General features: G+C 56.0%; 1 protein-coding gene and 1 long non-coding RNA gene across 8 annotated transcripts; one reads left to right on the top strand and one right to left on the bottom strand.

The window, feature by feature from the left end:
• Positions 1 to 10,170: 10,170 nt before the first annotated feature.
• Positions 10,171 to 97,100, bottom strand: MTSS2 (MTSS I-BAR domain containing 2). Of its 7 annotated transcripts, none has more exons than XM_084644162.1 (15): positions 96,561 to 97,100; positions 74,142 to 74,203; positions 72,616 to 72,689; positions 40,532 to 40,616; positions 40,098 to 40,189; positions 38,995 to 39,069; positions 34,042 to 34,199; positions 32,590 to 32,697; positions 31,110 to 31,207; positions 27,554 to 27,764; positions 22,576 to 22,650; positions 22,112 to 22,177; positions 20,376 to 20,552; positions 19,816 to 19,981; positions 10,171 to 15,577 (listed from the first exon to the last, which is right to left on the bottom strand). In XM_084644162.1, exons 1-15 carry the CDS (start codon positions 96,627 to 96,629, stop codon positions 14,805 to 14,807), a joined length of 2,289 nt encoding a protein of 762 aa, XP_084500288.1. In that variant the 5' UTR covers positions 96,630 to 97,100; the 3' UTR covers positions 10,171 to 14,804. The 7 variants fall into 7 exon arrangements, with proteins under 7 accessions (XP_084500288.1, XP_084500292.1, XP_084500289.1 ...); XM_084644166.1 differs by having other exon boundaries at positions 27,554 to 27,680; XM_084644163.1 differs by lacking the exon at positions 22,112 to 22,177 and having other exon boundaries at positions 22,531 to 22,650.
• Positions 95,648 to 101,471, top strand: LOC311528766. Its single transcript, XR_014713690.1, has 2 exons — positions 95,648 to 96,164; positions 99,482 to 101,471. It is a non-coding gene; the product is annotated as an uncharacterized lncRNA (long non-coding RNA).
• The last annotated feature ends 4,569 nt before the right edge of the window (positions 101,472 to 106,040 follow it).

The following is a 106,040-nucleotide window of genomic DNA, read 5'->3' as shown; positions in this document are numbered from 1 at the left end:
CAGCAGGGTGTCCCCAACACACTCCCAGGCCCTGGATCATGCCCCCACAAGCATGACACCCACTCAGAAGCAGTTACTCTCCGCAGCTCCCCCAGGAAAGGGTGCAGCTGTTGTCACATCAAAAGCCTTCCTTTGGCTAAGGGAGGTTCACAGGGCTGCCAACACCGAGCACCAAACCAGGGACCTTGGAGGTTGCAAGTTAGCAGCCTCTCTGGCTGCTGTTGCCTTAGCTCTCCTGCACTCCTCAGGGTGTTCCTTCAGGGCTCACGCAGACAAAGAACAATATTCAAGGCAGCTCTTGTGTAACTGGGTTTATCAGAGCCAAGGAACGTTTTCCTCCCTGGTCTGTGTCACGACCCCAGGTTTCCTGTACCCAGGACTGGGGGAAGACTGCTACCGCCACCACAGTCTGCCCTTGGAAACTTGATCTTGTGTCACCCCCTCACTCTGCTCCCTTTTGCAAGGACCTGGTTCCCAGAGTCAAGTGATTGCTGATGAATATGAAAAGTGCTCCTCAAAGGCCACTCCAGGAAAACCCTGTCACCACAGCTCACCTAACACACTGGCTGTATTAGTTACAACTAACCCGACAAATGAACTCCTGTATTGTTAATCTAGAGGTGCCCTCTTCACCTTCTCAAGTCCTGGAAAGCCTTACAACAGATCCCAGGTCAGATGTCCTCCTAAGAAGCTTCTGGGTCCTATGCCCCCAGCCGTGGTCTCAGTGCTGCTTTTCCTGATGGACAAGTTTCTGGTGTCCTGAGCATCCACCTCAGGATCTTCAGCCAGATGCTGGAAAAACCCACTTCCAGTCGCCCAGCCTCAACTCCCCCTGGGCCTCCCCCAACAACCGGCATTTGAACAAGCAGTCCATGGTGGCTCCTAGCAACTGAACAGGTCTTGACAGAGCCCTCAAATGGCCAACCCTGGCTTTAGTTCCCTCAGCATCATGCGAAAACCAGCAGTAACTCCCTGTCACGTGACCGGGCTGGGTGGTTGGAGCAGGAGTCAGGTCTAAAGACTGGAGCAGGACTCAGTGGCCAGGAATAGAGGCCCAAGGACAGAGCCGGAGTCCGAGGCCAGCCCCGAGGGTCAGAGCCGGTTACCTGGAGTGAGGCAAGGCAGGGGAAGGTTGCAACAAGGTGGGCACAAGCAGGCACAGGCATGGTTCTAGCTGGGCCACATGCTTTGACCAGCTGCTGAACGGCTGGTTTAAGAGTCAGTCTGCTGACTCCTCCAACCAATCAGATGGCATAGCCAATCAGGCAACCTACAATAGGCTAGCTGTGCTCCTTAGGTTGCCCAGAGATGGTTCTGCTGCAGGCCCTGAGGCCTGACACTGAGTGACCATATTACCTAACCACAGGCTGTATCTGCTCTAGCAAACAGTTGCTGTAATTCTCCCCCAGGGCTAGCGGCTGTGGAAGCTGCAGCATAGATGGAGCCTGGGTACTTATACCTCCATGCTGTGCAGCTTACCCAGAGCAGCTGTAGAGACACGGTGACAAAGCTGCCGGAGAGCTCTCTGGGCTGCAGTTTCTAGCAGTGGTATTGCTGCCTTGGTGGAGAATTACGACTCCAACTTTGCTCGACCAGGCCAGCAAGGAAGGACGGCAAGGTTGCAGAACAGATACATGTTTTAAGAAAGCTGTGGCCAGACTAGAGAGTGTTCAGAGGAGAAGCCACAACAATGATCAAAGGGGGTTAGAAGCCCTGAACTGTGAGGAAAGGGTAAAAGACCTGGGCATGTTTAGCATTGAGAAAAGACAACTCGGGGTCGGGGTGCGGTGGGTAACGCTCTTCAAACATGGTAAGAACTGTTACAAAGAACATAAAAATATAAGACTGGCCAAAGGGCCATCCAGCCCAGTATCCTGTCTGCCGACAGTGGCCAGTGCCCCAGAGGGAGTGAACCTAACAGGTAATGATCAGTGATCTCTCTCCTGCCATCCATCTCCGCCCTCTGACAAACAGACAGAGGCTAGGGACACCATTCCTTACCCATCCTGGCTAATAGCCATTAATGGACTTAACCTCCATGAATTTATCTAGTTCTCTTTTAAACCCTGTTATAGTCCTAGTCTTCACAACCTCCTCAGGCAAGGAGTTCCACAGGTTGACTGTGCGCTGTGTGAAGAAGAACTTCCTTTTATTTGTTTTAAACCTGCTGCCCATTAATTTCATTTGGTGGCCTCTAGTTCTTATATTATGGGAACAAGTAAATAACTTTTCCTTATTCACTTTCTCCACAGCACTCATGATTTTATAGACCTCTATCATATCCCCCCTTAGTCTCCTATTTTCCAAGCTGAAAAGTCCTGGCCTCTTTAATCTCTCCTCATAGGGGACCCATTCCAACCACCTAATCATTTTAGTTGCCCTTTTCTAATGCCAGTATATCTTTTTTGAGATGAGGGGACCAAAGAGGACAGTGATCCATTGTTCTCCAAGTCTATTGAAGATAGGACACAAAGTAATGAGCTTAATCTGCAGCAAGGGAGATGGAGGCTCGATATTAGAAAAACTTTCTAACTCTAAGGGTGGCTAAGCTCTGGAACAGGTGTCCAAGGGTGGTGGTGGAATCCCCGTCAAGGGAGGTTTTGAAGAACAGGTTGGACAAACACCTGTCAGGGCTGGTCTAGGTTTAATGGTCCTGCCTTTGCGCAGGGAGCTGGACTAGATGCCCTCTTGTGCTCCCATCCAGCCCGACATTGCTGTGATTCTAAAAGGCTGGCTCCAGCTCAGCCCGAAGTGAAGGGCTAGCGGCAGGACTAGGCACTGAGTGACGTGCTCCGGTCTGTGTTCTGCAGAAGGTCAGCGGTCTCTGGTACAGCTGGTGTGAATTGTCATAGTGCCATTGACTTCAACAGCGAGCTGAGAGCCACTGTGAATGTGTGAACACAGCCGCCTCGCCTCACCTCACCTGCGCCCCCGGGTGAGCCTGGCCTGAAAGGTGGCGCATGGCAGCCGGCTGGGCTGCAGCCACACATGGGCAGCGGTGAAGGACAAGGAAGAAGCAAAAGCAGGATGAAGAATTAAGGTGCATGAGAGAGAGAGAGGAACTAGGGCAGGTCGTTTCTCTATTTTTACAGATATTTTACAATTCAGTGTTTTGCTCTCTATGGTTTGCAATGTCCACCTGGAACTGAGACCCGGTTCTTTACTGCACTCTATTCCCCCGCCCTGCCACATGCACCCATTGGTTCGTCTCGAGAATGGGGCTGTGGCTTATGTATCGGCGAGCAATACAGCGGTGCACAGACAACCCAGGAAGTTTTTGGGGAGTGTAGGGGACAATTTCCTGGTGCAAGTGCTGGAGGAACCAACTAGGGGCAGAGCTCTTCTTGACCTGCTGCTCACAAACCAGCAAGAATTAGTAGGGGAAGCAAAAGTGGATGGGAACCTGAGAGGCAGTGACCATGAGATGGTTGAGTTCAGGATCCTGATACAAGGAAGAAAGGAGAGCAGCAGAATACGGACCCTGGACTTCAGAAAAGCAGACTTTGACTCCCTCAGGGAACTGATGGGCAGGATCCCCTGGGAGAATAACATGAGGGGGAAAGGAGCCCAGGAGAACTGGTTGTATTTTAAAGAATCCTTATTGAGGTTGCAGGAACAAACCGATGTGTTGAAAGAATAGTAAATATGGCAGGCGACGAGCTTGGCTTAACAGTGAAATCCTTGCTGATCTTCAACACAAAAAAGAAGCTTACAAGAACTGGAAGATTGGACAAATGACTAGGGAGGGGTACAAAAATATTGCTCAGGCATGCAGGAATGAAATCAGAAAGGCCAAATCACACTTGGAGTTGCAGCTAGCAAGGGATGTTAAGAGTAACAAGAAGGGTTTCTTCAGGTATGTTAGCGACAAGAAAGTGGTCAAAGAAGTGTGGGCCCCTTACTGAATGAGGGAGGCAACCTAGTGACAGAGGACGTGCAAAAAGCTAATGAACTCAATGCTTTTTTTGCCTCTGTCTTCACGAACAAGGTCAGCTCCCAGACTGCTGCACTGGGCAGCACAGCATGGGGAGGAGGTGACCAGCCCTCTGTGGAGAAAGAGGTGGTTCGGGACTATTTAGAAAAGCTGGATGAGCACAAGTCCATGGGGCCAGATGTGCTGCATCCGAGAGTGCTAAAGGAGTTGGCTGATGTGATTGCAGAGCCATAGGCCATTATTTCTGAAAACTCATGGCGATCAGGGGAGGTCCCGGATGACTGGAAAAAGGCTAATGTAGTGCCAATCTTTAAAAAAGGGAAGGAGGAGGATCCGGGGAACTACAAACCGGTCAGCCTCACCTCAGTCCCTGGAAAAATCATGGAGCATGTCCTCAAGGAATCAATTCTGAAGCACTTCGAGGAGAGGAAAGTGATCAGGAACAGTCAGCATGGATTCACAAAGGGCAAGTCATGCCTGACTAATCTAATTGCCTTCTATGACGAGATAACTGGCTCTGTGGATGAGGGGAAAGCGGTGGACGTGTTATTCCTTGACTTTAGCAAAGCTTTTGACACGGTCTCCCACAGTATTCTTGCCAGCAAGTTAAAGAAGTCTGGGCTGGATGAATGCACTACAAGGTGGCTAGAAAGCTGGCTAGATTGTCGGGCTCAACGGGTAGTGATCAATGGCTCCATGTCTAGTTGGCAGCCGACATCAAGCAGAATGCCTCAAGGGTCGGTCCTGAGGCCGGTTTTGTCCAATATTTTCATTAGTGATCTAGATGGATGGATCTAGACTGTTCTCAGTGGTAGCAAATGACAGAACAAGGAGTAATGGTCTCAAGTTGCAGTGGAGGAGGTTTAGGTTGGATATTAGGAAAACCTTTTTCTCTAGGAGGGTGGTGAAGCACTGGAACGGGTTACCTAGGGAGGTGGTGGAATCTCTTTCCTTTGAGGTTTTTAAGGTCAGGCTTGACAAAGCCCTGGCTGGGATAATTTAGTTGGTGTTGGTCCTGCTTTGAGCAGGGGGTTGGACTAAATGACCTCCAGAGGTCCCTTCCAACCCTGATATTCTATGAGTCTATGTTCGGCTCATTTGTAAGTGTGGGGCGACACAGCCTGCATTGTTTCTGTGGGGCTGCTCACGAACGCCGGCTCTGCCCAGCCTGGTTTGATATTGGAGGGCTGAGTGGCTGTCTTTGTACCCTCCCATCCCCAAAGGGGTGCTGGCCTTTTCCCGGAGCAGCGACGGGCATGGCCAGTGACCTGGCTGCGTCTCTGTAAGACACCAATGAACTGTCCAGCCTGCCTGAGCACAGGGCAGCAGTCTGACAGGACGTTTGTTGTGGTCCATGGAATCCCAGGCATGACTGGGGGAGTTCAGAGGCCTGCCTGCAGATGTAGGCGCCCATTGGGGCTTGAAACAGGGAGCTCGACTCACCTCTAGGCTGGCGTCTCCTCCTGGCGGCTCTGGGGATTCGCTTCGCAAGGTCCATGCCACTTCCTGTGGTTGCAGGCTGGCTCTCCAGCCATTTCTCTGGGTCTACAGCTCCGTGCCAGGACTCAGCTCCCTGGCTGGGTCACGCTCCATGCTTTCCCCTTCTGTGCCACGAAAGGCTTGTTTCTGCACCCCCATTCACTGCCCCAGGTGCCACCCCCTCAGCAACGGGCAGGGAGCCCGGGCCCACCCTCTGCTCTGGGCTCTGACTCAGGGACCCTTCAGGCAGCAGCCAAGGTCTGTTTCCTCTGGGCCCTCACTGCCTTTCCCTGAGCCCTTTCCTTAATGCCTGGCACTCTGAGCTTGCCACTCTCCTAACACCCTCTTTCCAGGCTGCCTCTGCAGCCTCCAAACCCTTCCCCAGCAACCTCCTCAGCGGCCAGGCTCCTGCCTCCTCCTGCCAGGCTCCCTCCCTCCCTCAGGGGATTGCTGAGCCACCTGCTTCCCCAGAGGTGCCCTGCTGGGTTAATTAGCCCCTTTCTCAATCTACATTTACCCCTTCAGGGCAAGTGTGGGGAGCGTCCCGCTTCTGCCCTAGTCCTGGCTTAGCCAGACTGGAGCAAGAGACAGATACCAACCTCCTCGAAGAAGGGGGCACTCAGCTGTTTGCACCCCCCGCCCCGGCTTTCACTGAGCACCTGGGTCTGGGCTGTTTGGTCCATTGTGTTTGGTGATTCAACAGCCTGGAGGCCTCCCTAAGGAAGTGGGGTCCAAGTTCTCCCCGGGGGGGGGGGGGCTGCTCCCCTGGTGAGGACGCTGTCAAAGTTGCTACTGCCGCTGCCCCATGAGGAATCATCGCAAGGCCCTGGCCCGTGTGGCTGGAGATGTGAAGGGGGATTTTCCCTGGAAGAGACCAGAGTCTCCCATTTCAGACCTGAAATTCACAGAGCTGTTGAGCTGAAACCGTCACAAGCTGCAACAGGCTGCATGTCCATTGTCCCCTTCCAGGCCAATGCTGGCAAGCTGCTGCTGGCTCTGTGCAGAGACCGGCTCTGCGGGAGCGCGGGGCCGGGGGGCTCTACGGGACAAGCAGACTGGGTTCTTTGCACTCCCTCTGGGAACTGCGCTTCTCTTCTGAGAGGTGGCTGTGGGGGGCAGGTGTGTGCTGGTCTCAGCTTTCCCCATGCACCTCACTGCTGACCTGCCTCATCCCCAGTTCTGTCAGCATTGCCCATCTGCCAGAGCTGCTGTTCTCCAGTGTGCACCGCAGGCCTGCCAACCCCTTCTCCTCCAGCCTGATCCGCAGCATCACCCTATTATCCCAGTGCTGGGACCCCCACCCCCACCACCTGGTCAGCATGTTAGCCCCAGCCTGCAACATCCACCCCAGCTAGGGACAATGGGGATTAGCCAGTCATCCTCCACTCTGCAAAATAGGCTTGCTTGTCTCTGTTTCGACCATATCCATGGCATGAGCATGGTGCATTTCATCCCCGTTTTGATGCTGAGCACCTCTGGGCATTGAGATTATCACATTAAAAAGTGAGGCCGAGGAGAAGGCAAGACCCAAAGAGCCCAGTGGCCCTGGGTGAGAAACGAGGAGAAGGAAGGTGTGCTATAATGGAACTAGAAGAGGGGCAGGCCCAGGAATAAGTAGTTATGGATTGTGTGGACTATGTCTTAATGATCATGCCAATACAGATAGGAGAGGGGCAGCTCCCAATATCCTATGCATACGAGCAAGTCTGCCACTAGTTACACATCCAAACCACTTTATGTCCCACAATATTTTTGGTGTCTCAAGTTCAGAGAAGAAGCCAATAAAAAAAAAAAAGGCCTCAAAAGTTTTAAAATAGAATACCGCAGCAGTTAAAACTAAAAATAATGCTAATTAGGTCATTTAACATCTTTTAATGTTTGAAAGGCAACTCTTGCATGAATAGACCATAATTAAATTTTAGAATTTCTTAACCCCTGACTTAACCACTCAGCACTAGCAAAATGAGAGCTTTGTTTGGTAATACCATCCCAACTAAGGGTCAGGCACTATCATAGGCCAGAACCAATTTGCTGTAAAGCTTCGAAAAGAACAGTCACCCCAATGAAGCATGTCCAGATCAAGTGAGACATTGTCTCCTGTTCGCTAACAAGAATCAGCCACCTCTCCGTGGAATCATAGAATATCAGTGTTGGAAGGGACCTCAGAAGGTCATCTAGTCCAACCCCCTGCTCAAAACAGGACCAATCCCCAACTAAATCATCCCAGCCAGGGCTTTGTCAAGCCTGACCTTAAAAATATCTAAGGAAGGAGATTCCACCACCTCCCTAAGTAACGCATTCCAGTGTTTCACCAACCTCCTAGTGAAAAAAGTTTTTCCTAATAGCCAACCTAAATCTCCCCCACTGAAACTTGAGACCATTACTCCTTGTTCTGTCATCAGCTACCACTGAAAACAGTCTAGATCCATCCTCTTTGGAACCCCCCCTTCAGGTAGTTGAAAGCAGCTATCAAATCCCCCCTCACTCTTCTCTTCTGCGGACTAAATAATCCCAGTTCCCTCAGCCTCTCCTCGTAAATCATGTGCTCCAGCCCCCTAATCATTTCTGTTGCCCTTTGCTGGACTCTTTCCAATTTTTCCACATCCTTCTTGTAGTGTGGGGCCCAAAACTGGACACAGTACTCCAGATGAGGCCTCACCAATGTCGAATAGAGGGAAACGATTACATCCCTCGATCTGCTGGCAATGCCCCTACTTATACATCCCAAAATGCCATTGGCCTTCTTGGCAACAAGGGCACACTGTTGACTCATATCCAGCTTCTCGTCCACTGTAACCCCCAGGTCCTTTTCTGCAGAACTGCTGCCGAGCCATTCGGTCCCTAGTCTGTAGCGGTGCATGGGGTTCTTCCGTCCTAAGTGCAGGACTCTGCACTTGTCCTTGTTGAACCTCATCAGATTTCTTTTGGCTCAGTCCTCTAATTTGTCTAGGTCCCTCTGTATCCTATCCCTACCCTCCAGTGTATCTACCTCTCCTCCCAGTTTAGTGTCATCTGCAAACTTGCTGAGGGTGCAATCCACACCATTCTCCAGATCATTTATGAAGATATTGAACAAAACCAGCCCGAGGACCAACCCTTGGGGCACTCCACTTGATACCGGCTGCCAACTAGACACGGAGCCATTGATCACTACCTGTTGAGCCTGATGATCTAGCCAGCTTTCTAGCCACCTTATAGTCCATTCATCCAGCCCATACTTCTTTAACTTGCTGGCAAGAATACTGTGGGAGACGGTGTCAAAAGCTTTGCTAAAGTCAAGGAACAACATGTCCACCGCTTTCCCCTGATCCACAGAGCCAGTTATCTCGTCATAGAAGGCAATTAGATTAGTCAGGCATGACTTGCCCTTTGTGAATCCATGCTGACTGTTCCTGATCCTCTAAGTGATCACTTTCCTCTCCTCGAAGTGCTTCAGAATTGATTCCTTGAGGACCGGCTCCATGATTTTTCCAGGGACTGAGGTGAGGCTGACCGGCCTGTAGTCCCCAGGATCCTCCTTCTTCCCTTTTTTTAAAGATGGGCACTACATTAGCCTTTTTCCAGTCGTCCGGGACTTCCCCTGACCGCCATGAGTTTTCAAAAATAATGGCCTATGGCTCTGCAATCACATCAGCCAACTCCTTTAGCACCCTCGGATGCAGCACATCTGGCCCCATGGACTTGTGCTCGTCCAGCTTTTCTAAATAGTCCCGAACCACTTCTTTCTCCACAGAGGGCTGGTCACCTCCTCCCCATGCTGTGCTGCCCAGTGCAGTAGTCTGGGAGCTGACCTCATTAGTGAAGACAGAGGCAAAAAAAGCATTGAGTACATTAGCTTTTTCCACGTCCTCTGTCACTAGGTTGCCTCCCTCATTCAGTAAGGGGCCCACATTTTCCTTGACTTTGTTCTCGTTGCTAACATACCTGAAGAAACCCTTCTTGTAACTCTTAAAATCTCTTGCTAGCTGCAATTCCAGGTGTTATTTGGCCATCCTTATTTCACTCCTGCATCCCCGAGCAATATTTTTATACTCTTCCCTGGTCATTTGTCCAATCTTCCACTTCTTGTAAGCTTCTTTTTTGTATTTAAGATCAGCAAGGATTTCACTGTTAAGCCAAGCTGGTCGCCTGCCATATTTACTATTCTTGCTACACATCGGGATGGTTTGTCCCTGTAACCTCAATAACGATTCTTTAAAATACAGCCAGCTCTCCTGGACTCCTTTTCCCCCTCATGTTATTCTCCCAGGGGATCCTGCCCATCAGTTCCCTGAGGGAGTCAAAGTCTTCTTTTCTGAAGTCCAGGGTCCGTATTCTGCTGCTCTCCTTTCTTCCGTGTGTCAGGATCCTGAACTCAACCATCTCATGGTCACTGCCTCTCAGGTTCCCATCCACTTTAGCTTCCCCTATTAATTCTTCCCGGTTTGTGAGCAGCAGGTCAAGAAGAGCTCTGCCCCTAGTTGGTTCCTCCAGCACTTGCACCAGGAAATTGTCCCCTTCATTTTCCAAAAACTTCCTGGATTGTCTGTGCACCGCTGTATTGCTCTCCCAGCAGATATCAGGGTGATTGAAGTCTCCCATGAGAACCAGGGCCTGCGATCTAGTAACTTCCGTGAGTTGCCGGAAGAAAGCCTCGTCCACCTCATCCCCCATCCATATTACCTTCCTTCTACAAGCTCAGTCAGGAGTTGTGGAGCAAGGAAGTGGGACAGGTGAAAGAACAGGTGAGACACAAGAACAAACGTGAGTCCCAAGTATTAATTACAGTACAACTTTTATTAATACTGGAATCTTCACAGTGCATTCGTTACTTGTAGCAGTGACTATTTAAATCAAGGATGGGGTGGGGAACAGGATAATTATCCAAAAAACAAAAGAAAAAGAGAGGGTGAGGAAAGGGTAGCAGGGGTGTGGGGGGGAAATAAATTAAAAAAAGGAACAAGTTAACAACAGCACCAGAAAAGTTACTTCAGTCGAAAGACATTTTTTTAAAAGGAAATTTTTTTCTCTGTACAAAATGAAAAATAAAACCAAAAAACAAACAGTTGTCACGCGTCATCATCAGCTCTGGTCACAATAAGAGGGGCAGGAGAGACGGGACGGAGAGAGGTTATAACTAATCTTTATTACACAGTGTAAGAGTAACTGGGTTGAGATGCGACACACACATACACACCCACACCCACACACCCCTGGGCTGGTGGGGCGGGCTGGGAACTCCCCTTTGGAGCTATGTACATCGTGGTGATCTGCTGTGCTTTGCATGAGGAGTGGGAGAGAGAAGGCGAAAGAAAAGGCCAGGGAGGGAGGAAGAAGAGGTTGTGCTTTCTTAAAGGCCTTTTACAGATCCTTAAAATAACCATTTTCAAAAAGACTAAGACCTTCGGAGCCCAGGGGAGCTCCTTGGCTGCAGTTCAGAGACCTTTGCTTTTCACATCAGAGGTGGATTGTACATGCTACTAGCTTGGCCTTTATTCTTAATGCAATCCCCCCTCTCCAGCCCCGCCCATCACACATCTACTTCAGAGAGGCACAGGGCTGCTCTGCTTGGCTGAAATGTTTCTCAAGGAACAGGAGAGCCAACCCCCAGCATGCTGTTGAAAGCCTGGCAGGCTACAGGAGAGATGAACAGTAAGATCAAAACCATGGGAGTCAACTACAGTGTGACTCCACCAAAATCAACGGGCCCTGCTCATCTCCGGTGCAACTCACCAAAATCAATGGAGATCCCCAATCACTGGGCCATTCTATTCATAGTAGCTCAGTCTGCTTATCCAGGGTCTTTGACATGGCTCCCATTGCTGCAGGATCCCTTCTGCTCAGCTACTGTTCAGTGCAAAATACAGCAGGCCAAGGGTAGCCCTCGTGTGGCTCCCTTCTCCTGTAATAACCAAATGGTGGTTCTCTGTCCCCACCGCACTGCTGTCGGCCACCTGGTGACGATGGCACCTCTGAGCTATTGGTCCTTTGGAGGGATCCTGGGTGTAAGGCCAGTGCTTCTGGCTTCTTAAGGTAAAGGGGTGAGGAAGGGAGGGGGGTGGATTAGATCAGCTCTCAACCAATCATAACTCATCATTTCTCTAGCAAGCTGATTGAGTACTATTCATTCCTATCCAATCAGATGCAGGGAAAGACCAGCTCTCCCCTTTCCAAACCCAAACCCTAAAGACCACATAGCCACTGCCGTTCAGCCAGGACACCCTGCCCCTAGCTTCCTCCCCTCCAGTCACGCACTCACTCATCACAAATCCCTCCTCCTTCCCAATGTCACCTTCTGTCAGCCAGTACAGATGTTGTAGGTTTGGGGTGGGGGTGGAAGCAGGGAAGGGCAAGAGGCAGACAGCTTGAGCACCCTCACACTCTACCAGCTCAACATGCATGGCATGGAGGAGGCCAGGCATAGATGCAGATTCCAAGACCAGAAGGGCCCACTGGGATCACCTGGTCTGACCCCCCCCAGCATGGTACCAGCCATAGGACTTCCCCACAGTAATCCCTAGAGCAGAGCTTTTTAAGAAACAGCCAGTCCTGATTTTAACATTGTCACTGATGGAGAATCCACCTCGACCCTTGCTAAATCACTCCAATGGCTAATTACTCTACCCATGAAACATGTACACCTCCTTTCCAGTCTGAATGGGTCTAGCTTCAACTGTCAGCCACTGGCTTGTGTTAGACCTTCATCGGCTAGACGGAAGCACCCATTATTCAATGGTTGCTCCCCACGATCACAATCTATAAGAATCTACAAGTCACCCCTTAACCTTTTCTTTGTTAGCTAAATAGACTGAGCTCCTTGAGTCTGTCACTCCAAGGCAGGGTTTCTAAGCCTTTAATCAGTCTCGTGGCTCTTCTCTGACCCTTCTCCAATTTACCCACATCCTTCTGGAATGGTGAGCACCAGACCTGGACACAGGATTCCAGCAGTGGTCGCACCAGTGCCAAATACAGAGACAAAAGAACCTCTCTGCTTCTACTCATCATTCCCATTGATGCACCCCAGGATAGCATTAGCTCTTTTGGCCACAGAGTTGCACTGGGAACTCACGTTCACTGATTATCCACCCACACCTCCAAATCTCTTTCAGTCCCTGCGTGCCAGGAGAGAGTCCCCCAGGCTGCAAGCATGGCCTATGTTCTTTGTTACCAGATGTGTACTTGGACATTTACCCTTATTAAAATGAGTATTGTTTGCTTGCACCCAGTTTACCAAGCGATCCAGATCATGCTGAATCAGCGAGCCCTTCCTTTGGCACAGCTGCTGCAAGGTCTTTACGGGAGCGCACTGGCCTGCAGCAGATCCCCGTTCCTGTTCTCTCACTGTATTTATCCAACCACCATGGCAAAGCCCAGCTTATAAGCAATGAGGGAGGTGTGTCCATCAGACCAGGTTATGAACAGAACACAGACGGTCATCCCGAAATCTGTCCCCACCCTCCCGCCTCCAAAATTAACCCTTCGGTGGCTCTACTGCCTCTAACTCGAAATCCAGTTAATGCGGGGACAGTGATTGTGCCCCAGTCTATGGTTTCACCATTGACTTCTGAGGAAGGACGCAGCACCTCATCAGGTTGGCAGTCGTGGGAAAGCAGGTGCCCAGTAACCTGGTGCTGGGAGATGCCACGAGGCCATGATTATTGGGATGCTCATGATCATTAGCCCCCGGAGGCCTTGGGCTAAGCAGCGTTAAATTTACCATCAGAGCTCAGTGACAAGGAGCTGTGATCTAGGGTCCCCCTGTGCCCCAATGAGAACCATGTCCTCACTGAGAGAACTTCAGCAGGGCCTATGGGCTCTGGCCTGCCAGCTCTGCCCACCGTGTATCCAGTCGGTGCTTTCGCAGGCCACGGCCACTGAGGCTAACGGATGTTTTGTAAAAGAGGCAGGTCTGACTCTGCCACCTTTACTCCCACTGAGTAACACCTTCCTGTGTGGGGAGTCCCCATTCTTTTCAATGGGACCGGGTGTGGAGTAGGTGAGACTGGCTGTGAGTCTGGAGGGGCAGGGGGAGAATGGCCACTGAGCAAGACCTGAGATTCCCATTCCTCATGGGATGGCATCTTACTGGGAAAGGGAAGGCACAGGGCACTGAGTCCCCGCGGCACAGCCCTGTGTAGCTTAATGCCAGGGATGGGCCTCCCAGCTCAAGGGCACTTCACCATGACAAATCCACCGGGGCCCGGTGCTGGCTGTCCCGTTCCAGGTCAGCGTTCCGTGTTCGTGCTGATCTGGCGGCTACGACTGTTAGGGGAGAGCAGGAGTAAGTGTGGGCAGATGCACCCCCCGCCGTGCTGCAAAACCCTGCATCCATCCACAGCCAGGCACACATGCAACCCCCCAGCTTCACACACACTCATGCAAACACCCAGCTAGGGACTGTGCTGCACAAACAGCCCCAGATCCCCCTGCACACTCCGAGGCTCACCTCGCAGAAGCCTGCTGGATTCCTAGCTGTCTGGCAACCCCTTTACCCTGGACTTCGGTAACCAGCCCCAGGGCAAATGTGGGCTGTGAAGCTGGATGCGGGAAAAGGTAACTCTTGAGCAGGCCGGTTCCTTTAAACTACCAATGCTGCTGGTTGCTAGCAGAGCTGTAGATGGGCACCCCTACCCCTGCCTTGTCACTACGTGGCTAGAGACCCACACAAGCAGTCTAACCTCCTGAGAAACACATGTACCCAAGACCCCTGGCCTGAGGTCTGGGCAGAGCCGGGGAAGTCCTTCCACATCTCAGCTACTCAGGAGGGGAAGAGAGCCTGGCTTTTGGTACAGTGCCAAGTTTTCAACCGGAGACTATGAAGTGCTAGCCCCCAAATCCACTCCCAGGGGGCACACATGTAGGGGCAGCTGCTCCGCCAGCAAAGGCATATTGGGGAGGCAGTGACATCCAGAGGAAGAGGAGGGAGGTGGCTTGTGGGGTTACAGCAGCCAGCAGTCCTGGGCGTTGTGTGTGTGTGTCTGTCTGTCTGTGTGTGTTCTTTATACTTATTATGTAGCTGCTTATTTGAGTCCAGGTTTGTGCTCCCCCTCCACCCCCCGCAACACACAGTGGGGGTGGCCCCCTCTTGTAGCGCTGCCTCCTGCTGGCAGCAAGGAGTCTTTAACAGCCAGGAGCAAGGCGTGGGGAGGGGAGGGGGAACTAGGAGGAGCAGAAGGGCGTGAGAAATGAAATATAAAATAGGCTCCAAAACCAGTTCAGTGCCTCCTAGGTGGCGCCTTGCAAGTTTGTTAGCGAAGACTTTTAAATTTCCATTTAAATCTAAACTCGTCTCTAGCTCCATAAAGTGGCTTTGCCTCAGTGATTCTTTATTGGATTGATTTCTCTTCTGTGCTCAGTCCGGACCCTGTGTTTGCTCTCTTCCCATGGGATGCGGTGGGTGGGGGGAGTGTCATCACAATATCCGTGGGGCGGATCTGTCGTTGGTGATGGTCCTGCGCAGGCGAACCCCGCGCCGGATGGCTACCAGCATGTCTTCCGCAGGGGGGTCGCTGGAGGCAGCTGGGGGCAGAGTGGGCATCTCCACTCCAGGGCCAGGGACAGAGAGAGCGGTGGGGAAGGGGAATTGGCCCTCACCCAGGGCACGGGCACTGGCCACCAGCTCGCCAATCTTCTCCACCAGGCTGTGCCGGTTGGCGGCCAGCTGCTGGTCCTCCTCTTCCTCCGCAGAGAGGTGCTGCCCTGCGCCCGGGTACACCGAGATCTCCATGGTGTTGCTACCCCAGGCTGTGTTGGGGAGGCTGAGCCTCTTGGGCGAGGCTTTGGCGAAGTCCAGGGTGTTTGGCGAGGCGTCGTCGGCGTAAAATACACACTCTTCACTGCCCACCCGGGTGGGCCCTGTGTAGCCAGGGGAGTCTGGAACCGTGGGGGTCTTCACCGGGACGATAGGGGGCCGGATGGGGATGGGCCCGGCGTTGGAGAGGGTGCGGCGCACTGAGGGCTTGGTGGAGGGCGTGCGGCGGATAGTGGCCACGCCAGGGGGGGCACTAGCCGGCAGGGGGGTCCCGGTGGGCAGCCCAGCAGTGGAGGCGGGGCGCTTGGTCTGGATCATGCGGCGGTAGTTCTGGGCGATGTTGCTGTTGCGCGGGATGGTGGAGGATTTGTCAAACTCGCTCTGGCTGTCGCACTCCACGTCTCCGTTCACCGAGTAGCAGTCGTAATCCGAGCCTGGGGGCAACACACAGCGTCAGCCACCGCGACCACCGCGCGCAACACAGTCGCCAACACCACACCCGCACCACCACCACCGCAACCACCACACAGCGTCAGCGCGACACCCGCACCACCATGACCACCACACAGCGTCAGCGCGACACCCGCACCACCACCACCACCGCAACCACCACACAGCGTCAGCGCGACACCCGCACCACCACCACCACCGCAACCACCACACAGCGTCAGCGCGACACCCGCACCACCACCACCACCGCGACCACCACACAGCGTCAGCGCGACACCCGCACCACCACCACCACCGCGACCACCACACAGCGTCAGCGCGACACCCGCACCACCACCACCACCGCGACCACCACACAGCGTCAGCGCGACACCCGCACCACCACCACCGCGACCACCACACAGCGTCAGCGCGACACCCGCACCACCACCACCGCGACCACCACACAGCGTCAGCGCGACACCCGCACCACCACCACCACCGCGACCACCACACAGCGTCAGCGCGACACCCGCACCACCACCACCACCGCGACCACCACACAGCGTCAGCGCGACACCCGCACCACCACCGCAACCACCGCGCGCAACGCAGTTGCCAACACCACACAGCATCAGCGCGACACCCACACCACCACCGCCGCAACCACCACACAGCGTCAGCGCGACACCCGCACCACCACCGCAACCACCGCGCGCAACGCAGTCGCCAACACCACACAGCGTCAGCGCGACACCACCACCACCGCAACCACCACACAGCGTCAGCGCGACACCCGCACCACCACCGCAACCACCGCGCGCAACGCAGTCACCAACACCACACAGCATCAGCGCGACACCCGCACCACCACCGCAACCACCGCGCGCAACGCAGTCGCCAACACCACACCCGCACCACCACCACCGCAACCACCACACAGCGTCAGCGCGACACCCGCACCACCACCACCGCAACCACCACACAGCGTCAGCGCGACACCCGCACCACCACCACCGCGACCACCACACAGCGTCAGCGCGACACCCGCACCACCACCACCGCGACCACCACACAGCGTCAGCGCGACACCCGCACCACCACCACCGCAACCACCACACAGCGTCAGCGCGACACCCGCACCACCACCGCAACCACCGCGCGCAACGCAGTCACCAACACCACACAGCATCAGCGCGACACCCACACCACCACCACCGCAACCACCACACAGCGTCAGCGCGACACCTGCACCACCACCGCAACCACCGCGCGCAACGCAGTCGCCAACACCACACAGCGTCAGCGCGACACCACCACCACCGCAACCACCACACAGCGTCAGCGCGACACCCGCACCACCACCGCAACCACCGCGCGCAACGCAGTCACCAACACCACACAGCGTCAGCGTGACACCCACACCACCACCGCAACCACCGCGCGCAACGCAGTCGCCAACACCACACAGCGTCAGCACGACACCCACACCACCACCGCAACCACCACACAGCGTCAGCGCGACACCCGCACCACCACCGCAACCACCGCGCGCAACGCAGTCACCAACACCACACAGCGTCAGCGCGACACCCGCACCACCACCGCAACCACCGCGCGCAACGCAGTCGCCAACACCACACAGCGTCAGCACGACACCCACACCACCACCACCGCAACCACCACACAGCGTCAGCGCGACACCTGCACCACCACCGCAACCACCGCGCGCAACGCAGTCACCAACACCACACAGCGTCAGCGCGACACCCACACCACCACCGCAACCACCGCCTGCAACGCAGTCGCCAACACCACACAGCGTCAGCGCGACACCCACACCACCACCACCGCAACCACCACACAGCGTCAGTGCAACACCCACACCACCACCGCAACCACCACGCGCAACGCAATCGCCAACACCACACAGCGTCAGCGTGACACCCGCACCACCACTGCAACCACCACACAGCGTCAGCGTGACACCCGCACCACCACACAGCGTCAGCGTGACACCCGCACCACCACCGCAACCACCACACAGCGTCAGCGTGACACCCGCACCACCACCGCAACCACCACACAGCGTCAGCGCGACACCCACACCACCACCGCAACTACCGCGCGCAACGCAATCGCTAACACCACACAGCGTCAGCGCGACACCCGCACCACCACCGCAACCACCACACAGCGTCAGCGCGACACCCGCACCACCACGCGCAACGCAATCGCCAAGACCACACAGCGTCAGCGCGACACACACACCACCACCGCAACCACCGCGCGCAACGCAGTCGCCAACACCACACAGCGTCAGCGCGACACACACACCACCACCGCAACCACCACACAGCGTCAGCGTGACACCCGCACCACCACCGCAACCACCGCGCGCAACGCAATCGCCACCACCACACAGCATCAGCGCGACACCCACACCACCACCGCAACCACCACACAGCATCAGCGCGACACCCACACCACCACCGCAACCACCGCGTGCAACGCAGTCGCCAACACCACGACACCCGCTCCACCACCGCAACCACCACACAGCGTCAGTGCGACACACACACACCACCACGACCACCGCGCGCAACGCAGTCGCCAACACCACACAGCGTCAGCGTGACACCCGCACCACGACCACCGCAACCACCACACAGCATCAGCGCGACACACACACCACCACCGCAACCACCACACAGCGTCAGCGTGACAGACACCCCACCACCGCAGCCACCGCGTGCAATGCAATCGCCAACACCACCACCACAACCAACGCTATCCCCAACACACAGCGTCAGCGCAATACACAAGCACAACACATACAATGCAATCACCAAAAACATGCAGCGTCAGCGCGACACCACCAAATGCAACTGTGTCATAAACACGCAGCGTCAGCGCAAAACAGGCAATACAATCACCATCAACATGCAGTGTCAGTGCGACACAGGCCCAATCACCACAACCAACACATGCAACACAATCAACACCACATATCAGCATGGCACCCACACACCACAACGACACTGCCAGCAACAACACAACCACATGTGCAACACAATCAACACAGCATCAGCATGACGACCCCCCCCCCCAACCACCAGGAACATAACACAATCAATACATAGTATCAGCATGCCATACATATGCCACAACCACACCAGCCGCAACACAACCAGAGCCATAATACATGCACCACAATCACCAGTGTCAGCATGACACAAACCACAACCTCCAGCTACACAACTATCAGCCACAGCATGCACAACACAACCACAAAACATGAACCAGCAAGACAACCACAAACACATTACATACATAGAACCACCAGCAACAAAACCATTCCACACACAACGACCACCAGAAACTCAACCACACCACACAGCCAAAACGCTAGCACCTAGAATCAGCATGATCCAAAATACACATCACACGACCACAACATACTATAACACAACACAAACATAACAACCAGACTACACACCACACAATCAAAACATCACACACCATCACATTACACGCAACACAAAACTCATACAAAACACACACACACACACACACACACACACCACTTACAACATAGCCACCACACTCCACCCCACAGTCATGGGTGCAAACGTGACCAAAGCCCACCCACCGCACCACAAACCATCATGCAAACACATGCTGGTGGACAAATGGAAAGCCACATTTTGCAACAGAGGTTGAAAAAGCGGACGTCATTGTCTCCTCCAGGTTGTGACAAGGAACCGTTTTTTATTTATTCAGTACCAAGGTCACCAAGGAAACCCCACCTCTGGAGGTTTTAAGAGCAAGGAGACAAACCCCTTTGCGGGCTGGTCTCAGGGTGCCCAGTCCTGCCTCCATGCAGGGGGGACGCACGGACGCACTCTCGAGGTCCCTTCCAGCCCCACAGTTCTATGAATCTAAAATACTGTTTGCAAAACTGGATGTAGAGAATTCCCTGTGGCATGATGGGAACTCCCGGCTCCCTCCCAGCCCCCAGCTCGGCCCCATCCTGCAGCTCCACAGCAGCTCCTGATTTATCCTGCCCCATTTGATCCCTTCGGCAGAAGGAATCCAGTGGCTCCATCCTGAGATCCCTGCAGCAGGACTGCCATGCGAGCAGTGGATCTCAGTGAGTCCTGGGCATCAGCCCTGGCTGAGCACGTCACTCCAAGGCCTGGAAAACCCAGCCCCCTTGCCAGCCCGGCTGCATGGAGGCTACCTTGAGACGGGATGGTGTCTTCTGAGCAGGACGGTGTAGTGGTCTGGGTGCTGTAGCCACTGGAGTACTGCAAGGAGTCCCGGCTGCTCTTCTGGTGTTCGAGGCTCAGGCCACGGGTGAGCACCATGGCCAGGTCGCTGGCAGCAGGGGACACCTCCTCACCATGCTGTTGGAGAACCAGAGGGACCCATCACAATCTGCCTTAGCTTCCAGTCAGAGGAGTTTACTCCTCTCACCCTGGTCTCTGGGCATGACTGGGAGTCAGGAGCGACTGACATGAATATTGCAAGTCGGGCTGGGGTCATCAGCAGCACGGGGCAGGACTGATTCCCAGCCAGCAGGTCTGTGCACACAGATGGGTTTGTAAGCACACGGCCATCCCAGCGAGGGGGAGGGCAGCAAACAAGCCCCAGGGCGGGAGGGCAGGATCGGGACATCCAGGCACTCCCAGGGAACCACGAAGTGAACTGCGCAGGAGCAGAGCTCGAACCCAGCATTTAGTGCTGCAAACAGTCTCCATGGTCCCACGTTGCCCTCCCCTCGCTCCTTAACAGCTGTACCTTGGCGGCGATGGTAGCTGGGGACATCCTGGGCCTGGGCACGTCCTCCAGGTTAATTCCTGGGTACCCCATGCCGGCGGAGCCCATCTCGGCCTCCCGCAGATGCTCCACACGGTCCTTCCTCCGCTGCAGGGTGGTGACCACCGGCTGGTCGTAAGGACTGGCTTTGGACCAATCCTGCAAAAGGCAAGGCAGACCTGGTAAGACAGGGGGCTTGGCCTCAGGGGGACAGGAACGTAGCAAAGGATTAGTGAGCATGGAAAGAAACAGAGGGGAGAGTGCGGGGGTGGGAGGGAGGGAAGGGTCCTGGTGGTAACACAGAAATGACTGGCTGCAAATTAGCAGAGGCAGCGGCTGTGTGAACCATCGTGCCACCACCCTGGATGGATGGGCTGGTATGCCAGGCTCTCGCTTCTTTGTGAACCAAAGCCTCTGTCCGTGGCCACATGTAGAGTACGAAGGCCATGTGCGTGCACGCGTCTGTGTATGTAGGTGTGCACACGTGGGCATGCGTGTGTACAGGGAGTCCCGAGGGGGGTCTAGCCTGGACCATTCAGCCCAATGCCTAGTAATAACCTCCAGCCACAATCACACCATCATCTGGACAAGATACCAACTCCACCCATTCCTTCCCTACCCATCCTTGCCCATCTCCCTCCTCACCTATCCCCACCCATCCCCCTCCCTGGTTTTCTTCCCCCCCGCCCCATCTATCTCCCTCCCGGGCACATTTCTATCCATCTTTCGCATTCTTCACCCCTTATTCCTTTCCTGTGTCCCATCTGACCCACATGTCCGCTCAGTCCCTTGTGCTAGCCCCCATTCTATGTGCCCCTTCCTTGGCGCCACAGAGCCTCCGATTCAGCCTCCTGGCAGTCAGGAAAATGCCTGGCTCTCCCGCAACTCCGCTCGTCTTGGGATCACACTCAAGCCAAGGCTGGGCCCATTTCGGGGCAGTCTCAGGTGCCCCCCCCCCCCCGTCTCTGCTTCCCTCGGAGGAAGAAGATGTGCAGAGAGGATGGCCTGACCCCCAGGCATCAGGGGTGCTGAGCAGCCGAATGACAGGGCCTGGGCTGGAGATCCCAGGGTAAGGGCTGGGAGGCAACCCAAGGCGAATGCAGCCCTGCTTCCTGTCATACGGGAAGCCGTGGGGTGGCCAACTCTGCTGTCGCAGCCAAGGAGCACAGAGGGTGAAGCCCCCAGGCCAGCGGGCCAAGCAGCGGGTTTGTCGGCCTGGAGCTCCAGGCTGCTCAGCAAGCGCTGGGGTCGCTCAGGAAGCGGGAGAGACAGACACGGTGTGTCAAGCCAATAATCAACACCTACCGTGGCTCTGCTCATCCCTTACTGGCTCACCAGCGCAGAAGCCGCATAGCCCCAGCAGCATTGGAAATATGGCTGCATGCAGCCTGCTTTGCTTTAGACCCACCGGCTAGCTTCTAGGCTGCAGGTCACGTAGTGCTGGGCTGCCCCGGCACGGCAAGGACCTGTCCCGCTTCTCCACCACCTGGCCTGCCAGCCTCACCCCAGCTGGGCTCAGTGCGGGCAGCATAGCACAGCCCAGTTCCAGCCCAGGGGCAAAGTGCCACCCCTCCCTACGCAAAGCACCGGAGAGTCTACTGCAGCCGAGGGGAGGGCCCTGCCCTAGCCCCCTGCGGGGAGGAGAGACGTGACCCAACGTCTCCCATCTCCAGACCTCTGACAGGGCCTTGCCCACAGACACGCTGGGAAATACACACCAGGCTCAGGCTTCTTCGGGAGCTTCCTTCAGTCCTGGCCACATGAGCTACATTCATAGGTTTCAGCTGAAACACAGCAAGAAACCGGTGGTGAAGAAAACCCTGCACTCACTTCTGTGCCATGTCCCCCCGCAGCCAGGGAGCCGAGCAGCGTGGCAGGCAGGGGGAAGGGAAGCCAGACGCACACCAGGGCTTCAGAGCCCGTGACAAAGCACAAAGCCAGTCGAGAGCCAGGGCAGCCCAGGAGTGGAGATGGAGGGGGAGGAGGGGGAGATTAATGGGATGGGAGGGGTGCGTCTCCCAAGAGGCCCCCAGGTGCCATGGACTGTGCTGCCCCTGGGGTATCTGCATGGGAAACGTAACCCCAATGAAGCGAGAGAGATGGACAGAGAGGGGGACGTTGCTGATGAAGGCTTCACCTTTTCACCGCCTGAGCACGCCCCTGCGGTAGAGCTAGAACTAACCGAGGTGGGGGAGCTGCATTCACTAACTGACTGGCAGGTTTCCGAGGCCTCGGAGGATGCGGAACTGGAGGACTTCTGCCATGCCCAGAGTCCGTCAGCGGGAGCGTCAAACGAACACACAGAGAAGGAAGACAAGAAACCTGGTTACAAAGCCAAAGGCATGCAGCAGGAGAGGAGAGAAACGCGCCCCCCAAGCCCGGGAGCGTCTGGGCCAGCCCCACAGCCAGCAGTGCAGACGCAGCTGGAGTGCCCCAGTGAATGTTAGGTGCAGACAGACAGCCTACAGGCATGCACACGCCCCCTCCTTCCCTGCACACACGCCCCCTCCTTCCCTGCACGTACGTACGTACACACATACACACGTTCCTTCCCTGTGTACACGCACACATGCCCCTTCCTTCCCTGCACACTCACCCCCTCCTTCCCTGCACACACGCACACGCCCCCTCCTTCCCTGCACGTACGTACGTACGCACATACACACGTTCCTTCCCTGTGTACACGCGCACACGCCCCCTCCTTCCCTGCACACACGCACACGCCCCCTCCTTCCCTGCATGTACGTACACACATACACACGTTCCTTCCCTGTGTACACGCACACATGCCCCTTCCTTCCCTGCACACTCACCCCCTCCTTCCCTGCACACACGCACACGCCCCCTCCTTCCCTGCACGTACGTACGTACACACATACACACGTTCCTTCCCTGTGTACACGCGCACATGCCCCTTCCTTCCCTGCACACTCACCCCCTCCTTCCCTGCACACACGCACACGCCCCCTCCTTCCCTGCACGTACGTACGTACGCACATACACACGTTCCTTCCCTGTGTACACGCGCACACGCCCCCTCCTTCCCTGCACACACGCCCCCTCCTTCCCTGCACGTACGTACGTACACACATACGTACGTTCCTTCCCTGTGTACACGCACACACATATCCTCCTTCCCTGTACATATACACACAAACACCCTCCTTCCCTGTGTACACACACACACGCACTCCCTGACTACACATACATACTGTGACAAAGTTCCAAGCCTATAATTGTGGGCCCCGTGCTTCCTGGCACATCCAGGGGCCTCAAACTCACTAAGGCCCCAATGTGACCTTCCTTTCACAGCGTAGTGGCCAGAGTCACAGCCTCTTGGGTTACTCTCATCACAGGCCAGTATGGAAGATGGGACGGGGAAACACCCCATAGTCTGTGTTGCTCCGTAGACACAGTTCGCCCTCCTGAAGGGACCGAGTCCTGTGTCCCCTCTCAAGGGGATCTCTGTAGAGTATGGGGGCGGGGAGAGGGGGGAACCCGGGCCCACCCTCTACTCTGGGTTCCAGCCCAGGGCCCTTAAGGATAGCAGCTGTTGGTGGGTTTCCCTCCACCACTAAACACTGCTTTGATTCCCTGGGCCACTTCCCCCGTGGTCCCCTCTTCCAAGCTTCATCCCTTCCTCAGGATACAGCAATCCTTCCTCCTCCAGCTCCTTTCACCTGGGCTCTCTCTAGGGAACTGGAAAGGAGAGCTTTTAAGCAGTCTGAGTGAGACCTCGTTTGGTTCCACCTGTCCCCATTAGCCTAATGAGCTTAATTGGTTAATTGGTGTCAGGTGTCTTGATTGGCCTGGAGTCGCCTTTGTTTGGCTATCCAGGGAGCAGGGACCTGCTCACCCTGAGGCTGATATATCTGCCTTAAAACCAGGGTGAGGAGGTTGGCCGATGGAGTCTCCTGCGACTGCGGGGCCTATTTCCGATCCTCTGTCCGTTCACGTCTCCGAGCGGAGTTCCTCTGGGCGGCGTCCACCGACTCCCTTGACGCCTTTGAGGAGCGGTGGGCGCTGTCCGGGGTTCTCTGCTCGGTGTCCCCGTCCGGTTCCCTTCGTTTGACCCTTTGACCACACTCCCGTCCCTGTTTTTCATTAGTTGTCCCCCGTAATTAGTTGGCTCTCCAGGCCCTGTGGATCTCCCCCTTAGGCTGGGGGGGGCTCCTTTCGTAGTGGACGAGCTCCGCCCGCCCACTTCCTGGATCCCAATAGGACCACTCTCTTATATCCGTCTGGTCTGACTCCGTCACAACACACAACACAGTAATCCTCCTTCCCTGTACATATCTACACACACGCACACCCGTTTTCCCTGTACGGACGTATCCCTACACACCCTCCTTCCCTGTACGGACGTACACACGCCCTCCTTCCCTGTACGGACGTATCCCTACACGCTTTCCTTCCCCGTGTACACACGCACGCACACACACTCCCTGTGGAGGCACACATGTACGTGCTCACTGCTTATGAACCCCCACCCACCACGGCACACACCCAACACACAGAGATATAAACACCATAAATACACTCCCGCACACGTACCCAACTGCACTCCATACACACTTCTCAGACAGGGACACCCTCCATGTACCATCCAGACACACCCATGCCATCCCCACACAAACATATAACACAACCCCCCCATTGACCCATCGAATACCACACCGGATACACACATGCCTTGCACACGCTGCATGCATTCCCCCAGCACACTCACACACACACTCCCCATCCCTGACACACACAGACAACACACCATACGCACCACCCCGTACCCTGTCGCTGCGTCACCCCCAGACCTGGGCATGATGACACAGTCACAGCATTGGCTGAAGGGTGTGCACGGTGCAGGGGCCGCGGTCTCTCTCCGAAGAGCCGCTCCTGCTGCCTTCTCATGGGAAGGAGGGACAGAGCAGCCCTGCTGCCACTCCAGACCCCCCGCCCCCGCCCCCGGGGAGTACCCCCTGCTCTGGCTGGCCCCCAGCCCCATCTCCCAGGGGACAGAAATAGAGCGTGGGGTGCTGTGCACTACCCCTCCATTCAGCCCCTCTCCCCAGCTTCAGCTGCCTTCCCTCTGGGCTGGCCTAGGATTCCCAAGGGTCAGCTGAGTACGCCACACCCCAGCCACGGCACCGCCTGGCGCAATGGCCATGCCGTGGCTGAGAGCAGACTCCTGGAAAGGATGAAGGCCAGGTCCCCTATCCCAACAGTAACCCGGGGCGGACCCTGCTCCTGGACATTACCCTGTCTTGTTCACTCAGCCGGCGTCCAACCCCCAGCCACACCAGCAGGAAAGCTGCACAGTGTTAGTGAGATTGGCTTAGCGCATCCACATTGCACGTTACCTCCCCAGTTATGTACTCAGCCGCACCAAGCTGGGTTAGGGTTAGAACCAGAGCCAGGGGTGTGAGCAGCCGTCTGAGTCGTGCATGCAGCCGGCGGACGCTTTGCCCTTTGCCCCCACTGTCCCGATCATCCTGCGGGAGCCATGTCCCTGCCACAGCCAGGGCAGCCAGAGAGCGAGCTAACCAAGGGGCCAGCCACCGCCACATGTGGAAACTCATCACAACGCCAATCCTGGCTGCCCTAAACGGGGTGCAGGGACAGCTCTGCAATGCGGGCCTCGTGCTGCTGACAACGTGCACTGCCCTTAGCAGTCCTTTCCACACCTACCATGCCCAAGCAATCCAAGCGCTAGGGCCAACTGGTCGGTGCTACAGACCGAGGGCTTCTGGCTTTCACACGTCAGACTTGAAAAATTAGAGGGAGGGTAACTACTGGCGAATAAAATGAGGGGAGGGCAAGCCCAGCTTCCCAGGGGCTGCTCCTGATGCCAGCAGCCCCGTGTGAAGCCGATGATGGGTGGGGAAGAGAACAGGAGCTATGCTGTATCTGAATACCGTGCACCTCTGGAATTCCATGCTGAGAGCCTGGAGCCTGAAGGCACAGCAGGGCAGTTGCCTAAGCCATCTCATCCCTCCCTGCTGCTGGCTTTTGCGAGTCCTTTGCAGTTCCATGCTAAAGGCAGGATGCCTGTGGCATGGGTCACTCTGAATATTTCAGTGCATGTCACGGTGAAGTGTGGATACTCTCCAGAAAATGCCATTCCAGGGCTCCAGGCTTCCCGTCTCTCCCTGATGCAGACAGAAAGTGCTCATCTTAACAGTCAAAAGACGTTTCTTGCATACGCCCAAATTTGCACTGGGGTAGTTAAACCAGTGCAAACCCGTGTGTACACTCTCACTCTGGTTTAATGGCCGTTTATTTAGGTTAGACTTAAACTTGTTTCTCGGTGACTTCTGCTAACTAGAGATAAGCCTGGTTCCAACCAAAACAAGGGCGTCCACACAGCCCTGGGCACCCACGACAGTTTAAAATCATACCAAGTGGCCTATTGCCCTGCCCTGCCGAGTCACCCTGGGCTGGGACACAGCTCGGCGGTGTCCCCAGCAGTACAATCTGCCCATGGCTGGGGGATGTTCTGGGGATGGTGCAGAAACCCAGCCGCTCTCTCAGAGCTGGGCTGGCTCTGCAGGTCCAATACCAATGGCTCGGGTCTGTCACTAAGGTAAGCAGGTCAGCCTGGGGCATGCAGGGAATAAGAAGGGGCCACGTTTTCTGATCATAATGCAAGTTCGATTCTGTCTATTTCCCCTCCCAAGGCCCCTGAGATTGTGTGGCAGTGGTTTCCCCCCTAAATCTTACTGCTGGGGCTTCAAAATGGCTTGTTGGGCCAGCTGACAAGAGAGGCGCCGCGGTGAAGAGACCGTGCAGAAATCTGCCCAGTTATCCCATATGGATTCACTGCCATGCTGTGGGAACCGGGTCAATGTGAATTGAAGCCATGTCCCCACCTCATCTGCATTAACCCTCGCTGTGCCCCACAAGGCGGTCGGTGAATGTTGCCCCTCTCTGACAGATGGGGAACCTCAGGCAAATCAGTGGCAGAGGCAGGATTAGAAGCCAGGAATCTCTGGGTCCCTGCGCTCTACCCACTACACCCCGCTGCTTCGCTCAGGAGGCATGAGCACGTGTGATCTGATGTGGATCACTGAGGTGGCGCCTTTCCCTTTCTTTTTAAAGGGGTGTGTAGAATCCAGAGGGCATTCACTCACGTCAGCTCAGCGATCGCCCCATGGCCCCCTTACCTGACTGGTGATGTCAGATGGCATCGGAGAAGGCGGCTTGGAGTACGTGGCATCCTGGGAGATGAAGCCAGAGTCGTGGGAGGAGACGCTGGACAGGCGGGTGTTGGCATTAACCGGCTGCGCCAGGCTGCGGTAGCGATAGGTGGAACCTGGTGAGTATGTTTGGGACCCGCTGGACCAAGCGGTACCACCCTTTGTACTGTTAACACTGCTGCGGGGACGGCGGGGAGGAGGGATGAGAGGGGAGTGGGAAGAGGGAGGAGGGGTGGCAATCAGGAGAGAGATGCATGTTATCAGGGTGAGAGGGGTTACGAGGAGGGCAAAGGAAGGAAAAGACAGTTTCAGACAAAGGTCCGCCACACAGATTTATACACGACAGGACTAGAGTTACAGACCAGGGGGGTGGGAGGGAGGGGGAGGGACGGAAAGGAGGGCACACTCCTGCATTTCTGTCTCTGGGGCAGGCTCAGTTTCTGCCCCCATGCAGCATGCACCCTCCAGCACACACTCATTCTGTGGGTCCCACCTGTCCCACTGACCCCTCTCTAGCCCTGTCCACCCCGAAGCACATTCCAGGGCAAAGGGGAAGAGCCAGCAGGGGAGGTGCTATGGAAGGCCAGAGGTTCAGTTCAGACGTGCACCCACAATAGTCGGGGAGCTGTTCTTCCCTAGATCCCAGCACCTTCCTGGGGGAGCCTAGATCTGCCCTAGGAATTATTTTGGGGAAGTCCTGTGCACTGTGCTCTAAAGGAGGCCCGACCAGGTGAGCACAAGGGTCACTTCTGGCCTTAGAATCTATGAATGAAAAAGTGGGTCGGTATTGTTACCCCCATGTTTACAGATGGAGAAACTGAGGAAGAGGGACACACCCATGGCCGAAGATGCTCTTAAACCACACGCAAAGTATCTGTGCAAACTGGCTGGGGTGCTATGGCCCCAGGAGACTTCATCTCCTCTTCAGCAACCCTTGAGCACTCCTTTAGTGTGTGATGGTGCCTGGGACAGCTGGTGCATCTGTGATGTACCCAGCCTGGCTCCATTCCAGTACGTGATTCTAAAGACTTGAGTATTGACCAGCACTGGCCCCAAAAGCTGCAGGATCAGGGATCACCGCTGGCAGGCCCCTCACACACTCGCTCCTCTACATTCTGCAGTGCCACAGGGGAAATCCTGAAGCCGTTTCAGACACATTTTTAAAATGCAGGTTTTCACTGTGTTCAGTATTAAGACGAGTAAGACATTGGGTGTCCAGGAGCCCTAGGCAGGCTGATTGGGAATTCAGTTCTATTTATTGTAGGCTGCACCCATATTTTCATTTTCCCCGTGGCACAGGTGCCCATCTTTAGGTTCCAGGGCCAGACGATGGGGAGACAAGACCTATCGCTTCAGCCTGTCAGCAAACATCTCTGAATGGGTGACTCTCAGGTCATAGAATCATAGAATCATAGAATATCAGGGTTGGAAGGGACCTCAGGAGGTCATCTAGTCCAACCCCTTGCTCAGAAGCAGGACCCATCCCCAATTAAATCATCCCAGCCAGGGCTTTGTCAAGCCTGACCTTAAAAACTTCTAAGGAAGGAGATTCTACCACCTCCCTAGGTAACCCATTCCAGTGTTTCACCACCCTCCTAGTGAAAAAGTTTTTCCTAATATCCAACCTAAACTTCCCCCACTGCAACTTGAGACCATTACTCCTTGTTCTGTCCTCTTCCACCACTGAGAATAGTCTAGAACCATCCTCTCTGGAACTACCTCTCAGGTAGTTGAAAGCAGCTATCAAATCCCCCCTCATTTTTCTCTTCCGCAGACTAAACAATCCCAGTTCCCTCAGCCTCTCCTCATAAGTCATGTGTTCCAGTCCCCTAATCATTTTTGTTGCCCTTCGCTGGACTCTCTCCAATTTATCCACATCCTTCTTGTAGTGTGGGGCCCAAAACTGGACACAGTACTCCAGATGAGGCCTCACCAATGTCGAATAGAGGGGGACAATCACATCCCTCGATCTGCTCGCTATGCCCCTACTTATACATCCCAAAATGCCATTGGCCTTCTTGGCAACAAGGGCACACTGCTGACTCATATCCAGCTTCTCGTCCACTGTCACCCCTAGGTCCTTTTCCGCAGAACTGCTGCCTAGCCATTCGGTCCCTAGTCTGTAGCTGTGCATTGGGTTCTTCCGTCCTAAGTGCAGGACCCTGCACTTATCCTTATTGAACCTCATCAGATTTCTTTTGGCCCAATCCTCCAATTTGTCTAGGTCCCTCTGTATCCTATCCCTGCCCTCCAGCGTATCTACCACTCCTCCCAGTTTAGTATCATCCGCAAATTTCCTGAGAGTGCAATCCACACCATCCTCCAGATCATTTATGAAGATATAGAACAAAACCGGCCCCAGGACCGACCCCTGGGGCACTCCACTTGACACCGGCTGCCAACTAGACATGGAGCCATTGATCACTACCCGTTGAGCCCGACAATCTAGCCAGCTTTCTACCCACCTTATAGTGCATTTATCCAGCCCATACTTCTTTAACTTGCTGACAAGAATACTGTGGGAGACCGTGTCAAAAGCTTTGCTAAAGTCAAGATACAATACATCCACCGCTTTCCCTTCATCCACAGAACCAGTAATCTCATCATAGAAGGCGATTAGATTAGTCAGGCATGACCTTCCCTTGGTGAATCCATGCTGACTGTTCCTGATCACTTTCCTCTCATGTAAGTGCTTCAGGATTGATTCTTTGAGGATCTGCTCCATGATTTTTCCGGGGACTGAAGTGAGGCTCACTGGCCTGTAGTTCCCAGGATCCTCCTTCTTCCCTTTTTTTAAAGATTGTTTGACAATCTTTTGAATGTTTTCAAGCTTTTCTTTGCAACCACCAGGGCTAGAAACATATTCATTTTTAAGAAAGCTGAGATTCTGGATCCCAATTTGGTGGCAAAGGGTGAATTCCAGGGAAATTCCTAGCCCACAGAATGGTGGAATACATGGGGCCTGACCTTATACTTCTGATAAAGGCTCCAAGCCTAGGGACTTTTCAGGTGTGTAAGTGAGTCAGGTCCAATCACATACTCCAGGAGGGAGAGAAGAGACAGACAGTTCAATTAACTTTGTAACCATTCTTTGACCCCATGTGTTCCACAAATCCTCCCTCCACCAAGGGCCCTTCATATTAAGTATTACTGAGTATTAAGATTCTCACGTAAGCATCTCCTCTGGGGTTACACAGGCATGGTCTGGGCATGAAAAGCACTGATTGTGAAAAGGAGTTCATCTGATGGAGGATTAAGCCCCATGCCACAGATACTGATCTATGCTAACCCTCAGTGCAATGCTTTAATGATCAATTAGCATCTGATCCACACAGGGTCTTGGCGACATTTCACCATGCATTCTTCTCCCTGTGCCTGAGGACCTGAGCTCAGGCCAGGTATTTGGCGTTATCAGCTGAGCACTCAAGCACTTACACAATGAGGTTGTGAGTATTAAAGCAGAAACTCCTTCACCCCCATCCTGAGTATGTTTGTGAAGTCCCCTACTACAGTCTGTACTTACCTGCACATGCTGGACTTGCGGGAGCCAGAACTGCTGGGGGAGGATGGAGGAGTCTGATAGGACCAGCTGTAGTCAGAGCCTTTCAGGTCTTTGATCACCTGCAGGAGGAAGGAGCCAGGCCATGTTAGCAATGTAGCTTATCAAAGAGCAGGAGAAGGGGTGACTTGCGCACCGTCTGTAAGTACCTCCATGGGGAATAAATATGGAATAGTGGGCTCTTCGTCTAGCAGGAAAAGGACTCACACAATCCAATGGCTGACACAATCCAAACTGAGCCTGGAAATATGGCATTAAAGGTCTCATAGGGAGGGTAATTAGTCACGGGAACAACTTCCCAAGGGTCACGTGGATTCTCCATCACTGGCCACTTGTCGGTCCAGATGGGCTGTTTCTCTCAAAGCTCCACTCTGGGAATGGTTGTGGGGCCGGCCTCTGGCCCCTTCCATGCAGGAGGTCAGGCTAGGTGATTGCAATGGTCCCTTCTCGCCTTGGCATCTCCAAATCGACGAAACTGCTCATTTATAACTAAGTGCTTCCATTCCCCTCCCCTCCCTCTCTCCCTCCCTCCCTCCAGCAAGACTCTCGTGTCACGGAGTCCTTGGGCGATGCTCTGGAACTGCTCCCTACGAAGCCAGGCAGGACTCTGAGGAAGTCTCCTTTCTGGGAGCAGACTGTCTCCAGGGGACACAGCTCACACAACTTCCACCTTCCTGGGTCTGACCTCGGAGCATTCAGCATCCTCTGCCCCTCCGTGCGCTTCCCACAGCGAGTCCGCCCAGGCGGGATCCTGGGGAAGCCAGAGGGTCCTGCACCCCAACTCCGCAGTCAGACGTGACTCTCAGTCAGCCAGTAAAACAGAAGGTTTATTAGATGTCAGGAACATGGTCTAACACAGAGCTTGTAGGTGCAGAGAACAGGACCCCTCAGCTGGGTCCATTTTGGGGGGCAGTGAGCCAGACAACCCCGTCTGCACTTCACTCCAGGCCCCCAGCCAGCCCCAAACTGAAACTCTCTCCAGCCCCCCACCCTGCTCTGGGCTTTGTCCCTTTCCTGGGCCAGGTGGGCACCTGATTCCTTTGTTCTCCAACCCTTTAGCTCTCACCTTGCAGGGGGGAAGGGCTCAGACCATCAGTTGCCAGGAAACGGTATCGGCCGTTCTCTGTGTCCAGACCCCTGCACACACCTGCCCTCTAGGGCTCTGCAATGATCATACACCCTTATCCCACAACCTGGATACTTAAGAACTGCCTAGGGGAAACTGAGGCACCCCCACAATATTCAGAGGAAACTTTAAGAACAGTCCCACTTCGTCACACCTCGATGGACGTCTGGGTTAGCGCTGTAGGGGCCAGCTGCTCTCTGCTGCCAGTGGACACATGCTGCTGTCTCTCCTCCCAGAAATATTCCCCCTCCCGAACATTCCCATCCCCCTCTTGCACTCCCTCCCTCCCCCTTCACAACCAGTCCTTGTGCTCCTCACCTGCTCGCTGGCAGGGGGCAGCTTGTGCGGCTCTGCAGTCAGCACCACCAGGTCCTCCATGATGCCCTGCAGGTGAGTGATCTCTCCCAGCATGGTGATCTCGCCAGTCTGAGCGGCAGGAGGAGGAAGCATCAGCAGTTGGTGCCGTGGGAACCAGGGCTTTCCCCTTCCCTTACTGCCCTGCTTGGCTTCCTCCAAGTCAGCAGTGTCTTACGCGGCGTGTGAAACTCGCTCTGCCTGCCAGCCGGCTGGCCCTGACTGTTCTGCCAGCCCCCCAGCAGAACGCCTACAAGACCCTGCCTGAAGCCATGTCAGCATCAGAGGGGTGGGGCAGCCAGAGTAGCTCATCAACCCGTACTTGGCACAACCCCAGAGAAGTAAAGAGAATCCAGATCCCAGCCCCACTCCGCAAAGCCAAGGGAGGGATGTTGATTTACATCAGTGGAGGATCTGGCTCTGGAAGTGTAACTGGAAGCTGCCACTGCACCATCCCCTGAGTGAAGTGGGACTGGCTAGCCTCCTGGGGAAGAAGCAGGACCATCAAGGGCTGTGATTGGCAAATTCCCAGCCATTCCATGGAGCAACTGTCCTTTCTCCCGCCACCAGAATCTCCCTGGCAGCACAGCTCCAGGAGATCCGCAACCTGGTTCCCTGTGACCTTCACCTCGGGGAGGTGCTAATGTCAATCCCTCCAGCATTCACCTCCTTGGAATTTCACCTCAGAGCCCTGCAGCTGGGGACAGAGTTCTATCCATCAATCACCATACATCCAAGGCAGCCAGAAGGTACTGTCTGTTCTAATCCATGACATGGGACAAGGAAACTGATCGGTATCAGCCACTGCAATGAGCTGCTCCTGGGACTCTGAGAAAGGCCGCTGGAAGGGGCCAGGACACGGACTAACTTCCCTGCTCTTGGGAAACATCTCCTAGCATCTTTAATGCCCCCCACCCCGTCCCAATTTTTCACACATGCTAGCTGGTCACCCTGACCGTAGCGCTCACCTCCCAACTGTCCCAGCTTTCACGGGACTCTCCCACTTTGACCCCCAAAGACCCTGTCCTGGTTGAAAGCAGTTTTTCCTGAGACCCCCATTTGAGGGGCACCCCTAAACTGAGCGGTGAAGAGGGTCTGGCTTGGCTGCCTCTCTGTCTCCCTCTACGGAGGGCAGGACGAGCCAAACCTGAGTGGCACCACGTCCTGTTGGGAGGGATACCTTAGAGACACAGAAGCCTGCCTCCTCGAATTTCTAGGATGAGACTGCAGGTTCCTCCATGCTTGTGAGAGGGTTTGTTGCTGGGGAGATGGTTGGAGGCAGTGGGGAAGTGGCTGTTGGGAGATCCAGAGCAGGAGCTGGTTGGCTTCTGGCTTGCTTGGCTGGTGGGTTTGAAAATCAGCCCGCTGGGCTCTAACACACCTCTCCTCAGAAGGGCCTGGGGCAGCAGCACTTACCACCACTGGCTGCAAGAAGGTGATGAAAGTGCAGAAGCGGCCCCTCTCCTCAATGAGGGCCTTGCGGACAGCCTGCTTCTCAGTCTCTTCCAGAAGGAGGTACATGTCATTGACGTCTTGGAGAGCACTGTCCAGCTGGGGCTGTAGGTCCCCCTTCCCTGAAAGGAGACAAGGACACAGAGACATCATCCACTCTCCACTCACCGGTCCCGAACCTGCTGCCTTCCAGAGATCTTCCCTCTTCCATGCTCTGCTGCTGTGAAACTGAGGCAGGCAGTGGGGGATGTCAGTCCTTGGACAAGACACTGCAGAATTTCACATGAGCAGCCACCAGCACAGCATCTCACAGAGCGTTTAGGACTGCTGCTACCGAACCGTGGACAACTACAGCCTACGAACTGCAGCACGAGCTCCCCTGCTGCAATCCCAGGCCATAGGCTCTAAACCGCTGAACACTCAATGCCAGGTCACTTGTGGGAAAGTAATGTAACTCCAACAAGCCTCCTGCCAGCATGTCAAGGGCTCTCCTGAGACATAGGGTGCTGTAAGAATCTCCCTCTGCTGGGATGCTCTGAGCTCACTGAGGGATGCACGTCAGTCCACGTAAGGGGGAATCAACACAGAAAAAAGCCAGTGGCTGGCTTTGCTCAGGATCTCCACGCGGCAATACAGCCCTGGAGTTCTTCCCGAGGCCTGTGGAGGAGGCCTTCTGCCCAAACCACGAGGACAGGGAAGCAAGGCTGAGGATTAGCTCCTGGGCTAATCATCCACCATGACAGACACAATGGGCCATGTGTCATCTGGCCGGTCAGTGGAGCTGCCCCAGGGAAGGACATGGCTCAGCCTCTTCCTAGCGACAGTGCTATAAAAGAACTGCAGGACACGGAAAGGTGCTCTCTCCATCTGCTGGGTTCAGAGATCTCCAGTCTCCGTTGACCCGTCCACTAGCTTCTTTCTGTTGCGGGCTCCACAGCTGAGGCACCAGCTGACTAGTATCCCAGCTGCAGCGTGACCCCAGCCTTGCCTTCACCAGCTCAGCGCTCTGAACCTCTCTCTGCGTGGGCCCCGGCAGGGGTCGGTCGAACTGATCCCGAGGCTGGGTCATGTGGCAGAAAGCCCCATCCTCTCCTGGGTGGTCTGACCCCCACTTCAGGCTCCAGCCCTACCCAACCAACCCAGGGGTTTTGCTTCAGGATGGCAGGTGCAGAGCCCTGCTTTGTCCAGCTGGACAGAGCAACCGGACCAGTGTCATAACCCGCACACTGGCTCTGCAAATGGATCAACTACCCTCCTCCTCCCTGTCCCACCCCCGCCTCCCCAGTCCATGTCCGTTTCACACTCACCTTGCAGAAGTTTCCCTTGCTGGATCCACCCCGCCCCATCCCCCTCAACATCACATTTAACAACATGGGTCTAAATTCATCCTTGGGGCAGCCCCACCGAAGCCCTGGAGTTGCACCAGGGAGGAATTTGCTCCTCTTGTGGCTGGAGGAAGGCACAAGCCAGCAGAATACGGAGAGCTGAGAGGTTTGGGTGAATCGGTTCGTCCAATGGAGGCAGAATGTGACCCATGCAGTGGGCGCAGGAGTGCCCAGGTGTTAGTCCAGGGTGGGAAGATGAAACACACATGCACGGACAGAGCAAGCAAAGCAAAGAGGAGCCGAGGAATGAGCGCTTTAGGTTGGCGGGGCCCCCAACTGCCCTGCTCAGGGGCCACAGAGCCACCTGCATGAAACAGAGCAGATGGCATCTGCCCCAGCTTCACTCTGGAGATGACCAATCCCAGCATGCAGCACTCGAAGTGCTTGATTCAAGCACACCAGGCTGACCACTGGATGTGGGTGGGTTCCCCCAGCGTTGGGGACATGAGGACATGAACTCCATGGAGTCCCAACAAAGCCCCCCCTCCCTACCCAGTGATCCCCATGCACAGAAGGTAAAGCCGGATGACTGAGAGGCTCGGGAGGTGGAAAGACCAGGGGAACGGAGGAGAAAGATGGCGACACGAGGAGTTCCCCAGATGAAACAGTGCCAGAGAGGGCCTGCCTTGGCACAGGAGAGACAAGTCTGAATCAGCCCCTGGCCAAGTCTGTGGCAGTCTGGAATCTGGACCTGGATCCCAATCTGAATTTCCCATCTGGCCAGCCCCCATTCCCAGAGCCAAGCCCCCAGGGTGAGCAAATCCAGATTGGAAGATGTGCGGCATGGACCCGACCCACTTCCCAGGAACGTGGACACAATGGCCGGAGTGAAGAGCCAGTCTGGGCTGTTGTAGTGGGGATCCCCAGAACAGGCCCCTGGCTGGGAGGGTTAGGCGTTATCTGATAAAACAACGGTTTAGAGACATCCTGTTTTTCCAGGCCAGTGGGAGGGACTCACAAGCCAGTCTGGCTGGTACAAGCAATACAGGTCAGGTGTCACTGGAAGGATTACTCGTGGGAAAACTCCTGCCTCCTTGACATCAAAAGCCCAGCGAGGGTGGGAAGAGGCTGCAATCAGAGACCCTGCTAGTGGCAGCAGGCACCAGGGAGAGAGCCAGATGAGAGCTGGAGTGCAGGACAAGGGGAAATAGCTTCCCCCAGGCCCAACTGGGGCTGGAAATCCATGTTGCTCTCCAGGAGGGAGCCGGGCCTCCGGCAGGGAGATCTCAGCATTCACCACATGGCTTACAGCATGCAAACCCTGGAGGAACAGGGCAGAGAGAGAGAGAGAGAGAGAGAGGAGGAGAAAGCCAGGGCGGGAGGGCTTGAAATGAAACCCAGATGGGGGCTCTGACCCCCTAGAGGGGCTGCCATGTCCTCCACGTTTCCCATGCGCCACAGGGAGGTTAGGCCTGATCACCTGGCAGAGGGACGTACGCGTGGATGGGGCTGTAGGCAGCACAGGGGGCAGGACTCCAGAGGCTGGGGCATGAGGGGGACCTCACTATCTGTGGGTGTTGTTCCTTGCCTGCACACGAGCAGGGCACTCCCTCCTCACCGCCTTTGGGGGTGGCGCGGCTGGATGTGGAGATGGGGATTCCCCAAGACCCCCCAGCTCTTCCCTGGAACCCAATCACAGCACCATTGCAGCAGACAGCCCATGGGAGGCAGAAGGAGCTCAGCACGGCGGAGGTGCCACACATAGGAAGGGGCCAACCCACAGCCCGGGAACCAGAGCTGAATGCCTGGGCCACCCCTGGACCGGGTTCTGGAGCGAGCGCACGGCACGTGTCAAAGCAGCCTGCTGTGCCTTGCTACAGACACCCATAGATGGAGGCCCCACTGGGGCGAAGCTAGCCTGGCCTGGAGCTCCATGCCCACCCCACAGAGAGGGGGCACCGGCCCAGAGAGGCAGGCAGGGAAGGCCTGGGATGGTCCCTTGCCGGGTGTGGCAGCCGCTCGGGCCAGGGCAGTCTGACTCGGGTTCGTTTCATTTCGAGCTCAGCCAGAGGGGAGACAGAGATAAATGAAGCACAGGTCACAGGGGAGGGCTGTGGGGAGCGGGATGGGGCTGGCTCGACAGCATTGACTTACCAAGTAGCTCTACAGGAAGGATGTGGAAGGGAGGAAAGAGGAGAGAGAGAGACAGAGAGAGAGTGTGTGAAAGACAGGCTGATGTATGGACCCTCCGCCCCCCTCTCCCCCCTGCCCCTCCCGACGGCAGGTCAGTCACCCTCTTCCCCAGGCCCTGACTCACCCTGGGGGCTGCTCCCAGACACGGCTCAGACACGTGTGGGCCCCCTGCACGCCCCCATCCTACCCTGCGGGAGGGGGTTAACTCCTTGTGTATTGGGTTGGAGCGAGGAACTGAAGGGAGCTGGGGGGAGTGGCTGGACTGTGGGATCTGGGGATAAGAGAAACCAGACAAAGGGAGGGTTCCCTGCAGGGAGCGAATTGGGCCATCTTTCCCTGCAGGGAGCCTCTGGAAAGAGCATTTTAAGGGCTCTGTTTGTTCTCATCATTAAAGTAGCACCACAGAGCCTGCCTACCCCCGAGCTGCTACTGAGCCCTGTGCTGAGCAATGCTCTGTCAAGCCCAGCAAAATTCTTCGGACAACATCCTCATGCAGCGCCCTGCGAGTGCCCGGCTGGGACTCCCCAGTGCCGGAGCCGCCTTCACTCCCTGCCCTTTCCGGCCCTCCTGGAACCCCCCCAGCACGGATTAGGCACAAGAACAGCATCCTATTTCCTTTTCAGCTGCTCCCCAGTGCCATCTCCAGAGCAGGGTTCCTCTGATGGGGTCCAGGGGCAGAGATTGTTCTGGGGTCACAGCCACAGGGCGCGGTGAATGCAGCAGGCTTGTTCACCCACTGAAGCTTGTCGCTGAGCCCCACAAACCCCCCAAGGTGGATCCCCGTTGTCAGCATCAAAGCCACCTTCCCAACACCTAGAGGTGAAGAACTAGGCTGCTCTGCTACCCTCTGCCCCAGCATGGCTAATGGCGACAGCATTTGTTAGTTAAACCTCCCCACTGCTCTGTGAGCTACAACAGAATGCAGCCAACTCTGGGGTGGAGCAGACTGGCTGCTTCACAGCACACATACCGTAACCCTTGGGGCAGGAGGGGGAAGAGTTCAAGCTGCAGAGGGAACAGAGGGAGGCAGGTGTCAGAGTCTGAGCTGGAACATGGTTAGCAGGACGAGGAGCTCGCTTGTACGCTCAACCCTGAGCCAGGATGCCCAGGTGGCACTGGGGTCTCTGTCCTGCCTTGGAGGAGAGACCGTGAAGTGGGGCCCCGACTACTTCCCCCCTATCAGAGTCCCCGGCCTCAGGGAAGGTCTCAAGTCGAAGGCAGCACAGTGATCCCTAGAGCCAAGGGGCACCAGGGCCTCTCCAGCCACGCCTGACCCAGCCCAGCCTTGCTTGGGTGTGAAAGCAAGTGAGACCCCCCACAAGGGGGCAGGCCCATAGCTCATGGAGGGGCAGGCTGCCCTCCCTGGCATGGGCACTGCAGGGCCAGGCAGGGCTCTTACCTTTGCGGGCCTTCTTCTGCAGCTTCAGCGTGTCAGAGGATTTCTTCTTTATCTCATGGCGGGCTCGCTTGTACTCTGAGGACATGGAACAGACCATGAGACGTGTCATGGCCTCCAGGAGGGGACACCAGCCCCCTCCACCCAGCTGGCGCACGATTCCTCCTACCCTGACCCAGGACGCTCCCCGTAACCCGCCTCTCCCAGGCGTACGTGGTCCCCCCTCACCCTGTTGCTATACGGTCCCCACCTCGAGCCCCTCCCCCCGTTATGGCATAGTCCCCCCCATGCCCCTCTCCTCCCAGAGTCCAGTCTGTCTCCCCTCCCACGGCCGGCCTTGCGCAGGGAGGCACTATGCTCACTGGAGGGTATGACATGTTGCCCCCCGGCCCCCACCTCCATGAGCACAGGACATTCCCCCCCACTTGTTACTGCAGCTTCCTCCCCTCACCCGTCCCCCTCAGATACACAGTGAGCCCCTCCCCGGGATGGCATGCTCCTCCCCCGGGTACTGGCATTAGAGATGTAAATACTGTTTAAAAAGTTAACCGTTTAAACGATTAAAAATAGGTCCTTTAAATGGCTAACTGATTAAATGGCTGGGGCCAATCCTGGCAGCCGGTGGAGCTGTAGCTGATCTCCCCAGGCCAGCGCGGCTGAGGGTCTTCCAGCATGGGGCAGCTTGGCACAGCTGGGCCCGCCCCGGGTGGCGCACGGCTGCTGGGGTTGGCGGGCTGGCCAGCTGGCCAGCCCAGGGTTAACAATTAAGGTGGGTTAACCGGTAAGACGAATTCTTACCAGTTAACTGATTAACCTTTTACATCCCTAACAGGCATCCCCCGTTTCCTGCTCAGGGCTATCCTGCCCCCTCCGCTCTCTCAGGTACTGCGTGTTCTCCCTCATCTCCTAGGGACAGGGTCCCCTGGTGGATATGGCACCCCCAGCCCGGCACTGTGCACCCCCCCAGTGGATACGGTGTGTCCCCGCTCCCTGCCCCGGGCACAGTGCATCCCCCCATGTTGACATGGCATGCCCCCTTTCCCCCTGGGAACAGTGCATTTCCCCTGAGAATAGCAAATCCCCCCTGCCTGTCACCTGGGCTTTACCTTTCGCATGGTCCTTATCCAGTTGGTTGGCCGTTTTCTTCCAATCCTCAATCCTGTCCTGCAGGGGGTTGACGAGACTCTCCATCAGGGCACTGCACCAAGGAGAGGCCAGAGGGAGCCCGGTTAAAGAGGCCGGTGGGAATGAGGTGGCTAAAATACCTTTGCAGACCCGGGCGTTGGCCTTGCAGTACTGAGCAGGGCAACCCCTAAATACGTTTATAGATGTGGGCTAAGTCACCTCAGAAATGCAGCGCTCCCAGCTGCACCCAAGGACTGCACTGGGGGCTCAGCACCTCCCTGGATCTGGTCCTGGGAGGGACAAAGCTGTGTGGGTGCCTGGCACAGTGTGAAGAAACTGATTGCCACTTCCTTCATCCTTAGGGCGGGGAGGCTGAGGCTGGCAAACTCGTGTCACTGGTGTCCATCAGACTTACTTGGTGAACTGCCTCAGCTTGGCCTCGATGCTGCGGTGCCGCATGCACATCCGGGTCAGTGCCGAGCCGATGTCTCTTGTGGCCCCTGCGGGGAGAGAAAAGCTTTGTCACTGGAAGGTGCCACCATCTGAGCATCTTCACTGAACCACAGCGCAGCCCCTTGAACCTGGGCACCAGCCTGGCAGCACGGCTGCAAGCCGTGGGGCAGAACACGCACCTGAGCCAGGCGCCCGGGGGAAAGTGCTGCAGCCCACTGCTGTTGGGACATCGGAGTCCAGGGCAGGATTTCCACGTGGCTGCCCCAAGTGAGGCATGACCAAGGCCGAGCGCACTGGAGTCTGATGGGAATCAAGGTGGGGGGATATAAGTACCAGAGCTGAATTATCCTTTCCCGCTGGAAGGGACTCGGTGCAGGCACTTCCCCTCAGCCCCGACCTGGATTGCGCTGTCCAGCTGCAGAGCTCTCTGGGTGCAGCCCTGCTTTGCTGAATCATAAAAAAGCAGCAGGGAGGCTCTGGCTTTGGGGGTTTTGCAGTGACTAAGGCCATGGGCTGGGCTGGGAGCACCCTGGCACTTGAGTCCAGAGCCCATCCCATTCTCACGGTAGCCTTCGCTGGCAATGCCCCTGAAATCTGTCACAAAGGGCCTGGCATTCAGGGGGCACCGGAGGAGGATCAGGACAGATGGGCAGTCTCACCTGTTAAGCATTCATTGCGCCCTACTGTAAGCCAGTCAGTGCAAATCCTCTCACGTAACCACGTCTGGAGCCAAACCCCTGACTGAGGTAGGAGGTCTCCAGAGCCTCAAGACCCTTGGCGAGCTCAGGGCTGAGCCCATCAGGGGCACTGGTGTCATGGGGATGGATGGCCTTCCACCAGGGATGGATTTGGCCCAGGGAGGCTACCTTAGGGGCCAAGACAGAAGCGCCTTACTTTCACCTGCTTTATCCCAGCCTGCCTCACCAGAGAGCCCTGTCCATGGCCACCAGGGGACAGCCCAGGCCCTGAGATGGCTGGCAGCCCCCCCAAGCATCCAGCATCCCCAGCTCCAGGCAGAGAGCTCGGGAGAGACTGTGAGAACAGGAGAGGGGAGACCAAAGTGCCTCACAGGTTGACTGGCAGAGACTTCTGGGGGAAGCGGAGGCTGCTTGGGAAGGAGCTGGGACGGGGCAATGGGATCCCAGGCTGCTCTCCATCCCACTGCGGCAACCAGGGGTGTGCGGGGAGAAGCTCCCCTGCTCAGCCTCAGGGACGGAGCAGGCACCAGGGGCTCCCACTTCTCCTTGTGCACCCCGATGGGAGAGCTGAAGTGCCCCAGCAATCGGGGGTTAAACCCCTGCTTGATTCCCCATCCCCAAGTCTCTCTGGCCCACCCTGTGCTCAGCAGGGGGGAGGGGCCAATCCCATTCACACCCAGGGCACTGCTGGGGTCTGACACAGGCTTTAGAGACCCTCACAGGCTGAGCCCATGAACTGGGAAGCAGGTTCCCGCCAGCAGCCAAGTCCCTCCTCAGCTGCTCTGTGCTCCTGAGCCTCAGGCCTGCTCCAAAGTCCAGCTGTACAGGGGAAAGGCCCATCTCCCTTCCCAGATCAGGAGAACCCCCTCCCGCTACACTGACCCACTGAGGCCTCCGCCCACCAGGGTATCAGCGTCTCCCCCTTGAACTCCCTCTTCTGGCCAGCGCCTAACTGTCCCCAGCCAGACTCTGCCTCCTGGTGGCCTTTGCTCCTCCGAGCGAAGTTTAACGGCCCTGCCTCAGCACAGGGGAATGGACTAGCTGCCCCCTCAGGTCCCTTCCAGCCTGACATTTCTATGATTCTGGCATCAATCCCAAGCCACCAGGGATTTCTCAGCCACTGTTGTGCTTCACCCCACATCTACCCAGGCCTTTCCAGCAGACCAAACTCGGATACTCATGCTCCAAACAGCCCCCTTCCTGCTCCTGGAAAAGCACCGTCAGGTAGGAGCAGTATCAGGCCTACGGCCGACCAGTCTCCAGTACAGGACAGTGTCACCCATTGTAGCACATTGTCTTTTCTAAACAAAACCTCCCACCAGGGCATGTTCATCCCAAAGCACACCATGCGCTGCTCCTTCCTTAGCTGGAGAACCCCCCATCTTAGTTTGCCATCCCCCGCTGGCCTGCATCTAACTAGACTGCGGGCTTGTGTGTAAAGCACCCCTGGCACTCCGTAAATAACCATTCTGCCAGCCCCAGACACTCCCGGCTTCTGCTTCCCATTGCCCGAGCCACCAATCCTGTCCCAGTTAATGCCTCTGAAATAACCCGCTGCCTGCGAGCCAAGGCCAGCTGGGGTTATGGGCCATTCAACCTGGCCCTTTTACCTTGGGAATGTCCCCACAACATGTGCTCAGGGCCAGAGATATATCCCACAGTATTTTTGCCAGCAAGTTAAAGAAGTATAGGCTGGATGAATGGACTATAAGGTGGACAGAAAGCTGGCTAGATCGCCGGGCTCAACGGGTAGTGATCAATGGCTCCATAGAATAACAGGGTTGGAAGGGACCTCAGGAGGTCATCTAGTCCAACCCCTTGCTCAAAGCAGGACCAAATCCCCAACTAAATCAATCCTCCATGTCTAGTTGGCAGCCAGTATCAAGCAGAGTGCCCCAAGGGTTGGTCCTGGGGCCGGTTTTATTCAATATCTTCATTAATGATCTGGAGGATGGTGTGGATTGCACCCTCAGCAAGTTTGCAGATGACACTAAACTGGGAGGAGTGGTAGATATGCAGGAGGGTAGGGATAGGATATAGAAGGACCTAAACAAATTAAAGGATTGGGCCAAAAGAAATCTGATGAGATTCAACAAGGACAAGTGCAGAGTCCTGCACTTAAGACGGAAGAATCCCATGCACCGCTACAGACTAGGGACCGAGTGGCTCGGCAGCAGTTCTGCAGAAAAGGACCTGGGGGTTACAGTGGAGGAGAAGCTGGATAGGAGTCAACAGTGTGCCCTTGTTGCCAAGAAGGCTAACGGCATTTTGGGCTGTATAAGTAGGGGCATTGCCAACAGATCGAGGGATGTGATCATTCCCCTCTATTTGGTATTGGTGAGGCCTCATCTGGAGTACTGTGTCCAGATTTGGGCCTCACAGTACAAGAAGGATGAGGAAAAATTGAGAAGAGTCCAGCGGAGGGCAACAAAAATGATTAGGGGACTGGAACACATGATTTATGAGGAGAGGCTGAGGGAACTGGGATTATTTAGTCCGCAGAAGAGAAGAGTGAGGGGGGATTTGATAGCTGCTTTCAACTACCTGAAGGGGGATTCCAAAGAGGATGGATCTAGACTGTTCTCAGTGGTAGCTGATGACAGAACAAGGAGTAATGGTCTCAGTGGGGGAGGTTTAGGTTGGATATTAGGAAAAACTTTTTCACTAGGAGGATGGAGAAGCACTGGAATGGGTTACCTAGGGCGGTGGTGTAATTTCCTTCCTTATAGCCCTGGCTGTGATGATTTAGTTGGGGACTGGTCCTGCTTTGAGCAGGGGGTTGGACTAGATGACCTCCTGAGATCCCTTCCAGCCCTGATATTCTATGATCCCTGACATTCTGCCGTGGGGAGAGGTGTATGTGGCGGGGATAGGCGAGAGTCACACAAAGAACTCATCCCACAGCTGCAGCGGGAGGTTAAACAACGAGTTGCAATACATAGATCTAGCAAAGGATCAGGTAGGCCTCAGAGAGGCAGAGAGAAGCACAGGAGAGAAACGTAGCTGCTTAGATCAGTGTGGGGAGAGACAGTTTGGAGTGTGGGCCTTTCCTTGCTATGGGACAGCTAGGGCGTGGGTCCCCCTAGGCCTGCAAAGGGCCAATGTCTTGTGTGTGGCATCTCTAGGAGTGGGGTGGGGTGGGCAGCATGGATCCTCCTGCTCTTCCCCATCCTCGATCAATTCAGCAGCAGGCATAAGGTTGCCAACTTTCTAATCACGCAAAACCGAAAACCCTAACCCTACCCCTTCCCCGAGTCCCTGCCCCTGTCCCGCCCCTGCTCACTACATTTCTCCCTCCCTCGGTGGCTCACTCTCCCCCCCGACTCACTTTAACTGGGTTGGGGCAGGGGCTTGGGGTGAGGGAGGGGGTAAAGGCTCTGGCTGGGGGTGTGGGCTCTGGGGTGGGGCTGAGGATGAGGGGTTTGGGGTGTAGAAGAGGGCTCCAGGCTGGGGGTGGGGCCTAGGGATCTGGAATGTGGGAGGGGGCTGCGGGTTAAGGCAGGGGGTTGGGGTGTGGGAGGGAGTACAGGCTCTGGGCTGTGGGTGCGGGATGAGGGGTTTAGGGTGCAGGAACGGGCTCCAGGCTGGGGCCGAGAGATTCGACACATGGGAGGGGGCTGCGGGTTGAGGCAGGGAGTTGGAGTGTGTGAGGGGGCTCTGGGCTGGGGCAGGGGGTTTGGAGTGCAGGGGGTGAGGGTTCTGGGGTGGGGCCGGGGATGAGGGGTTTGGGGTGCAGCTGGCTGTTGGCTGCTTCGCTTCTGGGATGCAGTGTGTGACGAAGTGGAACTGTTCCTAATGTTTCCTCTGAATACTGTAGGGGTGCCTCAGTTTCCCCTGTGCATTTCTTAAGTCTCTAGGTGGTAGGATAAGCACACGGAGGGGCAGAGGATGCTGAATGCTCTGCAGTCAGACCCAGGAAGGTGGAAGCCGTGTGAGCTTTTTGCCCTGCAGACAGGCTGCTCGCAGAGAGACTTCCCCAGAGTCCTGCCTGGCTTCATAGGGAGCAGTTCCAGAGCATCGCCCGGGGACTCTGTGACACAGTGCAGTGCCAGGACAGGTAGGGACTAGCCTGCCTTAGCCCTGCAGCACCGCTGACCGGACTCTTAACGACCCGGTCGGTGGTGCTGACTGGAGCCACCAGGGTTCCTTTTCGACTGGGTGTTCCAGTCAAAAACCAGACACCTGGTCACCATAGGCAGTGGGAACCGTGAACGGCAGCTCCTTGAATTTAACCCACAGCCCCCACTCCTCCCCCTCCTCCCCATGCCAGAGCAGGCACCCAGGACAGAGGCCCCACGGTTCTGTTCCCACCTGGGCAAGGGAGTGTGCCATAGGAGTCGGAGCAAAGGATCGGGAATCACAGTTCTGGGGTTATACTCCAGTTTAACAAGGAAGTATGGACTAGTAGCTAGAGCAGATGACTAGGTGTCAGAACTCCTGGGGTCTGCTCCCACCCCTGGAGGGGAGTCTCGTCTAGTGGTTAGACCAGGGGACAGGGAGTCAGAACTCCTGGGTTCTCTCTGTCACCTCAGCTCAACTTCCTCCCCCTGCCAAGGGGGTAATAGCCACTACTCCACAGGGATCTGCGTAAAGGACAAAACATTGGTTTCCGCCCTCCACAGCTCTGTGGGGTACAGCTCTAGTGGCTGTGGAAGCAGACTGCCTGCCCTTCCTCCCCACCAGGCTGGTTGCCTTCTGTTGTGAGAAACTGCCCAGGGACCCTCCCCACCCCCAGCCATGGGCCACTGTGCCCCCTTTTTTTTGCTGCAGGTCGTTACTGTGGCAGTAACGACCTGCAGCAAAAGGAAAGGGGGCACAGTGGCCCATGGCTGGGGGTGGGGAGGGTCCCTGGGCTGCACTGAGGGCGCAGGGCTGGGTTAACTCATTTCCTTTGCTCTCTCCTTAGCTCATCGGCAGCGTCAGCTCCACAGCCATGTCAAGAAAGAATTCATTTCCACTGGCTCCCCCTCCCCACGCCCAAGAGCATCACCTTGCCCAGCTGCTCCTAACTCAACTTCCCACGGGTAACCCCCCAACTCCTCTCTCCTGCAGGGCGCAGGAGGGCACCAGCCCCCAGTTCTCTGCTGCCCCACAACAGACAGGCGGGCGCCATCCCAGAATCCCCGCTGCCCCACAACAGACAGGCGGGCGCCATCCCAGAATCTCCTCTGCCCCATGTGGGACAAGAGGGTGCCATCCCAGAATCCCCTCTGCCCCACACGGGACAAGAGGGTGCCATCCCAGAATCCCCTCTGCCCCACACCAGACAGGAGGGCACCATCCCAGAATCCCCTCTACCCCACACCAGATGAGAGGGGCCCCTGGTTCACACCAGGCGGGAAGGGGATAGCTCAGCATTCTCTCTGTCTCACTGCGGGCATGATGGAACAACCCCAGAAGTTCCCCCATCCCGGCACAGGAGGGAGGGACATTTGCCAGAGGCCTCCAGGGGCAGGACATTTCCCAGTTCTACCTGTCCTGTCATTGCTCTGCAGTGGAGGCTCATGGCCTTAGCACTGAAGGTCGAGCTCAAAGCCCCTGTTGGCCAGGCAGGGTCACGTCTGTGCTGGACTTCAGCCCACCTGTATTTATTTATGTTCCCAGATATGGATCAAGGAGCTTGACTTTATGCACCAAGTCTGGAAATGTTGCTCTTAGCCACTCCGTGCCTCAGTTTCCCCATCTGTAAAATGGGGACAACACTCCATCTCTCCCTCCCAGAGGGGCAGGGACAGTGAAGGAGGGTTGTAGCAGGAGAATGCCAGAGGGGCTGCTGAGGGCAGAGCCAGGACTCCCCATAACACATGCTTTGTGGATTCTGGAGAACTTCAGGTTGCAGAGCTTCTCCGAGGCAGCTCTGGGGCAGGCCGCCATGCTGTAGAGGAGCTGCTGGCCACAAAGAGCAGCCCCAAAGAGAGAGGGCACAGAGGTGGCTTAATGCGACTTGCCTTGAGGCTGCACCTACTGGAGGTGCAGCCCTGATTTCAACCTTGGCGTTTGTGAAGTGCTACAGGTGTGCTAAAACCCACCAGCACGCACAGCCCTCTGGGCCCCAGCCTGTTGGGACAACTCTTCCCTGGAAAGCTTTTTGGGATGTCTCGAGCCTATGCCCAGACCTCCCCACCCCATGGGGGCACCTCTCCCGCAGCAGGCGAGACAAGACTCAGAGAGCCTCCTTCTCCCACCCCGCTTGTACAAAAATAGAGTCAGTTAAGAAGCGGGGATGCCCAAGAATCATCCTGCAGACTCTCTCTGTCCTCTAGCTGGTCCTGGGCACTCAGGAGTGACTTTCTTGGATCAGAATCACCAATCCCAAGGACTCGACAATCATGGGTCTGTCCCCCAAAATCACAAGATTGGGCTCGAAATCATGAGATTTCAAAATACAATCAATGTTGGGTTCTTCATCAGCCTTCTGCTGCTGGGGACTTTAGGGGATCCCATCATAGATTTCAAGGCTAGATGGGGCCATCAGGTCATCCGTCTGACCTCCTGTACCTCACAGGCCACCAGCAGCACCCTGCACTCGTGCACTGACCCAGTGACTGAAAGTAAGCCGAGTACCACAGCTCCCAGGAGACGAACCTGCTGCCTGCCACAGGCAGCGAACAGGAGGGAGAGAGGCACACCCAGCGCCCGTGGTCCCTGCAATGCCTGGGAATAGATCAGCTGAGATACACCGTGACCCCGATGGTCCCGGCAAACAACCCACACTTCACGCTGCAGGGGAAAGCAAAACACCTGAAGGTCCCAGATAATCTGACACGGGGGAAAATTCCTTCCCGTCCCCAAATATGTTTTCAAGCTTTTCTCAGAACCCATCGGGACTAGAAAAACGTCCCTTTTTCTGTGAAATGAAAGCCGAGCTGATGGCTACACATAAAACAAGACAGTGATACTGCTGCTTAGCTACTGCTCTTCGGGGGGAGGGGTATTTTCCGGGTCTCTTTTCAGTGGAGGCCAGCCCTCAAATTCTCCCCATCTCACGGGGCGGCTTTCAGAAAAACACCAAATCTTACAGGACTCATGATAAGACTGCTCTGTAAGGCCACACAACACCGCCAAGGCTGGCTCTGGCCAAACCGATCTCAGCCTGCTCTGCCGACCAGAAACAAGACAGACGACACCTCCTCGCTGCGAGAGAACTGGGTGGGCAGCGAATGCAGCAGGTGGCCGCGCTGCACTTTCCCTTGCCTGTCCCTGTCCCTGTGGCCCCTGCAGTATGCAGCTTTCTGCAGTTTAGCCTGACGAAGACTTGCCCCAGGTCATCCATGAGTCGAGGGAGACTCGGACTTGCAATGCTGCCCACAGCACAGGGCGCTCTGAGAGACGACTGCACGCGCACAAAGCCCAGCCAGAAAGGTCCCTGGGACGCACTGTGCTGCTGCAAATCTTGTCCAGCGTTGGAGACAGTCTTCCTGTTTAAAACTAAGCAGGGTTTGTCTCCCAGGGGAGGAGGGCTGCTAGGGGGTGGCTGGAGTAGCGCAGTGGCTCTCAAACGTTTGTCCTGGTGACCCCTTTCACATAGCAAGCCTCTGACTGCGACCCCCCTTATAAACTAAAAACACTTCTTAATATATTTAACACCGTTACAAATGCTGGAGGCAAAGCTGACAGTTTGCTACCCCCCCATGTAATCAACTCCCAACCCCACAGTTTGAGAACCCCTAGAGTAGAGGGCAGGGAGGTGAACCAGGTTTGTCAGCAGGGAGGACGAGAGGCGAGAAAGCTGCTCATTCCTTTCTCCTCTTTTCTCTTTACTTTGCCTCCCTTTCTCTTCTCTCCTCTGCTCTTCCTGTCATCCTCTCCCACTCTTAGGCACCGATCCTGCGTATGCTGGGACTCTCTGCAAGCAGAAAGCCACCCAGGGCTGCATTCCCTCTCAGTCCTTAGCTTTCTTCTAGTTCCCACCCAACACGCTGCCGCAATCCATTGGGGCAGGAGAGGGGAGAAGGAAGGAGACCACTAGCTTCCAGGCCTGCTCAACAGCCCCTTGCATGTGGCTAGCCATAGACTCGTCACCTGCAGCCTCCCCATGGATCTGGTGCTACGGGGCCGTCTCCATTTGAGAGAGGAGGGCTGATTCCCAGCTCACTTAGACATTCCCACGCTAGCTCTGCTCAAGCTGGCATGCTAAAAATGGCAGGGTAGCTGAGATAGCACCGGCAGAGCTCAGGCCAGGCCCCCTGAGTCCAGACCTGCCCAGACTCTGGGTACACACCTGGGCAGCTAGCCAGACCTGCTGCCACAGCCGCACGGCTCCTGCTGCATAAGCTGGGAATCACAGAGCCCAGCTCACCTGCAGGCCTCCAAGACACGCAGGGCAGGGCTGGCGGGAGGGAGGAGCTTGCTCCCTGGCAGGGCACCCGCAGGGCTGGGTGGCAACATTACTGTGGGTTGATCTGGGGGGTTTCTTCTGATGCAGCCTACTAGCAGTGACACTAGCTGACCTACTGGAGGCCCCTGCACGGGGCCAGGCTGCTGGGCTTTGCAGCCAGTCAGGGTGAAACCCCCTGTTTTTGTACAATAACCAGCGACCCGGGGCACAGATGGGCCTTGAAATAAGGGACATGTGGTTCTCAGATCCATCCATAAATGCCAGAGATGGGATTCCCTCCTCCACGGGGCCCTAGCTGCTGCGACAGGGAGCGAGGAGTGAGGACTGTGGATATACGCCTGCTCAGTTCCCCCAAAGCCGAGGGAAATGCCAGCTGGTCGGCCTTGGTGCAAGATATGCGAGGGCTGGGTGGAAAGGACAGCCTGGGCTGTAACTTCAGGTCAGGCAGCCAGGCACAAATGGATCTTTGTCCCTGCGGGATGCTGCTCTACACAGCGCATACGCTACAAAGGGAGAATTTATCACAGCACAGCTTAGGGGAGGTAGGAACTCCTGTGTCCAGTCCTGGCCCAGACTCCCGACTCGCTGCATAACCGTAGGCTAGTCATAGAATCATAGAATCTCAGGGTTGGAAGGGACCTCAGGAGGTATCTAGTCCAACCCCCTGCTCAAAGCAGGACCAATCCCCAGTTTTTGCCCCAGATCCCTAAATGGCCCCTTCAAGGGTTGAACTCACAACCCTGGGTTTAGCAGGCCAATGCTCAAACCACTGGGCTATCCCTCCCCTGTCACTTTAACCGCCCTGGGGGCCAGCTTCCCTACCTGTATAACAGCTAAATACCAACCTCGGGGAGACTGAGAGCCTTACAGGAGAAAACAACCGGGCTTGCCTCCTTCTGGCGGAGAAAGCAGGCCTGAAGAAAGGGTTTTGTCCAACAGAAAAGTGCTTGTTTTTTTAACCCTTGGAAATTCAGGGTCTGTCTAGGCTGGGAGCTTCCCCAGTGACATGAGAACTCGTGAAGAGCCAAGAGAGAAGGTGAGAAGCTGAATGGAGAAACTATTTTCCATCGGACTATTTAAAACTCTCCAGACCTGGTTCTCCTCTGACTCACGCTGGCGTAAATCAGGAGTAACTGCATTGAATTCAGTGGAGTTACACGGGTAAAACTGTGGTCAGTAAGAAGATACTCAGGGCCTTTGCTTTCAGTTTTGCTTTTGTTAAAATACAATTAATTCCAATGCCTAGTGCACACTTGGGAGGAAGGACGTCTTCGCTAAAATACAGCTCTTGGAGGGAGCCCAGGCTGTGGGACACTCAGTGGGGGTTGAGCAAAGCCAGACTGGAATTCCTGAGATTCTGAAGGTAGAAAAACAAGCAGGATTGATTTTATTTTCCTACTAAGCCTGGTCAGGCTTTTCTTCTTCATTATAAAGGAGCAAGCAAAAGGGCAAAAGCTCATTTGCAGAAACCCATATGCAGGCTCCTGTTGGTTAACAAATGTTCCGAAAGGGCTTTGAGATCCGGGGCTGAAAGGTGCTGGGGTTATTACTGGGAAGTGTCCTGCTAGCACCGGACAGATCGCCAAACAGGCTCGCCTACCTTTGCACTGAAAGGGATTTGCAACACTGCCTCCTGCTTCCCACATTCCCCTAGCCATCTAGGAAGCCAGCCCCTGCAGCCGTGTACCCAGCCCCTTCCAGGCTGACCAGCTTAAATGCTCTGTTTCCAGGCAAGTTGTCATCTTAAGCCATGGTATCTCTACTGATTCAACAGTGATAGGTGCCCCAGAAATGCCCATCAATAGATCAGATCCCCACAGAGTTGGCTTCTCTATGGATGTTGGAGAGGTCCCCAGACCCTAGTCCTAGAGACACCACAACAGGCAGTGATGCTGTCCTGAACCATGGTGCCCTTCCTGGGGTGGAGAGCTGTTGCATCTCGGTTCCCTGGGTTTCAGCCAGGACACGGGCTCCTTTTACAATTGGTTCTACACGATCTCCTTTGTGCAGCCTCTCTCTCCCCCACGTAGTTGGGGATTTCACCGTGTGACAAAGCAGGCAGTGTGCGTGGGGGGACTGGAAGAGGGGGAGTCCAGGATGTCTGGTCCAGGACTCCCAACATGGCCTTGGCTGAAAGTCACTGAATCATAGAATCATAGAATATCAGGGTTGGAAGGGACCCCAGAAGGTCATCTAGTCCAACCCCCTGCTCAAAGCAGGACCAATTCCCAGTTAAATCATCCCAGCCAGGGCTTTGTCAAGCCTGACCTTAAAAACCTCTAAGGAAGGAGATTCTACCACCTCCCTAGGTAACGCATTCCAGTGTTTCACCACCCTCTTAGTGAAAAAGTTTTTCCTAATATCCAATCTAAACCTCCCCCACTGCAACTTGAGACCATTACTCCTCGTTCTGTCATCTGCTACCATTGAGAACAGTCTAGAGCCATCCTCTTTGGAACCCCCTTTCAGGTAGTTGAAAGCAGCTATCAAATCCCCCCTCAGTCTTCTCTTCTGCAGGCTAAACAATCCCAGCTCCCTCAGCCTCTCCTCATAACTCATGTGTTCCAGACCCCTAATCATTTTTGTTGCCCTTCGCTGGACTCTCTCCAATTTTTCCACATCCTTCTTGTAGTGTGGGGCCCAAAACTGGACACAGTACTCCAGATGAGGCTTCACCAATGTCGAATAGAGGGGAACGATCACGTCCCTCGATCTGCTCACTATGCCCCTACTTATACATCCCAAAATGCCATTGGCCTTCTTGGCAACAAGGGCACACTGCTGACTCATATCCAGCTTCTCATCCACAGTCACCCCTAGGTCCTTTTCCGCAGAACTGCTGCCTAGCCATTCGGTCCCTAGTCTGTAGCTGTGCATTGGGTTCTTCCGTCCTAAGTGCAGGACTCTGCACTTATCCTTATTGAACCTCATCAGATTTCTTTTGGCCCAATCCTCCAATTTGTCTAGGTCCTTCTGTATCCTATCCCTCCCCTCCAGCGTATCTACCACTCCTCCCACTGATGTCTGTAATAGCAAGCTCTGTTCCTCACTGTGTTCCTGTCGACTAATAAACCTTCTGTTTTACTGTCTGGCTGAGAGTCCCGTCTGACTGCAGAGCTGGGGTGCAGGGCCCTCTGGCTTCCCCAGGAGCCCCGCCCAGGCGGACTTGCTGTGGGAAGCACATGGTGTGGAAGGGGATGCTGAAGGCTCCGAGGTCAGACCTAGGAAGGTGGAAGCTGTGGAAGCTTCTTGCCCTGGCGACAGTCTGCTCAGAGAGAGGAGGCTCCCCCAGAGTCCTGCCTGGCTTCGTATGGAGCAGTTCCAGAGCAGTGCCTCGGTGACTCTGTGACAACTGGTGGGATCAACTGCACCCCGTGGACAGCGCAGCCTGCAGTAAGTGACTGGGGAGCAGCAGAACAAAGGGGGAAGAGCAGGGGATTAGCTGAAGGCTCCGAGAGGTGCGGTTCCACGAGGTGGAGGAGCCTATGGTTTAAACCCGAGAGAGGGTGGGACCCCCAAGAAGGGCTGTGGCACTGGAGGGAGCTGAGAGAGCACAGGCCTGTGAGTCCGTGACCACTTGTGAACAGCGTGAAGATGGCCTATAACCATCTCCTTAAGGAGGACATTGTAGACCTGTGCAGAGAGAGAGGGCTGCACATTGGAAGATTCACCAAGGCACAGCTGATTGCTTGGTTGGAAGAGAATGATCGCTCTAAGGAGCTGGTTCCTGACCCAGCTGGGGCTGCGAGAGAGAGTCAGGAAGCCCCAGGGGTCACCCCAGCCACTGACCCAACTGGTGACGCGGGAGGGGCTAAAAGCAGCTAGGCAGCCCCATGATCCACCTTCCCGACCAGCAGTGGATCTTCACGGCCGAGTTCCCCGTTAGTGGAGCTGAGACGGTTGGAGTTGGAAATGGAACTGAAACAGAAGGAGCAGGAGGACCGTGAGAGACAGAGGCAGCATGAACTGTTGATGGCGGAGCTGAGAAGCAGAGAGATCCCTACCGTGCTGAGTGGGGATGGTCCCAGGGTGGCTAAGCCCACAGGGAACTCCGATACCAAAGTACTGCCTCAGTTTAAGGAAGGGGATGATAGATGCCTTCCTCACTGCCTTTGAGAAGGCCTGCAATGTGCACCAGGTTGACCCTGCAGACAGGCTTCGGCATCTCACCCCCTTACTGGGTCCCAAAGCCATAGAGATGTTCAGCCAGATGGATGGGGTGGAAGCCGGGGACTATGAACTGTTCAAAAAAGCCCTGCTGCGCAAGTTTGAGCAGACCCCGAGGCGTACAGGAAAATGTTCTGGAGAATGCAGAAGACCCAGGGGATGACCTATCTGGAACTGGTCACGCTGATGGGGGAATACACACGCAAGTGGGTGAATGGGGCCAGGGCCCAGACCAAGGAGGACGTGATTGAACTGATGATGTGGCTGGTGGACAAGAGGCTGAAGGACCTGCACCATGTGGGGCTTCTGGCTGACGAGTTTGTAGACAGCAGGTCAGGATATGGAATGGAATCCCAGGTGGACAGGCCCACATCAGTGCAGAAAGGGGGTCACCCAGGGGATTTCCAGAAGGGAGTCTTGGATAAATCCCTTCTGAGAGGCACAGCCAATACGCGAGCTGACCAACCGGTCCCAGGGGACCAAAGGGACCTGAGGTGTAATTACTGTGGGCAGAGGGGTCACAGATGGGCCCAGTGCAAAAGCTCAGGGACAGGATGAGCAATCCAAGCCCTCAAAGGGTTAACTGGGTGGGAGCCCACCCGGAGGAGGGGCTGGCTCCCCAGGCAGAAGGGGCTGGCAGTTTAGCAATGGTCCAAGAGGGAGGAGTCTCCCAGGCCAGCTCCTGGGGGGGCTTGATACTCTGGATTCAAACTTCTCAGTCTACAGGGTGGGTGTGGGGCAGCCCCTGAGGATCGAGTGCCTCATTCCCCTGGAAGTGGATGGGAAGCAGGTCACTGGGTACTGGGACACGGGCGCTGAGGTGATGCTGGCCCGGCCCAAGGTGGTGGCCCCAGACCTGGTAGTGCTCATCACTACCTGACCCTGACTGGTGTGCGCGCGCCCCCATTTAAGGTACCCACGGCAAGGGTACATCTGAAATGGGTGACCAAGGAGGGGCCCAAAGACATGGGGGTGCACCATCAGTTGCCAACCGAGGTGCTGATGGGGGGTGACCTGCTGTATTGGTCTGGTGACCCCCAGAGCACCCTAGTCATCGCCTGTAGCCAGGGCCAGTGAAGGACACTCTGCCTGTAACCCCTGCCAGAGGGTGGGGAAGGACCTGGACAAGGGGAAAGCAGCTTGGAGGCCCCTGCCCATCATAGAAGAGCCTTTCCAGAAGGTGGCTGTGGACATAGTGGGACCCCTCAGCAAGGCAACTCGGACAGGGAAAAAATACATTCTGGTGGTGGTAGATTTCGCTACTCGCTATCCTGAGGCAATGGCCTTGTCCCCTATCGAGGCAGACACTGTGGCAGACGTGCTGCTGACCATTTTAGCCGAGTGGGGTTCCCCAAGGAGGTCCTTACAGAACAGGGTTCCAATTTCATGTTAACTCTGCTCCAGTCCTTGTGGGAGAAATGTGGGGTCTGGCACAACTGGGCCTCAGCATATCACCCTCAGTCCAGCAGGCTGGTGGAGAGGTTCAATGGGACCCTAAAGATGATGCTGAAAACATTTATGGACCAGCACCCTCAGGTATTTACCCCACCTGTTGTTCACCTACCGGGAAGTGCCTGTGGAAGTAGATAAAGGGAATTTGGATGCAGGCCTCTATATTGAGCAGGAGTTGGGCTAACTCTAGCTTTAATGACGTGAGATTTGTAGAAGCGGGGATAGTGCGAAGCGAGTGGGAAACAACTGTGAAAGAGGCTGGTGTGGCCTTGTATGAGATAAGAAGAGAATGCCGAGGACAAGAGAAATTATAAGAAAAATAAGAGATCATGAAGAAATATGTATAACCAATATGCAGCTGTTGCTTATTATTGTCTGTAACAAAGGTAGAAATACTTGCTCTAATTGTTTATCTTGGAGAGACTGGCCTAGGTGGGGGAAACCCTGTGTCCGAGTGCACTCTCTCCCTCTGTGCAATTGCTTGAGATAATAAAGTGTATCGGACTTGCTGCACCCAACCTGAGAGTGAGAACTGTGTTTTTCTCCGACATGCCCCAAGAATCAACCGGGTTCTCTCCTTTGCAGTTGCTGTGTGGGAGGAGAGTGACGGGACCCTTGGACTTGATGAGAGACGAATGGGAGGGGAAGGCCTCTCCCGACAGAGAATCAGTGGTGCAGTATGTACTGACTTTCTGGGAAAAGCTCACTGAGCTCATGGACTTGGCCAGGGAGAATCTAGCCAGGGCCCAAGGGAAGCAGAAGGTTTGGTACGGCTGCTCAGCACGGGCCTGCTCCTATGCCACCGGGGACCAGGTGATGGTTCTCATTCCCGTGAGAAAGAACAAACTACAGGCCGCCTGGGAAGGGCCCTTTAAGGTCATCAAGCAGCTGAATGAAGTGAACTATGTAGTGGAACTATCTAAGCAGGTGCACAGCCTGGGTGAACCATGTCAACACGATGAAGCTGTACTTTGACAGGAAGAATTTGGTACTGGCCGTGTGTGGCCAGCGGGAGGAGCAGGGAGATGATCCCTTGGTGGATCTATTCCTTGAGACATGGTCGGCCCTTCACTGGAATCAGTTCATAGGCATGGACTTCCCCTCTGCCCGGTGGGTGCTTGATACCCCCCCGCCTCCCTGCCCCGTCCCCACCCCATTCCAACCTCTTCCCCCAAGTCCCCACCCCCACCTCTTCTCCACCTTCTCCTCTGAGCGTGCTGTGTCCCCACTCCTCCCAGAAAGTCCTAAGTGCCACCAAACAGCTGTTAGGCAACAGGGGTGGTGGTGGAGGGGGGCGGGAAGCACTGGGAGGGGAGGAGCAGGGACACGACGTGCTCAGTGGTGGGGGAAAAGGAGGGGGGAGCTTGGATGCCGGTGGGTGCAGAGCATCCACTAATTTTTCCCCATGGGTGCTCCAGCCCCGGAGTACCCACGGAGTCAGCGTCTATGAATCAGTTCCCCTCTCTGACCAGCTAACTCCTGCCCAGCAAGCAGAGATCCCAGAGGTGCTGGGTTCCTACCAACAGCAGTTCTCCAACCGGCCTGGGCTCACTAACCTGGCTGTCCACCAGGTGCAGACAGGAGCCAACCCCCCTGTAAGATGCTCCCTGTTCCAGGTCACTGAGAAAACAGCCCAGAACCTGAAGAGAGAGGTCAAGGACATGCTGGCTTAAGGGGTGATTCAGCCGTCCTACAGCCCTTGGGCCTCTCTTATGGTGTTGGTCCCCAAGAAGGATGGGTCCATCTGGTTTTGTGTGGATTACCGAAAGCTTAATGCCATCACCAAGTTTGATGCTTACCCCATGCCTAGTCCTGATGAGCTCCTAGACAAGCTGGGAGGGCTCGTTATCTCACTACTATGGATCTCACCAAGGGCTACTGGCAAGTACCTTTGGATCCAAATGCCAGGCTGAAATCTGCTTTTTATCACCCCTCTGGGGTTATACGAGTTCCTGGTCTTACCTTTTGGCCTGAAGGGGGCACCTGCCACCTTCCAGAGCCTGGCGGACTAGTTACTCAAGGGGATGGAGGATTTTGCCCTGGCGTATATTGATTATATCTGTGTTTTTAGCCAGACCTGGGAGGACGATGTGTCCCAGGTTAAACAAGTGCTGGACCGGCTCTGGGATGCAGGTCTGACTATAAAAGCAGGGAAGTACAAAGTTGGGATGTCAGAGGTGTCATACCTGGGCCACAAGGTGGGGAGCAGCTGCCTTAAGCCTGAGCCAGGCAAGGTGGAGGTGATCAGAGATTGGCCCCCTCCCCAGACTAAGAAGCAGGTCCAGGCTTTCATTGGGATGGCCGGCTGCTACCGGAGGTTCGTGCCCCACTTTAGCTTCATACCCTTCTTACATAGCTCAGTGATGGGGCGGGTAAGTCAGATAAGGTGGTCTGTACTGAGCAGTTCCAGAGAGCTCTCTGTGCCCTGAAGAAGGCTCTGGTCAAGGGCCCGGTGCTGGTAAACCCAGACTTTGACAAGCCCTTTATGGTGTTCACCAACACCTCAAACACAGAGCTGGATGCGGTACAAATGCAGGTTGACGGAAAGGGGGAGACAAACCCCATCGTGTACCCGAGCAGGAAGCTGCTGCCCTGGGAGCAGAACTACGCGACCAGAGAAAAGGAACGCCTGGCCATGGTGTGGGCCCTTAAAAAGCTGCAGCTGTATCTACTTGGGCGGCGCGTCAGCGTGTACACCGACCCTTCGCCCCTGACATGGCCACACCAGATGAAAGGGGCCAACGCCAGGTCCTGAGGTGGAGTCTCCAGCTTCAGGATTATGACCAGGAGGTGGTCGATGTTAAGGGGAGTGCCAATGTGAGAGCCAGTGCTTTGTCCCGGAGAGGGGGGCCGGAACTTCCCAAGGCCACTGGCTAAAGTGGCCCCGCTCAGTTCAGTCTCGGAGGGGGGAGAAATGTGACAAAGCAGGCAGTCTGTGTGGCGGGACTGGAAGAGGGAGAGTCTAAGATGTCTGGCCCAGGACCCCCAAGATGGACTTGGCTGAAAGTCACTGATGTCTGTAATAGCAAGCTCTGTTCTACGCTGTGGTCCTGTCAACTAATAAACCTTCTGTTTTACCGGCTGGCTGAGAATCCCGTCTGACTGTGGAGTTGAGGTGCAGGGCCCTCTGGCTTTCCCAGCAGCCCCGCCCGGGAAGCGCACAGTGTGGAAGGGGATGCTGAAGGCTCCAAGGTCAGACCCAGGAAGGTCGAAACTGTGGAAGCTTCTTGCCCTGGAGACAGCCTGCTCAGAGAGAGGAGGCTCCCCCAGAGTCCTGACTGGCTTCATAGGGAGTAGCTCCAGAGCATCACGCGGTGACTCCGTGACACACCATACTGCCAATGGATAGAAAAGGTGAGTCTAGGTCAGAGAGATGGACCTGAAGGCGCTATGGATGGCTGATAACCCAGCCAGTAGCATGCTGAAGCTGATGAGAGCTGAGTCATTGACTTAAATGAGGTCAGGTGGGGTACTAAACAAACACCTGTGCAACCTGCCTCATAGAAGCAGTCTCAGTGGGACCTAGTCACATGTGTGAAACTGGGCACACGTGGCTGTTTGCAGGCTCAGGGCCCATGTCAGGTCCCCTCTCTTTGCAGCACCATGCACAGCACTGTATCAGGTCCCCTCATATGCAGCCCCATGCACAGCTAGGTGCTACGGAAGCAGTGCTGCACACATTCACCTGCTGCCACAGAATTCACACCCAGAATCTTCACTCTGTCTAAAAAGAGGTTGCAGCCCTAACGGTTGCTGAGCAAATCCCGACAGCCTGAATCAAATGTAACCAATGCAAAGTTGTCTTCCTGAGTCTACATACAGCCAGAAACAAGAGCTCATAGAGAGAGAGATGAACTGCTCCCACTAGCTTAATGGATGTTGTCTCTGAAACCTAATGATGATCATAGGATGCCAAAATAGTTCATTATTTCACCCCCAATTAGTTAGCAAACATATCCAGCTGGTGCACTGAGTGGGGGGCTGGTTGTTGTCCAGGACTGCTGAGGCAGTGGGCTAGGAATTTCAGGCTCTGAGCCTTTTTGGGAAGGACAGAGATCCATCACATTCCCCCAGGGACCAAAAGCTCCCAGCATCTTCTTGGTACAAAAAGCTCAGACTGACTGCTGACCCCTTCCGGATACCAAATGCTCCAGCTACCAACAAGTCCAGCTTTCCCGACAACTTCCCCAGCACAGCTGTGTGCTGTCAATCCAATATCCTGCGGCACACCAGCAACTTGCACTGAATCTAGTAGACACAGGGCCACCACCAGGGCAGGATGGTGAGGATTGCATGGCTCCATTTCCCCGCAGCGGATGACAAAAGCCTGTGATTTGGAACGGAGTCCCAGCTGCTGTGGGGGCTCCTGTGTGCTGCCAACTTCAGTGCCCTGATGGCACAGAGCTCAAAGACTCTGAGGTCTGGTTGTGGCAGAGTGAAGATGCCCCCGGGCGGACACAGCAACAACGAGTGCACCTGAGCCTCGTGAGAGTTACAAAGCACAAAAGTAACAAACTCCTGCATCAATCGTAGGGGATGAGGCATCCCCCCTTGACGTCCATGGAAATTAAATCAGGCCCTTAATTTCCATAGCATCTTTCAGTGCAAAGTGCTTTTGAATGTGCATACAGCACCACCGAAATGCAGTCATCTCTGGGGAGGAGGACAGCAGCCACCCAGGCAGAACAGTGCATAACATTGGGGGAATAAGGGTATTGGTCAAGCATGCTTGGGCAAGTCCCTCCTTTACAGACAGTGCTGCAGGATCTCGGATATGCACACCACACAATCATGCCCTGCAAAGCCTCAGAGCATGTGTTACAAATATCAAGCACACTGACTGGATCTGCACTGTTTTAAGTACATTTTACATGCAGTTACATATTTCAGACACATGCAAAGCCAAGAAATAAACTCATGTATGGAGACAGCATTGTTTCTGCATCTCCCCTCCTGCTCTGCGAGTCTTTTCGCTTGTGCTCCTTATTTCTGAGCCAGCCCAGACTCTGCAGATGCCATCGGTAGAGCCCTGTGCCGCTCTCCCAGTGACCTAATAATAGGGCATTGGGATCCATTGTGCCATGCAGCACCAGGACTGCATAGGGAATGGTTTCCATAACTCAGCACAGCCTAGCTCCCTGGCTGGCTTTCTGTTTGATGGAATGGCCGCAGGACTGAGCAGTGGGGGTCCCAGGCAGGAGCACATAGACTACAGGGGTGAGGGGAAGAACATGAACCAGGGAAGGGGGCAAAAGGGTTTATCATATTTTCCACCCCTGAGGAACCGAAATACCCCGAGGAGACCAGATCTCACATTAATCCAGCTACATCCATTTGGCATTAAAACCAGACAGTGAAAAATGCAAACACTGTTACAAACCCCCAGACATCTAGGCACAGGCACTGTGGGGCTGGGGAGACATGCCCCCCCTAAGACTTTTTAAATATATTTCTTTACTGAAATGGGCATCCAAGGCATATCGGAGATTCCTGCTCCAGTTAGCCGGACTTTGCTTTTCCAAGTACAAGCCCTGCTCCTACCTTGCCAACACTGGGATAACCCAACATTTGTTCATCTCTGGTACAGATTTCAGTTTCTGTTTTCTTGGAGTCCAATACAGCTCACAAATCAAGAAAGAACATGGTACAATTATTTTTCATTATGATTATTTCTTGGTATGTTTTGCTTTAGTACACAAGAGCCTCCCATTTATCCAGCCTCAGTTAGGTTTCCCAGACATGGTTTCAGGGTCGTGCTATTTAACCCATTCCAGCAAAAATTGCACAAAAACATGAGTAACAAGTGTAGATACAGCTGGTGCATTTAGCCTAAAGGATCATAGCCCAAGAGTGAGAGGTGCTTTCTGAACCCTAGCAACAGAAAGGACCTGTGCTAGGAAAAGAAAATTGGGACTTGAATTGTATAGGGACTGGACTGTCAGGGAGCTCCTGGGTCATGAAGTCCAGTCCCCTGCTGTCACAGGCAACCCATCAGTTCATCCCCTTCATACGTTTATCAAGTTCCATCTTTATACTAGTTGGACTCTTATCCCCACTACTCTGTTTGGGACGCTGCTCCAGCACCTCACTCCTCTGACGGTGAGAAACCTTCTATTTTCCAGTCTACATTTATTCCTGGCCAGTTTATCCTGGTTTTTCTGGTGCCAACACTGTCCTTTAGCTTAAGCAGCTCTTTTCCCTCCCAGCACAGAGCATGCTGAGCTTGGCCTCCCAGCTTGGGCCCCCAGCTCTGTCCAAGCTCTCCCCACACACCAGGCCCTGGAAAACTGGGATCCCATGTGTACAGGGTAACAAGCCAGCAAGTATTTGGACCGCTGCCCCCTACTGGGCAGGATCAGGCCTGCGCCAGTGTGTCAGTGGAAAGGGATGGAATGGACACTGGCCTTCGAGCACCCTGCTGAAAGCACAGGGTGCTCTGACCTGCTGTTTGTGGTGCGACAACAGGGTGATGGGCACTGGGAATTACAGACTCAATGCTCAGACTCCATGTTCCAATAATGGTACTGGGGCAAATGTCCCAAACTTTGGTGGAGCTCCATGTGCAAGTCATTGGGGGGGACACACAAGCGATGGGGCCTCTGCGTGTGTGCAAATCCTCTAGAGAGCACCCGAACGCAGCTGCATAAGGTGGGTCTGTGCCCTCTGGGTGCCAGCCAGCCCACAGACGCTTTGCATGGTGAACCCTGACCATCCCCAGCATTCAGCAGCCTGGCGAGGAATGTGCCTGTTTGTACAGGATCCGTTTGAGCTTCTGAGCTGCACTGTAGATGCCACATGGACCGATGGGAGATGTAGGTGCTCAGCCTCTGCCCCACAGCTGGCCAGAGCTCTGCTCCAAACTGTGACTACAGCCACGTCTCTCCCCCAACCCGGGCCTGCTGCCTGCCGGGCCTGCTGCTGGGCCCAGCACAGAACCAGCTGAGCGACAGTTGCCTTAATGGTGGGCAGGGAGGGCTGGAAGCGAAGGGGAGCTGCAGGCATAGTGACAGCATTCCAGGCACCTGGCAAAGCAGACAAACTGAGGCAAGGAATAAAAGCCTGGTTTCAGTCAGGGTTGCTGATGTGCAGAGACTGCCCTTCCCACCTGCCTTCTGACTGGGCTGAGAACTCACCAGGACAGCTCCTCTGGGGGGTAAATACAAGTGGCAGCCCCTCTTTTTCATTCAGGGCTTAGAACCCAGGCAACATCCAGCTCTGTCATCATGAATAATGTGGCCATCCCCAGCTAGGCCCCATCACCCCCACCATTCCAGCTGGGAATCACAACCACGGCTCCTGGTCCCCACTTTCCCTGGAGCTCTGGGAATTAAGATCAGGGTTGGAATGGAGTTTGGGGTCAATAACCCCCATGCGCAACCATCCAAGAACCGGTAATGTGCATTTAGGAGTGGTTGAGCCATATCTAACCCCATAACTAGCTTCTTTCTCAGAGCTTCCAAAGGCTGCAGGAATGCAGCAACGGCTGTCACAGCTGAGCCTCTGAAGGCAGCTGAATATGTTGCTCTGGTCCCTGCCATCCCAACCCCTCCCCACCCAGGCTGGCAGGGAGGCGGGTTGGGGTCTGCAGCGAGGTTCCCTCCTCCCTCCCAGACAGATGCTGCAGGGGGAAGAGGGGGGAGGAAGTGGAGCTGGCGTCCCCCCTCCTGTGAAAATGGAGAGCCTACCCTCAGTGACCGGGCTCCCTTCTCAGCCCTTGGCTCAGGGGGCTGTGAGGCGGCACTGTGTGAACCCTGTCCCTCATGGGCTGCCCCATGTAGGCATGACACGCTCGTCCTCATCGGTCCCCATGCCCAGCCAGTTGCCCTGTTCACACAAGGGTATCACTACCCAACCCCCTCCAGGGCCAGCTCCGCAGGGCATAGGCCCCCTTCCTCCTCAACCTTCTGTGCCCTTCATCCCTGTCACTGGGACCTCCCCACCCAGCCCAGCCCAGCCCCCCATGACTTCACTCTCCACCTCTGCTCCCTCTCCAGAGCAGCTCGGCCCCTGCCACCTTCCCTTGTTGCCTCTCCCCGGGGCTGTGCCGGGGGCTCCATGGCAGGGTGCTGGTTAAGGGCAGCCCACTGCCTCTCTGAGAGGTGGTGGGGGAATGATTGATGGGCTGTCAGGCAAAGCTCCCCCACCGCTGCTGAGTGGCAGGTCTGAGCTGGGGCCGGCCCTTCCCATGGTACCCGAATCTGCCCTGTTGGTTCTGATGTCTGTCTGGTGTCTCTTCTCCATCCCTTGGCCCCCCACCCTTGGTCACTTGCTCCTCACTCTCCTCACCCTTGTCCTGACACTCCTCCTTCTGTCTCTCTGCTCTCACACTGCCATGCAGGTCACTCGCTCGGACCTGGTGCTGGGTTCCCCGCCTAGACTCTGCCTATGTTCCCATGCTGCGCGCCCTGGGTTTCCGACTGTGCCCTGGCAGCCAGTCTGCGGGGAGCAGCAGGCAGCAGCTGGCATCCTGCAGGGCATTCCGAGCTACGGCAGGCTCAGAGAAGGCCAGGCTCATGCTGCCGAGAGGAGTTAACCGATCTAATCCATAACAGTGCAGTAGGCTAGTGTGTCTGTAGACAAATCTGATTCCACCTAAAGCTGCCGCCTGCCTGCACAGCTCCAGATGGCCTGGATACCGAACGTCTAGAAAGCAGGCTGGGACCATCTGCTGTGAACAAGCCGAGCCGTGGAGAGCGGGGCTCTGAGCTGCCAAAGAGGGAACCGGGCGCTGGGCAGCTGACAGCAGAGGGAGGAGTGGGCAGTTTGGAGCACTGGGGTTTATGCTTTTCTCAGGGGTTTCACTGTCTGAGGGAGACATTTCTGGGGTGGACTGATTTGAGAGCTGGTCTCCTCACAGCATTTCAGTGCCTGGGCGGAGGAGGTCCCAGAAGGAGGTTGGATCCCACAGGCAGGCCCCAGGAGGCAAAAAGCTCATAAGGACAATCAGCTACTGACCGATAGAGACCAGTGACAGGTTATTATGGGACTGTGATGCTCATCCAGTCTGAGCTCCTGCACAACACAGACCACACACAGCTGGGAAGACAAACCTTGGACCTTGGTTCTTCTGCTCCAAACTACAAGCCTCTACCCCCTCACCAGGATCTCCATGCCCTGCCCGTGCCAAAGGCAGGAGTGTGTGTTAATTAGGTAGTAGCAGCACCTGGTCCACGTGCCCAGCACCTCCCGTCTGGCACCCCCACAGCAGGCCCAAGCCAGCACTCCAAAGGCAAACATCAGCTCTCCCCATACCCCCCATCCCTTGATCCTTTGTGTCCCCAAAGGACTGCTGGATTCGGCTGGGCCTCGGCAAGCCAGCACACATGGTTTGGGTTCTAAGTTGCCAGAGGTGGAGAACCACCACCCTATCCTCTGCTACTAATCCACGGCTTAATCCTGCCTGGTGCAGAGCGCCCGCAGTGCCAGTGAAGTGGGACACGCTCGCACTCTCAGCATCAGGCCTCCAGGCAGCCGGCAGGCTAAAGCCGGGGAAGGCCAGAGCCTCACTGCCATCCATGGGTTTGAACAGCCACACGAGAGAGGGAGGAAGAGCGCGAAAGACAGCAGCTCCAGCAGGGCTGGGAAATAAGAGAGTCAGGGAAGCGGCTGCTGCCTCTTGCGGGCAGATCACTTGAGGTGACGGGAAGCCGTGCAAGGAGACACAGGGCGTAGAGAGAAGCAAGGCCCAGGTGTTTGGTAACGTGGGGCATGTCAGCAGCATCCGCAGAGTCAGATCATAGAATCATAGAAGGTTAGTGTTGGAAGGGACCTCAGGAGGTCATCTAGTCCAACCCCCTGCTCAAAGCAGGACCAATCCCCAATTTTTGCCCCAGATCCCTAAATGGCCCCCTCAAGGATTGAACTCACAACCTTGGGTTTAGCAGGCCAATGCTCAAACCACTGAGCTATCCCTCCCCCCAAATCTCCTGGGCTGTGTCACATGCCACTAACCCAGCTCCTGAGGTTCTGTGCTGCCCACCGCACGCCCGCGGGGTAGGAGGGAGCAGAGCCCTACGGCTCCACAGGGCTGGGGCTGGCGGGAGGAACGCCGACTCCCTTACACCAACCCTCTGTGATCAGAGGCGGGAGCCCTGCGAGGGGCCACAGACCTGGGTCTGGCTCACCTCGTCATGGGTCTCTATGGAGGGTCACACTTCAGATGGGGCTCTCTGTGTGGCTAGGGAGCCAGAAACGGGGCTGTGCGACCTTTCCCCTCTGAGCGCTGGCTCAGATCCAGGATAGGCCTGGCCACCCACTGTCACCATTCTGATGGTTGGTGGCCTGGGTGAAACAAGCGGGAGCCTGCTTCCAGGGGCCGGGTGTCCCACGCAAAGCAGCAGCCTCAGCAGAGAGGCCTGAATGGGCCACGCAGCAGGGCAGGGCTTCAGCAGGGTGGTGGGGGCGTCTTTCTGTGACAGCGTGTGCTGCACCTATTGTGTGGCTATGTGACTGGGTGCGCTACTCACTGCAGGATAGCGCCTCCTCCTGGCCGTTCTGGGGCTTAGCTCTGGATAGGGTCCAGAGTGACCTAGATAAATTGGAGGATTGGGCCAAAAGAAATCTGATGAGGTTCAACAAGGACAAGTGCAGAGTCCTGCACTTAGCAAGGAAGAATGCCATGCACCGCTACAGACTAGGGACTGAATGGCTCGGCAGCAGTTCTTCTGAAAAGGACCTAGGGGTGACAGTGGACGAGAAGCTGGACATGCATCAACAGTGTGCCCTTGTTGCCAAGAAGGCCAATGGCATTTTGGGCTGCATTAGTAGGAGCATTGCCAGCAGATCGAGGGACGTGATTATTCCCCTCTATTTGGCACTTGTGAGGCCACACCTGGAGTACTGTGTCCAGTTTTGGGCCCCACACTACAGAAGGGATGTGGACAAATTGGAGAGAGTCCAGCAGAGGACAACAAAAATGATTAGGGGGCTGGAACACATGACTTATGAGGAGAGGCTGAGGGAACTGGGGTTATTTAGTCTGCAGAAGAGAAGAGTGAGGGAGGATTTGATAGCAGCCTTCAATTACCTGAAGGGGGGTTCCAAAGAGGATGGAGCTCGGCTGTTCTCAGTGGTGGCAGATGACAGAACAAGGAGCAATGGTCTCAAGTTGCAGTGGGGGAGGTCTAGGTTGGATATTAGGAAACACTATTTCATTAGGAGGGTGGTGAAGCACGGGAATGGGTTACCTAGGGAGGGGGTGGAATTGCCATCCTTAGAGGTTTTTAAGGCCCAGCTTGACAAAGCCCTGACTGGGATGATTTAGTTGATGTTGGTCCTGCTTTGAGCAGGGGATTGGACTACATGACCTCCTGAGATCTCTTTCAACCCTGATCTTCTATGATTCTATTCTATGCTTCTGCACGGCCAACGCCCCTTCCAGTGGTTGTGCTCCAGCTCTTCCTCCATCTGTGGCCCCTCTCATTCCAGGAACTGCAGCACCTCTTTGTGACGCGGCCCTCCGGCCAGGTCACTGTGTATCGGAGGCTGGCAGTCCTCCCATCCCACGCGCTGCCCCAGGTGCTGCTCTCTCAGCAGATGGGCCCGGCCTCTACTCTGGGTTCCAGCTCAGTGATCCTCCAAACAGCAGCCAAGGTGGGGGTCTGCACCCTTCCTAGGGTTGTCAACTTTCTAATGACACAAAAACGAATACCCCTGCCCCATGCCCCTTCCCTGATACCCCGCCCCTTCTCCAAGGCCCCATCCCCGCTTGCTCCATCCCCTCCCTCCATCGCTTGCTCTCCCCCACCCCCACTCACTTTCACCAGCCTGGGGCAGGGGGTTTGGGTGTGGGAGGGGGGTGAGGGCTACAGCTGGGGGTACAGGCTCTGGGGTGGAGCTAGTGATGAGCGGCTTGGGCTTGGAGGATTGGGCTGCAGGAGAGGGCTCCAGGCTGGGGCACAGAGTTGGGATGTGGGAGGGGGTATGGGCTCTGGGCTGGGCATGCGGGCTCCAGGATGGGGCAGGAGGTTGGGGTGCAGGGGGAAGTGAGGGCTCCGGCTGCGGGCTCTGGGGTGGGGCCAGAGATGAGGGTTTGGGGTGCAGGAGAGGGATGCGGGCTGGGGCAGGGGGTTGGGGTGAGGGCTCTGCCTGGGGGCATAGGCTCTGGGGTGGGGCCACGGTTTGGGGTGCAGGATGGGGTGTTGGGTAGGAGCTCCAGGCTGTGCTTATCTCAGGAGGTTCCTGGGAAGTTACCGACATCTCCCTCCGGCTCCTAAGCGGAGGCATGACCACATGGCTCGCTGTACTGCCCACACCTGCAGGCACCGCCCCCTCGGCTCCCATTGGCCACGGTTCCTGGCCAATGGGAGCAGCTGAGCTGGCACTGGGGACGGGGGCAGCACACACAGCTCCAGTGGCTGTCCCCCCACCTAGGAGCCAGAGGGAGATGCTGGCAGCTTCCTGGAAGCCACGAGGAGCTGGGTAGGGAGCCTGCCTGCGCCGCTGACTGGACTTTTAATAGCCCGGTCAGCAGTGCTGCCAGGGTCCCTTAACCCTGCCGCCTTTCCATGAGCTGCTTCCTCCCCTCCTGGCCCTCCCCTCCCTTCTCCCCAGAGTAACCGTGGGCTCCTTGTCTCTATAGCCCCCAACTCACCCCCCTTCCCCCAGGGAGTGACTGCAGCCCCCTCTGCTTCCACTCTCCTATCTAGACAAACCCTGCCTGCTCCCCCCAGGTGAGCTCACCTAATCAGGGCTTTGCCTGGATTGCAGCCAACTGGCCCAATTCAGCTCTTGCAGGGCCAGCGTGGGGAGCTCACCCTGTCAAAAGCTAGTGCAGGTTCCCACGCTGGCATGTTTCACTATCTCTGCACTGAGAGGAGAAGGGGGCTTAACAGAATAAATGTACACTGCTCTCTTTGGAGGAAGGAAGGGGAGGCAGGCAGCCCCAGCATGTGTAGAGTGTGTCATACTGGTTATAGTCAGGGGTGAAAGTAACTTAAAGGACTTACCGGTACTCTGGAGTCCTGAGCAGGGGGCGTGGCTTCAACCGGAAGAGGCGGGGCCTTTAAATACCTGGGCCCTTTAAATCAAGATTTAAAGCCCTGGGGCTCCGGCTGTGGCTGGGAGCCCCAGGGCCTTTAAATCACCCCCGGCGCTCCCAGCTGCAGAGACAGCTGGGAGCCCCGGGGCAATTTAAAGGGCCCTGGGCTGTGGCTGCTGCTACCGAGTGGAACTTGGGGCCCTTTAAAGCGCCCCCCGAGCCCCGCTGCCGGAGCCCCGGGGTAGCGGTGGCAGGGCTCCGGCGGTGATTTAAAGGGCCCGGAGCTCTGCTGTGGGGAGCCCGGGGCCCTTTAAAGCACCAGCCTGGGGAAGCTGGTCTGGTCTGGCACAGCGTACTGGCTCTTGCCGGTATGTCGTACTGGACCGGACCGGCTTACTTTCACCTCTGGTTATAGTGCAGGGGAACGTGTCTCCTTCATCCCTAACTCACACACTGGTGCTGAGAGAGACTTTGCTCCCTGGGCTGGTGACTCCATCTTCCACCTAACACCAGTGTCTGGCCTTAGAGATTTCTGCTTTTCTGCTCGAGACCTCCATCACTGCAGAGGATCGGGCAAAGGCAGAGTCCATCACATGCCAGCCCCGTGAGCCAGTTCATGGTCTTCTCCTCTCAAAGGCTGCCCTGCAGCCCATTCCAGCTGAGCACCGACATTCAGGTTCTGCTCCTCTTCATGGCAATACCCAGAGTTCATTCCAGGCGGAGGTCCAAACCCATTTCTGGATCTTTTTCCAATTGTGCGGGAGTGACACCCGCATGAACTGACTAGTGAACTGCTTTCACAGATGATTCTCACCAGTGAACCTGGCCTGGATTTTCTTGTCCTCTTAGAAGAGACTCCAGGGAGCCAGATGTCACACTGATCAGTGAGAGCCAGACAACACAACGGGCCAAACCCAGCCCTGCTGCAGCCGCGGAGCTCCATGGCAGACCAAATCCGAGCTGCAAGTGCCACCTCTGTGCCTTAGTTGACAAAGACAGGGGCCAGATTCAGGCCTGGTGTAGGGCTGCCTTGGGCCCATAGCCTGAATCCAACCGAGGCACAGCGCCCCGCAGCTAGCAGCTTGTGCGGTCCGAATGTGTCAGAACCACGCTGTCCCCAAAAAGCAATCAGCCCTGTTCCCTACGGTCTCAGTCTGGCATTGCAGCTCTTCCCTGCCCCACGGAGAAGCATCTGTGCTCCGAGAGCCTGCGTACAAGGGTCCCGCTGTGTTCAGGAGGAAAGCTAGCGAACTACGGGGAAAAAACACACTATTGGCCTAAGCTGCCAGCACAGCCTGGCCACGCTGCTCGTCAGCCCTGCCCGACCGAGTCTAGGGCTCTGGGAGGAGAAGCTGACCCACGCAGTCACGGTCCACACTGCTTCCCTTTGGCTGGGCCCGGGAGACAGCCCCACCGCATGGATCTGCATTGTAGCCCCAGTGACCCAGTCTGGAACCCACGCCTCAGCCCCGGGCCCCAGCCCTGCTCCCCGATCATGCTTGAGAGACCAGGCCCTGGCCCCAAGGAGGCGAGACAAATTGGGTCCGCAGACTGGTTACGAATGAGGGTTTTTAACTGGTCTGGCAATCCCAGTCCTCGGCACACCATGTCCAGGGGTCCTGTTCTCCTTAGCTCACTCCAAACCGCAGTGCCTGAGCTGTACAGAGTGCTGGGCGCATTGTAGGTAAAGCCCCGATTGTATTCTCTCTCTTCAGTCTGGGTTTGCTGGCTACACTGAGGGTAGCTGCTGTCATTGGCCCAGGCGCCATCAGACACAGATCAAATGCAATCAGATCTGGAGAGGCCAGTGCTGTAGCCACCTAGTTTCCCCACTGGGGGCAAAAAAGGATAGATCTCATTTGCACATGCAAATATTCACCCATAATGCATTCTGCCAGACCCACTCCCACCACACACAGATAGGTGTAAGGGTCCCCTCCCCACAGCCTGCTCCTGCTCCCTCAGGGTTTCCACTGACTAACCCTCAGTGGTATCACTGGGCAGAGACACAGTGAGCAGGAGGCCAGTGGGGTGTGAGGATGCGTACGAGGTAAACACACAGGGATGTCACAGGAGATTAGTGATGTCCTTTTACTACTGGCCTCTCCCATCCTGGTCCAAAACCAAATTAACCCATGGATCAGGCACCAATGAGCTCATGCACCCAGGCTATCCGGGAGAGAAACCCTGGGACAACTCAGAACAACACGCGCTCTGTGAAGAAAACAACAGTCGCTGTGTTTTGGGTTGTTCCCATGTCTGTGACCCCACCCAAACCTCGGGGTCCAGCTAGGAGCTGCTGGAGCCAGCAGGCTTGGCCTCAGTCCTCCCCCCAGTCCTCAGTGGCATCTGACCTCCTTTGTAAATCCCAGCCTTGCTTTGCTGACTTTTCTATTTCCTGTGCCCCAGTCTCCAGTAATCACACTGCACATCTGTCCACGGCTTCCCTTCGTGCCCCTTCGCAGGGGATCCTGCACCTTGGCTGCAGCCGGGGATGGGGGGAAGGAGGCAGTGAGGCGACGCACGGGGGAACAAGACACACAAGCACATCTGTACTGGCCATCTGCAGCAGAGTGCAGCCCAACCCTCGTTAGCACTGCCAAGAGGCCAGGCTTGGTACAGGGCTTCTAAATGTGAAGGAGCATCAAAAGTGGGGCCAGTGGGGGTCAAGGCAAGCTGGGCCCAGCTTCCAGCCGGGCTCCTGGGAGTGGGTCAGTAACTCACAGGGGGTGGCTAACCCCCTGCCCAACGAGATCCTGACACTGGCTTCCACTCTTTGCTTCTTAAGGTTGAAGTGGGTGCCCAGGTGAGAGAGACAGGAGAATGGGGATGCTGCAAACATCTCGTCAGCAGAAGGGCATTGCCCTTCCGGCCCCCGCTGCCCTTATCACCAGGCAATGCCACTGCGATCGCTCTGCCCAACCCCAGCCTCTCCTGGCTGAGGATCCCAAAGCACCTTGCAAACAGGAACAAATTCACGTTGCAGGCGGGCACCAGTGTGCCCATTTTACAGCTGGGGAAACTGAAGCCCAGTGATGCTCAATCCTGAAGCCATCAGTCAGGAGGAGAAGGCAGGAGTCCTGGCTTTCCTGCTCTAAGCATACAACACTAGCTCTCTCAAGCACAGGTGGGGAATCCTTTGCATGTCCTAATGCAGTTGCTCCTCCCACCTCTCCCTTCAACAGCCATTAGGCATGGAATGATGGAGCAGGTGTCTGAAGTTCACGCTCGGCCTCAGTGACGTGCTCTAGGATGTGCAACTAAAGCAACACAGAGAAAGAAACTCTCTTAAAGCCAGGCACAGTTTGTCCACCCACCCTGGTCACTGCATCGTATTTGTACCGTTCTAAGTGGTCGTTCAAGCGACCAACAAAAACCCATTGCCCAGCAGCTGGTCTTTACCCAAACTGCGTGTTCAAGCTCTGTCTATACTAGGAAATTGACGCACTGCTGAAGGCAGATGTCAGCAATGGGCCCCCCTGAACCAGTGCTGGAAGCATTGAAATTGCTCATTTGGAGGGAACAAAAGCCTCCCAGTGTCACCACAGAACGTGTGATGATACCTGGTCCGTGCAGTCGCGGGCCTGAGTTTCAGGGGTGCTGAGCATCCGCCGCTCCTGGGGTTGCTGTGGGTGTTCAGCACGTCTGAAAATCAGGCCCTGGGGCGAAAACGCCCAAAGTTCTCGCTCCAGCTCTCAAAGGAGCGCCTCGGCATTGAACCGGCGGGTCCCTGGCGCCCCATAGTAGCGCCCAGGGGCAGCCCCTCCAGCTTCCTGAGGAAGAGGCGCTGAGAGGCTGCCAGAGAGAATTCAGGCTAGCTTCGCAGCGAGCCGCAAGCACAGCAGACTTCGGGTGCACAGGGAGCGCCGAGCACATGCCCGTGCACTGCAGCCAGCGGACGGGTGCCACGGGCGAGGCTCAGTGCCCGGGCGAAGGAGCCCTGCCGAACTTCGGGCGCACCTGCCTCTGCCGGCTCCTCTTTTCAGCCCTGCCTTTGGCTCCTGTCTTGGTCTCTCTCCTTCCTCTCCCACCCTCCTGTTTGTTGCAATCCTCCCCACCCCATGACCCCATTCTCCCCTCATCTGTCCGTCCACTCCCACTCTTCGCTTCGCCCACCCTTTCCATCCGATCTCCTCTCTCTTCCCTCCCTCCTGAGGCACAAAGTTGCCCTGTCTGGGCTCCCCACACGCAGTAGCTTCAGAGTTCTGTGCCCCGAGGACTCTCACACACACCGGGTGATGGACCAGCTTCACGACCAGTCTTCCACGGACAATACTGCTCCCCACCGCCCCACACGCACACCGAAAAACCCTGTGAAAGCAAATCTCTGGGCAGGGAGTCTGCTATGGGAGTGCCAGTCAAGCTGGCTTTGAGTGTGCTGTCTGCAGGGGGCTTCTGAGCAGCAGGCCTACCTCGTGTGTTGGTGGCCATGTCTGCCACTTTCTGGAAGGCGTCCAGGAAGGCGACTGCTGCCAGCACTGTAGTCCTGAGGCACAAAGAGATGGATGCATACGTCAGCTGGGAGTCCAAAGGACTAATGCAGTGCACCTTCTACTGATCCCTACACACAGGAACGCCCACACACTCAAATCCCAACGGGCCATACCACTGTATCCTGTCTCGAGCAGCGGCTATTATCTGACTCTTCAAAGGAAGCATAAATAACATCCCCTAACAAGTTGTCCAGTATTGTACATAGGGGAAATACCTTCCTGACCCCTGCTGTGATCATCCTTTGCTCGGAAGCATGAGATTAGCTCATCCCTACCCTAGCCAGCACAGTAGCTACCTTTATTACTAACAGCCATGCCGTTATGCAGCCCCAACTTTTAGCACAATGTCCTGATGCAGCAGTGAGTTCCACAGGTTGCTTGTCAAGAGAATGGGTGTGACCCTAGGCACCCCTGTATTCACATCCTATGTACAACAGCAGTAATATCTGAACAAAATACGCCTTGTGAGCTATCATATAAAAGCTTATAACATGTTGGTTATTAACATAATTGTAAAATGCATATGTTAAAGTTATATGTGAAGTTATGGATTCCCTCCGTATGATGTGATTAGAACATGTTCAAGATCAGCCAGCCTAGCCTCGGTAAAGGTGATAAACAGGTCAGTCCTAGACACAGGAATGGGGGTTTACCTCAATTTACCTATTAGCAGTAAACAGAGCCCTCACACTAAACCAGCGAGGGTTATCCTGTTCCTGAACTCCAGCGACAAGGAATTAACCTGGCTCCGGCACCCCCGCGAGACACAGGAGGCTGAATCCCCAGCAGGCCTTCCTGACTTGTGAGACAAAGGGCTAGTCTACACTAGAATTGCTACATCGCTCAGCTAATCAGAAAGGGGGAGCTCCCAACCAACGCTCACGACACCTGCGTCCGTGCTGGCGGTACCAGCATGGCGCTGGGCCGGCAGTCAGCTAAGGGGCTTTCTGGCCCCAGTACAGCACAGGGGCCTAGAGGGGCCATAGTGGGGGGAATCCTTGGCTTCTAAGCCTGCTGCTGCCACCGCCTTGCTCCGTATCCTTGGCCAGCTGCCTTATCTTCTCCGTGCCTCCGTTTTGCCATCTATTGGTACTGGTCCCCTTAGTGAAACTCTTTGAGCTCTCGCTTTTAAAAGTCACTAGTTTAGTCTCTGAGTCACACGCCCAGCACATGGGGGTTCAACTGGCAAGTGCCTGGCTCTTGTTTGGATCCTCAAGCAGCTTCCTCCTGCTGCCTGGTGTGCTGGGCTGCAGAGCTGCAGCCAGCCTCTGTGCTGGGGCTTTGCCAGCTCTCTTCTTACATTCATCACCTGAATTCCCGAGCAGCTGGCACTGGCCTGGCTGGAGAGCAGAGCTGCTCTGCATGGCCTCCTTCAGTCAGCTTTGTGGGACTGCAAGGTCTTTCCCAGCAGCATTCAACCTGGTGCAGATCCCGGGACGACTCACCTGAGCTGGGAGTGCAGCTTAGTTGCCTTGGAGTTGAAATCTTCCCAGATGGGATAGGAGCTCTGAAACAACAGAAAGCAGAGAGAGATGAAGAACCAGAGGAGAGCTCTCAGATCACAGGGTGTGTCCTCTCACACGGTTTCTCAGGGATGTCCCATACAACCCCAGGCACTTTTAAATGCACTTTTAAATCCCCCAGCCAGCCTGGCCCCAGCGCGGCCTGCTCCTCCCTCGCACACCAGCCTAGCCGTGCAGAGTGCAATGCAGGAGTGATATGAGAGAGATGCTCGTCTGGCCCCCTGCCCCATAGGAGCAGAGCTGCTCACACATCCCTGGGAGCAGGGCAGGGCTGTTCTCTCATGGGAGCAGAGGCACAGAGACACCAAGTGACTTGCCCACAGTCACACGAAAAATCTGTGACCGTGCGAGGAACTGTCTCACAAGGCCAAGGCTCTTGCCCGGACCACTAGCCTCCCACCCCCACCCCCACCCCCAGGGCAGAGAGCTGACCTCCTATCAGGTATCTGTCTCACAGGATTCACTCCCAAGGGGCCCCGGCACGCTGCCCTCTCATTAGCTGGACAGCATGCTAGATTTGTGGCGAAGATGACCAGTCTGGGGCTATTTTCCTTCCCCACCCCCGTTCAGAATCCCAGGGTCTCCTGTGTGCAGTGTAACCCCCATATCACTGGTGGTCCTGTCACCCGAGAATCATCCCACTGCACTCCACGGAGTTACCCCAGGAAGGACGTTTATCCCAGAATCTGATTTCACAAAGAGCCCCGACTCCTGGGTGCTGCAGAGCTCATACAAGCTCAGGATTTCTGCACAGCCCCCTGAGGCCAGAGAACCAAATAGACCATACAGGAGAGCTCAGGGCTAGACCATAGCAGGGGCTGTTTTACGGTAGCCAAGGGCAGGGATGCAGGAGAGACAGGGCCTGAAACTGGAATGACCCATGATTTTCCATTTGGGAAGGGCAGATCCGTCCATCTCAGGGTTTGAATTTCTGCAGTGAGTATGACAAAGCAACCAGCCTCTCACTTCCCCCCACCCGCCCAGCAAACCCAGCCTAATCCAGCTGAGCAGCCGGGCCAGCTGCAGGGTCGCTCTACCAACGCGGTGGTGTGCAGGGTGAAAGTGGACAGCAGGAGCAGTGATTTACAAGCGGGTTCCCCAGACCTCATAAGAGCAAAGCCCCCTCCTCTGGCTGCAGCTGGCCAGTCAGCCCCCGTGTGGGGCAGGTCTTCGAGTGCAGGGAGCTGAGAGGGGCTTGAGCGTTTTAAAACAACTCACCCAAGCAGATGCACTTGATGCAGCACAAAAGTGCAGCTGGCTGATGGACGCTGCAGTCAGATTGCAGCACAGGTAGAGCTGGGTGGGAAAACCTTTCCCCAGCCCAGACGTTTTCCCGTGTTTGAACGTTTTTCCCATTGTGAATCAGCAGGAAGAGGTGAAATCTCAACATTTCTTGGACACTGAATACCCCCCCACCCACTTCCGCCTCCCCAACCCCCGCCAAAGACTTCTTTAGTTCAGGTGAATTGAAATATTTTGCTTCAGTGATGATCATGTTCAAACGTGATTTTTACTCCCATTCACGCACGTTTGGACATGGAAAATCATTGGGAACTGGAACCCTATTCAGAACGGGTCCAAAGGACACGCTGACCGTTTCAGAACTTGGTTGCGAGTTGAGACCTTTGGCCAAACCGACCCTTTCCCGCAAACCGGTGCACTGTCTACAAACAGGTGTTCTCCGTGAAAAGGCATTTTGGGTGAACCATTTCCCAGGCTCACAATCCATGGGACCATCGTGCCTCCCCCGGGTTGAGCACACCCAGCTCCCATTGCAATCATCGGACACTGCGGGGGCTCAGTTCCTCTGAGAGCCAGGCCACACCAGGCACCGCAGGGAGAGGCAGGGCTGGGACAGCGAAAGGCCTTTTGTCTCCAGGTCACTGAGTCCAACCTGGCCCACGTCAATGCCAATAGGCCGGCTCTCTCCTGGCCGATCGCCTCTGTGCTCGGAGCCTGTCTGTTGGGATGTACTGATTCCCTGCTCTGGACCTGTAATGCAAACCATTCTAGCCGGCCCAGTCCCGGCAGATCTCCAGCTCCTGCAGTCAGGAATGAGGGGCGGGTGGGTTCCCAGAAGGCCTGATCCTAGGGCCCCATGGGGCCCCTCCTGCAGCAGAACGACTCAGCGTGAGCTGGTGTATCAGAGTGCGGCTGGAGAACATAAGCAAGGAGTGGACTGGCACCATGCCGGCAGGGGCAGCTCCTGGGAACAGGGCAGGGCGCAAGCAGAGACCGAGTTTATTCCTTGGCCCCAGGTACATGACCCAGGTAGGGGTTACAGCCACGGATGGACACAACAAAAAGCCCAAGGAAGACTGGGGTGGCGGGAGGCTCGTTTCCTTGACTTCAGCTCAGCACTTCCAGCCTGAGCCATCGACAGCAACAAGCCGTGCCCGGCGGGTGGGTCAGCATGGGACAGCGATGCTTTTGGGTCTGGGTGAGTGACGCCCAGGGACACCCGCTCGAAAAGGAATCCTGACGGCTCCGGTCAGCGCCCCTGCCCGGGCTGTTGCGTGTCCTGTTCCCGGCGCCACGGCGGGGCTGGAGGGCTCCCTGCTAGCGCCGGGCCATGGCCCGCACAGCTCCCAGGTCCAGAAGCAGCTGGCACCTCCAGTTCGTAGCCTTAGGGGCTGCCGGGGGGTGAGGTGGGGGTCCGGGGGGTGGGGTGGGGGTCTGCAGGCTGCCCCGCCCCCAGGCGCAGCTCCCATCGGCTGGGTCAGGGCAGGGGAGGACTAGTACCGCTCGCCAGTGCTGAGCAGGCAGCTGTTGAGGGGTCTCCCGCTGCTGCCCAGCCTCTTCTCCGGGCGCTCCTCGTGTGCCCGGGCTCCAGTGCCCCGTCTGCCTGCCCGCCTGTCACCCCGTCGCCGGCACCCGGCAGTGGGAGGTGCGTGTATCCCCGTCTCCCAGGGCTGGGAATGGGGCTGCACCCCCGTCCCCCTCACTGCATCCTTCCCGCCCCAACCCATCCCCCCTCACTGCATCCCTCCCGTCCCAACCCCTCTGCACCCCCGTCCCCCTCACTGCATCCTTCCCGCCCCAACCCATCCCCCCTCACTGCATCCCTCCCGTCCCAACCCCTCTGCACCCCCGTCCCCCTCACTGCATCCTTCCCGCCCCAACCCATCCCCCCTCACTGCATCCCTCCCGTCCCAACCCCTCTGCACCCCCGTCCCCCTCACTGCATCCTTCCCGCCCCAACCCATCCCCCCTCACTGCATCCCTCCCGTCCCAACCCCTCTGCACCCCCGTCCCCCTCACTGCATCCTTCCCGCCCCAACCCATCCCCCTCACTGCATCCCTCCCCGTCCCAACCCCTCTGCACCCCCGTCCCCCTCACTGCATCCTTCCCGCCCCAACCCATCCCCCCCACTGCATCCCTCCCGTCCCAACCCCTCTGCACCCCCGTCCCCCTCACTGCATCCTTCCCGCCCCAACCCATCCCCCCTCACTGCATCCCTCCCTGTCCCAACCCCTCTGCACCCCCGTCCCCCTCACTGCATCCTTCCCGCCCCAACCCATCCCCCCTCACTGCATCCCTCCTGTCCCAACCCCTCTGCACCCCCGTCCCCCTCACTGCATCCTTCCCGCCCCAACCCATCCCCCCTCACTGCATCCCTCCCGTCCCAACCCCTCTGCACCCCCGTCCCCCTCACTGCATCCTTCCCACCCCAACGCATCCCCCCTCACTGCATCCCTCCCCGTCCCAACCCCTCTGCACCCCCGTCCCCTCACTGCATCCTTCCCGCCCCAACCTATCCCCCCTCACTGCATCCCTCCCTGCCCCTACCCCCCCACACCCTCATCACTGCATCCCTCCCTGTCTAACCCCCCCACACCCTTATCCGCCTCATCACTGCATCCTTCCCGACCCAACCCCCCCAAACCCATCCCCCCTCACTGCATCCCTCCCCGTCCCAACCCCCCTGCACCCGTGTCCCATCACTGTATCTCTCCCTGTCCCAAGCCCCCGCACCTCTATCCCCATCACTGCAACCCTCCCCACCCCAACCCTCCTGTGCCCTGTGTCCCCCGTCACTGCATCCCTCCCCATCCCAACCCCCCCCAGCCCTGTCCCCCATCACTGCATCCCTGCCCGCCCCAAGCCCCCTGCACCCCACTCCCCATCCCATCCTGCCCCCCACACCTACCCATCCCAGCCCTGTAACCCTTACAGCGCTCTCCCACCCATCCTCTCCACCCCCATGTCCCTCACCCCCTGCACCTCTGTACACTGCTGCACTCCCATTATGTCCCTATACACCTGTGCCCCCCACATCCTCACGCACCTGTAGCCTTCTGCCTCCCCCTGCATCCCCATCCACCCCACATACACCTCCAGACCTCCTCCCCTCTCCTTTACTGCTCCCTCTCACCCCCCACCCTGCTCTCATCCTTGGCCTCTTTTCCTCCCCATTCTCGCTCTCTCCCCCACCCCCACCCCCACCTTTTCCCCTCCAGCTGGCTGGGTGATTTAGGCAGCCCCTAATGTACGGAAACGTGTCTCTGTGTAGACAAGTGTGTGCACGCACGCACTGTACGTGTGTCAGAGACTGTGCGTCTTTGTGTACGGAGGCGCGTGTATTGCCGCACGTGTGTATATTCCTAGTGCGGACTTTTATTCCTTTCGCTGGCTTGCACACACAAAAATGGATGACATAAAACGTGTGTGTTCATTTCATAGCAAGTTTTTAAAAGAGAAGGGAACTCTAAAAGCAATGTATTATTTCTTAAAAAGAGAATGTTGTTGACTAGTAATTGCAGAAGAGCCAATGGATCATACATTTCTCCCCACCTTTGTCTAGCTATATTATAACCTCTTTGTTGCAGACTCTCTTTTTATGTGTCTGTCCAGCACCTACCACCCTGGAGCCCTGATCTTAGGTGGGGTCTCTAGGCACTAAACAAGAATTGTGATAATAAATCATGTGGAAGTCTTTCTGTTAGTGCATGTTAGATGTGGACACATGAATACAGGTGTGTATCTGCACGTAGGTGTGGGGGTCAGTTTCTACAGATTTCTTTATATAGGTATCGGGACAGGTGCATTTCTGTGGTTACGCTCTCTGGGTTTGTATTTGGGCTTCAGGAGTGGGCCTTTAATGGACCCATAGCAGCTGTGATAACGTGTGGTCCTAATTCCACACATAAAATTACAGTAACTTTAGTGAACAAAAAACATGGAGCTGGTTACGAAGAATGGGAAACGGGGAGGGAAAGAATCATGAAAACCTTTGTGAAGTTTCATTTTTTAAAAATGACCCTTTTTGACTATTTTGCTGCCAGCTCTAGCATCCTGTAACCAATAAAACCTGAATTTAGCAGAATACACCCGTCAGAACAAGCACGACGCCCGCTCGGGCCTTGCAGAGAAAATGAGCATGTGAGAGAGGGTGGGGGAGAGCAAGCAATGGAGGGGCGGGGGGTGGAGTGAGCGGGGGCGGGGCCTCAGGCAGTGGGTGGGGCAAGGGTGTCCAGTTTTCTGAAATTAGAAAGTTGGCAACCCTAGCAATGCCATGGTTAAGCGGGCAGAGTTAAGAGGAGCAGCGGGCACCTGGCCAGCCCTTGTGAAGAAGCCTGCAGGTTACTGAACTGCAGCGAAGACACACGATGACTTGGCAATGGTGAGAGGGATGGCATATGCACCAGGGAAAGTTCCTTGGCTCTCGTCACCTTCACAAGCACTTTATGTCCCACGGCTCCCTTGTGAGGCAGGCATTAGCCCCATTTTACAGCTGAGTAAACTGAGGCAGAGAGGGGTTAAGCCACTAGCCCTGTAGCACAGAGGTGGTCACTATCAGAGCTGGGATTAGAACTCAGGACCCTCCTGGCTCAGGCAACTCTGCTCATGGTGCCTCGCCCCCCTATGTTACGTTGATGTAAGCGTCATTGACTTCAAGGGAGCTACTACTGTTCACACCAGCTGACGATCTGGCCCCAAACATACCAGCAGAGAAAAGGCTCTTTTGAAAATCCTAAGAAACCTTCCACCCAGGGGGCTGGCTGGTTCAGACACGGGATTGCTGATAGGCCATGGGGCCTTTCCCCTCTCTCTGGATCTAATCCAGTCTAGATTAGCAGTGAGGCGCACAGGAAGGCCTCTGTGAAACACTCATGGGAGTCTCGCTACAGATCCGTGTGGGCAAGGGTACACATCATAGATAGACTGCCACAGTGGGCCCCAATTGAGACCCTTGTTGCCACTCTCTCTGGAGAGCCCAAGGGTTGAATGGGCCATGGAGACAGAACCATTCTCTCCCACTGTAAGAAGTGACCCTCCTGGGCAGGACTAAAGTCCCGCAGCGATGCCATGTGCAGAAGCCCACCTCCTCTGATCACTGCAGAGGCCGGGTCCTGCTGTGAGCTGGGTCCAGCTTTCCAAGCCCTGTCATTCTGCAGTGTGGACACAGCTCAGACGGCAGACCCAAGTCAGTCTGTGCAGTGCAGTGTGGATATGTCAGCGTGGCGATGAGTCCCCAGCTTCACAGTTGTAAACCCACTGCAGGCCGAATGCCCTTGAGGGTCAGGGCCTAAGGCTCCAGTGTGAGCTGTTACCGAGAATGGATGCTCTTCAGGACAAGGCCGATGTCTATTCTGTGTCCATACAGCACCTGGTGCCGTGGGGTCCTGGGTACTTACTGTGATACTGTACTACAAATAATAGTGATGGTTCTGCCCAGTGCTGCCAGCTCTTGCCTGATGGTTGCTGTGCTCTTAAATCCCCAGCTCCTGGGTTCATGAGAACCACAGCTTTCATTTTGTAGCCCTGCTGGCTGCAGCGGCAGGCTGGGAAATGTGCCCCAAGCCCCCCAACAGGCTCCTAGGACCAGAGTCCTGAGTAATTGCTGATCCCAGTCAGACTGATTTGTGCGAGGACAGAAGGGAGGCTTGGGCTCAAACCTGAGTCAGGGCCTGAGCTTGGCATGCAGCACGGACATAGTCTTGCCTAACTGCCCTGGATTTCCATGGGAGTTCACTGCCTCAATACCTCTGAGAATCTGGGTCCTAGCTCCTCAACTTCCTCACATGAGCTGAAGGAGGAGAACCCCCCCCCGGTGGCAGCGGTACTGAATCCTTTATCTCGCGGGGGGGCCCAAGCAAAACACAGTCACCTCCGCAAGCACACCACCAGGGCATTATACTACCATGGCCCTTCCATGGAGACAGACATGTCAGGAGCAAGATCCAGCTTGTCTTCTGTACCCAGACCAAGCTCCCCAATCTACCCAGCTGAGTCCCTGGGTACTTCCAGAGCCGCTGAAGGGACGTCAAGAGGATCATTTTCTTGAATACAGGATTTGGCTCAGTCTAATTTAAAAATACAGAGGGAAGGAAAATAAGCAAGAATACAGAGAATTTCTCTCTCGCCCGCAGCACCGCCAATGGAAATATTTCCCAAGCCTTTCCACGGAGCGTCAGCAGCTCTTTATGCGCCTCATGGAATATTCCACCAATTCACTGATTATTAGTGTTTTTAAAATCAATCTAATTAAGGTAAAAGCAAAAAACAAACAACTCTCTCCCCTAGCGACAGCCACAAGGTTGGCAATGCAGTGGTGCTGGGGAAAAGCAAGCGAGGGTACTCTTCAGCAATGGGCACAAAGCACAAAGCTGGCTCTCCTTGGAAAATGGAATCGTGGGCAGCTCGGAGGCATGCCAGAACGCGAACGCACCAGAGACCAGCTCGGACGTCTGGTGGCCGTCTGTGCAATATTCGGAAAAAGGGAGCTTGTGCCAGCCAGGAAACCGGGCTCTGCTGAAACGCTGGGTTTTGTAAAAAACATCTAATAGTACGTTCAAAACCCTCAAGCACTAAGACGTGTGAAAGCAATTCTATCAGTTTTAAGGGCTCAGGAAGCTAGGCCAGAGTCTGACAACAGCTGTTAATTATAGCATTACTAGATCTCTTTGTCTCTGCAACTCAGAGCCTTTCACAGAGTCACATTCCCATTTTACCAAGGGGGAAATCGAGGCATGGAGCAGGGACGTGATGTGCTCCAGGTTGCACAGGAAGCCAGTGGGAGAGCTGGAAAAAGAACCCAGGTGTCCTGAGTCGCAGCGCAGAGCCTGATCTATGCTGCCACTCACATGGCAGCTGCCACCACTAGGTGCCAAAGGACTGGTTTAAAAAACAAAATAAGGAAAAAACTAAAAAAGAAAAGAAATCCAATCCAGATGGAGCAATGGGTTGGGGGGCTGCTCACCACCCCAGCCAGGTGCAGCCCCACTGCACGGAGGAGAGATCGCAGGGCACTGGGGAGGGCTCACACCAATGCCCTTTATTGCCATTGAACTCAAACAGGAGGATGCACCTTGGGGGGAGGGTGCTGTCTAACAGCTTGGCCCCCATGCCAAGACACCTCCCTGGCTAGCTTGTAACCCTCCTGTCAGCAGATGGGGGGAGGGCAGAGCAGGGCTGCGGGCTCTCCCCATTCCCACAGCCCCTTTTCTTTGCGCATTCCCAGGCTTCGGGGCACCCTCCCCCCGACCAGCATTACACTGGAGTGGGGTTTGTTCTCTCTCCTTCCCAGCTCCAAGAGGCTGTGGTTTTCCAAAGGCTCATTCAGCCAGCCTGCGCTGGGCCCGCGGGCACACTGAGCTGCCTACTCCTGAATGAGGCAGCTGTGCAGGGCACAGAGACATCTCTCTGCACAGTCCTTTCCTCGCTGCCAGGGGCAAACAGGGACTCTTTCATCCGCAGCCCCCTGGCGAGTCTTGAATCCAGAGCCAGCCTGATGGAGCATGTGAACGTCTCCCCTGGGGAGTGGAGAGTCATGCAGATCTCACTCCTCCCCGCAGGCTGGCGGCCCTGGGCCGCAGCACCTGCCACAGGCCAAGGAAAGGCCAGCAGGGTGGCAGGATGAGACCTGGCCTATGTGGGGTCAGAGAAGGGGGGATTTCACTCCAGGACTGGAGGTCAGAGCTCCCAGCAGGGTGGGAAATGGGACTGTGAGTTAAGACCAGGGGGTTGGACTCTTTCCTCTGCCCAGAGATTAGAGGCTGTGGGCCTGGTTTACTGAGACTCATTAGCCTTCTCTGACTGCCAATGAACCTCACCCTGCCAGGCACCCTCCTGGGAGCTGAGCACGCTCAGGAGCATGCAGGATCGGCCCCCAACACAGGTCCTGCTCAGTTTGTTTTCTCCTTCTCTGTTAATCCTGCAAGTGTGAAAATGGGACGCACTCAGCTGTGCAGCTAATCCCTTGCCCTGGGGCAGGTCAAGGGTCGGACCCCAGGGACCCTCTGGTCTGGGTGTTCTGGGACCCAAAGCATGGGTCAGCACACGAGGGACTGAGGGCAGCTGCCCCCTGACAGCTGGTCAGTGACTTGTACAATGGAGGCTGGTTTGGTTTCTAGTTGGACAAGTGTCCCCATCTCTTTGAAGGTACTGCATGGGCCACCAAGACTGAAGTTCTGCAGCCCTTCTCGCAGGGGTTCCCTTGGTGCCAGGGTGAGGGGCTCGCTGGGGAGAGCTGTGCAGAGCGGCCACAGTCTGTGCTCACTCAGTAAGCAGCTGCTTTGCAGACTTGCAGATAATTTGTATTTAACCATATGGGGCACTGCACCCTGCCTCGAGCAGTGGTGGGACACGGAGCTGCCCAGAACTTGGCAGCAGCAGCTGCGTGGGACCTGGAGCGTATCTAAGGTAGCTGGGCGCTGGGCAAGCTGCGGGGTGCAACAGTGCTGAGGGTGCTTGGGTTGGGGGTGCGTTGCGAGGGTGTCTGCAGGATGTGGAGGTAGCTGGGTGGCTAGGGGTGCTGGTATGTCTAGGGGCTGCTGGGTGCTAGGGCAGATGGGGGCTGGCAGGAAGGTTCCTGGGAGGCAGATGGGTGTTGTCTGGTGGATGGGTGTTGCTATGGTTGGGTGCTATCTGGGGGATGGATGCTGGCTGGGGGGTGCTACCTGGGGTGGGGGTGGGGGTGCTGGTGCAGCACGGTAAAGGGTGGATGCTGTCTGGGGAGTGCTGAGGGGCCTAGTGATCTCTCTCCAGAGCTGGGGGGGACAGCCCCCTTGCCTGTCCCTGCCAGGTCAGCACAGAGAAGAGACACGCAGGCCACACCGCCGCCCCCTGGCAGCAGGAGAAGCCACCACAGACCCTGCCTCCTTCCCAGCGTGGTGCGCGAGGATCCAGCCAAGCCGCAGGGATGGTGGCGGACTGCGAGGCGCGCGAGTCGGGCTGCGGGAGCTGCGAGCTGGCGCCTTCCATGAGCACTGGCTGCACACCGCCCGCGTCAGAAAAATCCGGCCAAGGCTGCGCGTGGCCCTGGGAACAGGCAGAAGGAACGGCATGGCAAGGGTTAACCAGGACAGCATCCCCGACTCAGGTCGGAGGGGATTCAGCCTCCAGGTCCCCTCAGCCCCTCTGACAAACCCTCCGGCAGGGCTGCTAACCAGGACAGGCGATGGGCACACCGCTACAAGCTGGGCCGAGACTCAGCAAGCTCAGCCCGCCCTGGCTCCCACGGAGCCGACAACGGAGCCGAGGCCAGATCCTCAGCTGCTGCATAGGAAGGTTACCGGAGCTTCCCTGACTCACACCAGCCAAGGGCCCTGCTCAACCGAGTCCGGTCACTCTAGGGACGAGCGAAGCCTGAACTGCCTGATCAAGGACGGCACTCACCCAGCCCCACGACTCTCCACTGCTCACAACGCCCTGCCTGCGAGCAGCCTGAGCACAAAGCCAGGCTTGTGCCCTGTCTTTTGGCCAGGTTGGATATTTCCCCCCGTGCCTCTGAGGAGAACACGGATCTGTTCCTTTGCACCCTCCTTTGTGCATCACCCCCCGCACCAGCACCGCTGTGGGCAGAACGTTTCACTTCGGAGGCTTGGAATTTCCCAGCGAGTGTTCTGAGGTTCGGGGCCTTTTTTAGGATCAGGACGACGATTGCTCTGCCCCAGATTCCTCACAGCTTCGAGGCAGGTCAGACGCTGAGCCCAAGCTGCATGTCAGCATTCACCCTACAGAGCACGTCCCCCCAGAACGGGAGAACGTACAGCGAAGCCCCTCCCCCATGCTCGCCTGGCTGGGGCTGCAGCGAAGATGCGAATGATGCAGAGACTGACAACGCATGCCAGAGAGCCTGCAAAAGACATTGCTCCTGAATACAAGCCATGAGCGTGGGACATTGCATGTACAGGGGATTTGGGATCTTCTTGTTACTAAGGGAACAGGCCTCAAGGTTTGCTACAAACAATCCGCTCTGCTGTGTTTTCCCATTCCCCTTCCTGCTAGCCCCCGAAGCTGCTTTCTCCACTAAGAAGTGTCATCATTCAATCTTCCACTAAAGGGAACTCCAACCACTATGGGCTAGACCCTGTCGCACTTGTGGGGTGGTGCAAAGTGACCTTAACGCTGCCCTACAGAGCAGGCGAGGATTCCCTGGTATGTGGAGACTCATCGCTGGCATAGCTGACCAGCCCCTCCTGGGCAAATCCCATCCCATGAAGGAGGCATGTTGGGGGCAGGGCCAGCGTTCACAGCACTCTGGTGCACCTCACCAGTGGAAGTTAGAGCAGCCCACAGGTGGTTCTGACTTGCCTGGAGCGGGGCGAGGGGGTGGCACAGTTTAGCCGCACAGCCATCCCCAGGATTGGGGGAGACCTACAGGCAGCTTAGAGCCACCATCGTGGCCAATGGCCTGTCAGCAATGCCAAGCCAGGGCAAGGCCCCACGTGAACGTGTGAAGGCCCATGGAAGAAAGCCGAATGGCCCAGCACTTGAGGTTCCAGGGGTGCATGAGGCTGCTGGATAGACAAGCACTAAAGGGCGAATTTAACGGCACCGTGCGTGAGAGGAATCCCAGGAAGGGAGTGCGCTACAGAGAGTGGCAAGAGGGGCAGGGATGCTGGGGGAGGGGATGGTGTCAATAAACAGGCATGGAATTAAGCAAGACTTTGGCTTACTGCAGCAGTCAGGTTTGGAGCCATTCCAGCACTCTCTGTGGGGCTGAGGTGGGGAATGGTCACTGGGTCCCTCAAGGGTTTACTTGCAGAATGCATGGCTGGGCTTTGCCTCCTCTGGCCCTAGACCAGAAGCTTTAAAATACAACATTTACCTCTTTAACCAGCACAGAGCTCCAAAGGACAGACGAGCCATCACAGCCGAGCTCCCGCTGGGCCCTCTCCCAAAGCTTGGCCCGAACCTCTCTGCAGGTTCTCAACTGGCTTATTTCCTCAGCTTTCCATTCCCCCCTGCTGCTTGTGCAAGGGGGAGGGAGTAAAGTGAGGAGCAGTGGGACAAGATTAAGCCAAGGACAATTGCAGATGTACAGCTATGACAGTCTGTGCGGGTCTGGCCCCAAATGCCCCACCGGGGGATCTAGCCCACGCAGCCAGGTCTCCAAAAGGAAGTGGTGGGAACGCCATCATGTGGGGCATTTCAGAGAGGGCTGGGGGAATAGGAGGTTGTGGGGCTGTACAAACCCTTGGCCAGGGCAGGGCTGCTCCCTGCAGGAGATCTCCTCATGCTCTCCCCAACTGAGCTGCACCTCCCAAATGATGGGGCTCCCATCCTTGTCTCGCCCCGTGGAGCTGCCAGGCCTCAGGTACACACCATGGTGAGCAGGTCCCCCTGCTTAGCCTGTGCTCAGCTGAGCTGGACACATTGCCTTCTTTTAATCCCTTAACCCCTTTTATAGGCCTTTCCCATTGCCCACACCCACCACACTGCCAGACAGGCTGTTCCTGGGGCATGGCTGACCTGGTTAGACGCAGCAAGGACCTGAGTGGTAGCCCTAGGGAGTGTGAAGACATTCAGAGAAGCAGCCTAGTTTGGGGGTGTAGTGGGGCAGCTGCCCCACTCCAAGTTAAAAGGGATTAAGAGCAGCTGAGGGAGACTGGTGAGGTAGTTGGCCCCAGGTGAGGCTGGCTTAATCAGGCCACAGCTGGCCTGGATAAAAGGGCTGGGGGCCACGAGACAGAGGAGTCTCACTCTAGCCTTGGAGTGGGAAGGGCCTGGCTGCCTGGGAGTCAGGTACCTGGAGAAGGGCAAGGGCAAGGGCAAGGGCGGCTGCGGAGCTCCAGCCTGGTAAACCCCCAGGCTGCATGTCTTGAAGGCCTGCAGAGGTACTGGGGCTGTAGAGGGGCAGCCCGGGGACAGACAAAGGCAACAGGTCCTACCCCCTTGCCAGTGATGTGTGGCCATTGCAGTCTGCCCCAGGGAGAGGGGACTAGATGACTGTCAATCACCACTGAAGCAAGGTGGGCTTAGAGGGTTGTGGGTTTCCCTGGGAGGGGAGACCCAGAGAGTGGGGATACTGCTGGGGCAGAACCCCAAGGTAAAGGGGCACCAGGTCTACGAGGGACACTGGGCCTGAGGCAGGCAAGGCACTGGCCAGAAGGCGACGCTCCGGAGCTGAAAAAGAGCTAATTTCCAGGATGACCAGCAGGAGGTGCTGCACCAGTGAGTTGTTGCTTTGCTACAGGGGGGCTCTTTCACAGACCTGCTGAGCCTCACCCACTGCTTCCCCACCAGCATGGCCCAGGGAATCGGGGACTAGGGAGTGGAGTCAGGGGGGCTGGGTTAATTTGCAGTGCTGCCACTGACTTACTGTGGGCCTTTCATGGCCTCCCTGTGCCATGACTCAGTTTCCCCATCTCCAGTAGAGGGATAATGCCATTTACCAACCAACATAAAACGCTGTGAGATTAGTAGCTGGAACAAGATTGGTGGAGGCAGTGTGGGCTGGTGGACCGGGCACTGGATTGGAGTTCGGGAGAGATGCGCTCTGTTCCTGGTTTGGCTTGTGACTATGGGCAAGTCCCTTGCATCTCTGCTTCCCCTGCTGCCCCTCATCTCTCTCTCTGAGGCAGGGCCTAGCTCTCACTATGTGTTTGTACAGCCCCTTGCACAGAGGGGTTCTGATTTGGGCTGGAGATTCTAGGAGCTAGTGTCAGACAAACAATCACTGAGAGCAAAATACAGGAAGCCCAGGTCAGGAACCGGAGATGGACCCTGCCGGGGTGAAGCAGTAACAGCACTTGTCAAGAATATTCACATCCATGGGAATGGAGGGGCTGGTACAGGAAGGGACGTGTTATTAGCAAGAAGGAAGAATGGAGACAGAGGGGCCTGGAGGAACCTGGGTAAGTCCTGAATAATGCAATTTAATGTGGGGAAAATGCACGCAAGGTGAAGCCTGGGGAGGAAAGAAGGGTTGCAAGAGTGAGCAGGAATAGAGCTGGAGCAGTGTGGCGGGGAACTTGTAAACCACTGCGCAGGGCCGCGGCCATGTGTGCTTTCCTTCCTGCTGCCAGGCACCATCTAGGGCTGAAGGAGTGAGCCAAGGGGAGAAGTTTGTTCCCACTAGAAAACGGAGCAATCTGGAGGGGAGCTGACAGATCCAGAGGAGCCAAACCAAGGTGTAAAGCAAGCTGGGTCACATGGGGCTCAGAGCCACAAAGAGGTGGGGGATGGGAAAGGGAACAGAGCTGGACATGGCCACAAACACTGAAGTGTGTCTCTCCTGGACCATGGGTGGAGGTGGAGCCAGGGCAATGGCCACAGGCTGGGGTTTACTCTTGGCCATGCACTTGACCTCAGGCACTCTCTCACGAAGGCTCCATCTCCATTCCCCCTCGCTGGCTTGGTGCCAGCACTATGCAGGCCCCCTTAGCTTAATAGTCTTCAAAGGAGTCATGCGCCTAGGGCGGTGATAACCTTCCAGCACGAGGCATACAACAGGCCTATCCCTGGAGGGGGTGTCTACACTGCATTGCAAACCCCGTCTGTGGGACCTGCTCTTGCAGCTTCAGTGTTTCCTTGCATTGCAAACAGGGGTTTACAGTCACTGGACCTGGATCTCCCAGTCCTGCTAACATGTCTGTACTAACATGTCAGACAGGGCTTGGCCCCAGGTCACAGGGGGCCTCAGATCCCCCCTTGGATGGGTTCCGGGACCTGGTTCCTGAGTGTGTGCTGACCTGAGTCTGACAGATTTGTGGGAGGCTTGAGCCGAGGTTTACAAGGCAGTAAAGACAAACCCTGGGCTGTTCCGAGACACCCTTCCCACCCTCCAAAGCTAAGAGCACAAAGGAGGAAGATAGGGGAACTGTGCAGAAGACAAGGGCTGTGGCTCGCGGGGAACTCAGGACCCCCTGGCAAGTGCAGCAATCTAAGCAGAATCTGACACATGGCTTCACATTAGCCTGGCTCCAGGCTGGCTGAAAGCATGTGTGTGACCACTCCAGGCCCTCAAGCACTGTGGTCCAATCCAACTGCACATGGAGATGACTACATCCCGAATGGCAGCAGCCGAGAGCAATCATAATGAGTGTTCACCACTGGTGACCAATCAGATCACACATGCAAATCTCAGCTTCCTGATTGGCCCATCAGAGGTGAATAATAGTGTTTTGCAGCCCCATTGGCTTCATCTCCTGCTCAGGATATTAATTTAAAACAAAGATTCTTCCTCCTGAGACAGTCATGGCCATAACGGAGCGACTTCCAACAGACCCCAATCCAAATGTCTGTAACCATACTAATGCGGACGCTGGCTTCGTGTTTTGATGGACATCGAGCTTCCGCGGAAGCAGTCCCTAACCTCTGTTTTGCTTGGGTCAATATTTGCCTCCCAGGGCCAATGAACCTCCATGTTAAACGCCACAGAAGTCAATAGCCACATACTAAGCAGAAATGGCCTGGCTCGGCGAATCAGAGCCAGGGAAAGTTGGATATTCACTGACTTTCATCCAGCTGTCCCAGCTTGAATCCGTTCTTGGTGACTTGCACTGTGATTGTTGGCAGCTAGCTAATCAGAGTGCTGAGATTTGCATCTCAGATGGTTGTTAATTGGAATGCCGTTAGCAATTGTATAATATGCAAGTCCCAGTGCACTTGCTATTAAGTGCACTAATTGCAGTATCTGTGTAGTATGCAAATCCTGGCGCTCTTGCCTTCACCCATATGCCCACAACAAACATGGCCACTGCAATGCCTCATCCCATCCAGCTGACAGCGAGAGAACATCTCATTTGAAATGACGGGTCTCCAGAAAAATGTAATCCTGGAGACCTTCTGAGATGCAATAACACGAGCAAGGTCTCCTGGGCACATCCTGTGTACAGGGGTTCGTGTAGCCCCAGTTCAGCTAGCGTGCTGTAAACAGGAAGCTCCCTGCACTTATCACTCGCTTGGTACAGCTCTCTGGCTTCAGACCTGCCCTCCTATCATGAGGACGGCAGCCGAACACTTCACGGTGAGAGGGGCGGTGCTCAGAAGGGGACAGCTTGTTTTAAAACTCTCCCCCCGCATGGAGCAATAATACCTGCAGCCTCCATGCAAAAGCCAGGGACGTGGCATCAATTTTGCATAGCAGGCCTACCGGAGATGTTGACATGGGGTTGATGATACACGAACCATCAGCAGGATCCAGTGGAGAGGGTATTGGAGTGGCCTGTGAAGACCTGGGTTCTATTCCAGGCAAGTCAGGTCACCGCTCGGTACCTCAGTTTCCCTCCCCGGCCTTTGACTGTCCATTTAGCTAACACGAGACAGACCCTGCCCCAAAGAGCCTGCAGCACCTAGCGCAACACAGCCTTGGTCTCAGTGGGAGCCTCTAGTAGCGATTAGAACAGCAACCCTAACAAGAGCCGGGACCTCTCTGAGCTGGGTACGAAACCTATGTGCTTCCCCCCGAGGGCTTAGAGTGGGAAGGCCCAGAGGAGATCCCAACTCTCACGGTCTGTGCCCCTGCGTGTGTCTGCTCCAAAGGCTGGCTGGGAACTCGCCTGCAGGAGCGGTGGGCTGAGGAGCGGTAGCAGAGCTGCACTGGCTTTGGGATACGCAGACAGGGAGGGGATTTTCCATGGTCTCACATGCAGCCTGCGTGTCCCATAGCTAAATATATCCCTCCGGGCGGCGTGGGGGATGCAGAGGATATTTAGGGGTGTGCACATGCAGCTGGAAAGCTGACTTACCCCTCAGGCAAGGTAGAAACAACAGCAGTGCCAGCATGGGGTAACGCAGCCTTTATCCTCCAGTGCCATCTCCACAGCCCCTCATGCCACAGGGTCGGGGAAGGCACTTTACACACGTGCTAAGCAAGAGACGCCAAGTCGGGTCGTGAGATCGGTCTGGCTTTCTCTGGGTGGAGCCGATACCACTGCTGGGTGTGGCAGGGATGCTACCATGTGGTCTCTATGGCGCGTGTACGTACAGAGCATCCATACTGGACCGGAGGGGTGCATATGTGTTTGTGCTTTTGCACACACAAAGCACCAGATGTGCATGTGCGAATACCCACAGTGGGCAGTCTTTGCATTCTGTTTGCCTCCCAGGTGTGGGAAAGTCTGGCACAGTGCGTACATGTCTGTTCACAAGCCATAAGAACCTGCCTCCTGAAAGCAACCGGCCAGTCACAGCCTTTGGTCAGCCAAAGACTCCAAGGAGCAGCTGACTTGCAGAACTACAGGAATTAGATCTGGAAAACAGCCATTAAATCAGGGTGTCTGTTCCCTTTGAGCCAATGCACTGCTGTCCCTAGCATCCAGTGCTCTGCCCGGTCTGGCTTGAAGTGACTCGGGCAACGAGTCTTCCACCACTCCCCTGACAGACGGTCGCATGCTCTGCTAGACAGTAGGGGCTTTGTTGGGCAAAGCTCCTCAAACATTGTTTCCAGACCTTCAGCCAGTTTTCCTGTGCTCCACCTCATCCCAGGGTCCTGAGTGACATCCCTTGGTCCAGCCCAGTCAAGTCCTCTTGTTCCTTGGGGAGAACAGCAGCCAGGTAGCCGCATGGATATGCCTTTAATCCAGATACACTTGCGTAGTTCTTCTAATCACCTTCCCCAGCTCTGGGGTGCTCTGAGCTCCTTCTAGTCAGTCCACACCTAGGAGCGCCCCCCTGCACCTGAGGTCCAGGGCTGGGCCAGTCCACAGAAGAGAGAGACTCTCTGTTCAAGCTCTGTGCCAAGCTCACCATGTGCCACAGAAATCCCTGCCCAGGAAATGTTATTTCAAGCCTCTGAGAGCATGATGCCAGCCCCACCCCGGCAGGTACACCCCTGTGCCACCCCAAATGAGCAGGGGGCAGCAGCCCTCGAGTCGAGAGAATTACCCCCCAGAGAGGGGATTCACCACAGCTGGACCTTGGCCACCCCGGGCCCTGCAGCCAAACTATGTGGCACGCCTCCCCACAGGGAACGGCCCCCATGCATCCCCACCACGGGCACCGGGTTAGTGCCCAGAGGGGGAGCAGGTGCCCACAGGAGGGCGGGATGGGGGGCAGGGCCCAGGGGAGCTGGCAGCGGCTGCTGTTCCGGGGGACACTGAGCATTCTGCCTGGGACTGCACACAAAGCGAGGCCGTGGCGCAAGGCAGGGCCCTGGGGGCCACGTGGATCCCGGACAGAGAGAGACAGAAGAGCAGCTGAATTCCTCCCCATGGCAGTGCTGCTGCTGACCTGTGAGTGCCCTGGGTGCCCTGGGGGGGAGGGGAGAGGAGGGGCACCTGCAGTTTGATTTAATTGGGGATGGGTCCTGCTTTTGAGCAGGGGGTTGGACTAGATACCTCCTGAGGTCCCTTCCAGCCCTGATATTCTGTGATCCTATGCTGTGCCAACACCCCCCCCCCCACACACACACACACAGATCCCTCGCTCTCTATCCCTCCCCCCAGGGCCTGTCATCCGCCCCGCCCTGGGCTACCAGCCGCAGCCCCATGCGATCCCTGCTCTTTGGCTGGCACCGTCCCCCGCTCGGGCGCCCAGGCGAAGGGGTGGCCAGACCCTGCTGGAAGATGGCTGCTTCTCCCAGACATGGGCACGCTGGGCCCTGGGCATGCTGGGCCATGCTCCCACAGGTGGTGGGACAGGGTGAGGAGGCCGGGCCAGCGCTGGAGGAGCGGGTGGCAGCCGCAACTCATGGGTTGTGACAGCGTGAAGCCCAGCAGAGCCCAGCAGCTGGGCTGCCAAGATCTAGGCTGCTGGGAGCTGGAGGCCCCACAGCAGAGCTCCCTCTCTACAGTGCTCTCCCCACGCCCTGCCCGGCTTCAGACCTCCCCTGGGCCTCTCTCCCTGGCCACTGTGCTCCATCAGGGCCTCCCTCTGCCCGCCCGGAGTCCCAGCACAGCCAGGGCTCACTGGAGGCTGGGGGGCTCTGAGCCCTGTAGGTCTCTCTTGCTGGGCTCTCCCTGGCTGGCGAGCTGCCTTTCAGGCCCCAACAGTTCACTGGGAAGCCAGGTCATTTCCCCACAGAGGACACTGGCTCTTGAGGGGCCAGACTCTGCCACGGTGCAAGCAGGCCACAGAGCGTAATGGAGGGGCACCAGCTTTGGCACAGCGTCTCCCTGGCAGGCGAGCTGCCTTTCTCCCTGCCCTGGCCTCCGGGGGCTCTCGGAGCCCAAGACAGGCGGGAGAGAGAGACGGGCGAGAGTCCCTCTGCACAGGAATGATGCATTCCCTGCTCCATTGCCTCAAATCCCCTTGGGAAGGTGGCTCCTTCCAGCTATTCACCACCAGCCACCTTTCTGGCACTAGCCTGGACGAGAACTCCAGGGGCATCTCCCTTCATGGACTGCACAGGAGCCATTCTAGCTAGAAATGCCCAGGGGCCCTGGTGATGGAGGAGAGCTGGCCTGGCTGGCTCCAGGGGTCCCACCTCACTTCCCTGCACTTGTAGGCTCCATCTACCTTTGGAAAGCCTTCCCTCTGCTCTCCTGGAGCGTATAGCTCCTGGGTGCAGGTACCGTGCTGGCCTGCCCTGGCTCCGGGGCCTGGCTAGTCTGTTCTGCAAGGAGAGGTGTGAACAGCTCCCAGGGTTCCATGTTCATTGCCTCTGGCTGCCTGCAGCTCAGACCATACCGAAGAAGCTGGCTCTCCCAGTGACCAGCCCTGCCAGCTCACCTTGGGACTTTTCCTGCTCACCCAGGAGCACCTGCAGACCTGTTATCCCCTCTGGGCCAGCCAGGCCAGCTCAGGGCTGTGCAGATGGGTACCCAGGTATAACCGAACAACACTCAGCAGACAGCTCTGGTGCTGCTGCAGTCCAGCCTGGAACCCAGGTCCCCGCCCGCTGCGGAGTTGGCTGGAGTCACACACTGGCACTCAGCAAAGCGATCCCCACTGCACGGGGCCCAGTGCAGAGACAGCCAGTGCTACGTGGCCGGTCTTCAGGGCAGAGCTGCACTTGCAGCATTGGAACAAGCCTGGTGCCCCTCACACCCACTCCACAACTGAGATCGAGCTTCCTATGGAGCATGGGCTGCTCCAACGCCCAGCCCCATGGCCTGCATGGGGAAGGGCCCAGTGGAGTGGGAGGGAGAAGCAGACAGTGGCTGGCCCAACGTAGATCTTAGCCTACTAGGTAGGTACAGAAGAGACCAGCCTTATGGGTCTAAACCCAGAGCTCTTCCACAGTGAACTGACCGAGGGGTGCAGCCAATTCCTGGTCCCTGCCAGGCAGCTGAGCCCGCCTGTGGCATTGCAATTCATCCATCCCCTGCTGGAGAGCAGGGAGCCCAGTGGGGCTATGAGGCCCGGAGGCAGACAAAATACACCCGGGTTAGGGATTGCCAGGGGAAAGAGAGATGGACTCTCAAGGCCAGGGAGCATCTCAAAAGCTGGCAGGGAGGCTGCACAGGAACCAGCAGGCTCCAGCTCCCCAGCTGGCACCTCTCTCTCTCTCTCTCTCTCTCTCAAGACCCCAGAATCCCTCCAGCAGCTAGAAGCAGCCCTGGGGAGACACCAAGGATGACTTGTCAGGTCTCTCCAGATCCAGCAGCACTTGGTAACAAGGTGCCTCTGAACCAATAACTGCATCTGTCCAGGCGGCCCAGAACTCTGCACAGCAGGGGACAGAGAGACAGGCATGTGGGGCAGGGGGCCAAGGTGGCAGTCGGCCAGCCGTACCGCTCACCAGGCTAGCGGGACAGAGGAGCCCTGACAGCGCCTGGGTGGGGGTGGAGGGTGTGCGAGAAGGAAGAGAGGACACAGTCCATGCCTGCAGAACCTCTGTCCCATAAATGCAGTGGGAAAACATGCCAGCCACTTGCTTAGCCCAGCCACCCCCTGCCCACAGGAGCCCCATAGCAAAGCAAGCAGGGGAAAGGGATGGAGACAACCAGTGTGGTGCAGTGAGTGCCGTGCCCCTTCCTCAGTCAGCTAGTTGTGGCCACTGAGGCAGGAGACTACACTAGCTGGACTGTGTTCTGAGCCAGGCTAGCCATTCTGCCTGCCTAGGTTTGAAAGTGGCTGGATCCCAGGCTGGCCTGCCCTGGGGGGCAGCGGCTGGGCATGGGAATGGTTGAGTGGTTGAGACCCAGCCAGTCCCTCAGTGCTTGAGAATTTTATAGGCAGACGTGACTGTCTGGCTTCTAAAAGCCCCCTGTTCTCAGTGTGGGAATTAACCATCACTTGGTTAACATCCCCCTTCACCACCACTCCTGGCCAGGTGACGGTGCCCTGGCCCGGGCCTCTCTGTGCCCAGCACAAGCCATGGGAGCAGGCGTGGGGGGCTGCAGCCCTCAGCATTGCAGGCCTGAGTGGGGCTCTCCCAGCTAGCTGCTCTCTGGTGCCGATCCCTTCAGCCTCCGGCGCCCTGCACCCCCAGGGCAGGGAAACTCCAGCCAGTCCTGAAGCAGTTAATCCCCTTCTCCGCCGGGCTTTATAGATTTATCCCCCCTGCCTTGGCAGTGACAGCGTTGGCTGGGCTCAGGGCGGCGGCGCGGCGGGAGGGGAGCCGCTCCTCCCAACACCCCAAGTGGATGATCCCCGAGCCACAATCAGCCGCCCCCTCGCAGGGAAATCAGAGCCAGGTCGGGCTGGAAGGCCCCGGAGAATCCACCAGGCCAGCCCCGGGCTGAGGCAGGACCAAGGAAACCCAGAAACGTTGCGCCTTGAGAAAATTCAGCCCATTCTGTCTTTTCACCCCCAACCGGCTCTAGACCCCGAGGTCACCTGCCCCCCGCGCTTTCCCCTGGCGCCCACGGCCCAACACGAGCGCCCAGGTGAGTGAGCGGCCGCAGCCCGCGGGAGGTCGGGGCGCTTCGAAGGGAGCCCGGCGGGCGGTGGAGTCGCCGCCGCCCCAGCGCGGAGCGGAGCGGGGCGCGGGGCGGCGCGGGGAGCGGGGCGCGGGGAGCGGAGCGGGGCGCAAGCCGCAGCCGGTTCCGCGCTGCCCTGTGGCCCTTTCTGCGAGCGGGCACAGCCCAGAGGGGCCGAGGGCGCCAGAGGGAAGAGCGCGCACGGCCCGCGGCTGCCGATTTGGTTTTTCGCTCCGTATCGTTCCCTGGGCTCCCAGCACCGCAGACCCACCCGCCTCCATCTTCTCCGCCGGGGAGCTCCGCGGCAGGGGGCTTGTCACGCTGCGTATTTTGACTGGGTGGGTGGGTCGGGGGGGGTCTTACCTTCATGTCGTTGACGATGGCTTGGAAAAGGCCCCCCAGGGCTCCGCACTCCTTCTCGACTGTCTCCATAGTCAGCAAACCCCGCGCGGCCGAGCCAGAGGGGAAGCCGAGAGCGATGTTGCAATCCGGGGGGGGGGGGGATCCACCAGGAAACGACCAGAAACCCGGGCAAATTTCAGCCGCGTTTCAGCTTCCAGCTCCTGCGCCTGGGCCCCCGTCTGCGACCAGAGCCGAACACAAAGCCCCGCGCCGCAGCCCCGCGAGCCCGGAGCGGAGCAGTCTCACGCCCCGTCCTTTTGTCAGGTTCGCTCCGGCGGCTTCGGGGCGCCCCCGGGGGCGGCTTCAGCAGCGCGCAGCGGCCGCTCGCCCCAGCGCCCACGCGAGCCCGCCTTCCACGGCCATGGCGGGGGGGGGCGTGCAAGGGATCCGCGCTCGCCCCGCAGGACCGTGCCCAGCCCCCGCCGCCAGCCCAGGCTGCCCGGAGCCGGCGCGCAGCGAGGCAAAATGGATCCGCTGCGCCCTGCGCTGCGCCGGGCTCGGCTCTGGGGGCAACGCGCCGCGCGCCGTAACCCGAGAGGCGCCGCTGTCACATGGCGCGGGGGAGGGGCCGGGGGGGGGGGGGATTAGAAGCGGGGGGAGATGCCCCTGGCCGGGGCTCCGGGCTCCCAGCGGGGCCGGGGCTCAGGGAGCCGCCGGGGTAACCCCCCCCGCGCACCCCCGGGGCGGCGAGGGCTGTGACCAGGCCATTTCATCGCACGGGCCTTCACTAGCTCGCCATTGCTGTTCCCGACGAGGCGCGGCGGCGGGGGCCCAGGTTATTCTTTAAACTTTAGATCAGGATGGGAGGGCGGAAGGGAAGCGCATTCGGGGTATTTTATTCCACGTCGAGCTGGAGCCAGGGGAGTGCCCCATGGTGGGGAGGCAGTCGGAGCTGCAGGGCCTGGGGGTGACTGAAGGATCAAGGACGTGTTCCCTAGCCCCAGAAAGGGGCTGATTGCACCGGGCCCCCGGCTCCTGGCCAAGAGCAGGGGATCTGCGAAGCCCTGTAGCGTCTTCTATTCAGCCACGTCTTGCGAGGCCGGGAGTGGGAAGCCTACAGCCGCAACCACTAGGTCAGGGACAGTCAAGTATCTTTTGTCAAGGTCCAAAGTTCCTGATCAAGTTTCAATCAAGGTCCAGACTCCAAAGAAAATAATAAAAACCAACAAGTAAATATGATTTCAGGGTCTATTCAAAAGTGCCTCGTGTCTGGCTTTGGCCTGCTGTCTGCCTCAGGACTACTCCTCCTCCACTCAGTCACAGAATCCTAGAATATCAGGGTTGGAAGGGACCTCAGGAGGTCATCTAGTCCAACCCCCTGCTCAAAGCAGGACCAAATCCCCAGCTAAATCATCCCAGCCAGGACGTTGTCAAGCCTGACCGTAAAAACCTCCAAGGAAGGAGATTCCACCACTTCCCTAGGTAACGCATTCCAGTGTTTCACCACCCTCCTAGTGAAATAGTGTTTCCTAATATCCAACCTAAACCTCCCCCGCTGCAACTTAAGACCATTACTCCTCGTTCTGTCATCTGCTACCATTGAGAACAGGCTAGAGCCATCCTCTTTGGAACCCCCCTTCAGGTAGTTGAAAGCAGCTATCAAATCCCCCCTCACTCTTCTCTTCTGAAGACTAAACAATCCCAGTTCCCTCAGCCTCTCCTCATAAGTCATGTGTTCCAGTCCCCTAATCATTTTCATTGCCTCCCACTGGACTCTCCAATTTGTCCACATCCTGTCATGGGGGGCCCAAAACTGGACACAATACTCCAGATGTGGCCTCACCAGTGCTGAATAGAGGGGAATAATCACTTCCCTTGATCTGCTAATGCTCCTACTAATGCAGCCCAAAATGCCCTTAGCCTTCTTGGCAACAAGGGCACACTGTTGACTCACCAAGAGGAAACAAGCCCGATTGTGCGACAGCTTGTACCAGTCACTGGGGCATTGTGTAGGCATGAAGATCCTCTGCTAATACACATGCCTGAGAACATGCAAGCCCAGGCCTCTAATCAACTGGAGAGGGGAAAGGGTTCCCATTGATGGTACCTATCAAACCAGAAACACTGACCACAGAGATTCCAGCCACCCACTGGTATCTACAGAGAGAGAGAGAGAGCAAATTCAGGACTGAAAGGTGGCATCTGTTTGTATTCTCCTCACTTGCCATAGGCCCAGATCCAAGTTTAGGGGTCAGCTCCCCGCCTGGCTCCCAGGTCTACAACAATCTGACCCAACAGACCAGAAGAGACCAACTCCCAAGCCTCAGGGAAATTCAAAGCCCAACATCACACTGGGCTGCTCCAACACCGGAGCAGATCATTGTCTCTTCTCCAAACTTGGGGGAAGTTTGGCTCAGGATCTATTGGCTGCAACTCTAATTCTAATTAAATGAAAAGCTGGGAGGTAATCAGCTAGTCCATCCACTCACAGAGATGCTATCTTCATTCTAGGCTTGGGGGAGGTAGATTTCCAAGCCCTAAGAATGAACCTCCTTGACATTTTCTCTCTGCTACATGTGGCCTTATCAATCTCTTTTCTCTTCTCCCCTCTTGGTTAGATTCCAGAGCAGGAATTAGGCCAGGACACCTGGCTCAACCTTCTCACTCCTCCAAAAAGTGTCCTGGGAGCAGCTGTGGTCAGCTATTCTAGGGAGAGATGGGAAAGTTCTTCAGCATCTGGCATTGCAAGGAACAATGGGGAGGTGCCAGGGCCGGATGAAGGTTACGAGGGGCCCAAGGCTAATGGGAGGGAAAGGTCTAAGTATGAATGACATATTGCAAAAAAATTTATGAAGTCATCAACCTACATACACATTTACATATTTATTTATGAAAAATTAACAAGTTTATTCTACTCTCACGACACTCATGTCTCCAAACAGATACTTCTGAGTAAGAGGTAGCCCGAGGGATGCTGCGCTGGCCTTCTCCTGAGCCTCCTTCCTCCTAGCTCGTGGAGATTGAACACTGCAATCTGTATGAGGACGAACACTGCAAGCTGCTCACCTCTTTCTGCCGTGTGCTTCTACCCTCAGCTCTCCACCTGGCACAGTGCAAAGCCAAGACCTGCAGGTGTTTCCCCCCAGGCTATGGCCTCTACACCACATACCCTGTCTCACTCTGACTGCACTCTGGGATGCATCCAGCTTTTATTATGTAAAAGGAAATCACTCAGGTGTAAAATCCACTGAAGTAGAGGGCATGTCTACACTTACCCCCTGAGCGATGCACCCAGCGCGATAGGCTTCTAGACGCAATAAATTAACCACCGAGCGCTCTCCCGTCGACTCTGGTACTCCACCGGAGCGAGAGGCGCAGGTGGAGTTGATGGGGGAGCAGCAGCAGTCGACTTACCACAGTGAAGACACCGTGGTGAGTAGCTCTAAGTACCTCAACTTCAGCTACGCTATTTTCATAGCTGAAGTTGTGTAATTAGACCCACTTAGCTCACCCCTACCTCCTGGCGTAGACCAGGCCGACTTAGCTCACCCCTACCTCCTGGCGTAGACCAGGCCGACTTAGCTCACCCCTACCTCCTGGTGTAGACCAGGGAAAGTTACATTGGGTGGCATTGTATTTTAGGCGGTCTTGCTCTGAAAGCTGCCTCCCAGTGTTGCACTAGCTGAGAACAATGAATTTTCACATTGAACCCAAATATTATTTGTGGGACCATACCCAGTTTGTGTAGTTAATCTCCAGTGATTCACCACATCAGGCCATTCTGTCACCAAGCTCTTCCACAATTAGAGGAATCGACTCATAGAATAGACTCATAGGACTGGAAGGGACCTCAAGAGATCATCTGGTCTGGTCCCCTGCACTCATGGCAGGACTAAGTATTCTACAACATGTGATCAGCAGCTCTGACATGAGGTTTTTTAAGCATGAGTTCTGTGTGCACCAGCTCCCTACGGTTTACATTTGTTTGTTTTAAGCTTTCTGTAAGAAAAAGGTAACAGCTAGAAGTGACACAGATCTTTAGATGGTTGCCCAGTCATAATATTTAGCACTTCTGTACTATGTTAGCTCTTCAAAATCACTGTACAAACATTAAAACAAACAATATAAAGCCTTTCAGCTTTTGAATGACTAGGAGGTGACAAAACAGAGCTATTCCCTGTTGTGTTCTCTGCCGCCAAGAAAAGGAAGACTTCACTGAAAATCAGCATCTTAAAAGAACAATTAAGGATCTTCCAAAAGAACAGTCCAGCCAAGGCTGCTGTAGTGAGACCCTTGTTACAGCAGGTCTGGTGTTTAAGGCTGGTGTAGAATGAAGGGAGAGCTTCCTGTTTCATTTGCATGTGTAAATCAAGCAGACCTTGCTTATTTTTCCCCCTTGAAGTGCTCAGAGGTTAGGGGAGGAAAGTGAATGAGATTTTGCTTATAGCAGGTGTGAGAAAGCAGAAGGGACCAAAATTTATTCTTGTGCAAAAATGTGTTCTCCCTGAAATCAATAAGGCTGCATAGGTATAACTGTCAGCAGGAATTGGCCTCTGTTCTCCTTCCCATCTCAAATCACACCCCACACTTACCCAATGTTTTCCACTTGGGAAAGAAGTTAGTTGGAGTTGGGGCAGAAAAATGAGGACTAACTTCAGGGTTATTTAGCTTTAAGTTTTTGGAATGAAACTCAAAAGAAATCAAATGTGAGGTACTTTTATGATGGATTGAACAGCTAGAGAACCAGCAAATGGACAGAACCTGCCTTTGGCCTAATCAGCCAGTCTTTCTATCATAGCCTGCTAAGAAGTGGATTTAAAATCCTTGCGGGAGAGGGGAAGGAGAAACCTACAACGTTACATCTGATGAAGTGAGCTGTAGCTCACAAAAGCTTATGCTTAAATAAATTGGTTAGTCTCTAAGGTGCCACAAGTCCTCCTTTTCTTTCTACAACATTGTGTGTTGAGCTTCCTCCAGTGCTTTTGCAACCCCTTAAAGGTACAAAGATGCGTTGGCCTGGGGAGCTAGGCTGAGCACAAGGAAAGAACATGGTTGCCCGTGCATCCCAGCACAGAAAAATACATCAAAGAAAGAAATGGCATTTCTTTGATTTTTAGTACAGTTCAATGCAGTATTGAACACAGCGCATCATACATCTGAAGCCCCTCGATGGAAGGTTCTGTAAAAGTTAAAGGACTGGGATCCAGAATGGGATGGTTTGTTTTTCCTACAGATCTGTGGGAATTTGTTCCTTATACATGGGAGGGGCAATCATTCTGGCTGAAACTGGATAGAGTGTGTGCAGGTTTTGTGCAAGCTTGCCACCCTACCGCTTTGGTACTGCCCCTTCCCCCTCCCTTGCCCTGTGTCACTCACCAGTGTCCACAAACGGGACTCAGCACACATAGATGATGATGATTGGCATTAGGACCCAGGGGACAGCACCCTGGAGCTGCCTACCAGCCTCAGCAGAGGAGAGGGACAGAGGGAGGATCTTCCCTCCCTGACAGCTAAGCAGAGCTCTGGAGAAATCGGGGGGGGGGGGGCAATGCCTGCTCAAACGACACCCACGGCTGGCACAGATTCTCGTGGTAACTGGATTTTTAGTGCCTGGTCACCAGTGTGAACCGGATCCCTGGCAGCGGTGCCGGCTGAGCTCCTGCCAAGCTGCAGGAGCACCCCGGCAGGGCTGCATGAACAAACTCGCTCCCTCGCCCCAGCCGCGCCCCCTGCCTGACCAGGAGGGCCTAAGGCTAGAACCTCATTAGCTGAATAGTTAATCTGGCCCTGGGGAGGTGCAACCAAGGAACAAACTCTCCTCCAGGGCTGGGGCTGACCATGAGTCTCACTCCCGCTGTACCTGGGTAGCTCTTGCTGTCCTTAGTGGGGTAGCTGAGCTCCAGCTGCGGGATTCCCCCCTCCAAACCATGGGCTGAAGACTGAGGAGGGCAAGTTGAGTGAATTCCCCTCTCTTAAATCTGCCCAGATTGTCTGTCCATTCAGTCGCTATAGCAACTTGAAATGCACCCAGGTCAGGTCCTACAATGCAAACACTGGGAGCTGGAGCCAGTGCCAGAGAAGGCAAAGGGCACCTTGTTGAGCTGGATGGGCTCCCAAAAGGCCATCTCCAGCCAACAGCGTCACAAAGCAGCGGCTTGGCTAAACACCTTGGGGGCCCTGAGGATTTTGCTTGGGTCAACGCCCCAACGGCGAGACACCATCCCCCTATGCAGTCCAGCCTCCAAGCACAGGGCTGGAACGGCCGGACTCACAGCTGAGGGGGAAGCTACTTAACCAGCTCCCTGAGGGGAATAAGGCTCCTTTTCTTACAGGTGCCAAGGGCCAACTCCCAGGCACAGAAGAGAAAGGATGGCCTGGTGGTTAGGGAGTGAGTCTGGGATGTGGGTTCAACTCCCTGCTCTGCCCTAGACTGATCATTAGGCAGTCACTCACTCGGGCTCAGCTCCTGAAAGGCATTTGACACTGAACACCCACTGAGTTCAAGGGGAGCTGGGCATCTAAATACCTTTGAGGGGCTGGGCCTCAGGGCTTCAGTTCCACCCCTTGCCCCATGGGGGCTGTGACAATAAGTGCATTAAAGAGTGGGAGCAGCTCAGACACTGTGGAAACAGGGGCCCAGGTACACCACCAGAGGCACATTTTGTTTTTTAAATAAGGTCGTCACCCGTCCATGGGGGGAGGGGCTGGACTGATGGTCTCACCTGCATCCGTTTCTCTTAAGTAATCACTGGTGGCTGATGGCTGCCTGGCTGAGACACCCGCTAGGATTATTTAGTATGTGATACTCTTCCCCCTGACTCAACACTGGGCCAATGCACCAGCATGGGGCTGGGGAAACTGGTGCTCCAGGAGATGTAAGAAATGGTTCTAGGAACTGGCCCTTCAAAGTTTCACAGCACCCTTTGCAAGAGCAGGGGCACTAACTCAGTGCCAGGGCTAATTCCCTCCTGGCTCGTGACTTTCTCTCCTGAACTGCTCCTGGCTTAACCTGTTGCCCTTTGTAGTTAAACGTCCATCACCTTCCGCACCAGGAGTGACTGCATTTTAGTGGGAGAAGCAAAGCAATTCCTAATAGCATAGTTCCAGGTGCTGTATAAATGGAAGAGGTTATAACCCAGCCAGCGGAGGCTGCAGGACAGCATGCAGCAAGTGAAGGAGGAAAGCAGTGTTTTAGAGCAAGGGCAGTTTCCACAAGTAGCACAAGCTGCTTAGAGCTGTATCTAAGGGGACGGATAATTCAGCTGCGGTCTTGGGACCAGAGGCCCTGGGTTTTGAATTCTCCCAGATGAGCTCCCCACCCCGACGCTGACGCGTCTGTGACCAGGGACAGTGAGGACTGCAGTTTGGCGAAGGGGACCCCTGCGCACACCGCCTGTGGATTGAGCCACCACAGGCGAGATCTGAGAACTGGTCGTGGGAGCGTAACCACCTTGTCCAGGTTGTCGTGCCCTGGCCGGTAAATTGAAGCCAGCCAGGCCTGGAGAGGTCTGAGCCTCAGCATCGCATGTTGTACCGCATATGTACAAGCTGCCATTTGTCTGAGGACCTTCAAGCAATTCCTTGCTGTGGTGGTGGGATATTGTCCGAAGCCTTGTATGATGACTTGCATTGTCCAAAAACGAGACCCTGGTCAGGCCAGAATCTTCCTGCCAGAGTCCAACACTCTCCAAATGAACTCTATTCTCTGAGTGGGGATAGAGTTGATTGGTGTACATTCAGAAGGAGACCTAGCCTGTCGAAGGTGGATCTCATCAAGTTGATGTGCTGCTCCACTTGTGACCTGGAGCGCCCCCTGACCAGCCAGTCATCGAGGTATGGGAAGACCTGCACCTGCCTTCTCGGGAAGGCAGCTATGACTGCCATGCACTTGGTATAAACTCAGGGGCCACTGACAGACCAAAGGGGAGGACCATAAACTGGTAACGGTTGTGGTTCACTACGAACCTGAGAAAGTGTCTGTGGGCTGGAATTATCGATATGTGGAAGTCCATGTCCTTGAGGGCGAGGGCATGCTGCCCTCGTCTCCCGTACCAATCTCCCGGATCCAGAGATGGGATAATTGCATTTAGAGAGATCATGTGGAACATCAACTTCTTCATGAACCTGTTGAGGCCTCGTAAGTCAAGGGTGGGTCTGAGACCCCCTTTGGCTTTGGGGATTAGGAAATATCGGGAGTAGAATCCCTTGCCCCATAGTTCCTGAGGAACCTCCTCCACTGCTCCTGCGGCGCAGAGCCTTTGAACCTCCTGCATGAGATGCTCATGCGAAGGGTCCCTGAAGAGGGACAGGGAAGGAGGCTAGCAGGGAGGGGAGGAGCAGAACTGGAGAGATATCCCACATCTACTGTGAGCAGGACCCCAACAGTATGAGATTATCTGGAACCAAGCACCGTAGAAGTGGGACAGACAGTTCAGAAAACAGGGAGAAGGATCTGTTGAATAGACTGGTGTGTCTAGTCCGGAGACCCATGAATTGAAATTGTATCTACTGAAAAGGAGGACTTGTGGCACCTTAGAGACTAACAAATTTATTTGAGCATAAGCTTTCATGAGCTACAGCTCACTTCATCAGATGCATTCAGCTGTAGCTCACGAAAGCTTATGCTCAAATAAATTTGTTAGTCTCTAAGGTGCCACAAGTACTCCTTTTCTTTTTGCGAATACAGACTAACATGGCTGCTACTCTGAAACCTGTATCTACTGAGGATTGCTTGCTGGTTAGCATCCGAAGCTGGAGCCCCGCCATGGAGTACACTTTCCTACTGAAGAGGTCCAGTTTCCTTGAGTCTTTGGATTTTGGAGTTGAGCCCTGTTGCCTGTCTCTCTCTTTCATTCGCCACTGATATGACCAGCGAACCCAGCTGTGGATAAGTAAATAAGTATTCGTACCCCTTAGAGGCGATTAAATACTTCCTCTCCACCCCCTTAGCTGTAGGGGGAATGGAGGCAGGAGTCTGCCACAAGGTTTTTGTAATGGCTTGAATTGTTTTAATGAGAGGCAATGCCACCCTGGATGGCCCTTCAGGGGTTAATATGTCCACCATGGGGTCCTCAGACTCTACTATCTCCTCAGCTGGTAGCCCCACATTATGGGCCACCCTGCTCAACAGCTCCTGGGGCACAGTATTATCAATGGGGGGTGGCCCAAAGGACGACGATCCCGCCACTGCCTCATCCGGCAAGGACAATGACGAAGCCTTAGGCGGAAGCCCTCCTGTCCCTCTGGCTCCCTGGACGTGTCCTACTCTGTGCCCTGCTGGTTGGTGCCGGTAGTGGCCGGTGGTGGAGCCGGGACCCAGATGGGGCTCTGTGCTGTAGATTGAAGCCGTCTCGGTGCCTCGAGGTGGGGGACTGACTCAAGGTGGTAAAGGGGTGCATCCTTCTGAAATTATGGACTGGGAGTCCCTGAAGTAAGTGCCCTGGGCTTGGTGGTATGCCCACAGGGTACAGAACGGCCACTGCACGGGCCCATGCAACTGCG

The sequence above is a fragment of the Lepidochelys olivacea genome (genome assembly GCF_965140295.1).
Source record: "Lepidochelys olivacea isolate rLepOli2 genome assembly, chromosome: 12".
NCBI lineage: Eukaryota > Metazoa > Chordata > Testudines > Cheloniidae > Lepidochelys > Lepidochelys olivacea.
The sequence above is the reverse complement of the archived record's forward strand: the minus strand, read 5'-3'. Positions and strand labels throughout refer to the sequence as shown.

Excerpts from the sequence above, each read along its gene's own strand:
- MTSS2 (XM_084644162.1), bottom strand. The coding sequence starts at position 96,629 with ATGGAGACAGTCGAGAAGGAGTGCGGAGCCCTGGGGGGCCTTTTCCAA. Across the intron at positions 74,204-96,560 it reads CCATCGTCAACGACATGAAG|AGCTCCTATCCCATCTGGGA; the intron begins GTAAGACCCCCC and ends CTGTTGTTTCAG. Across the intron at positions 72,690-74,141 it reads AAGCTGCACTCCCAGCTCAG|GACTACAGTGCTGGCAGCAG; the intron begins GTGAGTCGTCCC and ends TTTGTGCCTCAG.